General features: G+C 34.3%; 5 protein-coding genes across 7 annotated transcripts in view; 3 read left to right on the top strand and 2 right to left on the bottom strand.

Moving 5' to 3' along the window:
- The first annotated feature begins 27,080 nt into the window (after nucleotides 1-27,080).
- Nucleotides 27,081-37,090, top strand: LOC123562138 (uncharacterized). Its single transcript, XM_053536129.1, has 2 exons — nucleotides 27,081-27,357; nucleotides 34,429-37,090. Exons 1-2 carry the CDS (start codon nucleotides 27,088-27,090, stop codon nucleotides 34,651-34,653), a joined length of 495 nt encoding a protein of 164 aa, XP_053392104.1. The 5' UTR covers nucleotides 27,081-27,087; the 3' UTR covers nucleotides 34,654-37,090.
- Nucleotides 37,091-44,185: 7,095 nt separating this feature from the next.
- LOC123562137 (uncharacterized) lies at nucleotides 44,186-49,404 on the bottom strand. The gene is made up of 4 exons (XM_045354786.2): nucleotides 49,330-49,404; nucleotides 46,459-46,701; nucleotides 46,065-46,214; nucleotides 44,186-45,619 (listed from the first exon to the last, which is right to left on the bottom strand). Exons 2-4 carry the CDS (start codon nucleotides 46,661-46,663, stop codon nucleotides 45,249-45,251), a joined length of 726 nt encoding a protein of 241 aa, XP_045210721.2. The 5' UTR covers nucleotides 46,664-46,701; nucleotides 49,330-49,404; the 3' UTR covers nucleotides 44,186-45,248.
- Nucleotides 49,405-50,905: 1,501 nt separating this feature from the next.
- On the bottom strand, nucleotides 50,906-101,938 carry LOC123563799 (SEC14-like protein 1). The gene is made up of 14 exons (XM_053525339.1): nucleotides 101,658-101,938; nucleotides 95,294-95,443; nucleotides 93,336-93,467; nucleotides 92,585-92,713; nucleotides 91,952-92,192; nucleotides 91,040-91,179; nucleotides 90,370-90,559; nucleotides 89,658-89,746; nucleotides 77,895-77,923; nucleotides 70,982-71,288; nucleotides 69,659-69,799; nucleotides 65,168-65,407; nucleotides 64,254-64,399; nucleotides 50,906-62,881 (listed from the first exon to the last, which is right to left on the bottom strand). The coding sequence occupies exons 1-14, from the start codon at nucleotides 101,718-101,720 to the stop codon at nucleotides 62,788-62,790; spliced, it is 2,091 nt and encodes a 696-aa protein (XP_053381314.1). The 5' UTR covers nucleotides 101,721-101,938; the 3' UTR covers nucleotides 50,906-62,787.
- Nucleotides 101,939-101,980: 42 nt separating this feature from the next.
- On the top strand, nucleotides 101,981-129,490 carry LOC123563798 (ribosome biogenesis protein BMS1 homolog). Of its 2 annotated transcripts, none has more exons than XM_053536111.1 (23): nucleotides 101,981-102,217; nucleotides 103,565-103,741; nucleotides 105,072-105,262; nucleotides 106,071-106,150; nucleotides 106,654-106,842; nucleotides 107,360-107,502; nucleotides 107,950-108,271; nucleotides 108,627-108,790; nucleotides 110,821-111,055; nucleotides 111,841-112,705; nucleotides 113,448-113,552; nucleotides 113,928-114,106; nucleotides 115,272-115,353; nucleotides 116,126-116,257; nucleotides 119,415-119,566; nucleotides 120,185-120,373; nucleotides 121,044-121,224; nucleotides 122,068-122,126; nucleotides 122,950-123,072; nucleotides 125,905-126,052; nucleotides 126,684-126,859; nucleotides 127,860-128,012; nucleotides 128,716-129,490. In XM_053536111.1, exons 2-23 carry the CDS (start codon nucleotides 103,572-103,574, stop codon nucleotides 128,923-128,925), a joined length of 4,248 nt encoding a protein of 1,415 aa, XP_053392086.1. In that variant the 5' UTR covers nucleotides 101,981-102,217; nucleotides 103,565-103,571; the 3' UTR covers nucleotides 128,926-129,490. The 2 variants fall into 2 exon arrangements, with proteins under 2 accessions (XP_053392086.1, XP_053392079.1); XM_053536104.1 differs by having other exon boundaries at nucleotides 101,981-102,226.
- An 8,760-nt stretch (nucleotides 129,491-138,250) lies between these two features.
- The window catches only part of LOC123562136 (E3 ubiquitin-protein ligase TRIM71-like), an 8,234-nt gene continuing 2,305 nt past the window's right edge, over nucleotides 138,251-144,179 (top strand). Inside the window, exons 1-3 of one of the 2 annotated variants that reach the window (XM_053536095.1) lie at nucleotides 138,251-138,358; nucleotides 141,380-141,725; nucleotides 143,800-144,179. The exon at nucleotides 143,800-144,179 is cut by the window's right edge and continues 2,305 nt beyond it. In XM_053536095.1, coding sequence (XP_053392070.1) covers nucleotides 141,397-141,725; nucleotides 143,800-144,179 — 709 coding nt within the window. In that variant the 5' untranslated portion in view covers nucleotides 138,251-138,358; nucleotides 141,380-141,396. The remainder of the gene's footprint in view (nucleotides 138,359-141,379; nucleotides 141,726-143,799) is intronic. The other variant, XM_053536089.1, reaches the window with a different exon arrangement.

Below are 144,179 nucleotides of genomic sequence, written 5' to 3'. Positions count from 1 at the left end.
ATAAATACATGTACCATTCACCACCAAATATTTCAACTTTTAATTCGAAAATTTGATGAATTTCTAGTACGACGAGTGATGCATGCTATAGTCTTGTGTGATAACTAAAAATGTCTTACAATATTTTACGACATTTATAATTGCAGGTAGTTATAAAATTTAATGTAGATTTGAGGAATATTTAATCAAATGTGTCTGGACATGTCTATAAACCACATACCAAATTTCAGTAGAAACCAGAAATTTTAAGTGCCACAATATCCCACCAAAGAATAATAGGAAAAATTGAAATAAATCCACTATCGATCATTTGTAAGAAATTCCTTTAAATTCGGGCCAGATAATTCTAAGACTGACAAAGAGAGTTTTAAAATCTTCTATACGCAAGGAAAGGAAAGCCACCACGAACCCTAGCTGACATCGTTTTGACGAATCGATACAACTTGAACAATTTAAGTTTAGGGTCACCAAAGAAATATTTAATATGCGACATTGCTTTAATATTAGACCTGACCAGCAGTTTTATAGGAGATGATGTATGAAGAACTTTCTATTTCGGGAGAGGGCCACGGAGATGTCTTTTAAAGATATTTCTATTTCTCACTCTGTCAGTCAAATGTTTACAAATCGGAATAATTTGATCAATCTTAGTAGGATCATTAAATGATCATTTATGTGAAATAATTTTGAAATCGGGCTGGCAGTTTCTGATCTAAACATCTTTAAAGTTTGGTGGTCCTGTTTCTAGACAATTCAGAATCTTTTGACCAATGTTTGCAAAGAGACACTGAATCATGGAATGATTATTTGTCTGATATCATTGTAAATGCAGAAACTGTTTCGGACTAGAAATTTGTTAGAGGTCCATTTTAATCATAATAGATATTGAGAAAAGTGATCATACCCTTTGGTGGCCATGTTATTTGATGAATGGGAATAATTTGAACAACTTTTGTAGTGAGTCACCCTACAATGATATGTGTTAATCTGTCTTAAAATTGGGCTTACAGATTCTTATAAAATACTTTTAAAGTTGTCTGTGTATAATACATGAACATACTCTAGCACTGTTTTTGGATTCGTCTAAACACTTACAAGTTACTTTTGAGAAAATATTTTGAAATTATATACATACACAGAAAATGGACTACGCCCATTGCTGGAGCCATGTTGTTTACGAATAAAAATTATCTAAACAGTCGTGGTAGATGCCGAGCCAAGAATCGTTTGTATGTAATTATTTTAAGAAAGGAGCTGGTAGTTTCTCGCAAGAGGATCTTTTTTAAGTTTCTTAAGTCCTAGGAAATTATTCCTAGCTAAGATACATCACCATTATTGTTCCATTTTCAACAGCAACGTGCACTGCACAAATTTCGGACTAGACATTTGTTATAGGTCCATTTTAATCATAATACATATTGAGAAAAGTGATCATACCCTTTGGTACCAATTTTATTATACGTTGTACAATAACAGCAAATACATAAACAGTCAATATAAAACTAGTACAGTTAACGAAAACAATATTATGACATATAACGAAATTTACTTACTAATATATAAATGCTTATATCTAATCATTTTGTTGCCGACTGTAACGTAGCACACTGAATAAATGACATCTTCAATACGCATATTCGTAAGACATGGCTTTGATAAGATGAAACCTACATATCCACCAATCCGCGGTACAATCGTGTATTAAATGTCACGACTGTTACAAATATGTTTCTATTTTCAACATACTGTTCGTCATACAAGATAAGGGGAACATTATGCGTATCAGAAAGTACAAACTTTAAATTTTAGTAAAATAAACGGAATAATGTAACATGTAAGCAAACTGAAAGGAAGGAAATTACGTTTGCTGCGCAAATGCTCGCTTTTTTTCAGTTCTCCGAGACTGTTTCTATCTCGTCAACCCACCTATGAAAAAAGAGACATAGGTCAATATTTTCTTTTTTTTTATTATTTCGGATCGCATATATTGGCGGTCAGATATCTTGTAATGACATGAAGGGGATTATTTTATAGTTAGAATACTCATTGATATCTGATGAATTAACCCGAATTTCATAGGACAGACGGACGAACACATCAGAGTAGCTTATTTGAATGATATCGATAGTTAAGAACGATGCATACTAATTATTTGAATTGTGCCCCCTCTGTTTCAGAGGTAAATTCACTTTGAACAGCAACAAATCACTTATCAAATGAAACTTTTACACTTTTGTACAATAAATCAATAATAATATAAAAATGTATTATCTACAAATGGAAACGTACAGTTGAAGAAAAAGAACTGTAAAATAGTGCACTTAAGATATACCAATGTCCTAGATGTTTTTTCCTTCTTAAATGAGGTAGTTTGTTATCAAAGGACTAACGGACACTAGCATTTACTGGTCTCAATGTAAAATAAAAATGACATTACTTGATCCCATTCAGCAGGGTCGGCTCCGATATGATTTCTTCATTTCGACAGAGAACTTGATTGCTTCACAAACGCTGCTTGATATTCTTAAAGTTCATCCGAAGTTAAACTAAAGCGGGTAGAAAACCAAAATATAGAATATGATAGTCGTAAACACAGTAGCTTAAACACATTAGGAAAATCGGCTGTTCTTTACGTAATTTAAAGAAAAAGGAAAGCCTGAAAATAAGTTAATTTCATATGAAAGCCGTCCGCAAGCCTTTCATAACGCTGAAAGAATTTTTAAAATCGGACCACTACTGAAACAGATATGGCAGTGTAAAACTTAAGAGAATTGCTGATCATGGAGGTAGCCATTTTGTGTGTTTATGACGTCATTTACACACTGCTGAATTCTTTATTTAGCAAATGCCCTTTAAAATAGATTAATTTTATATGATTCTTTAGTGTAAGATGTAAAATATGTTAATTTCTTTCATTATAGCTGAAAAACATAGAGAATTGTTTATACAGAAATAAGTTAGTACAGTTCAAATATGTTTCTAGATATTGAATAAATCCGCCATTCTGTTTTTTGTTGCCATGGAAACAAAATGGCCGCCATTTTGGTAAAATATTTAAATGCTCATAGCTTTCTTATTTTTCAGTCAATGAAAATTATTTCACTTCTTTAAATAGTTAAAGAAATCCCAGCAGATGGAATTAATATCAAGATAGCATTGCCTTTCCCTTTAAATCTTAGTTAAATTGTAAATTAAACTTTTTATCGGCATTATCTAGCAGATCGGATTTTCAGAGACTTATATTCCTATTGAGAAAAATATCGCTATAATAGAAAAAGAAAGCGATGTCTTAACGTTACACTTCATTAAATACAATCTGCTAAATTTATTCCTTTTCACGTTTTTAATGCCTCTTTTAGAGTCATAAGATGAAGCGATAGGATCATGCCGATTCGATTGAATGCTACATAATGAAACGCAGTACAGTAAAAATGTCAGAATAATTTGTTTGTTTGTTTTGGGTTTAACGCCGTTTTTCAACAGTATTTCAGTCATGTAACGGCGGGCAGTTAACCTAACCAGTGTTCCTGGATTCTGTACCAGTACAAACCTGTTCTCCGCAAGTAACTGCCAACTTCCCCACACGAATCAGAGGTGGAGGACTAATGATACCAGACACAATGTCGTTTATCATATAGTCACGGAGAACATACGCCCCGCCCGAGGATCGAACTCGCGACCCCGAGATCCGTAGACCAACGTTCTTACCTATTGAGCTAAACGGGCGGGCTAGAATAATTTGTATATTTAATATAATGATAACGTAACACATAAGCACAGATAGTGCTTGACTCCCTTTTCAGGTTGTCATTGCTATAATTATTGTTGAATTGCTGTAAATAATAGAAATTGGGTCATTTGTGGCTGATTTGGGTTCATTATGTGGATGGCTGGATCCCAGCATCACACATTAGGTCATATACAAAAGTTAAACGGAACCAGATATTTGATAGAGCAATTACTTGTAAAACGCTATGTTTAAATTTGGACCAATCAGAAACAAGTTCTAAAAATAGCACGTCTCCTGGGGTACATTTGTATAAATTGGTAGATGGATGACAGAGAGCTCATTCGGTATCCAGCGGTTGAAGAAGACACATCGAGGATTCAACTAATAATTTATCCCAGTACCTTGATAAGGAGACTATTGCAGTTACCCTGTCAGGGCGGATAAATTATTTAAAAGAAGACTTTGGAAGTTCGTAGACTAAAGAAGAGTTGCAGAATTTCAACCAGGTTTCGAACTAGAGGGCCAGCACATAGAAGTTTTACCTTAAGGGTAGTTGAATGCTATATACGATAGCATATATAGGCTGAGCATCGGGAAGCTGAGACAGAGACCCAGAGTTTGGTAATCTAATGAGATAGTAAGAGAGTTCCAGCTTATAGACGGTTCAGCATTACTGGCGAAGTACAGCCAAGGCATCGGGGATATACCTATATGTTAGTTGAATGCTACATATGATAGCATATAGGCGCTGAGCATCCAGGAGTCAGGGCAATCATATAGAGTTTGAGAGGCGGAGGCCGAGCATCTATGCGATAGGACTCGTATGTTGTTGATTCAAAGACATTGTCTGACGGGAACTTCAACAAAAAGACCAGTCAAGTATAGAGTCTCCAGCCTATAGGAATTTGAGCTAATCATTTTTAATTGAAGATTGTTAGTTTGAAACATTTAGTGATTTGCCTGATCCCTGAAATTGTCTAGCTCATAATAAGAAATCATTTACGAATCATTGGTACACGAATCATTTAGGCAAGGTAGCCAGAGGAAAATTCTATATATGAGATATTTGGTCTCACCAGCTCTACGTTTTAACAAAGGGCATTCTACATCGTTTGTCAGCTAGTCTAAGACATAGTCACCTTAGCGATTGGACCCAAACCATTGTTCAAGATACTAAAGGCGTAGGCACTTCCCTGGGTCATATAACCAGTTTCCTGACAAAAAATACGATGCTATTGAAAAAGAGAACGTGGAAAGGAAGAATAATTATGCATGACTATTTATATTTGGACTACTTGTGATTGCGTAGGATTATATCTGTAAAAATTGTGAAATTATCGACAATATAAGACACAAGTATTTCAAATGCAAGTCGTGCTTTACGTGTAGTTTAATACACACATATTTAATACAAACGTATGAAAAATTAAATGGACTGGATATTAAGTTATGAACAGCCCTTCCCACTGCGTCTGAATATTTGTAGATTAAACTGATGACGGTTTTATAATATAACAAATTGAAAAAAAGCAATAGTAAGAGAAAATGTTTTACTGACAAAGACGAAGAAACATGGAAACAGAGATTGCACTTCTGTTACAATGCCGCCGACATGACCGACCGTTCCACCTCTGCCCTCCGATGCACGCTACTACTGCAGAATTAGATACTTCTTGTATTCTGTAAACAAAAAGCGCTATATACTTGTTAATGGAATCAGTCTGTGTTTTTATACATATCTGGACGACATAAAGATATTTTCATATTGTGAGTCAAATTATCCGTTCCAAAGAGAAGTTTGCATGGACTTAATAGAACGATAATATTATCAAGTTCATTCTATATGTCATGATGGAATGATTGATTTAGAGTAAATTTCAATACGTCAAGTTAGGGTGACACAGTCAGTATCATTTCTGAAGTTATATGGAGTCGAATCTTCAACAGAATTGTAAAAAAGTAAAAAAGAGTATACCTTGTTGGCATTGTAACTGAAAATACAAACTTTAAGTAGGATCTATCTATATTAGATGTATGTGCATCAAAATACAAGGACTGAAAAAATTATTAAAATATAATTTCCTGAAAAAGAGTTATTTGAGCTGAAAAAAAAAATGATCCCGGAAGAAATATTTGGAAAAAATGGAGACAACTCCGCACAGACTTTATTGACTCTATTGACCTAGACCCTCATGCAAACTATGCACTTTTTACCTCTAATCATGAAAAAATCATGCATACTTGCCACATGGATTAGCAACCTGAATACAAAACTTATGTAAAGATCAAATAATTGATTGCCCTGAGGAAAGTAGGACATTTTTGTGGTGAAATTTGTCAACAAACAGACGATTTTTTTTAAAAAGTCAAAACCCACAGAATTTCACAAGGTTAAAAATGTTGAAAAGGCTACTGCTGGAAAGAGAACAATCTCAACTACCCATACATGTGCGTCAAAGTACGGGAAAAATATCTAGAAATATGAGAAAATCGAAGAAATCAATTTCAAGACTGTTAGATGCATAACTGTGTAATCACACATGGCATTTATCATAGATAGGTTACTTTTCCTTTGCACTGATATAACATGGGCAGGATTAGGATTAAGAAACGGTGTTCACTCAACAATTTCACTATATAAACGGATTATTTCCCTTGTGTAAAGAAGGCTCAGGGTAAGTCTCTATACTTTGTAGCAGTTGTGGTCTTGCATTTCGGAATCGGGTACATTTAAAAAGAAGTGATCTGTATTTTCTATTCGATGTCCACGTGCGCAAATAGGGTCATCTCTTAGATGGTTTGTCGAAAGGACAAACTTTCAGTTGCTGCACCTTTTTCGCATGCGTGAGTATGAACTTAATATAATCTGTCTCTGTATAAAAAGTAATTAGATACGTTCGAGTGTTTTAACTGAGATTTGAAAGAAGCAAGCGTCGGTGATTCACGGATTATATTATCAAGTTCATTCTATAGACCAAATCATGATGGAAAGACGGAGTTAGAGTAATTTTGAATACGTCAAGTTAGAGTTATTCTGAAGTTATATGGAGTCGAATCTTCAACAGAATTTGAAAGGAACTCCCTCAGGTATTATATTTTGTAAATCTGATTCTTTATAATTTCATATTAAATTTTGTCCAGGGATTTTTTAATTACAATTAATTGGTATTCAGTAAGAGTTCTTAAATAAGCTATACAAATTTGATTAAGTGAAACATGTTTAAGGTTGTATTTTAATGGGAGCATATACATAAGCACTTTTGATTCTGATGTCAAAATATGATCGATATGGTCATGGTAAAAGTAATTCCTAAATGTTTAAGATGATCGACAAAAGTAAGCGGTTTATTTTCAAAAATTAGGGATGTTATTATGGAATTAGATAGCGCAAAGAATATCGCTTCTGTTTTAGATGGGTTAATTTGAATCAGCGATTGCTCTGCTAAGGAAGAAATAATTTCGATATCAGAATTTAACGTTTATCCCATGAAAGGTATGTCGTTTGTAAAAACTGCTAGAGAGCTGTCGCCAACAAATAGATGAGTAGTACATATAAGCTTCTCGGCAATATCACTAACGTACAAAAATTATAAGGGACTAAGCACCGACCCTTGGGGAACACTAGCATTCACATATTTTGTATCAGAAATGATTGTCTGACAAATACTCTTTGAGAACGACTTTTAAGTATTTATTTTTCAAGCTGAGAATAATCCCAAAATATAATGCTGTCTAAGGTTGAATATTAACCCCTTATGGCAAACCATATCAAATGCCTTGGATATGTCAAAATACCATACATGTCTATTGTTTTTCGTCCATGGATTTACATACGTACTTTATTATAGATATCAATTAGTCGCTAGGTTGTGGAATGACCATGTAGGAAGCCAGACTGATGTTTGTATATTAGATTATTTGAATGGAGATTACTATAAAAATTCTTCAATATGATACCTTCCATTACTTTACATAAGCAGTTTGTTAAAACATAGGGCTTTAGTTGGATGTTGAAGATTGTTTCGCCTTTCTGAAGACTGACATATCATTTGCTAATAATTTCCATGCGCGTTAAGATTACGCTATCGGAACATCTTTATCGGCGTTTGCGGGGTAACGGTTGAATGCTGTAGAGTCATCGAAGAATAACGCAAGAGCAATCTAAGAGATTCAACAGTGTCTTTTTTTCTTTATATCAGTTCATTCAATGGTTTGAACCAAATATAACCGACAAATTACTATTTTATATTAGTATTAGGGACAAGTAATCTAAGCCTACGTGATACAATGTTACATTTTAAGTACGTTATCAAATCGACATGGAAAACATAGCCTTGCCCCAGAATCGAACTCAATAACCCAACGATCCGTACATCTGCGCTCTCCCTATTGAGTTAAACGGATGGTCTCACTTTTCGTACGTATATCAAATGAATCTATAACGTAACAAAAACATGTTGCACATCTTTTTTTTCGACATGTTGACAGGCAGACAATGAAAATTCATTTCTTGACGGAACCAAAATAAACCACGCTTTACCTCCTACTTTTAAAGGCATCACATGTTTACTAGAGTTAAAAAAATAAACAACGTTATACTATTTTAAAAATATAGAAGTTCGGGACAGTTTCACGTTCCAAAAATAAGTAAATATTTCTTTTCTTTTATTTAGCAGTGTAGTGTAATGGTTAGACGTTTTGTATCCTTAAGTGATCGGGAAATTAGATAATGTGTCTGCTGTGTTTTCCTGTATAATCCTATATAGTCCATGAGCCAGACCCAGTAATTTTGGCCAGCGGTACCATCCGAGGGGATTAAAGCTCAATGCTATTTTTGGATAGGTAAGCCTCTGACAATTCAGAAACTATGTGATAGCATTGCAGTGGTGGTATTTTTTTGTGAGTTATTAGCCGTGCAGTAACCCCATCCCAAAATAGACTTTCATCAAACTTCTGTTATACATAAGAAGACTTTCTATTTCAAACTAATGGTTCTCTCTTATTTTTGACTATATTTGCTTCGAAATTGATAGACAAACAGCTCAGTTTATGTATTTTATGTATTTTATAGAACTGTTGTTGAACTATTGCCTCTTTAGCGTTTAGTGATTGCAATTACAGACACACATAGACCAGTGCTTAAACATAATTAAAGAACACAAATATTGTTTCATAATATGCAGTTAGAAAGGTTTTTTGCTCATTCTTGAACTAATATGACATGTTTAAATACATATAAGAATAAGGGAGTAGAATTCTACAGATCACAAAATCAAGTTGTCTGCCATTGACTGTTTGGGCGCTTGTAATTTACGGCCTATTAATGTGCGTTACCTACTTGTTTGAAATTAATTAATACTTCTATAAATGATATGGAACAGAAAAGTATGAATATCGTTAAATCAAAGCAATTTCTGAACTAGTTTTGATATGTTAAATCTATAATTAGACAGTTATTCGCAGGCCATTAGTTTTTTAATATCAAAGTCACCTTGTTGTTATTGTAATTTACGTGACAATACACATGTAGACGCAAAATACAAAATATGTTGTTTAAACATGATGTCTTACTATCTGATCTATCTAAAAGGTGCATACTCATGCCTACTTCTGTATCAATATTCTTATGCTTAAACAGTAAACATTTTTATGCTGAATAATACCAGATGGTACTTTTATACAGTAACATACGTTACCATAAAATCAAGATTTTCATAATATTTCATATAAACATGATAAAGTGGTTGCTATTTAGTATGATGTTTAGAAAAGAAACATTTTAACTAATCAATAAAATCATTCTACAATTAGATATCAAATGTCATGTAAATTAAATGAATAGAAAAGTGTAATTTATGTTACAATATGTTACCGTAATCGGGAATATGCTGTTATTATTTTCAGTCATTGTATATCATGTCAAGGTTATTCTTTGTTTTCAATAAACCACATTTTCTATGTATTCAACATACTAGAACATTCTTAGTTATGACTCTTTATCACTGTCTAAGTCTTATAAGATATCGTCAATATTGGTTAGCTCATAAGTTTCACTGGTTTCGTTTATGTCAGTGTTGCACAATATGTCAACTAGTTTATCAAGAACAATCTTTTTGTCACTCAAGTTACAGCAATTTTTATCAACACCAGGAAGATAAAGGCTATTCTCATGTAGACAAATACTCACCTTAAAGAAAAGATCAAGGTCGTTTAATTTTATATTAATAAAACTACAAAAGTATTAATTGAATGTAGAAAAACATTAAGGGATTGTATCAAATATGAGTCTATTATATAAGTTTTCCTATTTTTTACAATAGCTACGCAAATATGTATATTAACAATTTTGTAGATTAATATAAGTAAATGAATAAGTAACTGATAGCTGACTGGTCTGATATGGTGGCAACAGGGTCATGTCTATGCCGTCGGAACTATCATGAACGCCGTCTTGGTTGCCGTTCTTCTTGACAAACATTTCGTACCCAACCTTGTTGATGTTCCGATATTTTGGATGACCATTATACTGCAGATACAAATGACTCTCCGTCCTCCAAAACGTCGTCGGAGCACACATGTTGACGTCTCGCCAGTTAAGCTGTCTGAACATAATTGAGTTTTGTTGTCATCATTGCTCATGAAATTGAAATATTTCCAATTCTGCGGATGTTTTGGTATTTTTGACCAGAAAACAGAAGTGTTGGTGCAGTTCCACGTCGTTTTCTTTCGACGGACTAGATTGTTTTGGAAAAGTATGTATATGCAACGAAATCTACTATGAACGCATCGCCATCAATGATGCTAGATACATTTCCAATAGAATGGTATGATTGTTGCAGCTCGATACTATCTTCAACGTAGTATAATAGTTTGGCTTTGTCTGTCTTTGTTTCCATCTTTTGCCAAGGACACAGGAAATTCTACAGCATGCGCGTTCAATAACTAATATCACGAATAGTGCAGGCACATTTCTTTCAGCTTTAAATGGAAACATAAATTTTTCTACAACTGTCATCACTTTTTACATCCGCATAATCGGCTTTGATCTGCGCATGTTCCACTTCTTTGTGTGTGGACTTGTCTTCTAAAGTCATGTCTGTTTTCGGTTGTGTAGCTTCAACATATTTAGCTCGCATGTGCTGTGTTAAATAACACCTGTAGAATGAAGAACATTTTCTGCTGAAACTTATGATGCTTTTCTTTTCCTTGGCATGATGGTTGATAGTCTGTTCTATAGTAAGTTTTACAGCAATCTGTGATGCTGGTACGGCTGATCTAGACACACTGAAGCCATGACCCCTCAAAAGCTTTTCTGCACAAGGGTGGGTTACTTAAGATTCATCATAAGGAACAGATAGGGGAGCGGTGGTCTAGTGGATAAGGTGTCGGCTCAATCCAGGAGTCGTGGGTTCGAGCCCCACTGGGGTCACAACCATGACTTTTCTATTGACACCAGTACTGGCTTTTCAGGAAGCGGACTCGACAGTGATACCAACAGGCTTGACGCTTTCATTACAATCGAGCTAAAACAAATTAGTATAAACAAACGGATACGCAGGTAGATACATTGCATCGTTAAGATGATTGGACGCAAATGATAGTGGGCACAACTTGTGCCAGACTCCTATATGCACATCCAGGTCGTTGACATTTGTGGCCTCTATTAATGCCAGTATATAATGAATGATATCCATAAAGTATATACAGAAGTGTGCACTTTTCCGTGATGTCTCTCTCTGACACTTTGAAGTGTTGGTACTTTTGAAAGTACTCTTTGAACGCTGTTTGACTTTCAACAGATTTTCAAGGCTTGGATTGTCAGCAAGTTCCTTTACTTGTTTACATAAACATCGGTTGAAGGTCAAATAATTATGGTTGAATATATGTGTCATCTGTTAATAAGTTAGTGTCAGAAGATTTCTAACATTTAAACTAAGAATGATAGTGTCCCTATGAAGCCATGGTGTTCCAATGAGTATCTATTTGTTTTCTATTTGTTTAAAACCTAATTTTAAAACGTATTATAATATATACATGTAAAATTATGTTCTTGAACATTTAAAATTGATTTGTACTGATTTCGGTAACACATATTATTGTAACGTAAAATTCGCACAACTATTGCAATGAGATGGTGATTCACTGCATTCTAGTAAATATCTAGTTCAACAATACAAATTATGTATAGTTATTATAAAATGTTATGATTTTTTCCCGATCTGTGTAAGGCATTTTCTTCACTTCAGAAATTTCAGTTTTGTAACATTTTTGTAACATACAAACTTATACGGAGATTACATCATGGAAACGTTCCTTCCACCGCAGAAAAAATAGTTATAAGAAACACTATTCAGTTAGTACTTTAAATTGTATGAAGAATCATAACATCTTAGTGATTGGGTTATAAGTACGAGTAAAATAACTATAATGTTGGTAATAATATCACTGTTACGTAAATTACACTAATTTAGATGTTAAAGTGTGCGTGAAAGAAATCTTGTTTTAAAGCACATTCAATTCATGGTTAAATAAGACTGTTAAAAAACTACAGAATGCACTTTTTCTTAATCATTATGTAGCACTATTTCATCGTCTTAAATGTTTTTTGAAAACATATTAAATGTCCCGTAAATTACAAAAGCCCTAACAATCAAACGACATTTATGTAGGAATAAAAAGCATTCAGTATGTACTTTCCGAAAACCATAATGTGGAATTCCTTAGGGAAGGCAGGGGGAAATGGTACATCAAGGTCTAACATCTATCTGAAGAAAATCTAATTATGAACGGTAATTATGCTGAATAGTTGTCCATGCTGTTAAGATTTTCTTTATAATCATTATTCTAATTAACATTTATTCAAAGAAGCAAACCCAAAAATGTCGAAAATTAAAGAAATATTTTATTTATTTGTTCTTAAATACTTGTTACAAATACATCAATTATTCAAACTGAATAGCATATGTTCCATAATTCGTATGTCTACATTGGATATATTTTAGCTCACCTGAACTTGTATCTAAGTGTAGGCATATAACAGGATGATATCACACCAAAAGCTACCGCCGATACATTGCTATCATATATTATCTTACTTTCCAAAAATCACTATGAGAATTAATCCCCCGAGATGGTACCAATCAACCCTATGGCTCATGTACTAATATAAACGCAACACATTTTGTGGTCAGAAAGCTGCCCATGTGACGGGCAAGGGACATGTCGTCCAGCTCTTATGAGCTGAAACTTAATAAGCAATGTTAAAAGCTAGGCTGAAGTACATTTATAATTAAGAACTTGTGTTAATAAATGTGTTCACAGAACTGTTTTAAAAGCCTAACGGAACATTGATTATATCTGTGAAATTAGACTGAACATTTATAACTAACTGTGCATTGCTCTTCGTAGATAATAAAAATGTTAGAACTGTCATAATCGTGTTGTGTTTCAAGACAGACTTCAGGTACACAAGTGTTACGTTACAGCAGTAGTGGCACAAGTTGAATTCATTTGTTGGTCTACGGATCACGGAGATGTGAGTTCGATCCTCGGGCGGGGCGTATGTTCTCCGTGACTATTTGATAAACGACAATGTGTCTGAAATCATTAGTCCTCCACCTCTGGTACATGTGGGGAAGTTGGCAGTTACTTGCGGAGAACAGGTTTGTACTGGTACAGAATCCAGGAACACTGGATAGGTTAACTGCCCGCCGTTACATGACTGCAATACTGTTGAAAAACGGCGTTAAACCCAAAAGAAACAAATTATTATAAGTATTTCAGTACATATGGATTTTATAACGTAAGCGTCTATTGATTGAATAAATAAGAATTCAATAAGTCATTTTTCTCGTTTTACAGTTAATATATATGTATGATTAAAGATGTCACCTCACCGAGTTTCTTAGTATTGGTACATTTTTGTAGATTTGGAGCTAGAAGGAATATGATAATGAATTATAATTATACGATGGCAGCAAATAATGACAATTTAATGAAAACAAGCCTGGGAGTATCATCAAAATCGTAAGAGAATTTCAATGTCACAGCAATATGTTCAGTCCCTATACATGTATGACATATATGCATCAATGAGAAACAATCAGTAATAAGTGTATCATTTATTGATTCAATAAAATTCAATGCTAATATAAATGATTTTTCTGTGACACTAAACATAAAGTACATAATTTTATACTTATCTCATACCTTCTTTTCTCTTAAAGAAGACAACAGTAATTATTAAAAGAATTATAATGTACTATGCAACAATAATCTATACTATATAGCGAAGGCAGCAATACTAATTTACAATGGTTTTATTACGAAAGATTATGCAATGTATAATATTATATGTAGTCATATGTATATTATGGCTTTCCTTTCTCCTAACGTTGTGATTTCATATGTTGCTCTGTATACCAACAATAAAGACATTTTTTTTCCAGATGTAAGTTAAATCAGGATCCGACATGAAGTCATTTAAAAAAAATCCAGACCAATAGTTAGTCCATTTACAATTAAATGTGCAGTGATTGCTTGAAGTATATGATCAAAACTCTTAAGAGTCAATATGAATATTTCAGGAAGTTACCTGTAGATAATATATTTGACTACAAGCAAATACATAGTTCAGGGCAAAAAATGCAAAACAAGAAAGTTCACACATTTACCCTTCAGACGCAATTGAATATTTACAATAGAAAAACGTTCATCGCAGAAACAAAATAAAATCCCAGATCTACAGCACTGTCTTTAAACAATCAGATAATCTAATTAAAATATTAAAATAAACACAGACATGTAAACAGATCTTTTAAAATCTAAAACAAAGGGTTTTTGTTGTTGTTGTTGTTGTTGTTGTTGAACAACATGTAATGCTTAATCGAATGTCAAAAGTCAAAATATATTGACTGAACTGGTGTCAAAACCGCTGATAGAATATTATTCTGACAACAAAATGACCGTTCTTGAACGTGTTTGCTTACAGAAAACAATACAAGCCTTTCGTCCGTTTGATCGGTCAGTAGACCACAGTTTTACAATAAAAATTAATCAAACTTCACGATCATTTGTTATTGACATCTAATGATCCATGTTGTTTCGCAGATCAGAAGGTCAAAGGTCAAGGTCAAATTAATCTTGAGACTGCGAAGGCCTTTACTCAGATATAAGATGTTCCTTACTGTTTCGTTTGCAAGTAAGATCAAAGGTAAATGTCAATATCTCGAGTCTGTAAACGGTTTCGAACCAAAGGTATAAAAGTATAAGCATACAGTGTTCAAAATTGATAAGGTGATTGCCTTTGGTCAGTAGATTTTATGTTATTTTGAGGGTCAGTATGTATAAGGTCACAGAGATCTCGTTTCTGGTAAATGTTTCCATCATTTTGACTTATTGTCGTCAAATTCCATAGGAGGATAGCCTATGGTTAATACATGACCCTTATAGTGTTAGGAATCAGTAGGTTAAAGGTCTAGATTACAGTGACCGTCAAAATGTACTACCGAACCAACAAGACTATCAAATAGTTGATATTTATCTCCTGCTTTTAATTTAACCAATTCAATACAATAAAATACATTAAAGAACATACAACGAATATTGCGCAAGGTATGTTTGTATTAGATGCCAGTGTCCACTTTTAAATAACCTAACTCTTGAATTGTATGTGTCATAACTTCTATCATCCCATCATTTAGTTTGAAGGTAGAAGTTGAATGTCTTCCCTGTTCAAATACCGGTATCATTATTTGTGTTATTTTTTGTTTGTTTGTTGTTTTTGTATCAGTTTGAACAGTACCAGTGATGGCCATTGAGCATGGATGTGCTCTCAGAGAGCAGCTTCAGATGTGTGCGTGCGCAAAGAATATTGCACAGTCCGCGAAGAGCGCGGCAAAAAAAAAGTATTTTATCGATTATAAACAATTCATTAATCTTATTATCAGTATCATTTACAATAGCGGAAAAAATGTAAACTTTAACATTACTTCAGTCTCTCTATTTTGCACCAAAGTTTTATTCGAAAAATTGATGATGTATTTTATTTTATTTATTTTGTTTTTTTTTGTTTCTGGCTAGGCTTTGACTGAAATGTACATACTTTGGATTTTACTTTAGATCTTACATGAATATTTTTCTTGGCAATTCATATTAGTATATAAAAACATTCTTAGTTATCAACATTTTTTTCAAAATAGATAAAGGCATAGTGGATTGTTCACCTTGTGATGACGTTTTAGTTAGAAGCGAATGTACACAAAGTGCGCAATTCATCTGTCAGTTAAATCATCATTTTGTGTTTATTTAAGTTTTTATTGTTTTAGGTCGAAAATTCAAATAATCTTAGAATAACCAATTTTGTTTACAAAGATCGATGTACTAGTAGCTATTTTCCAGCCAGCAATTGTTTTAACAGCGGAATGTATTATCCATTAACATTTGGTCTAAATAACTTTCTTTACTATTCTAACTAATCGGATATTGCAAAGTTCTCAACAGAAATTTATTTTGTTGACCTAAATAAGTTTGTTATTTGAGTTTGATTGAACATTCATTATTTCTTCATAAATGTTAGTTAGGTAGTTGGTTTATCTGGTCAGCAATTTTATTTTATTTACAACAGCAAAGTGAATCGCAGTCGATGTTTTGTCTCTTAGATTTGACCTGAATTCTTTTGTTTGTTTCAGTACTAATCATATATTTACGAAAATAACAAGAAGTAATTGCGTCTACATCTGTTGTTTACGGTTATACATTTGCATTACTGACGTTTAAATTGGCAAGTTTTTAAAACTGCTATGCATACATTGAAATAATATTAAACATGGCATTATGTTGCCGTTCTTGACAAAGGGGTAAATATTTAGTGAAAATGCTTAGAAAAAAGGACTGAATAAAAGAGATCGTATTAGAGGAAAGGAAAATATTTTACAGAAAAGGAGAAGGATAACTAAACAACAACTCAGAGAGAGGGTGTTAAAGTATTAAATGCGCAACATTCCCTGGTTTACCAATGCCTTTAAATTTGTTATAAAAAAAATATTCGCCCGGAAAAAAATCCAGCCCGCCAAAATATTGGAAAAATGTCCGATTGGATTTTCAAAAATTCCAATCGGCCGCCATATATCCGATTGGAAACTGGAAAAAATCCAGTTGGACAAATTTTTTTAATCATCTTTCTTGTGCATAAGAAAATTAATACTAATGCAAAACTATATCATTTATTGCTTCTTGGCCCCTAAACTACCATCCAAGCTAAAACCGAAGTTTCTAAGTCACTTAGAAATGGTAGTGAAGTTTGCCAAAATCCTGGTTTTGCAAAGATATCCTGGTGGCTGTTGTAGACAAATTAAGACTTCAGAACCGGTTTGTGAATATACTGACGTAGATTAATTATTACAAATGTGACAATCAAAGATGCACCATATGAAATGTATGATTTTTTACTAATTTATTGTTTGTCAAAATATGAAGAAGAAGTAATGGGTAGCGTTGTACGAGGACTTATCAAAGGAACGCAAATATTCATAATGGTACTCAAAGATTATCAACTGTGCCCCCTTACTACCATTAAATAAAAATGTATGTTTAAAGTGAGAATATTCGCAGACAAAAATAGGACCCCGTGCCGATAATGTAAAGACAGCTCACCCATACTTTAACAGTCCCGTTAGCAATGTGCATTGAAAAAAATTGTAAACAAATGGCCAAATATTCCAGTTGCGTTCATAAAAGTACTACCCAGACGAAGGGTGTGTTGCAAAAACCATGGATTCTGATTGAAAATTGTAAATAATGCTCGTTTTGAATACAGCAAATTCACGCCTCGTTGTTATTTCTTAACGATCAGTTATTTTTTGAAGACCAAAACTTCCAAAAGTCTGTACGATAAACGATGCTCAAGAGCCATCCGGCATGCCCAATGGGGCTGAGGAACTTTTTAGCAGTTTTCAAGCATCTTTCTTTGAGTGGTAGTCCGACGAATTATATGACCAAACATCGCGCATGAAAAAAGGTTTGGGGAAAGTCACCCCTCAACTCCGCCGACGGCTACACGTCCAGAAGTAAAAATACGGTAAAAAACTATTAAGAAACACATCTATGAAATTATAGTATTTGTTCTATTGATGTGAATGACTGAAGAAATGAAAAGAAACATGATTTGAAATTATAGTATTTGTTCTATTAATGTAAATGACTGAGGAAATGAAAAGAAACAGGATTTGATATTTAAATGATGAAACCAGAAGGACTATGACCATATAATTGTTTACCAGAAACATTCTTAAGCTAAACAATCGGGGACTTGTGGGGAGGTAAATCATACTGGAACAACGGCAATAACTATTCAAAGGGAATGTAGGGTTTGATAAAAGATAAACTGTCTATAACTATAGATAATCACCACATAATAGTAACGGTCGATTTAATGACGTGTTGAATTAGACATACACAAAATGTACAGAATATCAAATGTTTACGCCTCAAATGACATAAAAGGAAGGAAAACATTTTTTTTTTTTTTGGATTCAGGTAAAGAGATTTTTTCTTGCAGTATGCTATGCAACACATAATTGTGGGTGACTACAGATGTACTTTAAATACAAGCTTAGATCGGAAAATAAGTTCGGTGCCAACGGGTCACTTGATTTTTCAAATTTAATCTCTTCCCTTGATGTAGAAGATACATGTAGAGATGGTAATTGTCCAAGAAAATCTAAGGAGAACAACTCTGAATTGAACAATAAAATGAAGCCAACACAAAGCAGTGGTCGAAAGTGAAAGAAAAACTGCATACCTGTAGGTCCTTTTCCCAAGAACTTATCAAGCAGACAAAATATGACCTAAATTTGCTTAAAGACGTGCCAAAATAATTGCATTCTTTTGTATTTCCGTGATTATAATTACATGCATTGTATAAAGAAAACGAGAAATAACAAGAATCAAGTTACACAAGTGACGGTGACCATATATAAGGCCAAGCCATATGTTTAATGTCTAAATATTATTATTTAATTAATGTAGGAGTATGCATATTACTCTATGTATTAAAGTGAGTTTAGACCACACTGTTTCTACAGTGTAAGGTAGTAATTACTCATATTACTCTATGTATTATAGTGAGTTTAGACCACACTTTGTTTCTACAGTGTAAGATAGTAATTACTCTTATGTTTATAAAACTAAACGAAAAAGAGAATGACTGCATAGGTTGTAGATGAAGTTGTGGAAACACACCAATTAAGGGGGCCTAAATTGTCCATCTGTCATCTTGTAGAATAGGTGTACGCATCCTCACCGTGTAAGTTGAATACAACTCTTATACTGAACCTTAAGATTGACTCTAAGGTCATGCAGATATAATGATCAGCACTCATGACTCAGTTAATTCAAACTAATTCTGCTTTAAATTTCGTATAATGTTGACGGATTTTTCATATTTTGAATAGTTCCCTGTATTATGATGAATAATCCATTTTTGAATAAAATAAAATGTAAAGAAAGGATAAAATGAATTCAGACATTGATTTGCCAACAGCCGACCTTTCGCTAGGAAACTTTGATAATTTTTATATCTATAATTATTTTTGCAGGAATGGATTTAGATATTACGTCACACATCTTCTCAATGCGTTGGAGTTGTATTCCACATTAACCCTGCTCATTGCTTTACCTGCACGTTACACAGATACAAATAGGGAGAATTGGCATTGCTTTCGGGTATCTACTTTGGGTGGTCAAACTCTTTAAATACGTGGTAGCTTTCACTATTTCACTATTAATCGTTGGGTTATTCACACATATAAGGAACATACTGTAGATCACTGAAATACAGCTACAAAAAGAGTTTGCAATTTGGTAATAATAACAGAAGATTGATCCAGGATGTTATAATCGACTCAAGTGAATTTTGTCAGACTCGTATCACCCGTGGCTCGCAAGCGCCGACTGGTCGTATGGGCTCGAAAACGTCAAAACATACGCATATACGGTCGTATTAAAGAACTTGAATATAACCTTCCATGGGCTGCCCTCATCCGAGAACCTAATCATGACCTCAGGCTACAGCAGGGTCATGTGTCTTTATACACGTTCATGTAGGTTATGACTTTATCTCATTGCCATGTGTTTCGAACAGATTTTTAAACCTTTCAGACTATATCATGGTCGAAAAAATGATATTTTCTTTAGATGTGAACACTTATAATGAAAGTTGGTTTGTATCAGGTAGATTTGATTGTACATTTAGTACCATTTTCTAAGCTTTTGCAAAAATACGAGACGTGTTTGGTTTAGATCAAATATGAGTACAGTAGACAACATTTTTTGTTTTAAATGATTTAATAGCACATGTTCTAAATCAAGAAAAACATATTTTCCACTATTGTTGACTTTACAAATGCATTTGATGATATTGAGCATGACAATGTTTGGTATAAATTAATACATTATAGGACTTTGAAGAAAGATTTTGAACATTGTACAGTCAATTTATGACTCAGTAAAATCACGGGTAAAGTATTGTAATAGTTTAAGTGAAGAATTTACATTTGCACTTGGCCTATGACATGTTTATCTCCCTTTCTCGTTTCAATTTTTATTAAAGATTTAGGAGAACAATTTGTGTATAACAGTCTTAATGGTATAGATGTCGACATGTTAAAGATATTTTTTGTTATATGCGGATGATATCGTTATATTTGCTAATTCAGCTACTGAACTGCAAGATAGTATAAATTTGTCGCAGCAGTATTGAAATCAATGGAAACTTCGTGTTGATGTGACTAAGACAAATGTTATGATAATTAGAAAAGGAGGTATTGTTTCTCGTGATGTAAGTTTTTATTATGAAGCTGAATCAATTGAAATAGTTTCTAAATTTTGTTATTTAGGGTAAGTGTTTACCCTTAATGATTCTTTCGCTACTGTACAACATACTGTGCACATTTTCTTGTCAAGCCCAGACAGCATTGCTGAAACTGATTCCATTTATAACGACATATAATTAATTAGAATTGTTTGCTAAATTAATTCCACCTAGTTTGAACTATTGCTGTTTTAAATATGTGGCTTGACGAACGATGTATCAGTCCCGATTGAAAGAGAATACTGGTTACCGTTACTTTACAATTTCCTTAATAGAAACAATTGCAATTAAGGCTTAAATTCGATTATTTCTATTCCTAACATGAAATAATTTCAGTTTCCGATTCAAGAAGGTAGTTTTACGTTGTTGTGGATAGTAATAAGAAATCTATTTCAGACTATTTTGATTCGAACTAGGCGAGAAGACACGGAATACGCACATTACTATCCAAATCGATTACAAAAATCTGTCACAAACTATGTTTTGATTCAAAATTTCGATCGAGACATATTTTTGCTGCTTTCAGATGAACTTTATTGTTTAAATATAAACGTGACGAAGAAAAACAAGAAACAATTAAAAGTTGGTTCGGAAAGGGCATGTTCGCTGTATTGCATCAATAGTAATAAAATAAATTAATATTTCTACAATGATTAGCTAAAGTGAAGTTTTGCCAGTATTCCCCTTATGTCGTGATGAACTGTCAACACGAAAAAGCGATGATAAAAATTTGTACCTAATATTTTCTTTAGCACTCGCTTCTGATTCTTGTCACACTGACTAAGAAGTACGTGCTCTGATATGATGACGTATTTATTCACTGTTGTGCAAAATGTCCACGGAAAATAAAGATTTTCGGCAGAAGGATCAGTCGAATATTCGTCAGAAAAGTTCCGTAGTGGTTGCTAAAATGAGTGCCGCCAGTTTCCTTACGATTATCGTCAGTATTTACGAGACCCCTGAACCTCTCGTAAATTGTAAGGATTTTATGTAGGTACTTTCAATATCGTAGCTACAATAAGTATACCCTCACCAAACATGTTGGTTGAGGCACTATATAGGAGTCTGTTTTGTTACGTCCAGTCGCATCCCGTCAATTCCCGTCCCGAAATCTATATCTCAATATTTAGCTCGACTATTCGAAGAATAGTCTAGCCATTCTACTCACCCTTGCGTCGGCGTCGGCGTCGGCGTCGGCGTCATACCTTGGTTAAGTTTTTGCATGCAAGTACATACAACTATCATTTAAAGGCATATAGCTTTGGAACTTATTTTTTCTTTTTCTAGGTCTGTTACCAACCTCATTGGGTCAAGTTCCTGACATGTATTTTGAGCAAATTATGCCCCCTTTTGGACTTTGGAATTCTTACATGCAAGTTACTATCTCAAAAACTAGTGCAGATATTGAATTGAAACTTCACATGTGTCTTTGGGGTTATACAACTAGTTGATAGCACCAAGTCCTATAACTCTGACCTTCATTTTGGCCAAATTATGCCCCCTTTTGAATTAGAAAGTCCTGGGTAAAGTTTTGCGTACAAGTATATACAGCTCTAACTAAAAGGCATATAGCTTTGAAACTTATTTTTTCTTTTTCTAGATCAATTACCAACCTCACTGGGTCAAGTCCCATTACGCTGACATGTATTTTGGGCAAATTATGCCCCCTTTCGGACTTAGAAAATCCTGTTTAAAGTTTTACATGCAATTTGATATCTCGGGGTTATAAAACTAGTTGATAGCATCAAGTACCATAACTCTGATATGCATTTTGGTCAAATTATGTCCCCTTTTGAACTTAAAGCTCTTGTGATATTTTAACATTTTGGGTAACATTTTCCTGCTTCTGGGACAATATTTCGAATAGTCGAGCTTGGCTGTCTTATGGACAGCTCTTGTCACTAAATGGATTTGATTCAAACTTATAATAGATGTTCCACCTTATCGCTTACATCATGCGAGACAAGGTGCATAACTCTGACACCAACATTTCATGAATTATGCCCATTTTTCTTAGAATTATGGTTAATTTTGATGCATTTTCACTATATCTAAGTTATTTAATTTATTTCACGGTATTATTCCTCAAGACCAGATGACATGTTGAACACACCATCTATGCTAGATGATCAAAGGTCAAGGTCACAATTCAAGGTCAAATGTTATGACTTCTGTGTGCCTGAAAAGGTTTAAATATAACTTTGACTTATTATTCTTCATGACAAGAGGATATGTCATATACATCACCAGTTCCTGATGGCTAAAGGTCAATGTCACAATTCAAGGTCAGATATTGGGTTATTCCTCCAAAACTTCCATAACTTCAGAACACTTACGCATAGGATCCTAAGACGATTGGGTAGGCAAGTTAGACATTACTGTTAAAAGACCACTGTTGATTTTGCGGTCACTAGGTCAAAGGTCAGTGACCTTTGGCATTATGATAAAGTACTGAAGAACAGTTGGATCTGGCATCAGCAAGGTTGACTTGAAGAGTCCTAGAATTTTGTATTGACAGATCCGTATGAACCCTGCCTTCACTAAAACTTCCTGTATCCAGTACCTGGTGGTGGTATTAATCGCTTTCAGTGATAGCTCTAGTTTTAATAAGACACCTGTCGGAGAACGTTATGAGAGAGTTACAAGAAAGATATGAGAAAATTTATCGGAGGTATCTTGATAAGAAAGGCCCACCTCTCGTACTTAATGATTTATTTCTATTACAAACCTGACCTTACAATTAAACGATTTTTCAAATAGTCCTATCCAAATCCATACTCAGTTGAATTTATTTTTCTTATCATTTAACATAGTCAAACTTGAACTTATGCAGAATCCTTGCTAGCAATTTTCTGGAGAGACATTATTCCCTTCAGTATACTGTTTGGTATCGTTAACCGTGCCTTTGGAGGCACATTCTTTACAAGGTAAGTTTTTTGACAACTTTCAATTATCCACTTAAAGTTCGTAAATTACGGTTCAGTTTTTTTCGTTTTTAGCTCGACTTTTCGAAGAAAAAGTAGAGCTACTGTACTCGCCCCGGTGTCGTTGTCGGCGTCGGCGTCGCCGTTGGTTAAAGATTTTGATAAAGTCAAATATCTCTGTTACTATCAAAGCTATTGACTTGAAACTTAAAATAGTTATTTACTATCAACGTCTACACCAGGAGAAACAATCCCCACAACTCTGGTTTGAATTTTGACAGAATTATTCCCCTTTTTAACTTAGAATTTTTGGTTAATGTTTTTGATAAAGTCAAATATCTGTTACTATCAAAGCTATTGGCTTGAAACTTAAATTAGTTATTAAGTATCAAAGTTTACACCAGGAGAACCAATCCCCATAACTCTGATTTGAATTTTGACAGAATTATGCCCCTTTTGAACTTAGAATTTTTGGTTAAAATTTCTGATAAAGTCAAGAATATCTCTGTTGCTATTAAAGCTTTTTTGACTTGAAACTCAAAATAGTTATTGACTATCAAAATCTACACCAGGAGATATAATTCCCATAACTCTGATTTGAATGTTGACAGAATTATGCCCCTTTTTAACTTGGATATTTTTTACTGGCAAAGCTCTAATTCAGAGTCAAGCACTGAGAAAAGTTGAGTGCGCCGTTTTTAGATATTTTGGTTAAAATTTTTGATAAAGTCAAATATCTCTGTTACTATCAAAGCTTTTGACTTGAAACTTAAAATATTTGTTTACCGTCGAAGTCTACACCAGGAGAAACAATCCCCATAACTCTGATTGGATTTTGACAGAATTATGTCCCTTTATAACTTAGAATTATGCCCCTTTTTAACTTGGATATTTTTTACTGGCAAAGCTCTAATTCAGAGTCAAGCACTGAGAAAAGTTGAGTGCGCCGTTTTTAGATTTTTTGGTTAAAATTTTTGATAAAGTCAAATATCCCTGTTACTATTAAAGCTTTTGACTTGAAACTTAAAATACTTGTTTACCGTCAAAGTCTACACCAGGAGAAACAATCCCCATAACTCTGATTGGATTTTGACAGAATTATGTCCCTTTATAACTTAGAAGTTTTTGTTAAAATGTTTGATAAAGTCAAATATTTCTGTTACTATTAAAGCCTTTGACTTGAAACTCATAATAGTTATTGACTATCAAAGTCTACACCAGGAGACATAATTCCCATAACTCTGATTTGAATTTTGACAGAGTTATGTCCCTTTTTAACTTGGATATTTTTACTGGCAAAGCTCTAATTCAGAGTCAAGCACTGAGAAAAGTTGAGCGCGCTGTTTTACGGACAGCTCTTGTTCTGGTTGCCGTGACTTTCACATATTTAATCTATTAACCCGAAATAAATTTTACTTATGAAGCCTAAATACATAAATGTGGCAAAAAGGTAAGATGACTGTGAATTTTCTGCCTAAAAATCCCGAAACCGACTAAAATCTTGTTCTTTCAAGTGAACAAGTTGGCGCATCAGTGATTAAAGTACCAAAGAGGTGTGTGGTTATTGTTAGAAATACGTGAACAAATTTTGGTTGGTTTTGCGATTTATTTTCAGTCATTAATACACGAATACGGAAGAGCATAAATGCCATGTAGATGTTTTGTATTAACTTTTGATTTCGCGCCGTTTTTAACGAAAAACTTCTATATGGTTTCGCGATTCTAAGCCGACAGATCTCATGTCACCTCTATGCTTACGTAATTTTCTGAGAACAGGGCAATCATAACTAGAAGTTTTGCGGCAACCTCTCCAGTAATTGATACTGTTTAAGACAGATTGTCATTGAAATTCCGGTAGTTGATTTTTTTTTCCGCAGAACCTACTCAAAAAGAAAATTATTAGTTTGATGACCATATGCCCAAACATTATCTGTGCATTGCCGAAAACCGTTTGCGTAATTATGGTTAATTTGATATTTACCATGAACTGTCAACCTTATCAACAGTATGATGATTGCAGAAGCAGGATTTCTTAAGTTATTGATGAATAAAACAGTGTTGTGACAAACAAAATAAGCCGCACCATCAGAAAACCAACATAGTACGTTTGCGACCAGCATACGCATTCGCACAGTCTGGTCGGGATCCGTGCTTTTCTCCAAGGGTTTCTCTAATTGCAATATACTTTGATAGCGACCAGCATGGATCCTGACTACACTGCGCGGCTCAAATAATGCCTGTTTCTACCTATAAGTAACTGGATTGGCGTAGTTAGATATGAACAAAGCAATATAATATAGAGGGTATTTGTTTGTTTTGAGTGAATATGGAGGTGAGGTGAGATATATTCCATATTCACGAAAGACAAACAGATTTTCTTTTTATTTTAAAATGCTGAATTACGTTGAGATGTGCATTTTGCAACAAATTTTAATCTCGGTGCGTGAAACAGACGCGCGTAAACAGATATGAAGTCAGACGTGTTGTGACGTTAGAAAGACACACACAGAAAAGTTCCATTTTATTCCTTTTTAATTTTTTTATTTATTTATTTTATTAATATATATTTTTTGCTGCATAACGTTATCAAATTCTCATGAAGTAAAATAACTTGAATCGAGAAATATACCATAAAGAACAAAGTGCGACTACAATTTTCATCCCGTTTTAAGCAAATGATTTAAAATCCATAGTATTATACAATGTACAAATAGATCGGCATTTACAGTGAGTGATATGCAGTGAGTGATATGGATTATATCTCACTGATGAAACACAGTATTTCCTCAGTTCTCATTATCATTCGAATGGGCATAAATGAAAGACTTAAGATAAATGACATAAAAGGAACGTAAAGTTATATTTATGATTGTTGTGTTTTTATTTTTCTTCACAGCTCTCTTTGGGGAATTTGGTACGTTGGCTTATGGACTATGATTGAAGCCCAGTCAATTGTAGAATACACTGGATCTGAAGGCTACAGGTAAAGAAAGATAGATAGATATGCTATATACACACACTTAGAAACGACCAAAAAAAACGAAAGAAAATATTAATCACAAGCAACTAGTCGATGCAAAACTATTTTGGTAGGAAACACAGTACACCTATTGATTCCAGTCAACATACGTTTCTAGACTCTGGTTAAGCATCACAATATTTATTTTACTTTTGTTTTATTTTCACGTTATAATGCATGTTATTTCGCAGAAAACAGGCAATCTTCTCTTTTAGTTCATCTCTTTAGATATGTGGGATGATGTCACGGATTTGTCGAATATAATGTCAAAAGCTATATAATTTCTGTCTTTTGGACAATTTATGACATGTTCGACAATTATTTGTTATGAAAGTACAAACACCATCAGAGCTTATCTTTATCAAAATAAAATTATACGAATAATTCAGATATCAAAACATTTTTGTAACTATACGGTATAAAATGTTTGCATATGCATCACTAAGTGTTTTTTTTTAATAAATATACGTTCCAACAAATCATCGGGAGATATAGACATGTCTTATCAGTTGTTTACTTTTTCAGGCCAGTTGGAACGATCCTCATGCTGGTTTTCATGTTTATTACAATAGTTGTGTTGCTGAACATCCTCATTGCTCAGATTAGCGATACATACAAGACAATTCAGACTGACGCTAAGAAGTCTATGTTAGTAAACAGGTCTTGGACTATCGCACGTTTGGAGAGAAATGCATTACTTTTCCCAAACAAGAACCAAAACTGCCTACGTAATCTTCGTGAGCGCCTGAAAAAGTTGTTACCATCATATAAAACGGGTCCACAGGAAGGCGTTGCAAGGAGTCACCAGGAAGAGGTAAGACGCTCCGGCCCCAATTTCACGCAAAAACTTAAGTGATTGCTAAGCTAAGTCTAATTAAATTGAGGCCTTTTCTGTAGAAATTCATGTGTTACTTGAACGACATTAAGTAATCATTGTTTCACCCAGATTTGTTAAACAGAACTGAGGATGCTAGATAAGTTTTCTTTGTCTTTTATCAGTTCCTGTGATATTCAGACTCCATAACCTCAGATACCCTTTCTAAATCTCAGCATATTCAGTTCTGGCTACTGTTTTCTCGATTAGGTCAAACCCATTATTTCAACTGGGGATCATACGCTACTTTCCATGGTATTACACGCTAGTGTATCATTGAAAGTTTTATGTGCACCACCGTATGAATACATCTGCGGATGTCCCCATTTGTTTGCTCACCAGAACACTAAGTGCTCAAGGTGAACTATTGTGATCCGTCATTGTCAGTCGTCCGACGTCCGTCGTCCGTCGTCATTTGCCTTCTGAACACTCTAGAGGCCACATTTGTAACCCAATCTTTAAAAAAAAACTTAGTAAGAATGTTAGTCTTGCGAATGTCTAGGTTAAGTTCGAAACCGGGTCATGTGCGGTCAAAAACAAGGTCATTTTGCCAGATTAAAGGAAAAACTTATGAACCCTCTATAGGACACAGTTGCGACCCAATATTTATGAAACTTGATCAAATAATTGTCTTGATAATTTCTGGGTCATGTTTTAATCTGGGTCAGGTGGGGTCAAAAGTAGGTCACTCGTTTAAATCAAAGAAAAAGCTTGTGAACAGTCTAGGGGCTACAATTATGACTCAATCTTTATGATACCAGGTACTTGGTCAGAATGTTTGTCGTGATCTCTAGATCAAGTTCGACTCTGGGCCACGTGGGGTCAAAAAGTAGGTCAGTAGTCCAGATCAAATTAAAAGCTTGTGAACACGCTAGAAGCCACAGTTGTAACCCAGTATTTATGTAACTTGCTCGGAATGTTTGTATTTATGATTCAAGTTTGACATTATGTCATATGGTGTCAAAAACTAGGTTACCTGGTCAAATCAAATCAAATGATTGTGAACACTCTAGAGGCCACCATTCTGATTCAGTCTTTATGAAACTTTGTCTGAATGTTTGCCTTGATGATATTTAGGTCAAGTCTAAAACTGGTTTATGTGTGTTCAAAAACTAGGTCAATAGTGCAGATCAATGTAAAAGCTTGTGAACACTCTAGAAGCCACAGTTGTAACCCAGTATTTATGTAACATTCTCCGAAATTCAATGATTGTCTTGATGATTCAAGTTTGAACTTGTGTCATGTGGGATCAAAAACTAGGTTACCTGGTCACATCAATGGAAAAGCTTGTAAACACTCTAGAGGCCACAATTCTAACTCAATCTTTATTAGTCTGATGTTTGTCTTGATGATATGTGGGTCAAGTCTAAAACTGGTTGATGTGGGATCAAGAACTAGGTCAGTAGGCCTAGAAATTTATGAAATTTGGGTCAGAACGATTATCTTGATGATTGCTAGGTCAAGTTTGAGTCGGGGTTATGTGGTGTTAAAACTAAGCCATCAGGTCAGATCAAAGGAAAAGCTTGTGAACACTCTACAGACCACAATTTTAAACCAATCATTATGATACTTTGTCAGAATATTTGTCTTTGTGATTTCTAGGTCAGGTTTGAAACTGGGTCATGTGTGGTCAAAAACTATTTTCAGTGAGCTAGATCAAAGGAAAGGTTCGTGAAAAACTCCAAAGACCACAGTTATACCCAATATTTTTGACACTTGGTCAGACTGATTGTCTTGATGATTTCTATGTCAAGTTTGAATCTGGGTTTTGTGGGGGTCAAAAACTAGGTCACCCGATCAGATAAAAGGAAAAACTTCTTAGCACTCTACACGTCACAATTTAAACTCAGACTTTATGATACTTTGTCAGAATGTTTGTCCTAATGATCTCTAGGTCAAGTTTGAATCTGGGTTAAGTGGAGTCAAAACTATGTCAGTAGGCCATATCAAAGTAAAATCTTTAAAACACTCTAGAGGCCACAGCTGTGACCCAGTATATGTGAAACTTGGTCAAACTGATTTTCTTGATGATTTCTAGGTCAAGTTGAATCTGGGTCATGTGAGGTCAAAAACTAGAAAAGAGCTTGCCTAACATTAGAGGCCGCAGTTTTGACTCAGTCTCAATGAAACTTAGTCAGAATAGTTGACTTGATCTCTAGGTGAAAATGTAATTTAGGGTCAAAAACAAGGCCAGTAGGGCAGATCAAAGGAAAAGCGTGTTAACATTCTAGATGTCACAGTTGTAACACAATTTTTATCAGAATGTTTGTCTTTATAATCTCCAGGTCAAATTCGAATCTGTGTCATGTTGGATCAAGAAGTAGGTCAGTAGGTCAGGTCAAAGGAAATGCATCTGAACACTCTTCAAACCACAGTTGTGACCCAGTATCTTTGAAACTTTGTCGGAATGTTTGTCTTGATGTTCAGGTTAAATGCAAAACTGGGTCATGTGTGGTCAAAAACTAGGTCAGTAAGCCAAATCAAGGGAAAAGATTGTGAACACTCTAGATGCCACAGTTGTGACTCAATTTTTATGAAACTTGGATCAGAATGTTTGTCTTGATGATCTCTAGGTCCAGTATTAATCTAGGTCATATGGGGTAAAAGCTAGGTCACATTGTCAAGTCTAAGGAATAAATTGTGAACACTCTAAAGGCATCAGTTGTGACTCAGTCTATATGAAACTTGGTTAGAATGTTTGTCTTGATGATCTTTAGGCCAAATTTAAAACTGACCAGGTCATTTGGGGTCAAAACTAGGTCAGTAGGTCTGTTTATCCCTGGGGAGCGATATAGGGCCATCATGGCTCTCTTGTTTTTACTTGTAGCCTGTGCTACCATTTCATGTCCGAAAAGCCCAGTTCCTTATTCGAAATTTGTACTTCTATTTCGAGTCATACTTTATAATATCTGTCGAAGGTAGCACTTACATCCCCGAAACATTGCAAATATATTTTTTGAAAAGATATACATGGTATTTGTGATTTAAATATTTTCATTTTATATGTTCTATTTTATATTCGACTTTTGAAAAGGAATAGGGAACCAGTTCCCTATTTCTTATTTGGTTCTGCTCAACCAAGGGCTAGAGGGCGTGGAAGGTAGCATAAATTTCCACTACCGTCCATGAATAGGCTCGATCAAACCGAGCCTGCAACATTTTCTAGTTTGTCGTGTTGAGCGACCTGTGGAGTTTCAAAGTGCTCAAGCCGAGCTCTTTTGACCGGTCATTGTTAGGCGTCCGTGGGAGCCCGACGTCTGTCGTCAGTCGTGCGTCGTCCGTCGTGTGTCGTGCGTCAACATTTGCTTTGTGAACATTCATTCTAGAGGCCACATTTGTAACCAAATCGTTATGAAACTTGGTGAGAATGTCAGTCTAAAGACCACATTTTAACCCAATTTTTATGAAACTTAGTCAATGTAAGTCTCGATGATTTCTAGGTTAAGTTTGAGACTGGGATATGTGGGGTCAAAAACTAGGTAAGTAGGTCAGATCAAAGGAAAACCTTGTGAACACTTTAGAGGCCACATTTTTGACTCAATCTTTATGAAACTTGGTCAGAAAGTTAGCCTTGGTGTTTCCTAGGTTAAGTTTAAAACAAGCTTATATGGGATCAAAAGAAAAGTTTGTGAAGATTCAAGAGGCACATTTTTAACCCAATCTTTATGTAACTTGGTCAGATTGTAAGTCAGATCAAAGGAAAAGCCTTCGAACACACTAGAGTCCACATTTTTGACCAAATATTATGAAACATGGTCAGAATGTTAATCTTTATGATCTCTATGTTAAGTTTGAAACTATGTCATGTGGGGACAAAAACTAGGTCAGTAGGTCAGATCCAAGGAAAAACTTGTGAACACTCTATAGACCATATTCGTCCCCTAATCTTAAAGAAACTTTGTCAGAATGTTAGTCTTGGTGATCTCTAGGTCCAGTTTAAAACTAGATTATGCGGGGTCAAAAATAGTTCAGTAAATCAGATCAAATAAATAGCTTGGAAACAGTCTAGAGACCAAATCTGTGCCCCAATCTTTATGAAACCTGTTCAGAATTTTAGTATTAGTGATCTCTAGGTCAAGTTTGAAACTGGGTCATGTTGAATTAAAAACTAGGTCACATGGCCATATCAAAGGAATAGCTTATGAACACTCTAGAGGCCACAGTTGTGATCCAATATTTTTGAAACTTACTCAGAAAGTTTGACTTGATGATTTCGAGGTCAAGTTTGAATCTGGGTCATGTGGGGTCAAAAACTATGTCACCTGGTCAAATAGAAGGAAACGTCTGTGAACACTTTAGAGGCCACATTTGTGTCCCAGTCTTTATGAAACTTGGTTAGAATGTTTGTCTTAATCATTTCTATGTCAAGTTCGAATCTGGGTTAAGTGGGGCCAAAACTAGGCCACTAGGCCAGATCAAAGGAAAATATTTTCAACACTCTAGAGACCATAATTTAAGATTGAAACTCATGAGAGGTAGTCAGAATTTTTGTTTTGATAATCTATAGGTCAAGTTCTAATCTGGGTCATGTGGGGTCAAAACCTAGGTCACCGATCAAAACAAAGGAAAAACTTGTGAACGCTCTAGAGGCCGCAGTTGTAACCAAATCTTTTTAGTCAGATTTTTTGTCTTGATGATCTTTTGGTCAAGTTCAATTCTTTGTCATGTGGGGTCAAAAACTAGGTTAGTAGGCCAGATCAACTGTTGTTGTTGTTGTTGTTGTTGCTGAAACAAGAACGTTTGTTTGGAAAATTTAAAGGTACGCTTGCTTACGTTGATTATGTAAGAAATAACGTTTCGTCTTACATTACGCTTAATTTATTCGTTAGACATCCTCAAGATCATGTTTGATTATTTGAAATTACTCGAAATAAAAATAAACACACACAGCCTCCTCTATATGTTTAATAATTACCTTGCAAACAATTCTATCATAATAACAAATCTAAGGAGATAAAGTGACCATGAGTTAAATAATCAATAACTATTTTCATGTCAACAGAACCGGCTGATGAAGGTTAAAGAAATTAACTGCCTTGCCAATAATTCTGAACATACTCAACAACAAAAAATGCATATGAAAAAAATAAAGTTATCCGTTAAGTAATTAAAACCTAATTCAATCTTAAAAACATTTTCACTCCAAATTTTATATAAAAATTAGTGAAGAAAAATGTATTATGTTTTCCAACTCGCTTTCTGTTTTACAGTTATTTTATAACCGAAATATGGAATATTCATATTTTCTCATTTTTAAAGCAGATAGGAATATATCAAAAAATCTTACATTTCATATTTTTGTTTACATCTTGCAATATTATTATGTTTGTGGCTGATATTTTAACACTCACGTATATTTTTACATAACTGATTTTAGATATGCTTTACATTGTTACATGGATGTTTTAGATACGTTTTACGTTTTTACATGGATGTTTTTGGGTATGCTTTACATTTTTACATCAATGTTTATGCTTTACGGTAGGCGTTTACATAACTTCTTCTCGGCGGTATATGACCATTTTATGTCGATTCGCTGTAAAACCCAACTCACTCACTTTCAACGAGACAGGGTAGGCAAAGAGGCTCCTGCCAAGTTGGTTTGACGGTTCAATTCCACTTAAATAATATTACAACAAGATGGGATAATATTATAATAAGATGGTTGTAACGGCCGCTCTAATTAAACTTAATAGGGTAGGCGCGATAGCTCCGACCAAGTTGATGAAACATTCACTCGACGGGAAGGAGACCAAGCGTGACATGCCAGTCAGTCCGAATAATCAAAAATCATACCTCAGTGGAAAATATGTAACTGCAATGCAATGCAACAACTTAAACAAACCAGGTCCTTAACACTATAAAAATCGGTCATAATACTTAATTAGGGAACGGCATCAAAACTGTGGTATTCTACTGCTGTCTTACAATAGATTTCTAAATATTTACTGTAAGAATCTTCATATTATTTAACGATGCCTTGTACGCAACATAAAGCAATCTAGGTCCTACCGCACTATAAGAGTCGGACTTAGTGACCCAAAGCAACTTTGAGTCATAACACTTTATTAAAGAATGGCAATCAAACCTGTATTATTCTACTGCAATCTCAAGTAATTATCTACTGTCGAAACTTTGTACAATTTACTGATGCTTTTTACGCAACGCAACGCAATTTTTGGTCGTGCCGTATCTGGTGACCCGAAGCAAATTCGAGTCATAACAGTTTATTAAAGAATTGTATCAGACCTGTAATATTCCACTGCAATCTTAACGAAATATTTACTGCAGGAAACTTTGTACTACTTACTGATTCAATGCAACGCAATCTAGGTCCTACCGGACTATAAGAGCCGGACCTAGTGACCCAAAGCAATTTCGAGTCATAATACTTTGTTAAAGATTGGCATCAAACCTGTGATATTCCACTGCAGTTTTAACTAAATATTTACTGCATAAAACGTTGTACTATTTACTGACGCCTTATACGCAATGGAAAAATGGAAAGCTAGTGTGTATGTTGCCACTTAGATTAACTTACATCATGTCGTGGATTGAATCCCAGCTTGAAAAACACATTTCCCATGCATATTTTGATTTTCGGCCGGTGGCCACTACATCAAATAAACATTTGTCATAATCATTGTCATATTGAAACTGGACGGAAACGCATTTTATAAAATAGAATATTGCATGCAGCACATTTGTAATCTCATTTTGGGGTGTGGCGGTTGGGCAAAATTGTCAATTTTACATGTACTTGCTCAGCCAACGTACAAAAATGGACAACTAGCTGCACGAGACGAAAGTTTGACAGACTGTTTACCGATATCAAATGTAACTAGCTACAGGCTTGTATAATCACGGGTACCAATTTATAACGATAAGAGCGAGGGCGTAACGGTTCCATGGCAACGGACGTGACATTTATTACTCTAAAAATAAATCAAATTATTTTGAAAGAAAAATATTTTTTATTAATGCAAATGTCTTACATAATTATTATTTTAGGGTCAGAACAAATGTGAACGGTTTTTATCTGAAGCAGACTTGAAGACACTACCGTCTAATGAAACGGAAGAAATTAGATCTACATTAACAAGAATAGAAAAACAACTATGGAAGACTGATCAGAATCTAAAAGCAAGAGTTCGAACGCAAACTATTGAAGTCAAACATATCAATTATACGTTGCAAGAGATCAAAGAGATGCTGAAACCATCACACTCAAGATGAACCCACTGCATGAATGAGGAAAACGTAATAATTCAGTACAATCGATATCATGTCAAAAAGATAATTGAGCCATGCCATGAGAAAACCAACATACTGTGTTTGCGACCAGCATCCGCGCAGTCTGATCAGTATACATGCTGTTCGTTTTCAAAGCCCATTGAAATGTTAGCGAACGCATCCGCGCAGTCTGGTCAGGATCCATGTTGGTCGCAAACCCACTGTGTTGGTTTTCTCATGGCGCGGCTATAAAGATATTTCTCCTTGTTTTTGTTTGTTTGTTTTTTTCTTTTAAATGAACTGGGAGGGAATACTTATGATATAATTGTATTAATATCCAGTAAAGCTATAAATTGTCTTTTTTTACGAAATACATTCAAATATCATTATTTATTACGATTTGTATAAATTTTTAGTTTGTAAATATTTAATAATTCTGATCATCAGATTTGAATATTTATGCTTCTAAAATGTTATCATTCTACTTTCACGCTGTCTGTGTAATTTAAGTTTCTGTACAAATTATATTTATTTTATATAAATCTTGGACGTTGCTTAATATAATGAACCGGATGTGGCCAAGATATAATGCTAACCTTCAGTTTTATCACTAAAGCTGTTGCTAGTATATTTTCTAAAATACAATCTTAAGGCATTGGACCCCTAATAGAAATGTTTAAAGAATGGCATTTGCTTGGTATATTCTTAAAGCTGACCATGTTTCGCACTGTGTTGCAAATTTTAGACAATTTTTATAATGCCGTTGTTGTTTTTTCTGTTTGTTGTTGTTGTAAATTGTATAAATTTTTGGTATTTTCTCAAGCTCAAGTAGAGACAAATTTCAATGTGTTGGGCCTTATCTAAAACGTTTGCAGAGAATCCATTACAGCATTAATTTTGATAAAGACACATCAAACTATTGTTAAACAATTATAAAACACAAAATAAAACTTAAATATCATTTTTTCTAGGGAGCCTCAAAAAACAGATTTAATGAGACAGAATTCTAACTCCAACATTCAAAAGAAATAAGATCAAATCCTGTGGGTCTGTTTTGAATTTTGCTCACTTTGTTCAAAAATAACCTTTGGGCGGAAGTAAAACTATCCTGCATTTCTTCCACAATATGTAATGTACGAATGAAGGCAAAATAGAGAACTTTTACCGCATGTAACTCAGTATTTTTAAGATGTCAAAGTAGGTTTATGGTAGCAGTTGAATACTCTTCAGAAAGGAGGTACTTTATTACGGGTCCAATACCTTAACAGGATGAGGGAAAGAGAGAGCAAATCTGGTTACTGAAAACTGTTTTGGACACAGATCATGTACGTACTAGACATTTTATTTTTGCATGCTGAACTGGATATTCTAGTGCTTTAGCAGTGCTGCAAGAGTGTAGAATGTTTCCCATTGCAGACCTGGTGCAGCAGTTCTGCGCATGCCCTGAATTATTGTCAGTTAAATCACTCTCTCTTTTTTGTGCATGTCTGCACGCATTTAGTGTATATTATGCATAATATACTGATTTAAGGTTAGGGTAAATATCACCATGGTAACAAAATATATATATTTAAAATATTCTTCGTTTAAATTTAGTTAATCCGGTATTTATCGGAATCTGTAATATATCACTGGCGCACCAGTTCTTGTTAGTCACAGCCAACAGTGTAGGCTGTCTTAAGTCCTGTATTATACTAATAATTCGTAAATTCGTATGCTAGTATAAAAGATATTTCTAAAAAGAAAAGCAAATATATCTTTATTGAATGATTAAAGAATACGGCATGCAAGGAAAAGAATCAATCACTAGCTCAAGTTGCAGATGGAAGTATTTGACTTCCGGGTAACTATTCTGCAGTAACTCGGCCTCAATATCACCTACACAGTCACCCTCGAGCCAAACATTTCCTTCCGCACATTTAACCAGTGAAAGATTATTGAAGACCTTAAAAACGGCTGAACATCTACATGGCCATTTAGGGAAAGCTATGAAAGTGTGTATGTTACCACTTAAATTACCTTATATTTAAGAAATAAAGAGTGCTTTAACACTTATGCACGATGGGTGGTTATACGTCGGGCGTAATAATTTCATAATTTCACGAGGGCGCAGCCCGAGAGAAATTATTTGAACGACGTATGCCACCCGAGTGTATAAATTGTGTTAAAGCACGCTAGTGCTATAAATTATTTCGATTCTAATATGCCCTTAATCTCAAACATTAGATAGAATTTAGATGCGCTCTTTCTTTGTCGCAATAAAAACTTTGACGTCATCGCACCTAAAAGTGACGTCATTCTAGCGTAAGAGTGTTTTAACAGAGGCAAGCATAAATTATTAGAACATGTAATAATGTTCCCGTCGTGGATTTAATCCCAGCTTTAAACACTGTACTGTTGTTGTAAATTGATAAGGATAAAGAATGTTTTCATCACACATGCCCCGTCAAGAAAAATCTAACAATGACCGATTTTTATATATATATATATATAAATCTAAATGATATACTTTTAGTTACATGATTTGCATATAACCCTATATATGTTTTACTATCTACTTGATGTATTAAACCTATAATTATGTTTATTTGGTGTTTGTTTGTTTGTTAGATGTAATTTTGATTTTGATTAATAATTTCGTTAAAATAGATCCGTCTTTGTATGCTTTTATAATGTCTAAAATAAATATACACGAAATGTAAAAGTAATTTGAGCCGCGCCATGAGAAAACCAACATAGTGGCTTTGCGACCAGCATGGATCCAGACCAGCCTGCGCATCCGCGCAGTCTGGTCAGGATCCATGCTGTTCGCTAACAGTTTCTCTAATTGCAATAGGCTTTGAAAGCGAACAGCATGGATCCTGACGCGCAGTCTGGTCTGGATCCATGCTGGTCGCAAAGCCACTATGTTGGTTTTCCCATGGCACGGCTCATTTAATAACATTTGCATTATTTGCTTTTTTTCGAATCTGTATGAATTAAATGATGGATGGACTGTATCTGATATTTTACCGGGGTGACAATTACTCATATTTAAAGGGTTATAATGCCTTTGATTAAAATGCGGCTGCAACATTTTCTGTTAAGAACATAAAATATTATTATTTTTTAGTTAAATCTAGCATATGAATTTGTTTTATCATGAATTTTGCATATATTTGACTAACTGATTATTCTAACACGACCAGTAAATAACCGACATACAAGTAGAGCAAAATCTATCTCGGGTTAGTCTGAATTAAACCACTTGGCAATGCGTGCATTGACGCCAACCGATCGAGGGGCCTAGTACGGTCGTAGAAAGTAGTTACTATTTTTCTAACACTACAGATGCTAGTATGTCGTGTTAGAATCGAAATAACAAGTTCCCTAGTGTGAATTATCGTACGGCCTTCGTGGTATATTCTTACGCATAAGAACGAAAAACTCGGGTTTCATATTCTACGATAAACCACGTTTGGGAACTTATTATTTCTTAAACATAAGTAATATATAATGCACTATTTGATAACATAGCATCATAATTTCATATGTAAAATTGAAATTAACATGTTTCTAACTATTCAATTATGTATTGTCTCTTTTGGAAATCAATATTTTCTACTTTAAATGCAAGTTTGTATTTCTTTTATATTTTCAGTATAGCAAAATTACCGATGATATGTGTAGCATCTTCAATAGTTGTCGTTTTCAACTGCATTTAAGGTATTGGACCCGTAATAGAGTACCTCCTTTTTGAAGAGTATTTTGTTCCTACCATAAACCTACTTTGAATGCAATTATTAGGTATGGGTGGGGGCGTAAGTTTAAGCCCTACTGGAACCAAATTTTTTTTCTGCATATTTTCCTTTTTTCCTAGTAAGTTTTTACTTCTTTCAGGCTTATTATGGATGTATTGTACAAAAGTGAAAATTTTTCATTTTATAAGCTATTTTTGCTGTTCAAAGTGAATTTAACTCTGAAACAGGAGTGGTAGAGCTAAACATCTTTAAAGTACTGAGTTGTATGCGGTAAAAGTTCTCTATTTTGCCTTGTTACTTTAGATTACATATTGTTACAATGTGGAAGAAATTCAGGTAGGTTTTACTTCTGCCCCAAGGTTTTTTTTGAATGAGGAGAGAAAAAATTAAAATAGACCCACATGATTCGCATTAATTTTTCAGTGTTAGAGTTAGAGTTCTGTCTCATTAAATATGTTTACTTGAGATACCCTAGAAAAAATGATATTACTGAAGTAACAGCTTTATTTTGTGTTTTACAATTGCTCAACCAACAATAGTTTGATGTGTCTTTTATCAAAATTAATGCTGTAATGAATAATCTGCAAACGTTGTAGATAAACGCCATCACATTGAAATATGTCTCTACTTGAGCTTGAGGAAATTCCATAAATTATACAAAATTTACAAAAAAACGGCACGGTAAAAGTAGTTTAAAATTTGTAACACAGTGCGAAACATGGTCAACTTTAAGAATAATTTTAAAACAAGCAAATGCCATTTTTAAACATTACTGTTAGGGGTCCAATACCTTAACGATATTCTTTTGTCTTGAAATTCTTAAGTTTTTGTTTGTTTTGGGCCGTTTTTCAACAGTATTTCAGTCATGCAACTGCGGGTAGTTAACCTAACAAGTGTTCATGGATTCTGTTCTAGTACAAACCGGTTCTCCGCAAGTAACTGCCAACTTTCCCACATGAATTAGAGGCGGAGGACTAATGATTTCAGACACAGTGTCGTTTATCAAATACCCACGGAGAGCATATGCCCGCCCAAGGATCGAACCCACGACCCCGCGATCCGTAGAACAATGCTCTTACCTACTGAGCTAAGCGGGTCCAAAGATTGTATTAATTTTTTTGTTAATTTGTTTATTCTTTTATTGTTACTATTATTATTTTGGCCGTTTTCAACAGTATTGCAGACATGTAACGGCGGGCTGTTTACCTAACCAGAGTTCCTAGCTTCTGTACCAGTACAAACCTGTTCTCCGCAAGGAACTGCCAACTTCTCTACATGAATCATCAGAGGTGGAGAACAAATGAATTCAGACACAATGTCTTTCATCAAATCATCACGGAGAACATACAACTCTCCCTGGGATCGAACTTGCGACCCCGCGATCCGTAGAACAACGCTCTCCCGACAGAATTGGCCAATACGCCCTGTTAAATCGCTTGTCAAAATTCAAAATATATTTACTGCAAAACCGCTTATATAATATTATTCTGACAAATAAATGATCGTTCTTGAAACTTTTTTGCTAACACCAAACATTACAAACCTAAAGTCCGTTCGGTCGGTCAGTAAACCATTTGGTTTTCGATAAATATCTAGACCTTGGTCTCAAAATAATTGCTTATGGAGATCAGGAGATAAAAGGTCAAGTTCATTGTAATCTTGAGACTGACAATACTCTTTGCTCAATATGTAAGGATCGTTTTAGCATATATAGTTATCAAACGTCAGGATAAATGCCTGTGGACACTAGATGTTCCTTATGGTTTCGGTTCACGGTAAGTAAGGTCAAATATAAATGTCAATATTTCGAGACTGTACATGGTTTCGAGGAAAAATTATAAAACGTTTAGGTCTACAGTCTTCAAACTGATAGCCTTTGGCCAGGTGATTGTATTTAATTTCGAGTATCGGTACTAGTATATCTAAGGTCAAAGTCACAAAAGACCTCGATGCTGGTAAATTTTACCGTTCAATTTGAAGTACAGCCGTCAAATTCTAAACGATGATTGCTTATATTCAGTAGATGACTCTTATTATGTTAGAGATCAGTTGATCAGTGACCATCATAGTGTACTATCGATCCAACAAGACTATCAAATTAGTGATATTCATCTCCAGCTTTTTAAGTTAACCGATTTAACACAATAAAATATTATAAAGAACGTAACAGGAATGTTGCATAAGGTATTCTTGTGTGAAACGCCAGTATCGGCTTTTAAATAATTTTAACACCTATTAGTAATTATTTGAATTTTGTGTCATACATTCTTCATCTCATTATTATAGTTTGAAGTTAAAAGTAAAATTTTATCTCTGTTCAAATATCATTTATTTTTTTATTTACTTGATTATATTTGTTATAATTTGCGTGACCAAGTTTGAACAATATCGATGACGGTCATTTGGGCGCAGATTCCAAATCTTAATGTGTCTGTGAGCGCAATTAATGCATTCAGCATCGTCCTCGAACAGCAGTACAAAGTAGAGCATGTAATATATTATTAATTAGTGTGTTTAACCTGCATATTTGTAGGCCTATGTCGCACAAGAGATTTTGTTGCATATACCCTGCACAGTACTCCAGGGAGTGATTTTGTACACTATTTGTAGAAGAAATACAGGAAAAGACTTTCATTCTTTCTCTAAAATTGAAAAGAATACACAACAAGCAAACATAAAATAAATGTCAGAATGTCTGCTAGGCAATGCGAAAATAATCGTAATTAAAATATTTTAAGCGAAGAAGCTCTTAATTCAACTTATCCATTTTCCATTACTTTTATCTTCAAATTATATAGTTCAGCTTCAAACAAGGCTGGCAGATCTCTGCAGTCGAAAGGGCTTGGTTCACCTATAGGTGAAAATGGCACAATATTAAATGTTGTTGAGATATTATTATAATGAATGATCAACAACTCATAATGCAAAATCTCATATTTTAATTCATTTGTGTTACTTTTGTGTTGATATTATTGTATATGCCTTATAACAAATACAATAAAATATATATCAAACGAAATATTTCAAACTTAACTCGAACAACGCATGTAACCGACAAATTATCCACACAACACGTAGGTGGTAGACGATTGACACTAAGCCTTCTGTCAAAGTTCCCCCCGCCAGGGCATCAAACATCTGATATTTTTATTCAGTATTATCCAATATGAATAAAAGCTAGAAATATGTGAAAATTAAAGATAACAACTAAGGGACTGTTTGAAGCCTGACTGTGTCATCCTGCAGGTAACTCTCATTGCATTAATATAACATGTTCAGGATTAGGACTGACAAACGATGTTCACTCAACAATTGCAGTTGGTTTTTCGAGCGTAAAGAGAGTTTAAATTGCTTTTTGTACTTTTAGCATATTTAAATGTTGCGTTCTGCTCAACCCGGGGCTAGAGGGCGTGGACGGTAGCATGCATTTCCACTACCGTCCATGAACAGGCTCAATCAAACCGAGCTTGCAACATTTTCGTCTTGAGCGACCTGTAAAGTTTCCACTTTTTCTATTTCAGGATACGTCTCTAGTTTGCCACAAAATATTGGCAACAAAGTTGTTTTATATTCCGGAAAGCACCAAAAACCTTTCAGCGGCCAACACCTTAATGTACTCATTATGTGACTTTTGATTTAAGGGGTCTTAGAACAAAACAAAATTTTCCGTTTCAAGGTCATTGTGGCCTTTACCTTTGACCTACTGACCTCCAGACACAAGAAGCATCTAACGGCCACAGGGAATCATCTTATGAAGATTGAACATACTTAAGACAATCTGTTATCACAGGAAGTTTGATAAATGTAGACGAAAGCGTTCTTTAGTTACAGAGTTTAACTTTTGGTGGCAATTGATTCTGCCTTTACGACCAGAGCAGACCAAGATCATCCTGCACATTCGTGTAGGCTGATCACGGTCTGCACTGTTCGCTATTCAGTCAGAAACTTTTCGTGAAAACCCCTTCGAATGATAAATGGCACTGTCCAAATTGAATGCTGGTCCAGTACCTGTAAGAAATTTAGCAGAGTAAAGTTATTTTTTACGGTCTCTAGGTTACTATAACATTGATATTCAATCTATTAACCCCCAAAATGACAGAGCCAATCTAAACCATGGAAATCATCCTTTAAAGTTGAAAGACTGAAGACCAAATCATTCATAAGTTATTAAGTAAAACCCGTTTGCGTCTCAAAGTCATTACGTCCTTTACCCGAGTACCACTGCCTCCAAACTAAAAGGCATCATTTACTGACAACAAACAATTATGCTTCGAATTTTGACGACTTTAAGAAAATGTTTCCGTCAGTTATCTATCGGAAACCGATCTTTAGCTCAATGTCAACGGGACCTTTACCTATGAACGACCCACATCACAATTAAAACGGTTAATTTGCCAGTCACGACCAGCTTTTTGCAGTTCTTGCTTCAAAGCAAAGATGGTTATTTGGAGTCAAACAATATATACTAGTATGTCAACTTATCACTACCGAGGCGCTGTCTTTATCTGATCTTTGTGAAAGCTTCAACTTCGAGTCAGAGAGGTTTCCATTACGAAATCTGTATCAGTTTTGAATATCGATCGTCTGAGGTCAAACGCAAGGTCAATAAGTCAAATCGTAGGAAAACCTTATAAACATCATAGAGATTATTGTTATCAGTATATTAGTCAAATGAAAGGAATTCCGAGCAATTTACAGTGTTGCCCAATCCACTTTTGCACGTAAGGACTGTACCCGAAGAAATTTAATCTTTACTAATTCTACCACCCCAACCCCACGCCATTATAGTTGATTACCTCGGTAATAAGGCTTCAATATTTTGTATTTTACCTTGTATCTACTTGGAATGAATAGAAACTTTTCACTGGTGTAATCTGACATGCTATGTACAAGTTTTATAATTATAAGTTGTTTTAGTTAGGTTCAATCCCTTTTTAGATATAGAAATTTTGAATATAAACTGATAACTCGTAGTATTAATAAGGTAAGTAAGATAGGGGAGTTGACTCTCAATTATGCAAAATGTTTGCCCTTTTGTATTTGTTTATGTCATTACATTAATTAATTTCACTTTTTATATCAATAAAGGTCTTAAATAGCCGAGCTTTGATGTCCTCCGGTAGCACTTGTCAACCAACTTGTTCAATTAATGTTCCTTTTTATCTCTTCAACTTGAGTTGCTGGATATATACAGGTTATCTTATCTACAGTGTTCTTATCTTTACCGATATCAAGTATTGAATTCAACTAAAATGTAGTTGAAAATACCGATTGTTAATTCGATTGCACGAAAACGCTGATTTAAAACTGTTTGATATTAATTGGCGTAGTTCAAACACTAACATAAGATTATCAGAATAAACTACACACTGTATTTATTTTCACAAACCGTAATGATTGACACTCAACTGATAAGGCTCGCCCAAAATTTTCAAAAATGCAAACACCATTTTATAACTATTTAAAATTTATGCAGATTTTTACTACACGAATACTCGATTTGCTTTGGTATACTCTGGTTCCAAGGCGATGCCCCTATTTTCAAATGGTTGTTTTGTCTGTCTTGTATTGTGTGTTGCGTATGTTTTCTTGTTTCTTGTAAGCGTTTTCCTCCGCCCCACTTCCCCCTTTTTGCTCCTTTTATACTCTGGTGTATTTTTTATGGAATATGTACTTCATCTATGTATTTTTATTAAAGAAAAGAAAAATAAGCTGATCAAATTAGAATCCTACTTTAAAATCTAAAGTTACACGATATATGAAGATGCGAATATATGCAACCGTTTTGCCCATCACTAAAATTCAATTGCTTATCTTGCCAGTAGTCTGTTTTACATGTATGAGCAATTGAACTTTAAAACAAATAAATTTATAGTATTCATTAAATTTAATGTGTAACAGTTGTGATTTAATTTCATATTTGTCGGACAATGAGAAAGTTATAGACTTTTAAAATACATAAATATCACAGTTGTTTTGTTTTCAAGGCGATGTAAAAAATAACAAATTTTAATATAACATACTTTCAATATGGGTCTTATTTCGAGACATAATGGTAAAGATCAAACAAATACAATCTTTTTCATTTCTAGGAGTCTTTGATGGATATTTACATTTTTCAAGAGTGCAGCTACATTTCTAAACTTCAATATGGCTGCTGCTATTTCTAGAAATTAACATTTTTTTGATATCTTTTCGGCATTGATCGGATATTGAAAAGAAAATTCAGGAACTTCTATTAATAAAAACTCAGACTGTTTCAAGTAAGATTTGTTTTCAACGATTCCTCCACATTAGGGTCCAACTTTATTCAACTTGAGCAAACAAGCATAATACAAAAGTTAAGAAATTATGACATGCAAAATAACTAAAAATAACTGGCAAATAAAACACTGAGCGCAAATGAACTCGGTATGATCTCCAACACGAATATGTCGAAAATTTCTTGCTATCTCGGATAATGTTTCAAATCCCGTCAAAAGTCCTTTTTATTGTTTGTAATTTCACTCCGTTTAATTCAAATTTGATACATTTCTACTTCTTTTGTGTCGAAGTAAATTTGAAGTCCCGTCTATATATACGTCGCAGTGTGTGCAAGTAAAACAAAACCTAAATGGAACCATAGTCATGCGATGAAAACAGAAGAATATCGACTTTAAATAAAAAGCATTTCGATTTGCAAACGTACGGCTAACGTATTTCTACTGGTGCACACACACATATTACTCTAAAGCATTATCGGTTCCTTTAAATTCGAGATGACATGAAAACTTCACGCAAATTAGGAATATCTTTATCATAAAGCCATTTGTTATATATGTGCAGCGCACGTGATACTTTTTTCTGTTATCTTTTTATCTAGAGGTTAGGCTTTTTGAAGAACTTTCTGATACCTGGTACTTCGTTGTATGCTGGTGGCCGTCCTGAAACTTGACCATGTGCTGGCATTATGGCAAACACACTTGTACCAACATTACGTGCATCCATTGGCGCTTGTCTGTGGCTTACACTTGATGGTTCCACAGACTGTCGGATACTCACAGAACTAGAGGTGTTGATCTTAACAGTTACTTTGTTACTCTGATTTTCAGCGACTTGCAATATTATGAAGAAGACAATAAACAGCAGTAAAAGGATTCCGGGCGTTAAACAAAGATAGAAAGAATAACCGAGCTGAGACGTAGAGTACTGACTGGCGTGTATCAAACATCCTACGAAGCTGAAAAAAGCTGAAAAGTTGAAAACATTAAGTATTTTTCTTTGTATAAATTACAACAAACTTAGCCATTTCATTTGCTGACTACGCTGACGAGTGATCCTTATTTAAAGCTCCATATGCAATGATTATTGCACGCACAATTTTAACCGAGTTGTGACAAGTAGAATAGCTGTCACTATTCAAATTAATACAACATTTTAAACATTTGGTTGTGTAAATATTCAATTTGTAATAAATTGTGATAATAAAAAAGTTACATAACAAGAAGTTGTCGAAAAGTCGAGTATGCGTTCTTAAGTGCAGCGTTTTTACAGGCTGTCATAACATTAACAAATAACACACTATGGAGTAAATAAAGAACTGTTAGAACACATTTTAAAGGAATAATTGATAAAAATGATAAAACTGCAAACTTATTAAATAATAATGTGTCTATTCTTTCAAAGAACAGTTACCAGAAACACCGTAGCACATCATTAAAACCGTAAATATCCCTGCACACCAGTCATCGCAGCAGCATGGTACATACAATATGCATTTGAGAGGCACAAATATGAAACTAAATGCTGTCACTTCAAATATATAAACAACTTCATCTTTTATCCCTGAAAGTTTAATTCATAGATTCGTTTTACGGTCAAAAGTAAACATTTAAATGAGCTTAAATGGTTGGGTAGTGATCATAGCTATTGTAGAAACGATATTTATAACATTTTATCGACATAATTTAAATAAAAAGAAGTTAGACAGATTAATGAGTAGTAAGATGTGTTACTGCAGCAGTATTCTATATTTTGATTGAAAATGTAACGGATCTATAGCAAAAGAAAAAAAAATAACATTAATTACCATGCCAGGTTACATCCCGTTCGTCGTGATAAATATTTTTGTTTGTTTCTGAAGCCCAGTGATTAGTGAAAAGACCTGCTGGAGTTAAAGCTAGCGTACTCAGTAAGAACAAGACCGCAAGTAAGCCAGAGCAGAAGTAAAGTGGTGTATAATCATCCCGTAGATCTTCATCTAGTGAATCTATGTCTGACATATCCAGAGCCATGGTTTTATCTATAAGTATTTAACAGACACGTGCTAGATCTAGAGAAAACAGGAATATATTCACTTATATAAGTATTTAATCACAGATCAACCAGGCGTACGATACTACAAGCAAATCATTGCTCGAGCTATTTAAAGGGACTGGCCCCATGAACGTTCAACAACAAACAAAAGCATTTTTCAAATATCTCGAAATAAATGCTAAACGGGTTTAAAACATAATTACTGACAAACTGTTGTTTTTACAACATTTTACCCTGAAAATCAAAAAGCGTTGGTAACGCTGTACTCCTGATAAACTGTTGCGATTATGTGTAACCATCTATCTTTTGTAGTTAGAGTTCACTAACACTAATTCCACTATAGCATTATTGGTTACGGCGATGGAAAAATGTCTTTATTGCTGCGGTGGCCCGGGGGTTCGATTCACGGGGCGGTCATCTTATTTCCTTGATTTACAATTTTAAATAAATATTTTATGAACAAAAACTCATATTCTTTTGTTCATGATATGACCGACAAAACTTCAATTTGAAAGAATGGAAATATTATTTTTAGCCAAATCTGGAGGTTAGTGCCATTAAGGTACACAGTTATCCCATCATATAGAAATATTTATGAAGCGACGTTCTGGTATGATTTAAGATTTGAAGGATTTTTTTCTGATCTAGAAGATACATGTGGTTTTGGATAATTACATTAAAACTGAAAATCATCTGCAAAAAAATATCATTCATTGTTCAGTATTATGTATATTTCTAAAGCTAAATATCATAAAGTGCCTAACTCATCTTTCCATTATATCAACAGAGTTTGTAAAGTATATATTCATACGAAGCAGATAGTTGGCTGTAAAAAGTGTCGAAATGTCCTTAAAGTTGAATGTATATTTTGAATATGAAAGGGTCTAGTTGGAAAAGATCACAAAAATACTTTTTTACAAACACTTCTTTAATGTTTCATTATTATCATTATTATTATTATTATTATTATTATTATTATTATTATTATTATGTAAATATTATTTCATGTTTTTCTTTATATAAAATTATGTTATAAGGTCTGATTCAAAGGTAATGGCACTGTGTCCATGGCGCATAATTTTATAGTTATATTGTCATGAAAATTGAATTATCTTGGATGCTAACTCAATTTTGACTTTGCTATTGATTCAGATATAATCAGCCCTTCAGTCCTGAGCTGATGAGATCGCCAGATGATTGCCTACAAATGAGCACTCACTTATGCGCCTAATGATTTTAATTCCTCACAATCATTGTGATTTTTTATATAGCACAACCATCTATGCCCCTATGATTAACTTCAGTGGAAGAGATACATAGCCTGCTTAGAAATAACAAAACTTCCACATATCCGATTACACATTTTCTTATCCCGTAAGTTGCGCATTTTGTAGATTTGTGCAATTTGAGCTTTTTTTTGAATGCTTATTTTTCCGTAACTTTGCTTTCTAGAACAAGACATGCTTAGATATTTCGACAGGCTGGCATCTGTCTTCGTATAGGTACTGACAAAATAACATGTAGGTGATACTCTATTTTGGAACGTTTCTTATTTTTCTCCTGATATTAGTACCATTGCAACATATCCAATAAGGGCAGTAATTCGGTCGGGAAAAATGCTTCCATGGTGTAGTCTAAAAAAGTCCCTTATTTTTCCATTTTTTTGCGCAAATTCGTTTGGGACGAGTGCTTTTATCCCACAAATTCACTGCTAGAATACATCCTGCATAATACCACAGTCACACATACGGCGCGGATAGCTACGTTTAGCTTTGGATAGAAACGTAGTAATCCGTATCGATCCGTACCTGAGCCGTACGGATTGGTACGGATTAATACGGGTTACTACGTTAAGGTACGGCTCAGGTACGGATCGATACGAATCGATACGGATTACTACGTTCCTATCCGTGGCTAGACGTAGCTATCCGCGCCGTATGTGTGACTGGGGTATTAGATGAAACAGTTTTTATGATTATGCTCGAACTATGGCAAGTTTTTACATCGAAACGGAAAGTAGGGTTTATTAGGCAAAGAAGAGCAAATATGCGCCATTTTTAATGGGAGCACTGATCACAACTGACTGGCATTTACATCTATTCAATCCCTTTTTTCTTTTTGATTGTTTCGTTAATTTATGACAGAACTTTTATGAAAAATAGGCGTAGGAAAAAGTGGTTCTATAAAGATACGTAAAGACGACATGAAGGTGTCGTTTTTTTATATGAGACAAAGGAGGATTCGAATAATTGACCTTCAACCGATATTAACAGCTTTTCGTACTCTCACACCTAAAATAAATCTTCAAAACCCAGTCCTTTTCCTCCCGCAATTGTCATAAAAATTTCGCTGGTAAAGCCATTTTTTTCGAACCAATTTAAGTATATGTATCTTTAAGATATAGTAAAGCGGAAAAACTAAATATATATACTCGTATGCACAAACTTAACAATTTCCGCACATCATAAGTTTAACATCTCTTGAATATTTTTATGATAATTTCAAAGAATAGTTATAATAGACCAAGGTATTTGGATATGAACTTCTCTTGTTTCTTTTTCATTATATACGTCTGTCATTATTGCTTGATCAAATTTCGTATCACAAATACTTTATTTTAAATTTAATCTAAAATCATACTTACTTTTACTAAAATCCCTTCTTGAATGTATTAGAAAACGTAAGAGATCGTATATACTCAGTGCTGCTTTGGTTCGACCGTAACGTTCCTAAAACAGCACTGTGGAAACGGTATCACATTTGAGAGATTAGAGAAAAGCTTAATAAGTTCGATGTTAATTATCATGCCTATTATATTGCAATTTTTAATTAGTTAAGCTTATGAAGTAATGAAAACCCTAAAAAAATCATTTTATCATCAATAAGGTACCTAACAATCTGAGAAAAGCTTGAACAGAAATGTATAAACAGCTTTCTCCAAGATTTTGAAAATACTAGTACTAGTATTTAAAATATGTCTTCTTCATTTTCTGTGCTATGGAAGGCCGCTGCAATATGCTAATTGCTAAATGCAGAATACTATTAACCAAATGCTAAATGTTAATTAGTGACTGTTTATAAAAAAAAGCGCTGAATATATCAGTATAAGAATGCATTCTTTAGGTATTATTGGCCTTTCTCTATTATTTTTTCTAAATATTTTAGGGTAAACTTTTAATGTCATGCTGCCGCGGGCGATTAACATTTTTCTTGTTTCAAACAAAGAAGTATAAAATTAAACTAGTAGAGCATTATGTGTTTTTATACAATTAAAAGATGCATTCATTAGTAAAGATAATTTTTTATATAGATCATTTACTCATAAACGTAAAGAATATGACGATTAGCAAGATGCATTAGCTATTCGACAATTATTATTTAACATTAAGTATACGTAACATAGCACATTTGGAATGTAGCATTTGGCATTTAGTATTCAAGTTGGCATTTATGTGATTGGCATCTGGCCTTACCTATTTGTCATTTAGCTTTTGGCAATTAGCATGGCGCACCGGTCTTCCACTGTATGCATATAAACGTATTTCCACTTTATATCATTAGAAAATATATGGTACTTAATCAGTTAATCAGTTTTTATCGTTTACTTAAGTTGAATAGCAGCAAAACATTAATTTTTGCTTATCATACAGAAATGGCAGAAACCACATTTTACTTTGACAGATCGGCACTATTTTCACAATGATATCGCTGCAAAACCTTGATACAATTAAATTAGCGCCGTGGTTCTTTGGATCCTTTTCATTAAGTATTGGTGTGAGGAAGCAATTCTTTTTCAAAATTCAAATATCAGGAGCTAAAAATGAAAGAGACACACCAAACTTTAGTGTAATTCTGATCTGTAGTTTCAAAGAAAAAGAGGTTTAAGTATAAATGTTGACAACAGACGCCGGACCATCTGCTTATTTTAAAAATTCAGGTGAGCTATAAGATCGGGAAAGCGGTTTCTAAAAAGATATTTTCGGATTTTCCAGATTTCAGTATGGCTGACATAGATTTGAAGGAACCTACCTGCGAATTGGTTGAAATTGGCATATTGAATAAGGAAGAATGTAATTGTGGACGACGAACGGAAAGATGACGGAAATCGACCAAATAGTCAAACAACTGCCCAAAACATAGACTGCTGACCTGAGCAAAAATATATGTACTCTCTTCTTCTTTGTATAGGTGTAATGGGCATAATAAAAAAGCCAACATAAACTGTGGTATAATAAATTTATTTCTTGGTAACAAGTGTACATAGACCATAATGGTAAAATGTCTGTCATATTCATTTTGTTACTATTCTTTGAAAAGATTTGCAGTCAACGACAATATACTGGGTGAACAATATATAAGGTACCATATTGGTGGAAACATTAGTATAACAGACTGACAGAAATAATTATATATGTGTAGTAATAATATACTGGGTGTAACACGTTCAAAATATATAACAAAAAGGAAAACAGTCTGCTAATTTAAAACTACTTGTCATGCTGACCAAAAAAAAGAAGATAAATTTAACTATCATAAAATTTGAAACTTTACTTTGGTTTCTCAATATGGGTAACTTCTGGTCTGTTATTAAAATCTACCTACTATTAAATCACTTAAACCTTATAGCCTATTAGCTGCAAGTGATTCTGTCAGTGCAGACAAAGATCAGCCTGCACGTCCGTTTAAACCTAGAGAAAATTGAGTTACTTCTTGTTCTCCATAATCTGTCATCTTAACCTTTACCCTGCTAAATTTCTAAAATGGACTGGTCGATTATACAGTTTAGGCAGTACCACTTATTATTCAAAGGGGATTTCACTAAAACATTTACTGATTGAATAGCGAAGAGTGCAGACCATGATCAGACTGCATGGATGTACAGGCTGATCCTGATCTGCACTGGTCGCATCACTTGCCACCGGCAGGATAAAGGTTAATCAAACAGTATTTTAAATGTATAAAGACTAAACCAACTGTAAATAAAACTACTAGCTTGATACTGTATTGTGTATTAAGAGAAAATGGTCCAACTAAAAAGTTGTCTTATTTTGTGTGTTTAAACCTTAGAGAAAATGGTGTTACTTCCTGTTTTCCATAATCTAGCATCTTAAAATAGCACTGAAGGTAAAATACTTAAGAAAAATATCTTTTCTGTCTAAACCCATGCAGAAAGCCTTTAAAAAGAGATATGAACAGTTATACTTTGTCATGTCTATTTGAATTTTTCAAAAGGATGACAAATACTTCAACTTGTGTAGGCTGTTTGTTAATCCATTAAAATAATGAGATCATGGCAGAAGATTACTGTGCATCAATGAGAAGTACCAAAAATTGTATTAATGTATGTTGCAAGACATGCTATGGAAATTTCAGTTAATATTTGAAAGTGAGAAGAACAATAAAATTACAAGTTCATCTACCTTTTAGGCCATGAAGTTTTTTCCCCTTGACTTCTCTATAAAAAATATGATTAACAAACCTCAATCTAAGTTCCAAATTTTAATTTTTCAAAATATTCCCTGAATAGGCATTTTCCATGATTGTAATTTTCCGCCTTTTTTGGACACCAAATAGTTAAAAAAAATTAAATTTTGACTTTAATAGTTGATGAAGTGTTACAGATTTCTTCATTAGTATAAAAGCTACATTTTCCATCTAAAACTTGTGTTAAATTTTGAAAAAAAAATTTTCAAAAATTTTCATGGCCTAGACTTTTACTTGAGAAGAAAACACACAGAGTACACTATTGGACATAAAATTGACATTATTTAAAGGAATCTTAAAAATTCAAAAATTTTCTACTTCGACATTTGGAGATGTTAAATGTAGAATGAGGCATAACTTATATTTAGATCTTGCAAAAAGAAGTGTCAATTCTGCTATTTATGAAAAGATTTGGTGGATCAAGAATTTAGTCTGTATTTTCGCGTAGGTTAGTATCCACAAAAAAAACATCAATAATATAAATGTGGAAGATCATTCAAGGATCAAAGATATTAATAATACTACATAATTATTAAACTCCAAACTTAACAATGAAATGTTCAACACAATAGTAAATGCCTACAAAATACACGTCATTTATACATATCAATTTAATTACCGTACTTTGGGATATTTTCAAAAAATTGTATGTGGTTAATACTTGGCCTTATCCTACAACCTTAAGAAATGGTAGATATCAAAAAAAAACATATAAAAATTGCCCATGGTTCAACACTATTCTGTAATATTTACAGGTGTGTATAGTGAAGTTTGGTGAACTGGATATTTTGATAATTTTCCTCCAACAGAATATTGTTTGTTTGATTTCTTTTGTGAAGTTTTAAGTTCCACTTTCATAATGTGTGGTCATGGTGACTTTCAACTGTTTCAAGCTTTCCATGGTGGAGGAAAAAACCATTTTGGGTCATGTTGATCTTCTCTCCCTACAATCAAAATAGGAAATGAAACAAAGAATAAACACCTTGATTTTTGCAAAAGTTTAGAAATTTGACCACGCTAAAAGAACCCCTAAGTACGGTATTACATAAATACAATGTACAAGTAGCTTCTCCAAACATTCTATGTACAAATAGAATATTTACATATGCATATAAATTGTAAATACATATTGGGTTTTAAAAAATGTTTCCTGTTAATTACTTTCATATAGAAAATGTATTTAGCATACAAACTTTATTATGTGAAAGTGCCTTTGACACATCAATACAAATCAAATACCATCGTTTCATATTTTCTATCACTATAATTGTTTAGACAAGTATTTGTTTATTTCAAATCAGCATCTCGTCCATCCAAATGCATTTGCCTACAGTGAAATGCTTGATTGTAGAAAGTGAAAAACCAACAAAATTCATCTTGAATCATGGAGCATTCTGAGAAATTCAAAATATCCAGTGTTGTATAAATTTACAAAATATATGAGCCGTGCCATGAGAAAACCAACATAGTGGCGCAGTCTGGTCAGGATCCATGCTGTTCGCTTTCAAAGCCTATTGCAATTACAGAAACCGTTAGCGAACAGCATGGATCCTGACCAGACTCCACAGATGCGCAGGCTGGTCTGGATCCATGCTGGTCACAAAGCCACTATGTTGGTTTTCTCATGGCACATCTCATACTGAATTTTCCCATACATGTATGTTTCAAACTATATGAAATTCCAGTGTTATAAAAATCTCCAACACAGATTTAAATCTCAACATAAATAAATGTTTCAAATTGAATACATATCCAGTGTTATAAAAAAATGTCAAACACAGATTTAATGTTCGCATACATGTATGTTTCAGAATAAATATTCATCCAGTGTTATAAAAATTTCCAACACAGATTTAATATTTATCCAGTGTTATAAAAATTTCCAACACAGTCTTAATGTTCACATACATACATTTAACAATAAACCTATATCCAGTGTTATAAATATTTCAAACACAGATTTAATTTACACATACATATGTTTTGAAACAAATATATATCCAGGGTTATATAAATTGCCAAAACAGGTTTAAAGTTGACAAACATATATGTTCCACAATAAATGTATATCCAGTGTTACAAATATTTCCAACACAGATTTATATTTCAAAGTATAATTATAGCTCCAGTGTTATAAACTTTTCAACACAGATTAAAATTTTGCCAACAGATATTTTTCATATCCAATACATCAATAGCATTTACTCAAAACAAAACATAACTCCAGGGTAATATTTTTTTCCAAGACAGATTCAATTTCGACATACTTGTATGTCTTGTAATCAAATATATTCCCAGTGTTTTAAAAACTTCTCAACACAGATTCAGTTTTAAGTAATTTGTACATTTCATGTAAAATATACCTCAGAAGTTTAAAGTCTCAACACGCAGATTCAATTTTCTTTTACATATTTACGTGTTCCAAACCACCAATTTTACAATAAATTCAACACAGATTCTTTTTCCTCAGATACACCATATATAGTACATAAAATCCTTGTACACAAATATACATTTTTACAGTTCCTTATATACACCTAAAAACTCTTTTTTGAAAAAAACAACAAATCCTTGTCAAAATCAATATGACCTTTTGCACTAAGGTCATATCCCATACAATGCAAAGGGCAAAGGTCAGTTTAATTAAGACTATAACAATGACGTGTGGAGCAAAATAGGCCTGAACCAGTGTGCCTATCCAGTTTGAGGATCGCAGGTCTAAGCATTCTGAGGTTAAAGAGCATCCAACTAAAAGTTTGACCATGACCTTTGGCTAAGAAGCCTAAAAATCATTATCAAGAGGTGGTCTATGCAGATTTCATGGCCACTGTGATCTTAACCTTTGACACACTGAACTTAAAATTATAAAGGGTCAGTCGTCATCCTTTTGCAATGGACCTGCCAAGTTTCAGGTTGTAAGTCAATGTGTTGAGAGAAAATGATTTTTAAACTAACGGTCACTGTGACCTTGACTTTTTGACCCCTAACTTTGAACTCAATATGTGTCATCTACTGTAAGTCTGCAATTTGCCTGCCTAGTTTGAGAAAGCAGGTTCGCGTTCTCAAGATACTAAGCAGAAACATTTTTTTTTTATTGACTAAGAATCACTTGACCATGACACTGACCTACTGACCTCAAAATTACCAAGAGTCATCCACTGCCCATTAGCAATATATAAATCAAATTTGAAGCTCATAGTTCAAAACATGTTAAACAAGTCTCAGGGCCATGATGGCCCTAGGTCGCTCACCAGAGTAACACAACATAACAAACATGTTTGACCTAGTGACCCAGTTTTTGTAACCACATGACCCAGTTTCAAATTCGTCTGAGATTTCAAGGAGATAAACATTCTGACCAAGTTTCATGAAGATTGGAGCAAGAATGTGGCCTCTAGTGTTTTTTTCTTTGATTTGGCCTAGTAACCTAGTTTTTTACCCAACTGGAGCTAACTTTTAACCTGTCCAAAATTTCATGGAGACAAATATTCTGACCAATTTTCATTAAGATCAGACCAAAAAATGTGGTCTGTGTGTAAACAAGCATTTTCTTTAATTTGACCTAGTGACCTAGTTTTTGACCCCACATGACCCAGGTTAAAACTCGTCCATGATTTCATGAAACAAACATACTGACAAAGTTTTGTGAAGATTGGAGCAAAAAAGTGGCCTCTAGAGTATAAACAAGCTTTCCTCTGATTTTACCAAATGACCTAGTTTTTGACCCTACATGACCCAGAGTTGAAATTATATAAGACTTCATGATACCAAACATTCTGACCAAGTCTTATGAAGACTGAATCAAAAATATGGAGTGTTAACAAGCTTTTCCTTTGATTTTACCGGGTGACCTAGTTTTTTAACCCACACGACCCAGATTCGAACTTGGCCTAGAGGTCATCAAGATAAACAGTCTGACCAAGTTTCATGACGACAGAGTCATAAATGTGGCTTCTAGAGTGTTAACAAGCTTTTCCTTTTATTTGACTGGGTGACCTAGTTTTTGACCCCACATGACCCAGATTCAAACTTGACCTAGAAATCACCCAGACAAACATTCTGACCAATTCTCATGAGTTTCAAACTTAAAATGTGGTCTCTAGAGTGTTAACAAGATTTTCCTTTGATCTGGCCTAGTGACCTAGTTTTTGACCGCACATGACCCAGATTTAAACTTGGCCTAAAGATCATCAAGATAAACATTATGACCAAGTTTCATGACAATAGGGTTATAAATGTGGCCTCTAGAGTGTTAAGCTTTTCCTTAAATTTGACTGGGTGACCTTGTTTTTGACCCCACATGACCCAGATTCAAACTTATCCTAGAGGTCCTCAAGGCATACATTCTGACCAATTCTCATGAGTTTCAAACTTAAAATGTGATCCATAGAGTGTTAACAAGATTTTCCTTTGACCTGGCCTAATGACCTAGTTTTTGACCAGACATGACCCAGATTCAAACTTGGCCTAGGAATCATCAAGATAAACATTCTGACCAAGATTCATGAAGATAGGGTCATAAATGTGGCCTCTAGAGTGTTAACAAGCTTTTCCTTTGATTTGACCCGGTGACCTAGTTTTTGACCCCTCATGACCCAGATTCAAACTAAACCTAGAGGTCATCAAGGTAAACACTCTGACCAAGTTTCACGAAGATAGGGTAAAAAATGTGGCCTCTAGAGTGTTAACAAGCTTTTCCTTTGATTTGACCTGGTGACCTAGTTTTTGATTCCGGGTGACCCAATATCAAACTCGTCCAAGACTTTATTGAGGGTAACATTCTGACCAAGTTTCATTAAGATTGGGCTAAAATTGTGACCTCTAGAGTGTTAACAGTCAAATTGTTGATGACGATGGAGGACGACTGACGACCGACAAAGGGTGATCACAAAAGCTCAACTTGAGCACTTTGTGCTCTGGTGAGCTAAAAATTGAGCAGGAAACAAAATTGTTAAGGAATGGATGACCAGTGCCACCACATGACTTCCGATGTATAATAAGATACTGTGTGTGAGACAATGGAACATTCACAGAAATGAGCAACCTGGTAATACTTTAAAGATGAACAAAATAATCTATAAATAGTATTTCATAAGAGGTATACAAATCATTCAAATTTGAAGCAAAAAAATTAAGTGTTTATTAAGTACGTCTAAATAAGATAAATATACATGAACTATGTCTACTACCCTGAAAATGTATCCATAACGATTTAAAAAAACATTCAGAAAGTAAAGGTAGCTCTGCATGACTGACAAACTGGAAGTCATGGTGTAACATCATTTATTAAAATACAATGTAACATGGAATAAAGCCTGGAACCAGTATATAGACATTAACCTTATCTAAATAAGGGCAGCCTGTGTTTAAATTTATAAAAATGGCACCATTACTATCATTCTATTGATAAGGGTTTAATAATAAAAATGTTGAAACCTCTAATCATTCCGATCTAGTTCACCCAAACATGCAGAACTACCTTAAATTACAATATTATAAATGACAATCAATGTGGATTTAGTTTTAAACAGCATGGCACATTCATTTTTCTTTTTGCTACTACTGGCTATGAAAATTCGATGTGTGTGAGATACATAAATGGTTATTAATAAGTTGCGTGCATAATGGTTAACAATACTTGTTCTTGCAAAATCAATGATGAAATATGCAAGAAGGCCATAGATCACGCACCTGAGATTTACAGTTGGCTTTACCAATTTTGGTAAACTTGGGCCACCAGTTTCTTAAGATTTTTAAAATTTTCCTTTTGGTTGTCATGGCAACCAGATTTCTGCAAGGATGACCTAAATGTGAAGGAATTTGATAGGAGACTGACCAAAGGATATTTCTATGAAGTTTGGTTGAAATCAGCTGTGTTGTATATAGGAGACGTTCGTAAAAGAAATTGTAGACAACAATTGACCCTAAAAGCTCACAATGAGCCTTTTACTCTCAGGACAGCTAAAAAGAACAAGAGGACCATGATGGTCCTGAATCGCTCACCTCTTACCACATGACCAAGTTTTGAGTATGACGTCGTTTTTTTTCTATTATTTGAAATAGTGACCTAGTTTTTGAGCTCATGTGACCCAGTTTTGAACTTGACCTAGATATTATCAAGATAAAAATTCTGACCAATTTTCATGAAGATCCATTGAAAAATATGGTCTCTAGAGAGGTCACAAGGTTTTTCTATTATTTGACCTATTGACCTAGTTTTCGAAGGTACGTGACCCTGTTTTGAACTTTATCTAGATATCATCAAGGTGAAAATTCAGATCAATTTTCATGAAGATCCATTGAAAAATATGGCCTCTAGAGAGGTCAAAAGATTTTAATAATTTTAGACCTACTGACCTAGTTTTTGACCGCAGACAGTTGACCCAGTTTCAAACTTGACCTAGATATCATCAAGATGAACATTCAGACCAACTTTCATACAGATCCCATGAAAAGTATGGCCTCTAGAGAGGTCACAAGGTTTTTTTATTATTTGACCTACTGACCTAATTTTGTAAGGCACGTGACCCAGTTTCAAACTTGACCTAGATATCATCAAGGTGAACATTCTGACCAATTTTTATGGAGATCCATTCACAAGTATGGCCTCTAGAGAGGTGACAAGGTTTTTCTATTTTTAGACCTACTGACCTAGTTTTTGACCGCACATGACCCTGTTTTGAACTTGACTAGATATCATCAAGATAAACATTCAGACCAATTTTTATACAGATCCCATGAAAAATATGGCCTTTAGAGAGGTCACAAGGTTTTTCTATTATTTGACCTACTGACCTAGTTTTTGGCTGCACGTGACCCACTTTCAAACTTGACCTAGAGATCATCAAGATGAACATTCAGACAAACTTTCATACAGATCCCATGAAAATTATGGCCTCTAGAGAGGTCACAAGGTTTTTCTATTATTTGACTTACTGACCTAGTTTTTGAAGGCACGTGACCCACTTTCAAACCTGACCTAGATATCATCAAGGTGAACATTCTGACCAATTTTCATGAAGATCTCATGAAATATATGGCCTCTAGAGAGGTCACAAGGTTTTTCTATTTTTAGAACTACTGACCTAGTTTTTGACCGCACGTGACCCAGTTTCAAACTTGACCTAGAAATCATCAAGATGAACATTCAGACCAACTTTCATACAGATCCCATGAAAAATATGGCCTTTAGAGAGGTCACAAGGTTTTTCTATTATTTGACCTACTGACCTAGTTTTAGATGGCACGTGACCCAGTTTCAAACTTGACCTAGATATCATCAAGGTGAACGTTCTGATCAATTTTCATGAAGATCTTTGAAATATATGGCCTCTAGAGAGGTCACAAGGTTTTTCTATTTTTAGACCTACTGACCTAGTTTTTGATGGCACGTGACCCAGTTTCGAACTTGACCTAGATATCATCAAGATGAACATTCTGACCAATTTTCATGAAGATCTTGTGAAATATATGGCCTCTAGAGAGGTCACAAGGCTTTTCTATTTTTAGACCTACTGACCTAGTTTTTGAAGGCACGTGACCCAGTTCCGAACCTGACCTAGATATCATCAAGATGAACATTCTGACCAACTTTCATAAAGATCCCATGAAAAATGTAACCTCTAGAGTGGTCACAAGCAAAAGTTTACGGACGAACGGACGCACGCACGGACGACGGACACCGCGCGATCACAAAAGCTCACCTTGTCACTTTGTGACAGGTGAGCTAAAAACAGGTGAGAGATGTCATGTCCAATAATCAGGATAGAATGTTTGTTAATCAAGCTATAACTAAATCTCATTAACAGTGAAATTAAATGTATATGTTCAGTCATGCTCACAAATGTACTTACAAAGTTTTAAATAAAACCCAGCATTCCAGAAACTATATACATGTACTTTACAGTTTCAGATGGATTGTGATGTCAAATCAATATAATATAATATAATATAAACATAATTAAGTGAGAGATGGGCATAATACATCTTTTAAATTAAAGAAATACAATAAGCTGGATCTTAAAATTTAATACAAAAATATTCTTAACAGAAATAAAATGATTTGGACAAAAAGACTTAACACAATTATGAAAATAACTTATATACACAATTTTCATGGACCTGAATGTATGGACTTTTTGACAATGTGTGGAGATGGAATAAAAACCTTCACTATTATTGATTATGGGGTATAAATTTTAGATTTCTGATAGAAAATGTTAAATCTGATTCAGAATAATTTCTAGAATAAATAAGTGAGTATATTTATCAGTGTTTACTGTACATGTGAATATTTTTGCTGAAAAAAAAAACGTCATTCCCTTTAAGTTTAAAATGAAAAGTAGACCTTTTGTGCGCAGATACTTCTTTGATAAATAAAATGTTTGCAGTAAGAAATAACTGAATAATTTTCAACAAATTATCAGACTGAATTCATCGTGCTATTACTTCTTCTAAAGTAAAGGAAGCTCGGCAACTGCCGTGCACTCTGCAATTTCCTTGGCAATTTCTGTGCACTCTGCAATTTCCTTGGCAATTTTTGTGCACTCTGCAATTTCCTTGGCAATTTCTGTGCACTCTGCAATTTCCTTGGCAATTTCTGTGCACTCCGCAATTTTAGTGCAATTATGTATCCTAGCTCAGCACTCTTCAACTGTAAATTAGCTCTTTCAACCACACAGATTTCCACACTAGTCGGGAAAATGCCAAAATCTCATACAGAGAATGTTTGAAAGTGTTAAAAACTAATTAATATGTCAATAATCATATTTCATGGAAGTGTTTAGCATAAAATTATGTACCTCTTTAACCTTACGAAAATTTTCTCATTCACAAAAATTGCAAAATATTTCTGTTTTGCAAAATTAACCAATTATACAGTACCTAAACAAAATCCAATGCAGCATATTTCAAACCACTGAGTATTCTTTTTTCTTCTGAGTAATTTTATCATCTGACTTGTTAAAACATTGTGTTGTTGTTTTCTTGGAAATTAACAAGATGGTTGCTCTGATACAACTGCGTTGAATTTCTCACATAAATCAACCCTTACTTTATACAATAATATCAAACTTTAAATCTCTCTAATATCTTATATATATAAATCATTTAACACCACAGACAAAAACATCACATAAAATTTTTACAATTTCCTATCATTGAAGAAATAAATATGTGTCATAAAATATCAGTACGCAAAATTCTTTGTACAAACAAAGGAATTACTACCGGTATTAGATTCCCAGTTCTCGAAGTTGCTGCTCCTTGATGCATAAAAAATTACTGTAATAATATAAATGCCATTTGTAGGAAATTTTAACTTGCATATTAAAAACAAATACTATTGTTTCCTGTAACAATACTGGACAAAATCCCTAAATTTCCTATAACAATACAGGTACCATCTTGTAACAATACTATTATTTGGACTTGTTTGGACCAGTTTAAAAGCTTTCAAGTTAAGGTAGTTCTGCACATTCAGATCAAACTTTTTTTCTGCAAGGTAGAATCTGATTAAACCTTGATTTTTATAAGCTTTACAATTTACTTTAAAAATATGGCAAATAAAAAATATAGGGTCATGTGCCTGATTTTTTGCTATACTGAATTGAGAAATGTCGACCTCAGGCAACTAGCAGTCTATGGGAAAGTCACCATTTCCATGACATTTATGTTAATAGAAATTTTTCATATATGTAGACTTTGATGAAATTTCTCACAGTCATAAAGTAATCTTAAGTCTAATATGGTGAAATAAAATGTGAAGGTCCGTGTGCTTTTTTTTGAGACATTTTTGCTCTGACATGATTAAAGTGATGCGCACTTTCCAAGCCAAATTTAAGACATTTCTGCACTTATCTAATGTATCAAATTTTTTTATTCAATATTCTATCTTTAGAAACATACTGTGATTTTACTCACAGGCTGACATTAATTCATAAAAGATTTTTGTTTCCTTTTGCTGAATATGGGCTTTATTCTACAATTATCAAGACAAATGATGTAATACACCATTACTTTTGGTTTATCAAACATGCAGAACTACCCTAAACAGGTTTAGTTATTTCATTGAATCGAACAAGAGGCTGCAATTCATCTGGACATATTGCTTATGAGTATAAAACTAAAATATATTTGTGCCGTGCCATGAGAAAACCAACATAGTGGCTTTGCGACAAGCATGGATCCAGACCAGCCTGCGCATCAGCGCAGTCTGGTCAGGATCCATGCTGTTAGCTTTCAAAGCCTATTGTAATTAGAGAAACTGTTAGCAAACAGCATGGATCCTGACCAGACTGCGCGGATGCGCAGACTGGTCTGGATCCATGCTGGTCGCAAAGCCACTATGTTGGTTTTCTCATGGCGCGGCTCATTTAGATCACAATTTGCAAATGAAATATGCACTCCTTTTTACAATTAATTTAAATATTACCTTTGTATAAAAAGTAAGAATTAGAAATGACAAGTCACAACATTCTGAAATAGCCACACGTCTGAGATAAACCCATATTTAACTACACATAACAATAAATAACAAAACATGTTCCCCATATGTAGAATTTGACTAAGATATGCATTGTATACTGTTTAAATTGTTTCACATTGACTGGGACTCATATCAATGTTTCCTTGCCATTGGAATACTCTGGTTTGTTCCGATGCTAAGCGAGGAAAACCCACTAGCACTGGATTGTAGACTAGCCATAGACCCTCTGAAACAAAATTAAATGAATTATTACTTATACAAGAGTCTCGTCCAAATATAAATTAGTATCGTCTCTGCATAAACAATTACTAATTTAATAGTATAGTCCATTCAAAACTTATTCAAGAATGTTCTTCAGGTATTAATTAATAATTCATAAGGAGTATAATGCAGGTATAAACCAATTCTTATTCTAACAAGAGCTGTCACTACTGGCGAAAAATGTCCCCACAGCGTGCCAAAGAATGCTACAGCTGTCTGCACAAAAAATGCCAGAATAGTTTAGGCATGAATCATTTTGTGACCTTGACCTGAGAGACCCAGGTCGTAAGTGAGATACATCTTCTCAATGTGGTTAACATTTGTGTCAAATTATTTTCAAATCCCTTGATGAATGGCAGAATAATGGTCCAGACAAGAAAAAGACCATGTTAACCATTGACTTCTAAATCTGACCTTGACCTTAGAGCTAGGGGTCTGGATCTTGCAAGTGACATCTCATTATTGGGAACATTTTAAAATCCCTTCATCGATGGCAGAGTTATGGACTGGACAAGAAACAGACCAAGAAACTTCTAAGTGTGGCCTTGACCTTAGAGCTAGTGGTCTGGGTCTTATGCATGACATGTCGTCTCATTATGGGAATTATTTAGCTATGAGTTATGGTCCGGAAAAGAAACAGACCATGTTAAGCTTTAAGCTCTAAGTGTAACCTTGACCTTAGAGCTAGGGGTCTGGTTCTTACGCATGACACGTCATCTCATTATGGGGATTATTATGCCAAATAATTAATTTCAAAATCCCTTGAAGAATGGCAGAGCTATGGACTGGAAAAGAAACAGACCATGTAAACCTTTAACCTCTGTGTGACCTTGACCTTAGAGATAGGGGTCTAGGTGTTGTCTCATTATGGGTAATATTTCTGCCAAGTTATTTCAAATCCCTTTATGGATGGCAGAGTTATGGACCGGACACGAAACAGGCCCTGTTAATCTTTGACCTCTAAGTGTCACCTCGACCTTGGAGCTAGGAGTCTGGGTCTTGCGCATGACATGTCTTCTCATTATGGTGAACATTTAAGCCAAGTTATTTCAAAATCCCTTTATGAATGGTAGAGTTGCAGCCTGAAAGAGAACTTAGATGAATGCACGCACGGATGCATGCACAGACAGAAGGACGGACAGTGTGATTCTAACAGATTGATCCATTATTCAATTTTTGCAGTACCTCTTATTCTTCAAAGGAGTGTTCACTCAAAATTTATTGACTGAATAGCGAACCGTGCAGACCATGATCAGATAAGCAGGCTGATCTTGGTCTGCATTGGTTGCAAAGGCAAAATCGCTTGCAGTCAGCAGGCTAAAGTTTAAGATGAATACCTGAAAGTGGCTGACTGCAGAAGTTCTGTGTGATACATGACCTTTGACTTGTGTGTAGTTAGTGAGAATTCAAAGGAAGCTTTTGTAGAATCAAAGTATTTCCATTGTAGAATGTAACTTCCTGATTCACTTGCTACATGGGAACCCTGAAAACATGACCATAAGTTTTACATGTCAGATTAGAATATGCACAATCATGATGACTGGTTTGGGTTTTATGGCACACCATCACAGAACAGGTTTTTAAATGGCAGGAAACAGGACTAGAAATTTTGGTTTTTCATCTCATTTACATCGGAATATAAAAATACATAATGTATTGAATCAAATGTTTTATACCTGCTACAGTCACATAGATACAGCAAATAAATCATTTCACATAATATAAACACATACCCGAGCGCTATCTCTTTCTAAATATATATGTGGTGGTGGTTCCACTATACTCGTATCTTGTCTCAATGGAATATTATTAAGTAGTGACAAGAGCACCTTAATGCAATAAGCTCAAAATGCCTGTTGGTTGATCTATACATGTATACACATAAAAATTCATACCTGTACATTATCCCCATCCCTACATATATGTGGTGGTTTGACTATACTCATATCTTGTCTCATTGTAATGCTCTTCTCTATGTACTAAGTAGTGACAAGAGCACCTTAATGTGCTAAGCTCAAGATGTGTGTAAATCTATATTGTGTAAACACATATCTCACATATATAAACACATACCTGTACACTATCCCCATCCCTACATATATGTGGTGGTTTGACTATACTCATATCTTGTCTCATTGTAATGCTCTTCTCTATGTACTAAGTAGTGACAAGAGCACCTTAATGTGCTAAGCTCAAGATGTGTGTAAATCTATATTGTGTAAACACATATCTCACATATATAAACACATACCTGTACACTATCCCCATCCCTACATATATGTGGTGGTTCCACTATACTCATATCACGTCCCACTTGCATGTTTTTGTCTATATATTGAGCACTGACAGGTATACCGCTGATATGGTGTATATGGTGCTCATCCTTACTGATTGGATGCTTCGTCCTTAACACAGTGAATGAAACATCACCCTTCAATATATCGAAGTCCCAGGTCACAACACAGCCTCGCTGGGGGACTTGAATCAGTACCTGCAATGAACAATGTACCTGATCAATTTCAAAACAGTTACATTTTTCAGCAATTTTCAAAATAATAAAACAATGCCTCCAAAGAAACAAGAGGGCCAAGATGGCCCTGTATCGCTCACCTGAGTACCATTGCTCAAAATGATATGATCAAGTTTTGACATAGAGCACATAGGCATACACATTAAATATCATAAGCATAAACATTTTCTTGTAACAGTCCCTTTTGACCTAGTCAGGGCCAATTTCCATACCAAGTTTGAGGGTCCTAGGCTCAAATGCTACATTTTTGTACTAGCATGACTATTCCTTACCCTGGAAGACTTACATAACATTTAAAACCAATCTCATTAGATGCTGCTGAGATATATTCGTTTACATAAAATAAAGGGAGGTAATTTGTCATAAATTCAGTCAAAAGTTATCTACCCTGATTGTCCGAGTCCGTCTGATGGCACAAATGACATTTCAAATCAGTATCTTCATTGGTTACTGAGATACATCCATTTTAATTTGAAACGAAGGGAGGTAATTTGACATAAAATCAGTCCATAGCTATATACCCTGATTGCCTCAGTCCAACTAAAGACAATAATGAAATTTCAAATGAGTTCTATAAATATTTAACTAGATAAATCCATTTTTAATAATAGAGGACCATGATGGTCCTGAATTGCTCACCTGTCTCCACAAGACCCAATTTTCATGAAGATCCATTGAAAAATATGGCTTCTAGAGAGGTCACAAGGTTTTTCTATTATTTGACCTAATGACCTAGTTTTTGAAGGCACATGACCCAGTTTTGAACTTGACCTAGATATTATCAAGGTGAACATTCTCACCAATTTTCATGAAGATCTAATGAAGAGTATGGCCTCTAGAGAGGTCACAAGGTTTTTCTATTTTTATACCTACTGACCTAGTTTTGACCACACGTGACCCAGTTTCAAACTTTATCTAGATATCATCAAGGTGAACATTCAGACAAATTTTCATGAAGATCATTGCAAAATATGGCCTCTAGAGTGGTCAAAAGGTTTTTCTATTTTTAGACCTATTGACCTAGTTTTTGACCGCAGTTGACCCAGATTCGAACTTGACCTAGATATCATCAAGATGAACATTCAGACCAACTTTCATACAGATCCAATGAAAAATATGGCCTCTAGAGAGGTCACAAGGTTTTTTTATTGTTTGACCTACTGACCTAGTTATTGATAACACGTGACCAAGTTTCGAATTTGACCTAGATATCATCAAGATGAACATTCAGACCAACTTTCATACAGATCCCATGAAAAATATGGCCTCTACAGAGGTTACAAGGTTTTTTTGTTATTTGACCTATTGACCTAGTTATTGATGGCATGTGACCCAGTTTCAAATCTGACCTAGATATCATCAAGATGAACATTCTGACCAATTTTCATGAAGATCCATTTACAAGTATGGCCTCTAGAGAGGTCACAAGGTTTTTCTATTTTTAGACCTATTGACCTAGTTTTTGACCGCAGTTGACCCAGTTTCGAATTTGACCTAGATATCATCAAGATCAGGGCTTCGGAAATTTGCCGGTTTGTCGGTTTTGGACCGATTTTTGACTTTTCAGACCGATTCGTGAAGTGAAAAAACGAAAAAAATCGGTCCCGTAAAAATGGAGAAAAGTATAATTTTCGGTCTGATATCTCAATACACGATCACCTGCCAAGTAGGAAATTGTTGGTCGCACCTTCAGATAATCAATAAACGTGTCAATCGGTCTGATTGTCACTTTGATAATCGGTCCGTAATTAGCGCGTGACGCAATCAGTGCTAGCGCGGCACATCCTTTAATGTTTGCAGACAGCCGACTGCGGTGTATTAAACATTTTTGACTGGTTTCCTAACGTTTCTGACTGGATCCAAATCATTTCGACGGGGATCCACTTCTTTTATTTAGAATCCGACGGATGGTTTATTTCAAAAGGCTGTTGATCACGGTAACAAACAAATGGTCGCTGCATTTAATCAAGAGCTATAATTGTACATTATAGGTCTTTGATTTAATGAGACATCACACGGAAAACCGATAAAAATAATTTTTATAATTTGATTTGAAAAAATTACATGATTCATTTGTTGGGGCTCCAGTTGAAACAAATGCAGAAAATCGTCTTTGCAACCCGACTGTACAAAAAAGAAAAAAATGGACGGGCAACCAGGAATGATAAAGAAAACCGGGGTGGCACTGTTTATCAAAATCGGTCTTTTAAAAAACGTTTCAAATGAAATTTTGTTTACATCAGAAGAGAACATATAACTTTATAAAATGTAGTTGCTTATTGAAGTACAACGTAAGTGAAATGAAATATCCGTGGCCAACCCGCGTGACGTTTTGGTACTATACATGCGGGAAATTCGATCTCAGCGTTCAAATAACGTACACATTCGGTCCGCGGCAGAGTATTCTTTAAATACTGAGGCTGTTTAGCAGAGAATATGTGTCGTGTAACTCACTTTGACGCATTGTATTTTATAGAATTCCGTCAATTTATTTATTTAATTTGTTGGGTTTATTGTCGCACCGACACAATTTTAGGTCATATGGCGACTTTCCAGCTTTAATGGTGGAGGAAGACCCCAGGTGCCCCTCCGTGCACAACTTCATCACGAGCGGGCACCTGGGTAGAACCACCGACCTTCCGTAAGCCAGCTGGATGGCTTCCTCACGTGAAGAATTCTACGCCCCAAATGAGGTTTCGAACCCACATCGATGAGGGGCAAATGGTTTGAAGTCAACGACTCTAACCACTCGGCCACGGAGGCCCCAGAATTCCGTCAAAGAATGAGGAAACATCACAAAGTATCTGCCGTGTATACGGTATCGAAGTCACGTGCGTTGGCTTTTAGACTAGTTACGCACACGGTGTCAATGCCTCGTATTATCTCGGAAAAACATCGAAATTTAAACAAAGTAACGATCACACATAACACTGAATAACTGTCTTCATTGTATGGTAACGCGCGGTGACTGGTAACTCAGTTTTAATGCATGACATGCTTATTTCTTTACCCTATCACGTTTTACAAAATATGTAATATTGGGAATGCGGTGGGTGGGGTAGCGCCGATGTCAGGATTTTCGTTTCGGACCGATTGAGTTATCAAAATTTCCGGAGCCCTGATCAAGATGAACATTCAGACCAACTTTCATATAGATCCCATGAAAAATATGGCCTCTAGAGAGGTCACAAGGTTTTTTTTATTATTTGACCTACTGACCTAGCACGTGACCCAGTTTTGAACTTGACCTAGATATCATCAAGGTGAACATTCTGACCAACTTCCATGAAGATCCATTGAAAAGTATGGCCTCTAGAGAGATCACAAGGTTTTCCTATTTTTAGACCTATTGACCTAGTTTTTGACCGCAGTTGACCCAGTTTCGAACTTGACCTAGATATCATCAAGATGAACATTCTGACCAACTTTCAAAAAGATCCCACGAAAAATGTGACCTCTAGAGTGGTCACAAGCAAAAGTTTACGCACGCTCGGACGATGGACGCTGCGTGATCACAAAAGCTCACCTTGTCACTATGTGACAGGTGAGCTAAAAAGTTATAATTTGCACTTATTACTGTGGAGCTTTACTTCATAACACTTGTACCATCAAAGTGTTTAAAGGGACTTTTCACATATTAAACGTTCTGCTTAAGCCTTTCTTGCTGCATTATTTAGTTTAATTCAACTCTAATGCTGGGTAAAGAAATCTTCCTATTTATTTACAAACTTTACATTAATATTCCTGAAGTTTCTTGTTTCAAAAATTTATTTCTAAGCATAATATTGATACCTTGAAGATATACAAATATGTCAAAATTTCTAAATGTCTGTCAATTATCTCCAAGGGTATTTTATGAAGTTAAGACACAATACAAAATGCCATGAAGGTAAAATATGATTGGTCATTTGTGCAAGCAATTTTGGGGGGAATTTGTTCAAAAAGATGTCAAGATAAAGATTAAAGGTGCAATTCTCAACATCTCATTCCTGACAGAATCTATCTTAGGGATGGAACCCACAACCACCTACTAAGCTACAAAGGAGGTAAATGGTAGTAATGCAATTGGAAAGTGTTGCTTTATAACATAGTAGTCAATGTTTAACAAAATGATTTGTACATTTACAAGTAAAATTCCTCATTGATTAGCTTGTCTTCTCTTATTGTAACTGGAAAAAGAGAATCAGAGTTTTAAATGTAAATTTGACTTACCTCATGGGGATAATCTTTGATAATGTGAGATGTTTGGTATAAACTGTTGGCAACATTGAGTGGTTGTTCATCTGGAGATCTGTCCATATATTCCTCTTTGTAAAGAGATTTAGGTACAAGTGCACCCTCTGGTACATCACACTGTAATTAACAAAATAATTTTCAACCCTCAAAGACAACAAGTTACAGTGCAACCTCTCTAGAATGAACACCACTGTAAAGACTGTAATGTGTATGTTGTACAGATGGAATTGCTCTACAAAGGTCAATTTACTAAGAAATTTTGTCCAATTTGTGAGATCATAAATCATGAATATTCATGAGGGATTAATTTACATGGATTTTGTGGTTGCCTCAATCCACCAAATTTCATCCAAATAAAAAAGGATTACCTTTAGCCTGCTGTCTGCCAAGTGATTCTGACTTTGCGACCAAGATCAGCCTGTACAGACAGGTATGTACCTTAAACATTAGCTTGCTGGCAGCAAGTCATTTTGCTTTTGCTTATCCGTGTAGGCTGATCATGGTTCGTTCGCTATTCAGTCTGTAAGTTTTCATTGAACACCCCTTCAAATAATTAATGGAACTGTCCAAGTTGAATGATGGACTTGTCCATTTTAGAAATTTAGCAGGCTAAAGGTTAAGTTGTATGTTCTAAATATGAAATCTGTGAATTCATATCCCGAAGAAATAACAGTTTTTTCCAAAACCATGAAATTTTGTGCTTGTAAAATTAATTGATTTCACAGTATTCATTCCTCAGAGGTGTCTTAAGCTGAAATTAGACAGTGCTTTTATAAGGTGCCTACCTCTAACAATAGTAAACCATAATGAATCTGCATTTATATCATCTACAAAATCTCTTCTTTGTTAGTGGATATACATTGTATTACACAATGCATAATGTGACTTAAATAATGATGATGGAAACTTTCAAACCTACCCAGTTTTGTACACTTATAACGTTATAAATATATGATGCAACATGATTATGAAGTAACGGCCGTTGTTGAAATAGATGTTTGAAATGCCAAACATTGTAATGTTATGTCAAAAGCACGTTTTTTATGAGCAACTGGTAAAAAACATGTATCTCATATGGTTTAACATGTGTAAACAAATACAGCCTCCAGATCATTGTGACCCTCAGAAAAGCTCTGCAAAAAACTGGATTACAATAGCTTTGTATAATTTCATCATAGCAGATACTTTTGGAATGTCACTTTTATGACTATCTACAAATCTGTCCATGATAATATACAGATAGTGTGGTACACAAATTTCAATAAATTTATTGCTACTTCTAATCTTAACTGAACTTACATAGCATTCTCCGCCCAGGAAGTCAGGTATATATTTTTTGTCTATAAAATCTACGAGGCCGCCAGGGCCTTGGTAATCATTTCCTCCATAAATCATAAATTTCTTGCTCGTGTTCTCATCTATGAATGGGCTAATGAGTGTCCACAGGACAGGGAATACCCGAGGTGCCCGCACAATGAGTAACCTGCCCATAGTTTCTGGGTAGTTGGCCTCGACTGTTTCGATGATACGTAACAAGGCGCGAATGCCTGGTCGCCACAGATGACGCATGCTCAAGCCCTCTAGATCTACTATACAGGTACATGCGCTGAAAAGAAGATAAAACTCTCTAACTCATGTCTATAACAACAAAAACTGAAAAATGACATTATACCCAAAATCTTAACAAAATAAACAAATTAAGTTTTTGAAATTGATAAAGGGGAAAATATCTGTTTTTCTGTTTTTGGGTTTACTTAAAAAAAGAACTTAAAAACTTCTGTTTTTTATAAATTTTAAAAATTTTAGAAAAAACAAAAATTAAAATTTTAAAATTTGACCCCAAATTTGACCATCCTTCCTGTTTGGGTTTGTCGCCTTTGGATCTTCTTAAACCCTTGATAAACCCTGCACGTAATTGCATTTATTTTGGGTTAAAAAAATAACAAAGTGTTTTATAAAAATTTTCCAACATTAAAAGGAAAATGGAGGGGGCCAAAATGGAAAAAGATGGACCAGTAAAATCTTTGATTATTTGATACTTTTGGGAAAAAAACCTACGTTTTTATTTAGAAAACAACTTTTTTCAATAAAAAGGGGATATTGTTTTTTTCGGGTAAATCAAAAATTTATTTCATGAGTAAACAAAACATAAAAAACACGAGGGCGAACCCACGAGTGAAATTTTAAACATGGATGTTCACGGATGAAAAAATTTAAATCTTTCACCGAAACAAAAAATTTTCTGTTTATTCATCTTTTTTCTTGGTTTCTTTTATAAAATTTTTTTACTTTTTAAAAAAATTCCCCGCAGGGACCCACGTTTAACGCCCCGCTGTGTTGCCCCCAAATATTCTAAAAAAAAAATTTGGGTCCAGGTTGGGGGTTTTTCTAACAGAAGAAAGAGATTAATTTATTTGTAAGGGATATAAATAATATTTTGGTATTTTTCAAAAATTTTTTCAGTAACTTCAATTTTTTTAAAAAAAAAAAGTGTAAAAATTCATACGCGCAGATACGCCCCCCGGCTTGTCAAATTCGGTCCGCCATTTTTTTTTACTTCAGTCAATGGGGAAACCCCTTTTAAAACAAATAACTGGAGAAAAAATAAACAGTAAAAATTGGGGATTTAAATGGATTATTTTAAAAACTTCGTGTCGTGGTGTTACAGTTAGTCACCGGGTCCTTTTCTGGAATAAAACCCCTTATTCGTTTTAAGGGGTCTGCGGGGGCAATGGCAAATTAACGGCTTGTGGAAAGGCCCCTTTCACGTTTGCTTTATTTGGGGCCCTATTAACTGTGGCATTTGTGCATTTTAGGGTCGATGTATTTGGGGGAAATTAAAGAGGTTTTTGGGAAAAGGCCTTGCAAAAAGCCCCTGGGAGCGTTTGGTCCGAAGGCCAGCCCCTGGCCCGGCACGGCCACCATTCCCTTGGTTTTGAAGGTTGGTTTTTTTCCGATTCACAGTTTTTAAAAATATTTCCGACTTGGTCGTTGTTATTTTACTGTAGTTGTTTAAGAATTCACATTCGGGACCAGAAATTTGCAGATTGGGTTGGAAGGACCCCACTCGTTTAGAGTTTAAAACCCAATTTTTCGGGAGCTAAAAAAAAAAATAAAAGGGAAATTTTCATTAAATTTGACTATGAAATTATTTAAAGGGCAAAAAATTATTTTGTACAATGCATTTTTTTTTGAAAAAGTATGCGGCAAAGTTCGTTTTTCTAAGTTGGCTGAATGGGAGGTTTGGGGTTATCCATTCTGCATTCAAAAACCCACGATCCGATTCATTTTACTTTTTAAAACAAAGAAGCGGATCGGGAATTATCAAAAAACAATTCACTGTTCTGACGTAAAATTTATTGCGTCAAACGGCGTAGCAGCGCGCAAAAGAAACCTTTGAAAAGGGGCAAAAAAATTAATGAATCGGAAAAAGATGATTTTTAAAGTCCTTGGGGTAAAATGCGCTTTACTGTAGCATTTTTTTGCTGGATTGAAAAAGGGGGTAGGATGTGCTCGTTACAATCTTTTAAAAAAAATTGAAACATAATCATTATTAAAGAAAACGAAAAGGGGGGTGTGGGGCAGTGCCCCCTAGAATAAAGGGGGAGGTTTTTTAATGTGCGTACTGGTAAAACGGGTGCCCCGCCCTTGGAGTGTTAAATCAAAAAAAACTCCATTTTGATTTGTCTTGAAAAAACAGTGTTTGTCGTTCAGCTGCTAGTATTAACAATTTCGGGCTCCGCCCCGTGATATTTTTTCCTTCGCATCGAATCCAAACAGTGATTTATTCAGCGACAAATCACCGATAGATTATTATTTCTTAAAAAAACCACTCGGTGCTGAGTTCCCGACCCAGTCATAGCAGGGTTTGAAAAAAGTAGTTTTTTTCTTACACTTTTGATACAAAATGTAGGTTAAATCGAAATAACAATTTTCCCAATGTGTTTTACGTAAATAACCAGTTTTTGTCTTATGCGAAACAGTTTTTTAAAAAATGGGCCCTTTCTTGATACATCTTACATTACCAAAAAGAACACGGGAAAACAGGGTTTTTTTCATAAACCTTTTTGGGAATTTATTACTAAATTTTTTTAAAATTTTCCAGGGAAAATAAGTCAGCGATAAAATTTTTAAAGTCCCATTTTTTAGCTTGCAGAATGATATCCCCTTCAAAGAAATTGCGAATATGACGTCGGCAAAGTAAAAAAGCAGGATGAAAAAAGCATCAAACGACTGCATGCCCTTCTATGGTTAATTTTTTTACAAGAACAAAAAAAAATCTTAAAGAAAAATCGCAGGGGGAAATTCCCGGACATCAAAAACAAATTCAGATTCTTTTGGGAAAATCCCCCTGTAAATGCAAATACAAAACGAACAAAAAATTTTAAAGTTTTTAAAAAGGAAAAAAAATATAGATCCCTCCCCCACAAAAAAAAAAAAAAAAAACAACTAAAAAAAATTTTAAATGTTTGCGATGCAAAACAATACGATTGAAGGGTTGTGAAAAAAAAAAATTGAAACACAAAATTTCATAAAAAATTATGGAGGCCTGGTTTACAGTCGAAAAGTATTAAGTTTCTTGTTATAAAAAACTACTTTAAATATGATTTTGCGGGTATGACTTGGAAAGGGTTTTTCAAAAGTAGATATTTTACAGTTTTAGGGTTTTTTTTTTTTCAAAATAAATTAAAAAGGAAAGAAAAATAATGTTTCGTTTTGAATTTTTTTGATTGGGGAAAAAAGTTTTAGTATCCCTATGAGGCTTTTAATTTTAGTACTTACACCCCAGTAAAACTGTGTTTAAAAAGCTCGATTGAAAATGTTTGCAAAAAAATGGGGGAAAAATTTCTTTTTGGACTCAGAACAAATGGGCAAAAAATCGGCTTAAAAAAATTGTTTTCGGGATATTTAGCTGTTCTTTTATATCTAGTAAACCATGAAAACATAAAATAAAATAAGATGTATAATATGCCCCCTGTAAGGCGTTATTCGGGGATTTTCAATTCCTGCTCCCCCTTCATGCTCTCATAATGTTGAAATTTTTTTTATTTCCAAGGGGGGGTTTTTTGAACCAGCATCTCTGGGTTTTATCATTTGGTGAAAGGAAAAATGGGCTTCGGTTGCACATTCGTCCGGTCGTTTCTGGCTGTCACTGTACAGATGACAGGATCTCTCGGGCGTCAGCAGGGGCTAGGTTTTGGGTTTTGTACCTCTGAAGTAAAAAAAAATTTTACCTTTTTATACATCTTAAAACTTTATCTTTATTACAGCCAAAACCTTTTGCAGACATTTACAAAAAAAAGCAATCTAAACTCAAAAAACGTAATGGTGATTGTCAAAAAACCAGTGTGCTCCAAAGTCTAGGGGAAGAGGGCTGTTACTAAAAAAGCAGTGGCCCTGGGTTCGAACCCCGTTTGGATACTTTTTTGTTGTTTATCTTTTTCTTTTACAAAAATCTACCATTATTTTTCAGTAAACCGGGAGTTGTTTATAGTATAGGAGACGTTGTCAAATGACTTTTTCCCAATAATCGTAAAGAAAGTAAAAAATTTTTATTTTCGCCAGGAAGGATCATGGGGGGGAAAAAAGAATATGACTTTTGTGACTTCCACATTATTTAAAAAAGGGACTCCTCCAGATCTTCTACTAGTCTACAAAGATTTTTAAAAATTTCGGGAAAATAAATGCTATATTTCTTAAAGGGGTTTAAAATTAATTTGAAAAACATATCATGACAAACCCCAATTAAAATTTGCTGTTTTTCTCTTTTTGATGAAAATCGAAATGCGTTTGTAACGCATTACTCCAGGTAAACTTTTCCCAATTAAAAAAATTGTATTTTAAAATCAAAACCACTAATTCTATGCTTTAGGGTTTACAAGACGGAAAAATTCTTTATTGCCGGGTTGTCCGGGTTTCGATTGCCAGACGGGTCATTTTTTTTCTTGAATAGGTTTTTTAAATTATTTTGAAACAAAACTTTTCTAATTTGAAATATGACCAAAAGTTCAATTTGAAAAAAAAAAAATATTTTTTTCCAAATCTGGAGGTCGTCCCCTTTAAAAACTCGATGAGTAAAATTGATAAAAGCTCTGAAGCCCGCTTTTATTTTTTTTATTTCAACTTGTTTAATAATTAATTGAAAAGCCCCCTGTAATTGATTTCACAAAATTTTTTTTTTTTTTATTTCACGTTTTCAATTTTTTCAAAAGGAAAGTTTGTGAAATTTTTAAAAATTTTTTTAAAGGGTTCAAAATAAAAAATTTTAAAAAGCTTTTTTGGGGCATGAAAAAAACCGAAAAGAAATATAGGGGAAAAGAATTTTTTCAATTTGTGACACAATTTGAAATTACAAAATTTTAGTGCCTTCATGCACGAAAAAAAACAACACAAAAATTAGGTAATTCTGTAAGAATTAAATTACTTATACATTTCGACTTTGGGGAGTGAAATAAACCCTTTAATAAAAATGATAAACACTATGAAATAACCTTGAGTCGCGTCGTTTACATTAGGAACGCGGAAAAATTGACTTTTTGTTAAAAAAAGAAAGTTAATTTTTTGATGTTTCGACATGAATAGTAACAGTGATAAAAAGAATTTTACTTTTGTGTCTTTCGACATTTAAATTTTATTAAACCTTTGAAAAAAATTTATAAAATGCTCGGAAGGGCCTCGCATTTTTCTTTTTATTCAACAAGGTTTAATAAATTCAATATGAAAACACTCATTTATTCCGCTATTATCACATGTTCGACGTTGGGGAGTGTAAAAAAGCCTTTAAAAAAAAATGAATTTGAAACGTACCAAATGTCCCGAGGATTTGACCAATTGGTTTGGTTTGTCTTCTGGTCAAAAAAAATACCCCTCACCAGAATTTGTCCATTCAAAGTGAATCCCCCCAGCAAGACACGGCATTCTTTGCCTGTCCGTTTCCCAAATGGTTTGGCATAAAACCACATGGAAGTAAAAAAGCCTTGGAGTGTATCCCGTGCCCTGCTTCAGGCATCTGGTCAAGAAAACCCGTCAGGTTTTTGAGCTCTGGGCTTATTGCCAGTCCCTGCCTTTCACGTTGCTGTTTTCTTGAAAGGCAGCTCGTGTTTTGGAAAATTCTTTTCCCTTGAATTGGCAACATTGCTGATTTTGTTTTTAGATATCTTCAACAGGTTTATAAAGCCCGCAAAGTTGTGGCTCATTTCCCGCCATCTTTTTTGGTAACACCAAGATAAATTCCACAGAAATGTTTAAGTGATATGGGGAATGTTTTGGTTTTCCTTCATTTTTTGACTCAAAAAAGAAAAATAACTTCATGTCACTCTTTTTTCTTTTTTGGGGGTATTTTTTTTTTTTTTTCTTTAAGAACTGTCCATCTACTTGTCTAAAGTTCCCTGTCTGAAACCTGAAAGTCTCCATATTCCCCGGGTAAAAGAAATTGTAAAAATGTCTTCAGACCCTGGATCCCGTTCTTTACAAATCTTTATTTTAACAAAAAGGGCGTCAGATTTTTAAGTGTTGTTGTTTTGTTACAACATTTAAAAAAAGGGGAAACTATACAACCAAACCCCCCCTATGTATTACAATTTTCTAAGGGGTGTCCAAATTGGGGGGGAATGTCCCGGGACAGTGAAAAATTAAATTTTGATAATTTTACTGTGGGTTTACCAATTAATCACCATTTATTTCAGTAAACCACTGAAAAAGCATGAATAATTCCATATTAGAATTTTTTCATTTAGTTAGAAATGTATCACGATGTTTTTCCCCACTGGGGTCCTTTTTTTTTTTGTAAACTTTTTCTTGGGTCTTTGTAAAAACCTTTTTTATTCACCCAAAAACCTGAAAAAATATAAATCACTGTAAAAAAATTCTTAATTAACCCAAAATACCTGAAAATAGATATAAATCACTGTAACACTTCTTTCACCCATAATACCTGAAAAGAGATATAAATCACTGTAAAACTTCCTAATTAACCCATAATACCTGAAAATAGATATAAATCACTGTAAAACATCTTCTTTCACTAATAATACTTGAAAATAGATATAAATCGCTGTAAAACTTCTTCTTTCACTCAGAATACCTGAAAATAGAAATGTATCATGGTAAACCTTCTTCATTCAATATTTTACCCATAATACCTGAAAATAGATATAAATCACTGTAAAACTTCTTCTTTCACTCATAATACCTGAAAAGATATATAAATCACTCTAAACCTTCTTCGTTCACCCATAATACCTGAAAATAAATATAAATCTCTCCATAAACTTTCTTCATTCACCAATAACATCTAAAAATATATAATGCTATTGTAGAAAAGCCCATGCCTTCCCAAAAGCATAGTAGTAATAGACAAGACGTCAATTGGGGACAGGAGTGAAAATCAAAGAGACACAGTGACTGATAGTTGATTTAGTGGTGATCATCTACTCGGCATGTCCATTTAAATGTTCTCTGTCAAGTGATTCTCAAGTTTTCCATGTCCTGGCGCAAGTAACCTTGACCTTTGATCAATGACCCCAGAATCAATAGGGGTCATCTATTCTGTATGTCCAATCATCCTATGAAGTTTCAAAATTCTGGGTCAAGTGGTTCTCAAGTTACTGATTGGAAACGGTTTTCCATGTACTGACCCCTGTGACCTTGACCTTTGATCAAGTGAACCCCAAAACAATATGGTTCATCTACTCTATAAGTCCTAATCACCCTATGAAGTTTAAAGGTTCTGAGTCATTTGTGAAACTGTTGCATTATAAATTACAGTGTTCCCTCGGTGAAACAAATTTTGAAACAAACAAATATGGGTGGTTTTCAAAATAATGAAGCAAAAGTGTGACATAGGGGTTGAAAATTCAAACTTATTTCTTAGGGTGGTCACCTATTTTTTATGATAGCAAATACTTCAAATTTGAAGGAAATAACTCTCAGAAAGTGTTGAGACATGCCAATAAGAAAATATTTCAGCCTTTAATTCGAAAGTTCAGTGATTTTCCCATAAGATGGGTGATAAATGTTGCAGTGTTTTATGACAAGGAAATATGTATAACAGTAATTTTTTCAACATAAATGATAAGTAATGGGTGTATGTGTATGGTTTGAAACTTATTTAATCATATGTTTGTGGACATTGGTTTTTAAAATCACCCTTTCTGCACAAATCTGACATGAAAATAAAACTTTACCTAGAAAAGTTGTTGCTGAATGCAAAATAACTAACATATAGTTATAAAACCTATTTTTTTCTCTCACTTTGCATGTTCATAAACCACATGCCAAATTTCAAGAATGTCCAGTAATTCTAATTTCTAGAATTGTCAGCTCAAAATTGAGTTATTTTACAGATGCACAGGGGACACATACTGAAGATCAGTGTAATATTCATCCATTATTAGTTTTCTATTCATAAAAAGACTAATGGTAATCAACTTTAGACAAATACTATTAAAAAATAGTTTATTCCACATAATAACTACAAAATTGAAAAATTTCACTACAAACACATGAAAATTCAACAGAATGTAATGCTTTAAATGAAAAAATAAGTGACTTTATACATAACTAACACAATGAAATCATTTAGTTTACATGCAATGCTTATTCATAGTAGAAAAATGACAAAATGCCATGCATGATAAAATGGAATAGTAAAATTCATACATACTTTATAATGTTACTAAAAAGGGTGCACAGGGGACAAATTGTATCAAAATATTTATTCATAGAATATGTTCATGGTAAGTAAAATTCTTTTAACTACACAATATTTACTAGTGAACATTACATATTTAGGTAAACTTAAGAGCTTAAGAAGCAATAAAATTGATGTTTCCACTTTTAAACTTGAAAATTGGCAACTTCAGAAGAAAATGCAAACAATGAATTTTAAATTGTCCAGGGTTTCTTATATAATGCTAAATTATAAAGTAATGCCTAAATTTTGCATTCACACTGCTAAGAATATAGAACTGCCACCACAAATTACTGTAATGCTATGATAATTGATATATGTCAAAAAAGGGTGCACAGGGGACATCACTTTTGGCTCTGTGAATGTTTAACAGTCAGTAATATGTGAAGTTGAACGCTGCTTTTGTATCTGTTGTAACTCCCTTTCAAGGAAAATAAAGTAAAATCCCATTTTATTTAAAGAATAAAAGAAATCTGAATCTTAACAACTGAAAAGGTGCACAGGGGACATTTTTAGGTGTATAGACATCCATCAAGTTTCTGAGAAAGTTGATTTATTAAAGAAAAAAATCATACTGTGTCTTCACAGCTGAAAGGATAAAGATCTTAGAAAAACATTAAGACTTTAGAAAAGTAATAGGGTTATGAAATTGTAGTGTTCAACATTTAAATTTAGTATTTTTTTCACTATTTTTTGTGAAGGGGGTTCCATCACAAGATGTGAAATATTGGGAACAATAAGATGTAGGTAATGAAAAGAAGTATTTTATTTAAATGTGCAGAGTTTAAGTTACACAAAAAAGCCAAAGCTGTAACAACAAAGCATGGTTTTAAAAAGTAAGCCACAGTTGAAAACTATACTTCATGTAAAATGTCACACTTTTTTGGGTGCACAGGGGACAAAATTAGCTATATAATTTAAAATAACTTTAAAACTGTTTGAGTCATTAAGCTGAAATTGCACACATTTAATGACTACATTGAGTTGGATATAATTTGTCCCAATATACATTCTAAAACTAAACTGAATTAAAGTATGGTGAGAGAAAAGAAAAAGCTTCATTATTTTGAAAACCACCCATATCCTAAGTCTGATAAGACACACAGGCATCAATATGTTTGAAGAAAAAGCCAACCGAGTCGTGAAAATTTTATTTCACTGTTTAAGGGGCCATCACAATTTTTCAGGCAAAATTAAACAAGGTCACACAAAAATCTGACCCAAAGTTCTTTAATCTCTGTCTAAAAAATTCAGGAAGTAAAAGTTTTTAAATCTACAAACAGATTAAGAATCAACCACCATAAATATTTTTTTGATAAGATTCAAATTTGGTAGTCTGTCAAGTTAAAATATTTTTTCTGCCCTTTTTTAATGATAAGCATGAATTAATGTTTACCTCTTTAGAATTCTGCTGAACACTATCAAAACTAGCAATATTATAAGAGTTACAGTACCATATCATTCCTAATCGTTTTATGACAATGACCTATAAATTGCCTTTAAACGGATACTCCGGTACTTTTTCAAGAAATAAGTCTATGGCTTAATATTTTTAAATTACTAAATGGTTTAAATGAAACAGAAAGAAGCTGTTTTGTCCAGTTAAATCCTTGCTTTGGTAGTCGCTATATTGACTACATGTGAAGTCGCAAAAATATGCCACAACTCATGCAATGAATAATCTGACGATATTAATCTAATTATCAGATTTTATCTTGTCTGTGGTGAAAATGAGCAATATCAAATTATAACTGACACAAAGTTTTCAATATAAAGGTAATTATGAACTAATAATGGCTAGATTATCATCCAACTCTTTCTTAAGTGTCAGGGGTCAGGTTTTATTTTTGAGTTTGTAAGCATGGTAAATGACACAATGACATTAAAAACATCAAGATATTCAGAACAGTGTTATAATGTCTATTAAATAAACAGATAATAAAATAACAAAACTACTTAAATCTGAAATACAAATGTTATCATTGATAAAAAAACTTTTTTTTCTTTTAGATAAAATATACTGGGTGCCATGAAAATTCAGGGGACAGGTGGATGTGATAGTGTCATACTTATGCAATTATTTTTTATTATGGCTTAAAGTAAGCATGCAGGAATGAGTCTTAATGTTTATCAAATTTCTTTCTTTAAACACCATTCAGCACTAAGTATAAAAGTTTAGAATATGTATGGTACACATACAGACACGCGCAAAAAAACATGCATAAGCAAATTATTCACCTTTAATTTACTTTACTTTACGGCAGACTCACAGAAAATTTCAACTACCTTTAAGGTCAGTACATTTAGGAAAGGACTTTTGTTAAACGTAAGTAGACTTTAAATTAAATACTAAATTTTAGCAAATGGAAAAAAATGACAACAACAACATCATCATAAAAAAATATCTTAAAGATGTAGCCATAAATATATTTTTGTAGAAGAAATTTTCCAGCATAAGTTTGTTTTTTACTGCCATGGAAAGTACTTTCTGTATTTAATCTAATTTTTTCATTAATATTTTACATTGTTTAATTATCCTTGGGTTTTGGTCTTGTTCTAGCAGACAAATACATTATACACTTGATATTTGAAATAAATAACTACTCCACTGTTTAAAAGTATTGAACAGAATTACTCATAATATGGTCATAGAGCCAAAGACTGTTATTATTTTCTGAGCCAAAGAAAATTTAACTTATTTCTTTTTAAGTATTTGTAAAGGAAAACTTATAAATTAGTTTTAATTTTTTTTAATCTTGTTGTTTAATTAAATAAATTGTTCTAACTACCCATTGTGTAAAGTGTTGTCACCTCATCTTCCATTGGTTCTGTTGTAAATTTTTATATTGTTAAAACTAGACCTAGCCTATAAAGCACAGACTGACATTAACCATGGCAAAAGGTCTGCCTGGAGATGATGGTAGTTGTCTTCAAGTCTGCGCAGGCGTGTTACTAGGCCTGTTCCTACTGTGTACCCTTGTCTTAACACCAACTGCTCTATTCACTAACCACTGGGCTTGTGAAGTACAAACTGTAGATCATTCAACATGGTATTCACACTATACCACAACACGGACAGAATGTAATGGTAACAGCCTTTTTACAAGTTATTGGTAGAATTTTATTTAGAAATGCTTAAAATGTAGTGAACAATACTTCTGTTTAAACAAACTTTATTACTAAGTGCCAACTTTATCTGTGCGCAATGGTTTTCTTGCCACCCAATAGTTTCTAAGTTATTTCAACAAAAGAAGCAACAGACTGAAATAATTTTAGAACTGTGCTCAGGCAAATCTATTCTGACTAAAGCACATCTCCAATAAACGCTACGCTTTGGATCTGAAGCCATGCTATTGATAGCCTCATTCTAACAACTCTTCCATTAGCCAATCAGAGCCTTGCTTTCAACATTTTGAAAGCGAAAGTAGAAGTTTAAAAAATATATATTTAGCCTGGGTTTTTCATGTTTACAATTCTTATGCCGACCACATGATGACTGCACCCTCGTGTTTTGAGAGGTATCATATGTTATGGTACGGACTTTGTCATGTACGCCCGGGAGAATATGTAAGGCACCGGGTTAGCTCAGTCGATAGAGCACTCGCCCTGTAAGCGAGGGATTCCGGGTTCGTGCCTCAGACTGACTGCACATTTTTCTCACCCTGTGACATTCAACACTATTTTGATGGTTCAGCCAAATGCTTGTTGAAACAAGTCGTCTGATTGGTTCAAATAAAAACAGATTTGCGAAAACAAAAATAGCAATATCGGAAATCCAAATATACTGAAAGATGAATGTGAATGGGTCATCCTCAGATCTTCATTTAGAAGATCAAGTACTTTATATATAGTCAGATTGTGTGCTTAGGTAACTTATCCAGATAATATATTAAAATCTCAGCTCTCATTAATTTTATACAAATTTATATAAGCTGGATTACGAAGAAAGATTCATGCTTAGTTGTACCACTCTAGAATCTGCTTCTTGGGAAAGAAGAACTTGTGTCATATGAGAAGGGGTTTTTATGACCCCAGTAGTGTTGGATCTCACCACCATGCTGAGTGCCTGACACCTTAACCACTACAGAACTACTCCTCTTTTACAACTACTAATCTTTTTAGCTTGATTGTGATGCAAGATTCAAGTTTACTTGAATCAATCTCTAGTCTGCATGCTGGAAAAACCTGAGTTCTGGTGCCATATGACGAACCAATGACCCCCACATTGAGCGGATGGCACCTTAACCACTTAAACACTACTCCTCTTAACTGAACCATTCTGTTTCTTATCATCTACTAATTTCAGGGGTGGATGGTGCAGCTCTAATATTTGTATACATAGCTTTTATCTTTATGTTCCTTCCTATCAAATGTGTATGCTGCATTTGTTGCACAGATGAAGGTTGTGCCGGCTACCTTGCTTTAGTAATGATCTGCTACAGTATTTCTGGTAAATATTCCTTTAAAGATGTATAATGCTTAACTTTTGATTATCATAAAATACTGATTCAAATATAGAAATTTCTCATCCTATATATTTAACTTGGCTACACAAATAAAAATTATATAAACTAACTGTGTATGTTGAGCTCTGTGTGTGTGTGTATGAGTTTGGGTTAAGCATATTTTTCCACAATTTTTCAGTCATACAAAGGATGGTGTCTACTTAAAGCACATTATTTCAAGCATAGGCCTGCATCTGGGTTAACCTTTTACCCTGCTAAATTTTTATTACAAACTTATCAATCTTTCAATTTGGACAGTACCTTTACTATTAAAAGGGGTACTTTCCAAAAGATACTGACTGATTGGTGAACAGGACAGATCATGATCTACACTGGTCAGAACTTTTTTAAGGCAGAATCAATTGTGTCCTGCATGATAAGGGTTAACCCACCTAAGCTGGGCAACTTACAAAATACAAAACCAGTGCATGTTAATTTGAGATGTAAAGTTTTTGATTTTTACTACATTTACCATTTTAATTACCCTGTTGTCAGATGCCTAGATTATTCAAAGCATTTGTCACCTTTTAGCGAGTTAATGTCCTACATGAGTGATAAATGGTTGGGTAATTTATGCATCAAAAATCTTAAAATTTATCCTAATATATTTCAGCTGTTTTCAGCTTCATTGGATGTCTGATTCATGCTGGTCAGTTTGCAACATCCCAGCTCGGCTACTCTTTCTACCTGGGTTTAATACCCGGCCTACTATTTCTACTGCTTATCCTACTGGTTATATTAATGTTTGCTGCAGCTGAGAATAATTGGGAATGTAAAAACTGCTGCGATTCAGACTGTACGTGTTGCAAAGAAAATGTCAGGATCAATCCTTCTCATTCTGTCAATCCTGGGCAATCTGCAGAGCAACCAAGTGAGAATAACAGACAAGCATCAGGGGGTGAACACAATGATGGTCGTGTTTTTACAATTACGCCATCATACGATCAAGTTTCAGGACAGCCACCAGCGTACACTGAAGTACCAGGTTTCAAGAACAAAATAAAAAAGCCAATCTGAAAACTTAAAACAAGTAAAATTATTTTTGATATAAATATTCTGAATTTGTGTGAAGATTTCATTTCTGCCGTTAGAATTTTAGTTTTGTGTGTTGTACATTATGTATTTGGTCATCAGAATCTCTTGAGTAAGTCTTCATTTCTATATTTCTTTCTATCATGTTTTTGTACTGATAAATGTTTGATACTCACAGGAAAGAAGTCCTTAATTTTCAATAAATTTCTTCTGAACTCCTCTTAGCTTTTAATCATATATGATCCTGATATTTTTATTTTTTTTGAATACCTGACTGACACTAAGAAGATTATAATAGAAGTTTCAGCAGTTAATCACAGTGAAATATGGCATTTTCCATAAATCAAGGGTACATAACTCTGAACTTAATAGGCCGAATTGAAAAGATCTTAATAGGTATACACATTCTATGTCAATATGAATATGACTGGCCAGACCAGTGTAGAAATCATGATGCTCGAGTGTTAACAAAGCGAAATATACAACAAGAGTGCCAGACTGTCACAAAATACGCCCGTCATCGAACTTGGCCTAATTAAGGAGGCATAGTCCTAGAGTGCCTGAGGCGATTTGGATGGTTATCGTACTTGACTGAGATATTATGCCCACAAACATTGTCATCAAGTTTGCTGAAAATCGGATGAAAACTGTTTGACTTAAGAGAGCGGACAAGGCTAATTTCACTGTTTTTCAAGTAATTCAAGGGCCATAATCCAAGAGTGCCTGGGGCGATTTGGCTGGTTATTGAACTTGGCCACAAACATTGTCAGTAAGTTTGGTGAAGATCTGATGAAAACAGTTTGACTTAAAGAGCGGACATGCTTTGGACACCTTCTGAACGCCTGCCAGCCAGCCGCCACGGGTGTTCACATAATACACCCCGCTCTTTCAGAGACGGCGTATAAAAAATGTAGCACTTTTATTTTGAAGGTCCATTTCTTCACAAAAAATCAATCAACCAAAAAAAAGAAACCTGTAAAAGATGCACAACAGTTATTAGACTTGCTATTGGCCAATCCTGAAAAGGTCCATTCATCAGTAAAATAGGAGCATACGTCTGAAAAAGTTATTAAAAAACTGCCTATAAGGGGCAATAACTGTGCAAACAAGAGCTGTCCGTAAGACAGCGCGCTCGACTTTTCTCAGTGCTTGACTCTGAATTAGAGCTTTGCCAGTAAAAAAAATTCTAAGTTAAAAAGGGACATAACTCTGTCAAAATTCAAATCAGAGTTATGGGAATTGTGTCTCCTTGTGTAGACTTTGATAGTAAATAACTATTTTGAGTTTCAAGTCAAAAGCTTTAACAGTAACAGAGATATTTGACTTTTAACAAAAAAATTCTAAGTTAAAAAGAGGCATAATTCTGTCAAAATTCAAATCAGAGATGTGGGAATTGTGTCTCCTGGTGCAGACTTTGATAGTTAATAAGTATTTTGAGTTTCAAGTCAAAAGCTTAACAGTAACAGAGATATTTGACTTTATCAATTTTTTTTTTAAAAATTCTTAAGTTAAAAAGGGGCATAATTCTATCAAAATTCAAACAGAGTTATGGGAATTGTGTCTCTTGGTGCAGACTTTGACTGTATATAACTAGTTTGAGTTTCAAGTCAAAAGCTTTAACCGTAACAGAGATATTTGACTTTATCAAAAACTTTAACCAAAAATTCTAAGTTAAAAAGGGGCATAATTCTGTCAAAATTCAAATCAGAGTTATGGGGATTGTTTCTCCTGGTGTAGACTTTTTTTAGTAAATAACTATTTTAAGTTCCAAGTCAATAGCTTTGATAGTAACAGAGATATTTGACTTTATCAAAAACTTTAACCAACGGCGACGCCGGGGCGATTGCAATAGCTCTACTTTTTCTTCGAAAAGTCGAGCTAAAAATCATTCACTAGAGTAGAAAATGTCAAACATATACAAAACAAGCATTGGTACAGAACCTTAGTACAAAGTTTGATCGAAATGATACCATAAGTAATTTCAGAGACTGAAGTAGTCAGGACACACAGACTGACAGATAGCACAAAATCAATAACACACAGGGTGACATTATTCAACAGACAAATGCAGTTTAAAAAAAAAATCAGCATTTTTTTTATTAGACCAAATTCTTTGACACATTTGTAGCAATTAATAGTTAAGAAAAGGGTGTTTTGTATTTTGATAAAGCAGGGCAATCCTTATCAATCAACTGCCAGACATTTTGCAGTTTTTTTTTATCTGACAGCATTCAGTAATTGTCAAATTTTAAAATTAAAGAGTTCTGAATGTAAGATTCCTGTGTTATTCAGATAAATTTAAGCTAAAGTTGCATATCAAATGTTTGAACTACACCACTTAATAATCTTAAAACAAACTTTCAAAAGTCAGCATTTTCCACTGATAAAAAAAAAATGGAAGTATTTTTGAAGTTAATTTTAATGTGACTTATCTGATGTGGCTGAAAGCTAGAGCCATACAATGTCAATGCTGCAACTAGATAATCTCTGTATATATAGAAACAACAGTCAATAGGCATGATAGGGTAAAAAAAAAAAAAGTTTATTAATGAACAATATTAACAGTGGCTGTCAAAGGAAAGAAACATTCATGTAACCCTGGACCAAAGCCTTGTCAGTTAAATGAATAGCTACAAGGACAAAAGATAGTACAAAATGGTAAGCATTAAAAAAGCTTGTTTTAACACAAACGTTTTAAAGTAACCTTGAATCATAGAAATTTCCCATTCACATGATGCTAAATGAGATTTAAGCTTACAATACAAAAAACTTGACCAAATTGCTTTGTCTAAGGGCAGCATAACTTTGTGAAAAGCGGAATGAGCTGCACCATAAGAAAACCAACATAGTGCATTAGCGACCAGCATGGATCTTGACCAGCCTGCTCATCTGCACAGTCTGGTCAGAATTCATGCTGTTTGCCAATGGTTTCTCTAACTGCAATAGGCTTTGAAAGCAAACAGCATGGATCCTGACCAGACTGCACGGATGTGCAGGCTGGTCTGGATCCGTGCTGATCACAAAAGCACTATGTTGGTTTTCTCATGGTGCAGCTCAAATAGAGTTATTGAACCTGTGCACTGTATTCTACATGATCACGCCCCATGTGGTTCTGGGACGATCTGTGTATGAAAAGAATTAGAACCACTATCTTACCCTTGCATGATCGTAAGAGGCGACTAATAGGGTCTTAACACTTGGTTTTGCTGTAACTCTGTGATTCCAGCAGGTATATAAATTTTGATTCCATACCTCATGTTTTTATTTCGATGTAAATGAAATGTGAAACCACAATTTGTAGTCCTGTTTGGCGCCATATAACCTATACTGTGTTGGTGCACCGTAAAACCCAAATAAACTAGAGCTATCACTAAAGGTGATGAATGTACCCCCCCGCATGCACTGACACAGTACATTGCAATTTGACGCACACAAGATTGCATAATTATGTGGACTGTATGTATATAGACTGTATGTATACAGTATAGTAACAAAAAACAAAGTCCCATAACTATGCAGAATATTTATCTAAAAGAATGTAACATGCACCATGCACAACTAGGGTTGGTACTGATCACTTGTGTGAAGTTTCATTAAATTGTGTGTAAGGGTTTGGTAGATTAGGCACGCACAAGATTGCATATGCAGACTGTATGTACATAGTATGTTAACAAGAAACAAAGTCCCATAACTCTGCAAATTTTTTTTCTGAAAGAATCTAACATGCCCCATGCACAACTACTGTTGTTACTGATCACTTGTGTGAAGTTTCATTAAATTGTGTCAAGGGGATGAGGAGAGATGGTGCGCACAAGATTGTGTCTATGTATATAGTATAGTAACAAAAAAACAAAGTCCCATAACTCTGCAAATTTTTTTTCTAAAAGAACCTAACATGCCCCATGCACAACTACTGTTGGTACTGATCACTTGTGTGAAGTTTCATTAAATTGTGTCAAGGGGATGAGGAGAGATGGTGCGCACAAGATTGTGTCTATGTATATAGTATAGTAACAAAAAAACAAAGTCCCATAACTCTGCAATTTTTTTTTCTAAAAGAACCTAACATGCCCCATGCACAACTACTGTTGGTACTGATCACTTGTGTGAAGTTTCATTAAATTCTGTCAAGGGGATAAGGAGAGATGGTGCGCACAAGATTGCGTCTACGGACAGACGGCCAGACGGACAGACAGACAGATGGACAGACAGACAGACAACCTGAAACCAGTATACCCTTTGTTGTCGGGGGGTACAATAAATAAATTACATGATCACAGTGAGCAAGTGTATTCTGTTTCAATCCATTCCTACCACTGGTTACAATACAAACATTTAACCTGTCAAAACATGGTCATAGATAAAAGGGTGAGTGCAACAAGTCTAATCATTCTTTGAACAGCTACAAAAATCAACATCACCAAAGAGTATCACATGGTAATTCTTGGTAAACTGTAATGTCAAGTTTTCAACCATAATCATTTATCTTTGTTTTATTGCAAATGTTACTAAATATTATAATGGATGAAACATTATTTGAAACAACAGTCATTAGACTTACTGCTGTCATTAGACATTAAGTCCTGCCTTGCTATCACCTGTCAATGATGGTTTACCTCCGCCTTTCATATCTTACTGATTACATCACGCGTTATCATTATTAGTGTATTGGCGATTCGCGTGCGTGCTTTCAGTGACCGCAAGTGTTTATTTAAAATAAACAATTCAATTGTTGTATAACACTTACATGTTTGAGTAGGTTTTCTTCACCAACTGATTTCATCAAGCCTTTAACATCCATCAGGCCAAGTCTGAGTACATACAGTGGTCGATCATCTATAAAAACAAACAACAGATTGAGAGAAACATGACTTTACCGTGAGAAAACAGGAAAGACCAGGAAAAAGACCTGTTTACAGTTTAAAACATTTTCACAGAAACAAAAGCTAGTCCTCACACTGAAATGTGTATTCTTTAATGAAGTGCTTTCCAGAGAAGAGGTATACTTTTAAGTTGGTCTTCCATCAAAATGTTTTAAAACAGAAAAATTCAGGCAAAACTATACATTTTTATTCACCAATTGTATTTAAATTCCTATTACTCCTACTGATCAAAAAGTCAGAGTAGTTCTTTGGTATAAATGCTTGATGATTGGCAGGAGGTTTGTGTGTATAAGAGATGACCTACAGTTTATGTCAAATTAAGGAGTTATACACTTTTATCTCATAAAATGCCAGCCTCCCTTGTAATATTTCTCCAACCTTGAGGTTTATATTTGCACATGATATTACCTGTATAGTATTGTGCAGTTTAAGCCAAGCTTAGGCTTTTCCCATATCTTTATTACAGTAATGAAAGCCTCCCTCGTAATATTTCTCTAAAGCATCAGGACGTTTACAAATGTGTAAGACATAACCTTTACTGAGCATTTTCTGCCAAGCTATGGCGTGTTACAATACCTTTATCACAATAATGCCAGCCTCCTGTGTAATACTTCTCTAACACATCTGGAGGTTTATATGTGTGTAAGAGATGGTCTATATTGTGCAGTTTACGCCAAGCCAAGGAGTGAGCCAGCATCTCCCGTGCTTTCTCCACGTTGAAATCTCGTGCTCGTAGAAATCTCAATATATGAGCATCTTTGGGTATCTACAATATACATTATAGCTTTATTCACTGGGTGATCTGATAAAAACTAACTGATTAAAGTATTAACACTGTATTCTCTTTTACCTTAACTGAGACTTTATATATTACATATATGGTAAATTTGTACTAAGACTGATGTTCAAGGGGAACAACTTTTGTCCATCTATAAATATAAATCCCAAAGAAATTAAATACAATAAGTAATAATATTCCTTCTAATTTTATCTTCTAGACTGGTAATGCATGAATTCATGTAACTATAAAATGATTGTTTTGACCCTTGAACCATGAAATTTCATCTCTACAAAATTTTACAGTATTTACGAACACAATTTTATGAAGGATGTTGTGGGTGGGGAGTAAAGTAGGAGCAATAAAAGTTTAATAAAATTTTGGAAGAAACTTATGAACAAGATAACAAGATATTCAGTCACTTAACCCAAAAGTCAAAAGAACTGTGCAGAACTTGATGGTTATTACCTTCCCTTTATGTGTTTTCTGTATGATCTGTCTCAGTTGTACCAACTGACTTTCCTGTACTGGTGTCAGGTGACCCAGGAACCGTTCAATGTAGTCGGCATCAAGCTTACCCGAGCTCTCTGCAATCACATGTACAGTCTCTGAAATAACAGGACATAATATGTTAAACTATGTCATACAAGTTGATCTATGCACAGTCAACTGTTTTTGCTTCGTAAGCAGCTGCTTAGCAGCTCAAAAGTCCAAGGGAGATTACTCCAGAATTACTAATTCTATCAGGTTAGATAAAATTAAACCTACTAGTCTTGCAAAGACACAACATGAACAAAAATAAAAAGCACCAACATGGATATAAATGGAGACAAAGTACAACCCTGCAGCTGTCAATGCAGCAGATGGCCTAAGCATTATGCTTTTGTGACTGGGGTTGTTGTGTTTACATACGATGATACTGACTTTGTCTCACTGTTAAAAATAGCAAGAGTTGTTCGTAAAACATCAAGTGCTCGACTATTTGAATTGTTGTCCAATTAACAGGAATATTACCCTCAATGTTGAAATATCTATAGCGTTTCAATCCAGTATCTGCTTTAGTTTTGGAGACAGCAACTTGCATGCAAAATTTTACCAGGATTTTCTAAATCCAAAAGGGGGCATATTTTGGCCAAATTACAGGTCAGAGTTATGGGACTTGATGCTATCATCTAGTTTTATAACCCCAAAGCCACATGTGAAGTTTCAATTCAATACCTTCATTCGTTTTGGTGATATAAAGTTTAAAAGCTATATGCCTTTAAATGATAGATACTGGTACTGGCATCAAAAACTTTAACCAAGGTGTGACGCAGACGCCAGAGTAAGTAGAAAAGCTTGATCTATTCTTCAAATAGTTGAGCTTACAAAAACACCTACCTTCTACAGGGGTGGTTATTGATGCCGCAGTTGCGCCCAGTATTAAGCTACTCTGACTGCTATGACTATGTTGACTGGTATTGCTGACTACACTATTTGACCTTGACCTCACACCACTGTCCTGGGAAGACTGTTGATCTGACTGGGCCTGACCCGACTGCAACGGGCTTGCCCAGCGTGGTAACTCTGTCACTCCTTCTTTAATCAGTTCATTGATGTAGTACTCTATGACTTCTTTGCCCTAAAGAGAACATGAAATTACTACAATATTGTACCTTACTGGTTTAGTTTAACATTTGCTTTTCAGTAAAACAAATCTGTAATTATTATATGACGTTCTGTTAACCTATCAAAGCACATCTACAACAGCTCTTGTCTGGACTTATATCGTTCTCTAAAAATTAACTGACCAATTCTTTACATTTGTAACCTTATTTATAGTCTTTACAAGTAGCCCATAAAGGTATACATTGGTAATCATCTTTAAAATAAATTATTAAATGCAATATAATGAAAATAAGATATTCGATGCATAATTTCATTATTAATGTAAAGTCCCTTAAAAAAAGTATGAAATACAATTTTTCAACTTTACGTATAAACTAAAGTAAATGAAACTATTGAATTATATACCTTTTTAATGTTATGCGTGTATTGCTTCATGGCGATTTTTTCTACTGTATTCTCAAAACCAAAGAAAGACTTTATATCAAGACTAGCTTCTTGTTCAAAACACGTCCAGTCTGAATTCTCCTCATGGACCTGCAACAGTTTATATACATTTACATGAAATTCAATGTAAATTCTACATTCTGACTGAAATTATCATAACTATGATGTCCTATTTCAACAGTTTTCTGTTGAGGTACTACTCACAGATGATAGTAGCTGACATGTTCTCCTCTGACCATACAGAATTTCATATTTCTAATGGAAAGATATGTATTATGGATAATTTTACCTTTCACTGAATTTCAGTCAACAGAAACAATTATCTTTTACTTCTTGTGACTGCTTTCGCTTGGTAAACAAAACTCAAGACAAGTTCTGTGAAGCAGTATAGAAGGAATTTCTTTCAGATATAATTTATTCAAATAGTCAGAAAGAAACAAACAGCTTGCCATTGTTTCCATTTTACATGTAAGCACTGTGTACATATTTGAGGTGATGCCTGAGCCATGTGATGTTGTTTTACATATCGAGGGGTGAATGCCATAATTACTGAGGGATGAATGCGAAAGAAGTCTATAAATAAAAAGAAGCGATAAGACTTCTTTCTCATTCACCCTTTGATATATAGTTACACTTTTGTCTCCAACTGAAAACACTTTAAGTTTCAATTACATGAAGAAAATATCATACTGAAAATGATAGAATTACTTACAGTATATGTACAGACTTCGTTAATCACGATACGTGATGAAAAGCTCTCGTTACGTGCATATATTTTCAGTGTTCTGTTTCTTCTATCTAGACAGTTCTTTTGTATAAATATCACATGATCAACACCAACGATCTGTAAAATAAATTAATCGCATGTCAGATCTGTATACTATATATAAAACCACTCTGCACCAACAATTAGGAACTTGATGGCAGTCTAATTTGAACTTTATCAACTCACTTAAGCTTCTACGCTCAGTAGGAAAGACAACTTTACAACAAAACCCTTCCCGTACAAAACCCCTCCTGTTGAAGTGGACAAAACCTAGTCCAAACTAGAGTTGCTTTTGAGAAAAACGCATGTCTCCCACAATTGCCTTATCATCTAGATTGGCATTTCTTCTCCATTATGTATCTGAGTCAACCATGCACCAAGACCTGTATCACTGGCATCAGTATTTTCGGTAATTCAAGGGCCATAATTCTGAAGTGCCTGGGCCGATTTGGCTAGTTATCGAACTTGGCCGAGGACTTATTGGCAAACACATTTTGTTCAAGTTTGGTGAAGATCAGATGAGAAATGTTCGACTTAGAGCGCGGACAAGATTTGTGACAGACAGACACACACACACACAGACAGGAGTAAATCAATATGTCTCCCACACCACTGTGTGGTGGGAGACATAATAATAGGACAGCATGATAACTTTTGACTGTCTCTGTCCCATTAGAGGAATGGCAACTATCAAATATCTGATAATGAAAAAAGATATCCCGATAAGCCAAATGAGTGAGGCTAGAAAAAACCCTCCCATAACTTTTCTTATTATTCTTATTTTAAGATATTTACATGGAGAGTGACAATACAGTTTAAGACAGCTGCTGACACTGGAATAAGATGAAGAATAATTTCAAAAGTTATTTTCTAAATTACGATTATTCAATTTTTTGTACTGGAGACTGGATGGGTTTTGTCCACTTTATGAAATATCTGCAGGATTGGACTTGGCTGGGATGGGTTTTGTCTGCTTCATGAAATATCAGCAGGAGCGGTTTAGTCTGGCTTCCTTTAAGGTCATATGATTGCTAATCAAGTAGTAAGCAGTTTCACCAACCGTAATATCGTCACTAAACTTTTTTGAGCCACTTTCAGCATGATAAGTGCAAAAGTTACATAATTTGAATTTTAAATAATAAAATAGCCTAATTTCAAGAACTGCATGTGTGAAGTTTGAACCACTCGTATGAAACTGTAGCAAATGGCTCAGGTGGCCAAGGACTGAATGACCCTTACAACAAGCACTTGGGAATGTTCTCTGTGACAATTTCTAATAAACCCATATCATGCTGGACACAACTGATTCTGCCTTAATGACCAGTGAAGATCATGATCTGCACTGTTCACCATTCACTCAGTCTCAGTATATTTTTAGTAAGCACCCCTTTTAACAGTCAATGGTACTGTCCAAATTGAAAGATGGGCAATTTCATAGGGTAAGGGTTAAGTCATTTGTCTTCTACCAACAGTTCCTTGGCAGCAGTTGCCGTTTACAGCTGAGCAGGGTCAATATCCTGCAGCACTGGCTAGGTTGCCTAACTGCTGTAACATTACATAAATAGCTCTAGCTGAAATATCCTGTTGAATCAAGTTCAAAACAAACAAACAAAAGTTAACATTCAACCAATTACCACTAACAATACAGCATAATTTACATATTAATAACTTAAAGATCAAAAGAATAGCCAATATGTATAAATTATATATATAGTGAACACAAACATCAAATGACTGTATGCTGAAGAAAACTTCATATAACTCTTGCATGTAGAAAATTGTTGTATAATTTAGAATTATTATCTACATTAAGAGTCTAATTGCCCTAAATGCCACCAGTGTAAAAACTTAAATATCATCAAGCACAATGAAAAAGTATATTTTGAGCAACATTTTCTACAAACCTTCTTCAACAGATACGGAGCATCAACATTTAGTCTGCACCGTCTCTCCACGTCATGTATGGCTCCGTCCTCACTCTTGTACTCATTTATGATGTCACTTCCTAGAAAGACTGGAATCATTTTACAGGTTGGAAACCGCTTCTCATATGCCTGTAACATAATTATTTATCAGTTATACTCTAGTCACTTTTATGATAAATACATGACTGTGTATGTGCTACATGGGTATATCAAAATGGCCAGATAGTAGCAGAATTACAATCATAAACAAGAGCTGAACATAGTGCAGTCTTTCTTCTTCTTCTTGGTGTTCCCAACATGAGTGCAGTATGCTTGACAATTTGTCAACTTCTGAGTTAAACAAGGACCATAACTTGAAAAGACCTATGCATCAATTTATTTTATTACAATTTATTACCAATTAAACTTTTACAAAAATGTATTAATAATAACAACTTGTAACGTATACACAAATTTAGTCAAATTTGGGCAATAGTTCTAATTAATTTGAACAGAATGTTCTCTAACTTGGTTATTAACATACAAAATGTACACTAGATAAGAGGGGTGTATTGTATGAAATTAGAATCCAAAATATCCAGGAAGACCTGCCTATTCTACCAATAAGTTTGGGAGATGTAACCCAAAGCAAATAAAATGTCTTTTTAGGTGAAAAGTGAGAAGTTCAGACTTCCCCACACAGAATAATCAACCATCCTACACTTTTAACTGATTGCAACTTTAAACTTACAAACAGAAAACAAGAGCTGTTCATCAGAAAGTCTGCTCTAAAATGACTGTGATACACTTATTTTCATTTATTCATTGTGATGGTGATTAACAACTTGCATAAAAAAATTATCTAATGTTCACTGAAATTAAACACAAGAGCTGTTGTAGGACAGCAATGCTTGACTATTCAACAGTCACGTCAATTGAATACATACAAGTCTAAAAAGAGGCATAATTTTGTAAAAAAAGCAAAATAGAGTTATAAGACCTCATCCTGTGCAATGTATGTCAGTTTATCACAGTGAATAAGTGTGTTAAGTTTCAATCCATTCCCACAAGTGGTTACTCAGATACCAGCTTACATACAAAAACTTAACCAAATCGGGACAAGAAAGCTGACTCACAGGTGAGTCCAATAGCTCTACCTATTCTTTGAACATTCGAGCTAAAAAAGCCATAAAATTTAAATTAGTATCAAGTAAGTTATTTAACTTATTTATTTAAGTTAGTGTGAGAAGTAGGATACATTGTGTGAAGTTTCAATCCATATATATACAGTTTTTAAAGAGAATCAGCTAGATAGTCACAGATGGGGTGAACACAAAATAAACACAGTTTGCAAAGACTAAATAGGCCAGGCATTCCCAATAAATTTAATAACATTCAATCTGTTTAACTTGGTTTCAAGTGTAAGTAGGTTTGATGATGTAAAGTTTCAATCCAATAAAATGTACTACACCATGACTGAACAGCTCTGAAAAGGCACACATAACATAACTCTACATTTACTCCTGTTTGAAGCATGTACTACATGTACATTGTGTATTCCAGTTACAATTTTCTTGAGGACAAAGCACTTCACAATTTAAGTCAATCTTCACAGCGTAAAATTTTATTAGAAACAAATAATAATATTTAACATCTGAAAAAATTTATTCCTTTTAGGAGACACTTGCTGTGAAAATGGATGTCACAAAATTTAAACTACTTCCTTGCACAGAGGAAATCCACAGAATCAGCATTGTCAAAATAATTTTTTTATAATTGTTGATGCCCATTAAACAGATTTAAGGTAGATGCAGCCCCTTTTCAATTATGGCAGAGCTCCAGATAAGGTTTTGTGCAATTAGTATCGGTACTACCTGATGTTTTGTAAAATTAGTAACGGTACTACTTGATATTTTGTGAAATTAGTAACAGTACTACCTGATATTTTGTGAAATTAGTACAGGTACTACAAGATAAATTAAAGGCAAAAATTAGTAACATTACAAGCAAATCTCTTTAGTATCAATACCACTTGACCATGTTGACTTACTTTTGAAATAAAATTAGTAAGACCCTAATATATCATACTTTGGCTAAAAATGTGTATATATGTTGAATAAAGTACCAGAAAGATATATGGGTAATTGCGCAACTCGGCGTGGACTTGCAACATGGCTCTTTCTTCCTTTGAAATTCGTAATACTGTTTACATGTCATAATGATACGACCATAATTTTAAAATAAATTTGTATTGATACAACCAGATTTTGAAATAAATTTGTACTGATACAGCTAGATTTTAAAATAAATTCGTATCCGACCCTAACAAATTTATATTTACGAAAATACGGCCCTTAACTGGAACTCTGATTATGGAACATTTAATGGTGCAGAACTACATCTGTTACAGTGTTTCCGACAATAAAAGCATCATCTGTAACCTTTGTTAAAATTGTAGTGGTGCAGAACATATTTTTCCTTTAGATAACAATATTTTTTGGAACTTAAGTGTCAAGGGTATGGATCCGTATCTCTTAAATCTGATTCTAGAGGTACGGATTGTACCTTTAGACAAGCCTGCTTGGGGTTTTAGAGATACAGACCTCCTTTCTTCCAGATAATCAGAGTTATTTGCACAGATCTATAATTTTGTTGACAATGTAATATCAAATTATAAGATTTAATAAATATTCACCAAAAACTTGATTACTTGAACCTTAATAATGTAAATGGTTCACAGTTACCACCATTAACAATTTAACACATTTGTTTACATTTTCTTTTAAAACGTAATAACCCAAGAACACTGAGTAACTATTGTTCTGTTACCTCTTATGTGACGGTTGATAAAAAATAATTAACATGGGTTTCAATATTCTTTAAAATGAATTAATGAATGAAATTCAACAGAAAAAAAAGAACCACAAACAGATCTATATTGATAAAAAAAACCCAACAAAGTGTACAATTATTCACGAAAAGGCAGATGCACTTAATTTAAGTTGCTACATGTTTTAAAAATTAGTTAATAAGGCTTGGAATAATTTTTTTTTTTTTTATCAATTACTGTAACAGAAAACTGAATTGATTTTTTAGTCTTCTCTTGTATCTTGTTATGGTCACTGTAATAGTGTATGCATGGAAAACATAAATAACTTATAACCTAAATAAAGTTGGTCAAAACATAATTTACCATTAGAATGTCTAACCTATTTGTGCTAGATTGATTCCTCGTGATGTATTTGGTGTTCCTCAGTTATTTGAGTTTCAAAAGATATCAGGTAAATTTTATGCTAGTAAAAAAAAAAGGTCCATACTACCAAACAATCTCTAACAAGCTTACGGATCCGTATCTCTAGAATCTGTTTCTAGAGGTGGCCTGGTGCACAGTAAAATGCCCAATTGGGTTAGCATCTAAGTCAAAAAATAAAGTTTTTACTTTGCCTTGAAAAATACCTTTTTTCTACACTTCAACATGTTGTGCACAAGGATCAGTACCCAAATAGATAACTTTTTGAGAATCTTTTTCAAAAAAGTGGATTTAAGTTGCCATGTCGGGTTGGGGACGGACATTACACTGTCATTCAAATTAAATTCCTACTGTAAATGTTTTATGCAAAACCACTTCTTTTATGTGTATTTTCTAATAGTTTGAGGTCACAGGTAAAGAAAATATAAGCCTTAACTCTTTGCTTTTCCATTTTTAAAAAAAAAATAGCTAATTTCTTTGAAATTACGATTATTTTCTGTTAATTGTAAAATTCACTTTAATATAAAATTTGGAAAATGGAACATTTACAGCAGGAAAACACCTTTAAAGCAATTAATTAATACAAACAACAAAGTAGAAACATAAATACTCTTATATATATTACATTTAAGCAGAAAATATCATAAATAAATAGTGCCAGAAACGGGGGACGGACATTACATAAAATGACTGGTTCAGCTTTTATAACTACTTTGGAACATAAATTACTCTGAAATTCAAATTTCTTAACTAAGGAAACATTTGTGTCATTTCAATAGGTAATATGTCTATAAATATAATAAATGTTTTACTAAATTATAAAGGAAATTCATTTCAGACATTCATTCAAATAGCAGTTAAAAAGCGAGCAAGATTGAAGTATTTCATTTTTACTAATTTTCAAAAAGTATTCTGCTAATATTAAGCAGTATTTGTCAAAATCAGCTTTACAATCAATTCTTTACTGCATATTATCTGACATATATATGCAAGTACTGTTCTGTTTCAAAGAAAAAAAACATACATGCAGTACACGCATTCCCATAAAAATAATCCATATCTAACAACCTTCCAGTAGAATACAAGCATATTAAATGTAGATGACCATAACATTACTGTATCAGTTTAGCTTTCTATCAGTGCTGTGTTAATGGTACAAAAAGAAATAATGATAACATAATAATGTTCTGTCTATGATTGAAAAAATATAACACTTCAGCACATTGGTTTTTTTTTGTATACTTGTTTGTATACTTGTACCAGTCTTTTATTTTTCATGGTTTAATTTAATATAATACTTTTTTTAAAGGGGGAAGTCCTTGGCAAAAAAGGCAAAATATATCCTTACTAGGGGTTTTAATTTTATACAATACACTGGATTATAACACTTACATCAAAGAGTGTTGTTTTAGGTAAAGATTCCATAATGATCAATTAAGATCCAGTTTAGGGGTTTTATGGTCCCTTGTATATTGGCACCCTGTTGAGAAAGTGTGATTTTGTGATCTTCTATGGCCACCTGTGTTTTATGGCATGTTGTTGCCATCTCAATAGGTCACTAATTAATTATGTTGTTTTAATGATTTTGATGCATCTTATGACCCTTTATTGTGTTGATGAAAATATGAGAAAATATAAAAGATAAGAAATATACAGTAGGGCACTAGGGGAGGGGGATCAAGTGTTTAAACAGTATGGTAGCATTTCAAAACGTTTTTGTAATTACTAAGGGACAAAAGGGGGGAATAGTTTTCTGGATATGATGTTAAAACCTATAAATTACAACACTATAAATTTCAAGAAGACAGAAGACTAAAACTCTACTTACTTTTTTCAACATGTAGTTTTAGTACAAAAATGTAATGTCCGTCCCCCAACACTTTAAATGTGCTTATAGATAATGTTTGGCAAAGTTTTACTTTATAGATATACTCATTAGTCTTTTTTCATGTTTTTTCATGAGTTCTTTATATGAAAGTAAAATTCATGTATGAAACTGATTCATTTTGCTGAAGATTTCAACAAATTTTGACATTTTTTTACACACACTGTGTTTTTAAGAAAAAATGTCACAAAATAATGTATTTTACTGATTTTAAATGCATTTTTAAAAAAAATTCAGTTCTTATTGGTAAATCAGAAATAAAAGGAATTGAATTTGATAGAAAATAACAATATATATACAACATTTAAAATCAATGATAAGTGGGGACGGACATTACAGGGACGGACATTACATATAACTTTTACACTTTTGTCAATATCTAAAAAACTGCTTGATGGATTTCAACAATTTTTGGAAATGTTACTCATGTCATCATATGTAATAAAAATATGCTGCAAATTTCTAGTTTTATAACACTTAATGAAGTTTATGGTAGGGGGACGGACATTACAGATTTTTTGTCACAAACTAACTTTTGATGAGATATTCGGCTATATTTATTTATAGACTTGATGTACAGAAATGATACTTTGACTATTTCAACTTACATATTTTTCAAACTTTCCAAGGCCATCCCACATGTTCTAGCACCAAAAGATACTACTTTTTTCTTCACTTTTTTAAGTATAGCATTTTCAGATTTCTAGGGCGTTACATCCATACAACTTTGGTTCAAACCATGATTCTCAGAACAAGAAATATAGAAGAACATGATGTTATATATCAAATGAAAGCAAAGATATTTTTCTTTCACAAAATTTAATAGTGAAGATGTAAAAAAGAACAGACCTTCTGTGAGACAGCTTACAAAAATGATGAAATTTTAGATGCTAACCCGTTACATGCAAAAATGGCTAATTTTTGCCTACTTAAACTTGTCGCACTACTTTATTTCTAAATTTTCATGATAAATGTTCACCTCCACATCTACATCTGTATCATACCTTACTTATAAACTTTATTTCATAGTTCTATCATGTACTGTTTGAAAGATGGGGCTATGTACATGATTTTTTGCTGAATTGGGCACTTTACTGTGCACCAGGCCAGGTATGGATCCATATCCCTAGACACTAGTCACTACCCTACTTTTAGAACATATACAAGTCAAACTCACATACATAATGTTATGATTTAAAAATTTTAACTATTTTTTAACATATACTTACTGCCATAACAATTTCGAAAGGGTGTTTGTAAACCCTTACTGGGGATTGATACTTGTGTACCATTTTGTGTTGTGGGTGGGGTGCCTTCCAAGACAACAAACTTTGTCAACTCCTGTCAGCTAATTTCAACGTTCCTCGATAAAGTTATCATATCTTTAGATAAATGAATTATTACTCTCCTCTATAAATTACATTTCTTATTCAGATTTCAATTCAATAACTGTAAAAGGGGAATTTATTTATGACAAAAATTGTAAATTTATTCATAAGATGCGCATAGTTTTTTCTGTTATTCATGAAATACACTGACATCAAAGCAAAGCTACATCGACACCGGTTAGATGTCAACACACGTGTTTAATAAAAACAAGTTTTATTGCGACTTCTTCCCTGGGGTTACTGTAAAGTGGTGTGGGGAACAAATCTGTACAAGACTGACTAGTTTGATTCATATCACTGTCATTTACGATGGCAGATAATCGGTGAAAATTATTCTGTTTCTCAAGTGACCATACATCCGGATCAGGAACATTTTGGTTTTCAAAAGTTCAAATTGAATTGTAATTAATGTTAGTAACTTAGTTTGTTAGTTAGTTAGATCTGAACTGTTGTTACTTGTAGTATTTGCCATTTATTACTGGTTACTGTTCTGCAGGAAGGTCTTGCAGATAATTTTCCTTATCCGCACCACCATCTGGACAATGGCTTAATTACTGTCCATGAGTGGCTGCTTTTTGATTTCTGACATTTGCAGCCACCACAAAACAAACTGTATGCTTCGGATTAGTTCTACTACACCACCATCGTGCCGATTATTTTCTACAAACGACTTACATACATAGGTTTAAATCACCAGAAAATTAGTAATTTTTACATAAATCAGTGACGAATTGAATCCCCTTTCGATACATGTAAGATTTATTTCAATTTATGGCCAATTCGTGACATAATCAGCATTTAAACCTATAGTATGTAAAGCGTCATCAGCGATGAAAATTTCATCGGAATTTGCTTCCACTATTTTGGTTTTTCGAGTGTTTGACGCGAGTGGGGATATTGCCAATATGAAAAAATTATCTCAATATTTCCTAGGATCGCATCAAATTTGTTGGACTAGGTCATCCTCCAAACTAAAGAGCATATTTTTCAATTTATTTGTTTACCATTAAATATAGATCTAGTGCATGTAAGTTTTTGAAAACCAGAAAGGGGGTGGGGTACCAGATTGCTTTAATGCATCACTTTACCAGTCAGGGGTGTAACTGTTTCAAATTATCGCAGTTTATAACCCATTTGAGTTATTGCTTATACTTTCATAACTTGTTTCAGTTATCATAAAATATTACAAAGCCCTCCTGTGCCAATTTCTCATTTTGAATGAGACTCATGCAATTATTTCCTGAATTCTTAAACTCTTATCTTTCCAGCTATGCAGTAAAAAATTTTACGCAAGGCTGATAAAAGTTTTACGCAAAAGTTTTAAAGCTATAAAACACTTAACATCCCATTATGCTATCAGGTCATGATCAGACTAAAAAAGAATTGGATTAACCACAGTTTGCTACTAGTTTCACTTTAAAGGTCACTTTGTGAGAACAGCAAAAAGACTCTCTTTTTTTTTTAATAACTTACCTGAGGTAACTATATTTTATAACTAATACAGGTTATAAAATGCTTGAATTATGTTGAAAAAGTTACTGAAATAGGTTACATAACTTAAAAACAGTTACACCCCTGACTGTTTACAGTACCATGTGTCCAGACAGGTAGTTGTTGCTTTAATTGTTCTGTATTTATATATATAATATTTATGTCACCACTATGGAAATTACAATATTATTTTTGCAGAAAATTAGAAGTTTTATGCCCACAAAATGTTAGTCATTTTTCAACTTATATTTGTTCAGACACATAATGGAAGAGCAGTCAGATAATAAGAAAGCACACAGAAAGAAGTTGTCAGGACCTAAAGCAGCCAGGAAGAGAGCAAAGCAAGATGTGGACCATAATCTTACCCCACAACAAAGGAATCCAAGAGCATTTTCAATACAGCATGCCAACAAAGCATTGAAAACTGTGCAGAGGTAATCTACACATAAAGTGTGTAACGGTCACTTATTCATGAAATGTTACTCTTCCTTCCAGCATTGCACTAGGGTAAAGCATGTCAGTTCTAAGAATGTAAACATACCTGTAAAGTACTGTAAGGCTATTAACTTGTATTTTCTGTCGTGAATAAGTGTAGTATCAGACATCCTGTCTTGGGTCAATCATTTAAAATTCAAATCCTTTTAAGAGTTTAAAATGTCCTTTATATAATTAAAGCATTACAAACTTGAAAATTCTCTTTATATGACATGTATGAATGAGAAACATTATTATTATTTTACCAGATTTATATAGCGCCCTTTTCATGATCAATTTCACGTTCAAAGGCGCTTTACATAGTTCAAATGAAGCCACACAGGGTGCATAATTCATCCTTCAAGCCCCCACGACAGAGAGATCAGAAATCAGATACAGGCTTGTCTGGCTAACTTAGCCTAGCTCATTGCAAATAGACAGCCTGGTTCTTTAACGTGCCCAGTGTATAGCACTGATACATGCAAGGATTGCCTGGGTTCCTGACCAGTACACCTCTAGTTGAGTGGGAAACACTGAAAAGCGTTTCTGAAAATTCCCGAGTAGCTGCCGGGGATCAAACCCCCGACCTCAGGATTGGAAGGCCAGTGTGCAAACCACTGAGCTATCCGTCCACCACATGTGTATGTTCAATGTTTTTTGGTGCTTAGTCAGTTAAAATGAACTGTGAATGAAAAACTGGATGTTACGAGCAGTGGAGCTATGTTATCTATCTGGCAGTCAGCCAGTGGGATGTTCATTTGCTTGAAACTCACGAAGGTTTCTGCTGCATCACCTCATATATGGTTAGACATTGCTGGATTGATCAAATTCTGTGATTCCATATGCCAAAATGTTTCTTCATAGTTTATCAATTTTGTTCTTATTCTTTGTGTATTTCCAATACAACCTTAAAACGCTATTATTAGATTTTATTTAATATGATTCAAAGATTAATATGTTAAATTTAATTCATTTGTTGTTTGATGACTATTAGTTGTTAGAAATTAACCTGCAAAGTAAACTTGCTCTTAGCCTCTATACAATTTTGGAGAAGTGAGGAATACCTTTTGGTGGAATACTATTTATAGAACACATACAGTCTAGACTGGCTGCTGGTATTAGTATTAGGCAGGCAGCCTAGGGAGCCGCGCAGTCTGGCTGCTTAAGACTGCTTAAGATAAGTTGAGAATTTGAACAAACTTTCTGTTGACTGGCTGACTAAGGCAAGTGGCTGTATAATATAGGTGGTTGCTAAGGCAGATTCAACTGTAATTTGATTGTTATTTATAGAACACAAGATTTGAAGACCAAGAAGCAGCATATTCCTATTGTTGATCGCACCCCATTGGAGCCTCCCCCTATCATAGTTGGTGTTGTAGGGCCTCCAAAAGTCGGGAAAACAACATTGCTGAAATGTGTGGTGAAAAACTTCACAAAGCAGAGGTTAACAAAAATACAAGGTCCTGTTACTGTAGTGTCAGGTAAGAATATAGATAAGTTTGCTGCATTTTTGTTGAAGGAGTCACAATTCCTTTCATTTAAAGGCACTGAACGCCAGATTTTGGCTAAAATGATCTTCCTTTAAAATTGAAGTTTGGTCATATTATGATCATTAGAACAGGAGTTTTTGTCTTTAAAATATCATAAAAATGTCAAATCCAGAACAAAAAAACATGCCTTAGTCGGAAATCGAACCTGGACCACTCTAGCACAGAGGAATACATACTTAACAGTTGTTAAGTATAAAGCTTATATTATATTTAGGTAATGAAGAAGTGAGAATATAAGTAAGTTTAAGATCCCTAATTCTAGCTGTTGTGGTTTCAGGCTTGCTTAATAGTTCATATACTAGTACACCATGACTGTTAGCCCACCCACTTAGCTCAATAGAGAGAGTGCAGATTTACGGATCGCGGGGTCGTGAGTTCTCTGTAACGATTTGATAAAAGACATTCAGTCTGATATCATTCATCCTCCACCTCTGATTCAAGTGGGGAGGTTGGCAGTTACTTGCGGAGAACAGGTTTGTACTGGTACATAATCCAGGAACACTGGTTAGGTTAATTGTCTGCCGTTACATATCTGAAATACTGTTGAGAAACGGAGTTAAACCCAAAACAAGCAAACAAACAAACACCATGACTGTTAAATTTAAACCAATGTCTCAAACATTTTAAACAAACAGCTTCAAGTACTCATAAGAATAATTAGAATTAAGTGATATGAAATAGACTTATGACAGAATTTGGAGTGAATATGACTGAAGTTTTCTTGTATTGATATTTTTAGGGAAGCAGAGAAGACTGACAATTATAGAATGTAACAATGATATCAGTGCCATGATTGATATAGCTAAAGTAGCAGACTTGGTAAGTAACATTGTTGACATAGTAAATGATTTGATCAAAGTTGCTGTAATTTTCATCAATATCCTCAAGTTATCTGTTTTTGATTTGGTTTATAGTTGTGATAGATGAAGTTTCTGAGTGTGTAAATAACCTTACACTGCAACATCATTAATATTTGTAGGGGAGCTGATTTTCATGATATGCAAAGTCGTCACTATATGACTAATTCCAGTTCCATGTCTTCCCATACTTGGTTTCAGTGTTGTTATATTTTCTGGTCCTTTGAGGTCATGGATTTCATTCAGTGTTAATGGATAGTAGAGTTCTGATGAAGATGATGCTAAGGGAGGTTAGAGGTGTTTCACATTTCATTACCTCTCTTCAACAGACTCAGTTAAACAGAGAACCTTATATTATTTTTGCTTGGTTCCTTTCTGTGCTGCCAAAAGAAGGCCTTGTAGATTTTAGTGCATATTGTACCGGTAAATATACTTTTAAGGATTTAATCCCTTAAATACTGGCAGGTCCTTCTGTTGGTGGATGCAAGTTTTGGTTTCGAGATGGAAACATTCGAGTTTCTCAATATCTGTCAAGTGCATGGGTTTCCAAGAATCATGGGAGTTTTAACACACCTGGACTCCTTCAAGGACAGCAAGAAATTACGAAAAACCAAGAAGAGGCTCAAACATAGGTTCTGGACTGAAGTTTATCAGGTAAATGTTGCAATCGTGGAGTGGGGCCTGTATGGCTAGGTGATGGAAGTTGCTGACCTCTATTGTGTTACTTTAAAATTAGAAATGTTTGCAATGGATTTAGTTTTGCTATATTGGCAAACAGGCTGTTTTCGTAAATATGTGTATTTGCCAAAAAGACCCTTATAATTTTAAGTAGTACCATATGGTTAACAAGCTGGTGTGTAATACATGTGTGTGTAATACATGCATAGCAAACTTAAAGCCTCTTGAAAATAAAATTATTTTCAGTATGCTATTCACATATTAAGATACATTTCACACATATACATTTTACAAAATTTATGCAGAATTTACGAAAAAGGGTTCATTGTGCAGAATAAAAGAACTTAAGTCTTAACTTTGATGTTCTTAAAATATTTTCCATTTATAAAGGGAGAATTGAAAAAAAAAAGTTTAACAAAAGGTAAAAAATCCGAGAATAATGTACAATTAGTTAAAGAATGAAGTTGTCATTCAAGAATCAATATTTTTCTAGGGTGCCAAGCTGTTTTACCTGTCTGGTATGGTGAATGGAGAATACCAGAAGACAGAAGTGCACAATCTCTGCAGGTTTATATCTGTGATGAAGTTCCGACCTTTGACCTGGAGGACAACACATCCATATATACTAGCTGACAGGTAATGTAGAATGGATAAGGGTAGGCAGTTGTGACAATTTATTTAAAGGATGAAAGAAAAGGTTTTGATTTTAGTCTGTTTTATAAATGATAATGGATTTAGAGACTAGATTATTTTGGTTTTGATCATTTTAGTTCTGGCTTAATCTGATAATAAGTAAATGATACCCCAGTACAGATTGATACCAGAAAAACCTGTTACAAATAGAAGTTTGTGTAAATAGGAGAAGTTCCATTGCTCTGTCTGCCCTTCCTTACTTGAATCTTGTCATATACCTAAATGAGTGTTAGAAAGTAGAGGCAGTCAAAACAGGGCATTAGTAACGTTTTTGCTAGCGCGATTCATGAATTTGCAGGAAGGCCCAATGTGGTTCATACTCATATAAACGCACAAATTAATAGCATTTAATTCTTAAAGATATATATTTCTTATGCATGTGTATTTTAGAATGGAAGATATAACAGACCCTGAGACAGTGCGACAATACAGTAAAGCCGATCGTAATGTTTCCCTTTACGGGTATCTACATGGCACGCACATGAAAAACAACATTAACGTTCATATACCAGGCTGTGGAGATTTCTCTATACATGATTTACAGTTCCTGTCTGACCCCTGTCCCACCCCTGAAAAGCAGAAGAAACGGTCACTTAGTCAGAGAGATAGACTGGTTTATGCACCAATGTCTGGCGTAGGTGGTATTGTTTATGACAAGGACGCAGTCTATATTGACCTTGGTGGAAGTCATTCACACACAGATGCACAAAGGGTAGGAATAATTCAAATTATTACATGACTCCGTAGTATTACATAAATTGCCAGTAAATAGTTTGTGCTGTATGACATGTCTATGATTAAAACGTGTTTCTGCATTAAAGTATAAAATTTAAAAAAATAACTGTGAATTAAATTCTGATGTTGTGTAATAAGACAGTAATTTTGACTTTTGACTGGCAAGCCTTTCAATAAGTATATGAAATGCTAAAGATTTTTTATTCACGATATTGATTCATAGAAGAGTTGAAACAAAAGTAATTTAAAGTTTGAGCGCTGAGCTTCTCTCAAAGCCTTCAAAATGGTTTTAATAGGAGGTATCTAATGTTAACTGATTTGTCATTGGACAGGATGAAGATGCTCCTCAGCCAATGAATGAGCTTGTGTCTTCTATGATGTCACTTAACAACCCATTGGATAAAAAGATGACAACATCACAGGTGTCACTATTCTCTGATGGAATCAAAAGTTCAGAAATGCTTGTTGATGATGACAGTGACCAGGAAGATTACAGGTATGAAATATATTTAGAATTAAAAAAACACGTAAATGTTTTATAGTAAGAAAGTTAAAAAGATGTATTTAGAATAGAATACAGGTTTGCAGGTGTTTAGAAAACATTGTGGTATTTGCAAGAAATGCAGAATACCCATTTACATTGAGTTTAAATCTGTGACAGGGAGACCTTTTTATACGCCCGTTTGAAAAACGGGACGTATTATGGGAACGCCCTTGGCGGGCGGATGGGCGGTTGGGCGGGCGGCGTCCACAGACCTTGTCCGGAGCATATCTTCTACATGCATGGAGGGATTTTGATGGAACTTGGCACAGTTGTTCACCATCATGAGACGGAGTGTCATGCGCAAGAACCAGGTCCCTAGGTGTAAGGTCAAGGTCACACTTAGAGGTCAAAGGTCAAATTCAAGAATGACTTTGTCCGGAGCATATCTTCTTCATGTATGGAGGGATTTTGATGAAAGTTGGCACAATTGTTCATCATCATGAGACGGAGTGTCATGCGCAAAAACCAGGTCCCTAGGTCTAAGGTCAAGGTCACACTTAGAGGTCAAAGGATACAAGAACGAAAAATTCAAGAATGACTTTGTCCGGAGCATATCTTCTTCATGCATGAAAGGACTTTGATGTAGCTTGGCAAAATTGTTCACCATCATGAGACGGAGTGTCATGCGCAAGAACCAGGTCCCTAAGGGTAAGGTCAAGGTCACACTTAGAGGTCAAAGGATACAAGAATGAAAACTTTGTCCGGAGCATTTCTTCTTCATGCATTGAGGGATTTTGATACAACTTGGCACAAATGTTCACAAGCATGAGACGGAGTGTCATGCGCAAGAACCAGGTCCCTCGGTCTAAGGTCAAGGTCACACTTAAAGGTCAAAGGTCAGATACAAGAATGACATTGTCCGGAGCATTTCTTCTTCATGCATGGAGGGATTTTGATGTAACTTGGCACAATTGTACACCATCATGAGACGGAGTGTCATGCGCTGGTCCCTTCTTTTGAATTACTTCCCTTTGCTGTTACTATAAATAGCTTATATTGTAACTTTTTCATTACAAGTCGTAGGGAAAAATCGAGACCACTTTTCTGTAGTACAACATGCATGTTACATCCAATTCTGAGGTGTATTTTGAGCTATCTCTACCTGGTAAGGATTTTTGTTTGGACTTGTAATTTTTTTTTTTTCGATTTTTTTTTTTTTTTTTTTTTTTTCTCTTTAAAGATTAACTTCCCTTAGTTGTTACTATAAATAACTTACATTGTAACTTTTTTATAATTGACCGTAGGGAAAAACCAAGACCACTTTTCTGTGGTACAACATTGATGTTACTTTCAAATTTTGGGTGTATTTTAAGGTATCTCTACCTGGTAAGGATTTTTTTTGTGGACTTAGAAAAATAAAAGAATTACAATAATTTCTAAAAAAAACAACATTGTAAACAACTAGAAAATTAAAATTCCATTTGCAAATACAGGTGCTAGTGTAAACAAATTTGCTGTGACGGGCGTATATTGTGACATTCTGCACCTTTGTTATTTTAATGGAACATCCATAGTGAAGTGGTAATGGTTGCTGACTAGATTTCTTGCTTCCAATCTCTACTGGCTGGAGCCCTGCTCAGGTTGTCACTAGAGGAAGACAACCTGCTGCATTGGATATATTTGGTGGTTCTATACAGGTGCCCAGTGGCATGATCTGACCTTGGGTCTTCCTTCACTTTAAAACCTGGAAAGTCGCCATACATGTATGACCTAAACTGTGTTGATTAATCTTAAGACTTCGGTTCACTTAGAATACATCATGATAGTGAAAACTTTTGTTAAAATGTACTCAATAAAGGCTTCCTGTATTACTTCTTCTCTAACACGTGTCAGTGATTTTTATACCCATACTTTGAGTTAGTTGTCAAAATTTAATGCAGTACACTTTTACGTGTCCCATATAAGGAGGAGAAAGAGGTCGTGATCACTCATTTGAAATAGCATAAATTGCGGATATTAGAATTGTGCTTCTTTTACTTAAGTGGAAGTAGGCAGTTTGAAACAGTAAAGGCTGATGGTAGAGTGAGGCGGAGGGCAGTATTTGATAAGGAAGTTGAAAAGGTGAAAGTTGATGGTAGTGATGATGATGATATCTCAGAACCTGATGATGATGATGAGGATGATTCTGATTCTGATGATTCTGAAGAAGAAAGTGATGATGACAATGATGATGATGATATTACCAACAAGAAGCAGCACAAACAGAAAGACACAAAGGTAATTTTAACTATATTTCAGGTATCCGCTAACAGTTACATTAAAATTAAATATTCAAGTAGAAAATGGCTACAACTATGAGACAGTAATATATAAGTTGAGTTCTAGAACATGAAATTTTTGATAATATCAGACTGTCATCTATTTAAATCTACAAGTATATATGAAGCTTGCACTTTGTGAGCTAGCTTACTTTTAGATATAACAGCCAGTTCAGTATGTTTGCCTGATGGTTTGAAAAGTGAATAAGTTTTATTTTTTGTAAGGTGTAGCTTACAGTTTGTATAGATGTCCCAGTGTTAACTTCTGACGAAAATTTAGTGTAAAAAGTCTTTTTTACTTGTAATCAGTTATTTTTAATGCCCCCGAAGGGAGGCATATTAGTTTTCAACTGTCCGTCCGTTCGTTAGTTAGTTCGTTCGTCACAACGTTAACTTTTTGCATGAAGGCACTTTACTCGCGAACCACTGCACCCAGGACCGTCAAACTTCACATGCTGATAGTACTTATTGAGTACATGACTCCTATTGACTTTGGGGTCACCAGGTCAAGGTCATCAGGTCAAAGGTCAAGGCGCTGCGGGGGCATTTGTCACCATTAGTGACAGCTCTTGTTTTAAAGTTGAAGAGCTTGGGGAAAAATTTTAGGTACCATTTTGGAATGGAAATTTAGAAGAAATGAAGGACAAAATGAGATTTATTTAGCTGCAAAAAAGGAGAAACAGTTTTTTTGATTAATCTGATACATACACATTTCTAAAAACACTGTTGTGACATGATTTTCAGAGTAAGCCTCTTCCAGAGATGGATCTTGCATCTGATGATTCAGATTCTGATGAAGAGGAAGTACAGAAAATGAAAAAGTTGAAACCCTCAGATTACAACAGTGATGAAAATGATAGTGATGATGATGATGATGATGAGGTTGAAAGTGATGATGCAAGTGATAATGAAATGAGCAGAAGTAAAAGGAATAAAAGTTGTAAAAGCAAGAATATTGATGATGTCAACAAGGATGAAAGTGATAGTGACGAAAATGAAGAAGATAGTGATGATGATGAGGAGGAGGAAGAGGACAATGAGGATGATGATGATGACAGTTGTAATAAATGTGATAATATTCAAAATTCAAGTAAAAGCAATAAAACTGGTAGTGAAAGTCTAGTTAGCAGCAAACAAACTAGTGCTAAGAAAAAGAAGTTGAATGATACACCAAATTCTAAAAGAAAAACCAGTATTAAGGAAGCTCATTCAAGTGTAGATAAATTAACTAGTAAAAATGAAAAGTCAGAAAGTCAAGGAAATGAAAGTAGTAGTGACTCTGAAAGTTCAGGTGAAAGCGATTCTAGTGAAAGTGACATAGTAACATTTAAAACTTCAAAACAAAAATCACCTGAACAGAAACTTAATAAAACAAGTGATCCCAATGAAAAGAAAGCTTCTGGTGATAGCATAAAGTCAGGAAAATCATTGTCCGAAAAGTTATTGAGTCTGTCAGAGACAGATTATTTTATGTTGAATGCTAAAAAGAAAACGGAAAATGAAGATGTATCAAAAGTAGAGGAAAAAGTGATTGGTGAGGCAGATGAAGTGGAAGATGAGGAAGATGAAGAAGAAGAAGCATCTGATATGGAACAAGATGATGAAGAGGGTAATTATGTTGTGAAATGGGTGATATTACATCACATATTTTTTTAGTGATTTGCTGAAATATGATGGTATTTTATATCTTGGAAAGCACACACTAATAATAATATTTTTAACAATAATAATGATAATAATTATTGTAGAATAATGGTCATAATGAAATCTTTGTTTAGTGAATGTAACATACAAAGTGAGTATATGGTGAAGAACAAATTTTGATCTTGCACAGAAACACAACAAATGTACTGGCTAAAAAGGGAAAGTTTATGTGATGTCCACATCAGTGATAAGTATAACACCCCAGTAGGATATTTGTTGACAAAAAGAAAAAACATGCAAATCCATTTTATTCGTTTTCAGTTAGAAAATTGATGATTTTGTGTAGGACAAGGTGCTTACTGGTGCTTTAACCTTTAGCCTGCTTTCGGCAAGTGGTTCTGCCTGTGCAACCTTTGCAGACCAAGATCATGGTCTGACTGTTCGCTTTTCAGTCAGTAAATTTTCAGTGAACACCCATTCAGATAACAAATGGCACTGCCCAAATTGATTGACAGACCAGTCCATTATAGAAATTTAGTGTGCTAAATGTTAAATATTTCCTAGAACTTGGGTCTTTCTCCTCCATCATTTTAATGCCGGAAAGTTAATATTTCTGTTTTGCTTAAACCCTGACAAAACACATAAATTATATAATATGTATATAGAGGTCAGCCCATATACTAAGCATTAGTCTATGATATTTATAGATGGATCATTTAGATGGAAACATGACCTCGCTTCCCAGGCAGCTGCTAACTTCAGACAGAGACAAGCTGGTAGAATCAACTACAGAAAACTAATCTACGGAAAAGGTCAGAATTCTGTTAAATGTTTTTGTTACATTCCCCACACTAAATTATATATTTTATTGGTTTTTTTTATTTCCATCATACTTGTTCCTCAATCTCCATCCATGCCCCCCCCCCCCCCCCACTCCACCCCTTTCTGATTTTCTTTTTATTTCACTCTTTTTTCTCTGATATGTTATATTGATAATATTACATATTAGATTGGTGGTTTGTTACCTCATTCTGACAGGTTGTTTACATCTTCCTGATGGGATGTTTTACACCATCCTGATGGGATGTTTACATCTTCCTGATGGGATGTTTACATCTTGCTGACAGGTTGTTTACATCATGCTGATTGGTTGTTTTTACAGTTTTAAATATGTTTACTTTTTGCAGATGAGACAGGTGCTGAAGAAGCTGATCAAGGTGATGAAGAAGATGAGGATGAGATTGGTGGACTGTTTAAGGTGCTGAAGGAGAAGAGCGAGGCTCAAGCCATCGATAGAGTGGCTGTCAACAGTACTGACTGCTCTAAATGTCTAAAAAATACACTTATCCAGTTAGATATAGACAAGGTAAAATATCAACATTAATTTATTGGACTGAAATTGATATGAAATCAGGTAACTCTGGTACCTTTATTGATGACCATTATATTGATAAAACTTTGTTGAAAAGTCATATTTAAGTTCTAAATAGAACTTGTAACTGATCATACGAAACTGTCCTGTATTTATAAGAATTATGAGCACAGGACTTCTTATATATTGATTTGAAACTGAATACCTTAATATGCTTTGTCCTCATGCTGATGATTTGAAACCATCAAGAGTCTGAAATTAACAGTAACCTTTAACGTTTAGCCGTTTAGGGGAGCTGTGTTGTAGTGGATAAAATGCTGGTCACTCAACCAGGGGATACAGAGTTCAGGTCTATTGCTAAGGGTTATAAAACGCAGTTTCTAAACTTCAGCATCTGATTGGCTACTTTATAATCATTAATATTTATTGGGGACTAATTGTTTTGAATTTCATGGTTGCAAAAATCCACAAAATTTGATTCCAATGAACAAGTTAATGTCCTATTCAATTTACCTTGAAAAATTGAAATTCATATCCTGGGTTCAAGCCTCACTTAAGATGTTAAATTCTTCATGTGAGGAAGCCTTTCAGCTGTCTTATGGAAGGTCAGTTGTTCTACTCAGGTGCCCGCTCACAAGGAAATAATGCACATAGGAGCACCTTGGGTCCACCTAGACCATCAAATCTAGAAAGTCGGTGTATGACCTATGATTGTGTTGGTGCGACATTAGACACGAACGTAACAGAAAAAGAAAAAAAAAGAAAAAAAACTGAGTTCATATCCCATAAAGCAAACTTTTTTAGGCAAAATGACAAAATTCCATGCCCAAGAAATGCAGTGATTTCACAGTCTTTCTAAAAGTTGACCTGTGGAAATGTTGTATTCTTAAGCTGGTCTTGAAACTGAGTTTTAGAACATTGTAGTCTGGTTAAACAGGCCATTGTACAGTGGTCAACAATTCTATTTTATAACCATGAAATCTGGTTAAGGTTGCCATTTGTCAGTGGTCTATAATTTCAGTTATAATATATGATCTCAAAGCAAAAGATTTTCCAGGAAGCAAACTAGAGAGTGATTCCAAAAACCATTGAAAAAAGGTTACTGTTTAGCCAAAATAAAAAAGTTGATAGAAAATGGAAGTTCTCTGTATATTTACAGATACAAGAGATGATAGCAGATTGTTTTGTCACTGGGAAATGGGATGAGGATAAAGATGCTGAAGCATTGTTACAGAAAGATGGTAAATTTTACGTGTTTGTCATAAATCCTCTTCAAGTTCACATTGTATGTTGGATGGTTGCTTGTTGCTTTTGATGAATATTTACACACATGTTAAAAACTTCTAGGAATAGTTTTTAGTATACTTTCTGCTATTCCCCTACAAAGAGGCATTATACCAAATGAGAGACATGAATTATTTACAATTCTTAGCATAGATTAAAGACTTGTTTATTATTAATGGTACAAAATAGCTATGAGTGTTAGTAGAAATATTTATAAGCAAGCCAGCAGACTTGATACATTATTACATTTGAAATAAAGGCTGATGTTTTGACATCAAATTAAGGAATGCTTGTATGTTATATATAGTTTTCAATTTTGCCTATGTATTTCATCTTTAAAGGTACCGGTATATTATGTATTATACTTTTACCATTATGTATTAGAAGGGTTATATTTAAATCTGTGAGCAAGTGGTAAAATATGCCCTCTTGGAATCACTTGCTCTTCACGGCTGTTGGTTCTGACTTTGGGTGTAAAATTCTTTCATAAGAGGAAGCTGGCTTGTCAAAGGATGCTGGTTCTACCCAGGTGTCCTCCCATGCCTGAAATAATGCTCTGAAGGGCGTCTTTGGTCTTCCAGCACCACGCAAAGGTGAAAAGTTGCTGTGTCACGGTGATGTTTTACCTGACAAATAAAAAAATAAAAAAACATGGGAAAACGGTATGAGTTAAAGCAAAATAGATGCAACTTAATACTGCATATGTTTGATTGTTTGATTTCCCTTCAGATGAGTTATATGGAGATTTTGAAGATCTTGAGACTGGAGAACAACATAAAGGAAAAAAAGAAGCTGATGATGATGATATTGATGATGAGGAGGAATTGGGGTCAGATGGAGAGAAAGATAAACAACCTGAAGGTAATTCTTGATGTGTATAGTCATTTTATATAACTGGGCTAATCGCTGAACCATCATATCTCTCAAAGTATGATTGAATGTTGTTTATTAAGTAACTGCAAGCATTCAAATGTATCTGTGGTTGTGTCTTAATGGCATATAATACCTACTTATGACAGGATTTCCAATTTATCTATATATAAGTTTGATATGACAAAAAATGCGAAGTATTTTAGTACATGTACTTGGAAATGTATGTGCTGATAAGTTCTTTCAGGTTTTTTCTAGCTAATTTGGGAACATAGCCTATACCCTCAAAATCGGGAATTTTGACGGATAAATGTTCCAAATTGGGAAATATTTAGTCCAATAGGATATAGTAAGGATGTGTTTAAGCACTTTCTCATACACTTGTTTCACATTGTACAACCTCTTTAATATACTTCCATTACAAAATTGTCCATAATTTGGTCAATATTTGTGCAATTTTGATGAAATTTTTTTCAGAATGTACATTGGGAATTTTTGCACTCATTTTGGGAAAAACACATACTTTTTGGTATTGGGAATATAGCCAAATAACGGCTATAAAAACGGCTGAAAAAAATCCCTGTCTTTCCTTACAGGTTAATAGTGGAAAAAAAGTAGTATTGTTCTATCCAGCTGGACAAGTTTCTTCATTTCTTATTCAACTATCCAATATTAGATAGACTGATTCAGCACCAAACACAGCTGTATGTCAGTATGAATTTTGAATAGGATATAAAAATGTGTATATTACTCTAGAAAACAATTATTTTGGAAAAAGGCTGCATAAAGGAGCCACACCTCCGGACTGTTCAATTCCTTATAAAAACATTTTTTAAAGAAAAGTAACATACCTTTTTATTTTTAGCTCACCTGTCACAAAGTGACAAGGTGAGCTTTTGTGATCGCGCGGTGTCTGTCGTCCGTCGTCCGTCCGTGCGTGCGTCCGTGCGTGCGTGCGTCCGTCCGTAAACTTTTGCTTGTGACCACTCTAGAGGTCACATTTTTCATGGGATCTTTATGAAAATGGGTCAGAATGTTCATCTTGGTAAATTCTAGGTCAAGTTCGAAACTGGGTCACATGCCATCAAAAACTAGGTCAGTAGGTCTAAAAATAGAAAAACCTTGTGACCTTTCTAGAGGCCATAATTTTCAATGGATCTTCATGAAAATTGGTCAGAATGTTCATCTTGATGATATCTAGGTCAAGTTCGAAACTGGGTCAGCTGCGGTCAAAAACTAGGTCAGTAGGTCTAAAAATAGAAAAACCTTGTGACCTCTCTAGAGGCCATATATTTCACAAAATCTTCATGAAAATTGGTCAGAATGTTCACCTTGATGATATCTAGGTCAAGTTCGAAACTGGGTCATGTGCCTTCAAAAACTAGGTCAGGAGGTCTAAAAATAGAAAAACCTTGTGACCTCTCTAGAGGCCATATATTTCTCAAGATCTTCATGAAAATTGGTCAGAATGTTCACCTTGATGATATCTAGGTCAAGTTCGAAACTGGGTCACGTGCGGTCAAAAACTAGGTCAGTAGGTCTAAAAATAGAAAAACCTTGTGACCTTTCTAGAGGCCATATATTTCACAAGATCTTCATGAAAATTGGTCAGAATGTTCACCTTGATGATATCTAGGTCAAATTCGAAACTGGGTCACGTGCCATCCAAAACTAGGTCAGTAGGTCAAATAATAGAAAAACCTTGTGACCTCTCTAATGGCCATATTTTTCATGGGATCTGTATGAAAGTTGGTCTGAATGTTCGTCTTGATGATATCTAGGTCAAGCTCGAAACTGGGTCATGTGCGGTCAAAAACTAGGTCAGTAGGTCTAAAAATAGAAAAACCTTGTGACCTCTCTAAAGGCCATATATTTCATGAAATCTTCATGAAAATTGGTCAGAATGTTCACCTTGATGATATCTAGGTCAAGAATGAAACTGGGTCACGTGCCTTAAAAAACTAGGTCAATAGGTCAAATAATAGAAAAACCTTGTGACCTCTCTAGAGACCATATTTCCCAATGGATCTTCATGAAAATTGGTCAGAATTTTTATCTTGATAATATCTAGGTCAAGTTCAAAACTGGGTCACATGAGCTCAAAAACTAGGTCACTATGTCAAATAATAGAAAAAACGACGTCATACTCAAAACTGGATCATGTGGGAAGAGGTGAGCGATTCAGGACCATCATGGTCCTCTTGTTATTTTGAGACATGTCCTGGTACTGAAATTCCACATAATTAACATAGCTTTTTGGAGAATATTTCAAGTATCCAGTTGTTTGTTCACCAAGCATTTCTGCAGTTAGGTAATATACTGCTATTAAAACCAGAAATACTTGATTTAATACTGGTCTTATTATTTGTTCTATGACCTTGGACAAGTAAAACCACCTCTGACAGATAACAGGTCCAGTATGAAATCATTTGATTAGTAACATATTATCACATGCTTGACATTGTGGGAGTGTAATAAAGCCGTTACTTAAAAGTGATCATTAATAGTATAGGAGATGTTGGTCAAATTGACTTGTTTATATAGTAAAAGAAAGTAGAATTTTTGATGTTTCAACGTGAAAGTTAACATGTGATAAAAAGAATTACATTTGTGACATTTGTGTCTTTCCACATGAATTTACCTCTTTAAACTCTGTTGTTTGCTTTTTAGAGGCTGCATGCACCACATGGTATAGATTTTCAGTATTTTAAAAAAAGAATGCAACCAGAATTATGAGCAGTCACAACTGTATTCTAAGGACTTCTTGTTATTTTTTATGCCCCTGAAGGGAGGCATATTAGTTTTTTCGTCACAGTGTTAACTTTTTGCATGAAGGCACTTTACTCGCGAACCACTGCACCCAGGACCTTCAAACTTCACATGCTGATAGTATTTATTGAGTACACGATCCCTACTGACTTTGGGGTCACTACGTCAAAGGTCAAGGTGCTGCAGGGGCATTTGTCACCATTAGTGACAGCTGTTGTTTTGTTGAAAGAAATATTATGTGAGTCTGTAAACAGGAAGCATCTGCATAATTTTACAAAAAAAACTTCGGGGGAGGGGATTCAGTTGAGTTTGGTGTCTATAAAAAAAAACTGTAACTTTATTTTTATTATATTGTAACTGGGTAATATGCTATTTGCAGAAGTGAAGAAGAAAAAGTCTGAAATGACTGCTGAGGAGAGGCGTGTGGAGAAAAAACGTAAATTGAAGGAAATGTTTGACACCCAGTATGATATGAAGGGAGACACTGAGTTCTATGATAATTGGAAAGAGGAGCTAGAACAACAGGCTAAGGTGAGTCCTTGCTGGCTTCTTGTGGGTCAGTACAGGTATGAACTGTAGGAGGATCCTCTCATGAGTCTGAAAACTAAGGTACTGACAAAATGTATTTGCTGAAATGCAGTCTTTCTGTGCAATGATATAAAAATACAGTTTAGAAGTAAAAGGCTCCAGTATTTCAAAGTTATGCAATACTAACTCCTTATAACAGTGACATTAATTAACCCTTACCATGCTGGACACGATTGATTCTGCCTTTGCAATCAGTGTAGAACAAGATCAGCCTGCACATCCATGCAGTCTGATCATGGTCTGCACTGTTCACTATTCAGTCTGACAGTAAATTTTCAGTAAACATCCCTTCAGTGGATAAATGGTACTGTCCTAATTGGAAGATGGACCAGTCCATTTTAGAAATTTAGCATGGTAAGGGTTCAGTTGTTTTCTTTAAAGTAGTCTTCAAGGAAGCTGACTTTATGTAAACATTTATATTAAATTTTATGTGTGTGAAAAAAATAACAACATGGTTTTAGGGAACTGTTTTATTTGCTGCAAATTGGTAGGTCAAAAGAATTTCAGTAATTGTAGAGAATCAATTTATAGAATTTTACCTGTTTGTTTTCTGTTTTACAGATGAACCGTTCAGTGTTTGAGGACATGGATGATGATTTACGGGTTCAGTATGAGGGTTTTAGACCTGGCATGTACGTAAGGGTAGAGATACACGGGGTCCCGTGCGAGTTTGTCACAAACTTTGATGCTACATACCCAGTCATCCTAGGAGGCTTGCTCAGCATAGAAAATACTGTTGGTTATGTACAAGTAAGTATTAGAGGTGGAAGGAAAACCTTCCATTTAAAGTATTTTAAGACAGGAAATGGGGATCCAGGAAAAATTTAATATATGACAATTTCACTTAAGTTACAAGAAATCAATTTATTCTACTAACTGGTCTTCCATGGTAATGTTAAGAAAGGTTGCAAAAATAGTCCTTGTAGATTTAATACATTACAGGCTACATTCTAGAAGGTTTTTGTAAATGCTGAATGCCTGCCTTGTTGCTCAGTAGGTAGAGCAGAAGACTGTGAATCTACAGGTTGCAAGTTTGACCTTTGGGTACTGTGCAGGGAATGTTTTGTGTGATAATTTCTTTGTAGTCAATACGTATGAAGTCATTTGTCTGCCACCATTGATTCATGTAGAGAAGTTGTCAGTTACTTGCAGACAATAGTTTAGTATGAGTCAAAACCCAGGTACTCTGAACAACTGTTACATAGCTGAAATAATGTTAAAAGATGGCATTATATTCACATCAAACAAACATGTTAATGCTAAAAATTCGCTGACAGCATGACATTGTGTTAATTAAGGACAAGCTTTTGAACGTTTTGGATATTAACATACCCTATCAAAAATGAAAAATGCATCCAAATGTAAACACATGTCATTATATACTCTGTGATGAAATATTTGTGTCATATGATTATTACAGACTAGATTGAAAAAGCATAGATGGCACAAGAAGATACTGAAGACAAAAAATCCTCTCGTTTTCTCACTTGGTTGGAGAAGATTCCAGTCTATACCCCTGTACTCTATACAGGATCACAATATGAGGAACAGATTACTGAAATATACACCAGAACATCTACATTGTCATGCATGTTTCTGGGGTGAGTTGTGTTAATCTAGTTGATAAGCCCAACTGGCTTGACCATTATGGTAGAACACTAGGATTGGTAGTCTTACCCTCGGATGAGAAATTTATGTACTGTAAAATCATTTGATTTTTGGTGATACCAATTTGTGTGTTTCAAAATTAGAAGGTAAAATGGATGGGTATTTTGCTTATTTGCAGAGATTTTACCTTTGTCATGCCGGACCCGATTGGTTCTGCCTTTGCAACCAGTGTACTCACTCTAGCATGATCAGCCTGCACATCTGTACAGTTTGATCATGATCTGCACTGTTTGCCATTCAGTCGGTATGTTTTTGGTATGCACACCTTTTAACAGTTAATAGTACTTACCAAATTGAAAGATGGACAAGTTCATTATATAAATTTAGCAGGGTAAGATTTAATTTTGGAGATTGACTCAAACGCAAAATCCACGAAAATGAATCCCCTGCAAAAGTGATGATTTTCCCGTATGTGACGATTGACAGAAAAAGAATTGTCTTTGATATTATATTTCTCCACCTTAGCATTATATTAAGAGGCTGGCAGTTACTTCCAAAAAATGGGTACTTGTGAAGACTCCAGGAACAACTATTGAAAACTGTCTATCAAAAACAGCTTTGAACTTGGTGTAATTGAAAATGGACAAAGAAGTGATTCTTTATTCCAATGCATTATCCATTGCGCAGTTTTATACAATTCTTTATATACTTTTGTTATGTATTTTGTGGTCTAATAAAATTTCCCTTTTGCTGGCAAAAGTGTTTTGAAAAGTATTAAAAAATCGAATTTCAAATGGATAGGTAGAACCTGCATGAAATTCACTTTTATTTTTCAGGTCCCATAACTCCTCAGGGTACTGGTTTGTTAGCTGTTGAAAGTGTTGCTAATGTAACGGTAAGAATTATTGTTTAAGATATTGAGTGTAGAAATGACATATTAACTTAACCCATTTATTTGATTAATGTCACTAGGTTTAAAAAGAGATGACTGTATTATCGAGTTGATGTCAGTAATTGTTCTGTAACCTACCTGAAACTAATAGAGAATCGATCCAACCGATTTTCGTGGCTCGAATGAGATATACTATCGAATCATAAAATATGGTCTTCCGGCACGTGCACAGAGCGTCTGACTTTGGATTTTTTGGAAGAACATGTTTTTTGCTTGTGCGTAATAAGCGTCCACATAACTTGTCCGAACCGCAGCGTCTTGCACATCAGTACAAATATGTGCAGTATTGTTTTGTACTCTAAAATTTACCTTTAAATTGATATAAATGCATATTTCTGGGCAAGCTGATGGACTGTAACAATTCCCGATAGAGGCATTGCCTTCTTTCATATTATTGACCAACAAGATATTCCATATTCCAAAATATTATATGAAAAAATTATTTTCATGATGCGGAAATTATATTTGGGCAGTCAGTATCTTTAGTTTCCATTATCAGTTTCATGCCAACCATGCTTGCAGTTACCCTGTCCAGTCATATGAGCATGTTTAAGCAGACTATCTAATATATGAATTGATTTCTCCAATGTGCAGAAGAAAACTTGTAATCATTATTGATATAATTTCTGCATTTTCATGAAACCATGAGTTGTCTATGCTGTATTGTATCTTATTTTCCTGTTTCACAAGGTAAAGGGCTTGGTCAGTGAGCTGTAAAGGTGCTTCTACTTTAAGTGATGAATTATCTTTAAAATTTTCTTTCTAGGCGGATTTCCGTATAGCAGCTACAGGAGTTGTTTTAGAGTTGGACAAGTCACAGCAGATTGTGAAGAAGTTAAAACTAACGGGCACACCACAGAAAATATACAACAAAACTGCTTTTATCCAGGTATATGTAACTAAATCTTAAATATTAATAAGATTGAAAAAAATGTTAACATTGTGTTGACCAAGTTGTCTGGCTGGCATCATGGTAAATACATAATTCAGATATTGAGACATCATTACTGTGATTGGGGGTCAAATTCAGCATATTAGGCCATTTCTTTTCCTAACGGGAATGGGGCTAGCACTCTGACCCTGTAAGGAGGGTAAAGGCATGGGTAATTGGAGCATGCTGAAGAAACACTTAAATTTTGGGTATTTTAAAGTTAAGGAGGGGGAGTGGAGGGCTTTTGCAGTATCCTAAAACACATTAAATTTTACAGCAGAGTGATTTTTAGCTCACATGTCATGAAGTGACAGTGTGAGCTTTTGTGATCGTGCAGCGTCCGTCGTCCGTGCGTAAACTTTTCCTTGTGACATCTCTAGAGGTCACAGTTTTCATGGGATCTTTATGAAAATGGGTCAGAATGTTCATCTTGGTAAATTCTAGGTCAAGTTCGAAACTGGGTCACGTGCGGCCAAAAAGTAGGTCAGTAGGTCTAAAAATAGAAAAACCTTGTGACCTCTCTAGAGGCCATAATTTTCACAAGATCTTCATGAAAATTGGTCAGAATGTTCACCTAGATGATTTCTAGGTCAGGTTCGAAACTGGGTCATGTGCCTTCAAAAACTAGGTCAGTAGGTCAAATAATAGAAAAACCTTGTGACCTCTCTAGAGGCCATATTTTTCATGGGATCTGTATGAAAGTTGGTCTGAATGTTCATCTTGATGATATCTAGGTCAAGCTTGAAACTGGGTCAGCTGCAGTCAAAAACTAGGTCATTAGGTCTAAAAATAGAAAAACCTTGTGACCTCTCTAGAGGCCATACTTTTCAATGGATCTTCATGAAAATTGGTCAGAATGTTCACCATGATGATTTCTAGGTCAAGTTCGAAACTGGGTCATGTGCGGCCAATAACTAGGTCAGTAGGTCTAAAAATAGAAAAACCTTGTGACCACTCTAGAGGCCATAATTTTCAATGGATCTTCATGAAAGTTGGTCAGAATGTTCACCTTGATGATATCTAGATTAAGTTCGAAACTGGGTCATGTGCGGCCAATAACTAGGTCAGTAGGTTTAAAAATAGAAAAACCTTGTGACCACTCTAGAGGCCATAATTTTTAATGGATCTTCATGAAAGTTGGTCAGAATGTTCACCTTGATGATATCTAGGTTAATTTCCAAACTGGGTCACGTTTGGCCAAAAAGTAGGTCAGTAGGTCTAAAAATAGAAAAACCTTGTGACCTCTCTAGAGGCCATATTTTTCACAAGATCTTCATGAAAATTGGTCAGAGTGTTCACCTAGATGATATCTAGGTCAGGTTCGAAACTGGGTCATGTGCCTTCAAAAACTAGGTCACTAGGTCAAATAATAGAAAAACCTTGTGACCTCTCTAGAGGCCATATTTTTCATGGGATCTGTATGAAAGTTGGTCTGAATGTTCATCTTGATGATATCTAGGTCAAGCTTGAAACTGGGTCAGCTGCAGTCAAAAACTAGGTCATTAGGTCTAAAAATAGAAAAACCTTGTGACCTCTCTAGAGGCCATACTTTTCAATGGATCTTCATGAAAATTAGTCAGAATGTTCACCTTGATGATATCTAGGTCAAGTTTGAAACTGGGTCACGTGCCATCAATAACTAGGTCAGTAGGTCAAATAATGAAAAAACCTTGTGACCTCTCTAGAGGCCATATTTTTCATGGGATCTGTATGAAAATTGGTCTGAATGTCCATTTTTTATGATATCTAGGTCAAGTTCAAAACTGGGTCACATGAGCTCAAAAACTAGGTCACTATGTCAAATAATTGAGAAAAAAAAACGACGTCATACTCAGTTCAAAACTGGGTCATGTTGGGACAGGTGAGCGATTCAGGACCATCATGGTCCTCTTGTTTAATAAAAGATGATGTGTATGTATTGAATAAAGAAATATTGGGTCTTTAGAGTATCTGTGATCAGGGTCATTTTCACTGAACACAGAATTTTCCTTTCCAATTGATGAATTTTATTTAAAGGTGGATAATCAGATTTTGGCCATGTAACGGATTTGTTCGAAACTTTAGCATCTGATCATTTACACTCATTTATGTACACTTAACACTTAACACAAATTAGATTTTCACTGGAGGTATTTTTAAAATTTCATTTTCCTATCCTGGTTGCCCAACCAAGATAGAGTTATTTTATCATAAGTATAAATTTGATAAACATACTTTGCTTAAGGGAATGTATAAATATTAGACATATTGTAATATATTTGTAAAATATTTGCATTAAAAATTATGTATTTAGATGGAATTCATTAGAAACGCAAGTTTGAAAAATTATTATTACCTCCCTTTGCCTATCTTGGTTGCGCAACCAAGATAGATTGGAAATAAATGAATTCAGAAGCTACACACAGCTTTTAAACTTGCATTTTGGTTCAGATTGTTCAATAGTTGATATGTCTATCAAATGCAAATGTAAAACTAGACATTGTATCGAAATAAAAGCAATACCCAGCTTTTTATATACTTTCATATTAAAGGGGAGTAATTACAAAATTTTATAAAAATGATAAAATATACATTTCAAATAGGAATCTAACTCTATGTAATCGGTCTTTTTGTTCCTTAAATAATTCTCTACCAGAATATACAAAAAGTAAAAAATGTCATTAAATGTAGCTTAAATGTGATTGACCACCTTTAACTACAGCCCAGATATTTCAGAAATGCTTGTCATGCAAAAGTTGTTGAATGTTTTGTTTTGAAGTGAAGATTTAAGCTTGATTTGTTTATATATAGGGTATGTTCAACTCTGTGTTAGAGGTTGCCAAGTTTGAAGGAGCAAGTGTTCGTACTGTAAGTGGGGTGAGAGGCCAAATCAAGAAGGCAGCTAAAACACCTGAAGGGGCATTTAGAGCTACATTTGAAGATAAAATCTTATTAAGTGGTATGATTTTCACACTAAGTCTTATTGTTTCTTTATGTATCATAAAACTTGGCTGGTATTTACACATCAAGCCTTACTGCATACATTGTGGACATTATTCTAGAAAAGTGATCTTAGAAGAGTCATTGGCCTTTAAAGCTTTCAGTATATGATTTTCTTGCCTTGTTTGTTATCAGATTATGAGCAGTAACACAAGTTACATATAGCTATACAGCATACATATTTTCTTCTCAAATAGTTTTGTGGAGGAGTGGCTTATTTCCTGCATTTATTTTTTTCTAGCCTTGGCTTCATTGTACATACCAGTATACTGTTAAATCATTAATATTCTTGGGGGACTTATTTTCGTGGTTGAGTCAATCCACAAAATTTAATCCCAACGAACAAGTAAAATTCTCATTCATTTTATATTGAAAAGTTGAAATCCACGAATTCATATCCCCACAAAATTGTCATTTTGACCAAAACCATGAAATTTCATGCCCACGAAATTAATTGATTTTACAGTATGAAGCACAATGACATGATTATGTTCTGTACCTTTTACTATTTTTTTTTATAAAATTCCTTCCATGTTTGTACTTTTAAGCTTGCATACTTTATTTACACCTTTGACATTTTGGTTTTACAGATATTGTGTTTTTGCGTAGCTGGTACCCAGTTGAAGTTCCTCAGTTTTATAATCCGGTAACCAGTCTATTATTACCTAAGAGTGAAAAACAAGGCTGGACAGGTTTGAAAACACTTGGTGAATTACACAGAGAGAAAAACATGAAACCCAAATTCTCAGATGACTCTGTTTATAAGGTAAGTTTACCCTTACCCTTCTAAAATTCTAAATTGGACTGGTCCATCATTCAATTTAGACAGTACTATTAACTGTTAAAGGGGGTGCTTATCAAAAAAGATTCTGACTGAATTGCAAACAGTGCAGACCATGATCAGCCTGCATGGAAGGGTCGCAAACGCAAAATCACTCGCCGCCAGCTAAAGGTTAAGCTGCATGTACATAATAATTTTATTTTACAGCGCAGGCAGTTCCGTCTTATTTTTTATTTTGCATAACTTGCTAGATGCTGTAAAATCCTGGTTATTTGGACTGGTTCTTTTTTAATTTCTTAGATTGGTCAGTCTTTAGAATTGAACTGAAATTAAGTTTCAACAAACAAATATTGCATTAGTCTTTATTGTAAATATGAACTCCACAAATTTACTTCAAAATCATTTGATATTGTGGTTTCTGTGGAAAATCTACGTTGGGAAGATATGATTTGTTTTTTTCGACTTTTTAAGATAAATTAAAGTAAATTGTAATTGCTTGTTGAATTTAATTTTACAGATAGACACAACTGTGAAGACTGTCTAAATTAGTCCTCCAGTATATTAATGATTTAACAATATTTCCTCGTAAATCTTTTTTTTCCCCCAAACAAAATTTAAGGTAGATCTGCACAGTCATTTGGATAATTTTTCCCCCCAAAGTTTCATAATAAACTTAGAAAATACAACAAATAACAAAAAGATAGGGTCATGTACTTTTCTTATTTCCAAATACAGAATCCAGACTTCATTCTACGTTATCCGATGAAGTGACATTATGCCATCACTTCCAGTTTTCAAACGTGTGGAACTACCTTAATGCCTATAAATAAATATAAATGACTTAGCAGTATGTATCATTTATTTGATATGATTACTTCTCAGTGTTGTACAGTAACCTGTGCTCTTTTACTAAATAAAACATGTTTTATGTATTAAACATAGTTTCTGCTTATACCTGATTCTTTTTATTTTGTCATATTTACAGAAAATTGAGAGGAAAGGAAAAAGTTACACACCATTATCTGTACCAAAATCCCTACAGAAGGTGCTACCATTCAAGGACACACCTAAATCACTTCTGGCTAAGAAGGACCCTGTTCAGCGTGTAGCCATTCTTAGAGAGCCACATGAGGCCAAGGTAAAATGGTCAATCCTTAATTTTGACCTCTTTGCACTAGATTATTTTTTGGTAAAAAAAATGAAATCATTTACTAATAGAACAAAAATGGATCTTTACAAAAACACATCATAGATGTTATCAAAACTACACAATTTTAGGTTGATATGTATTGAAATATTTACTTTATCTGTGTATGAGTTTCTTTTAATAGCTTAAGAATATTGAGAGTGGAAAAAATTAGACTTAGGCACTCTAAAGCTTACATTGAACATACATGTTGCTAACAGCTTGCATGTTTACATAGACCTCTGTGTCTTCTCTAAGCTCCTGATTTATTCTTGGCTACCTAGCAGGGAAAGAATATGTTTGTCCAAGCATGCGCCACGGATAGATATTCTTGTCTTTTCTCTAGGAAAAAAATCTTGTCTAAAATAGCGTGCACTTGGGGTGATATTACATAGTACTGGCAATCTTATGACATCGTATACTATAAAAAAAAATGCCAGGAAATGTCCGTATCTGTTTGTCACCATGATCTAAAATGTCATGTGATCTAAATCTGTTGAGCTTACTGGGGTTACTAGTTGTTTTAGAGCATAACTTTGAAATTGATCAGTGGTAAGGTTGCGTTCTTACACTTTTCTTGAAACTTTGGTTTTATAATCACAGGTCTCAAAATCACCATATATTTCTAAACTTACATATGATTCATGTTTTTCAGATTGCCAAAATGATGTCCATGTTAAAGTCTGTACATGAGCACAAGAAACGTTCCGAACATGTAAAAATGCGAGAACGTGTCGCTCAGCACCAGAAACAAATGCAAAAGATAGACCGAGAGAAACAGAAGAAACACAGAGAAGTGAAGAAACAGGTGTTCAGAATGCTCGGGAAAATGGAGAATAGAAAGAGTAATAATAAACGGGACTAAATCAGGGATAATTTTTGATGAAATGAAAAATACATTTTGGAGGTTGACATTATGTACCATATTTCAAAGCATGTGCATAAGATTTTTTATTATATCTCTTCATGGTAAAAGGTCTGTCATAATATGAGATAATTGAAAATTTATATGAATTCTGATGATTTTATTTCCAAAACTGTTGTAAATCATATTTTAGAACCCTTCCACTCTTCATTTACGTGTTGCGAGACAGTCAGTTGAGTTACTTTATAAATCCTAACAGATACAGACCTACTTCTTCCTTGAAGTAAATTTCTACATGTACCAACATATGTATACATTGGTTGAAATCTTGTTGTAGTTTTTATAATTATGTACATCAATGAATATGTCTTATTTTGAATGATTTTGTTTAAATTGAGTGTATGCAAAGAAGTATAAAATACATATTATAGCTCTTTGGTGTATGTTATGTCATGCAACAGACTTCAATAAATGATAAAAACACAGGAAATCTTTTGAATTCAAAGCTACTGTTTATTTCTGTTGTTGCTTCTTGGAGGTACAGTACATAAATTGTGAAGACATCTGTAGGGTACAGTACATAAATTGTGAAGACATCTGTAGAACATGCATATGGCAGATGTGTAGGATCTGGCTTCATGAGTGACACAATCACAGCCCAAACAGTTTGGATAGTTAATCACCAGCCACAAGTGGTGGGCGGTTATAGGAATGGTCTCTGTCCGTCCGTCTATTCATCCATAACACTTTGTGTCTGCTCTGTATCTCCTAAACCCCTTAAAGGATTTCCACGAAACTTGGGTCAAATGATCACCTTATCAAGATGATGTGCAGAACTCATGAGTCAGTCATGTTGACTCAAGGTCAAGGTCACAACTCATAGGTCAAAGGTTTGAGCCTTCCATTTTGTATCCACTCTGTATCTCCTAAATCCCTTGAAGGATTTTCATGAAACTTTTGTCAAAAGATCACCTCATCAAGATGATGTGCAGAACTCATGAGTCAACCATGTTGGCTCAAGGTCAAGGTCACAACTCATAGGTCAAAAGTTTGAGCCTCTCATTTTGTGTACGCTCTGTATCTCCTAAATCCCTTGAAGGATTTTTCATGAAACTTGGGTCAAATGATCACCTCATCAAGACAATGTCCAGAACTTATGTGTCAGCTCAAGGTCAAGGTCACAAGTCGAGGTAAAAAAATTGAGCCTTCCATTTTGTGAATAAGGGTATTTGCTATAAGGGTAACTCCTGTGTAATGCATGATATACCATCAGGTACTACCATAATATCCTGGTATGAATGTTCGCATCCTAATTTGTTTTTTGTTTAACAGCATTTTTCAACGGGCCTGTATAAAACGCAGACGAATAACGCAGACCATATAGTTATAGAGGAAAAACGCAGACGACTTTTTGGAAAACGCAGACAGGCTAATAAAACAATATTTAATTGCATGAAAGAGGTGTTTTTACAAAGGAAGTTCAACAAAATGATAATAATCGATAAAATTATTAATTCATTTGTTTATATATTAACTGAGAAAAGATAATTAGACATACAAAGATTCGAGGGAATTAAAAAATTATTTTTAAGGGGGCAATTTGGACATGGACTTCGTTTTCTCCTGAAGCAACGTTGTAGGCTATATTGTATTTCGAACGCAAAAATAAAATAGAAATCTAGCATTTGTTTAAAAAAAAAGAAAGAACAAAACATGAAATATGAATTTTTAATAGATCTAACACAGGCCTATGTTTGAATGTACAAATATTAATCAAATGAACTTGCAGAAAATGCAAAAATAAATAGAAATCTAGCATTTATTTTTAAAAAAAAAGAAACAACAAAACATGAAATATGAATTTTTAATAGATCTAACACAGGCCTATGTTTGAACATATAACATTTACTTACGCACTTACCTACTTACCTATATATGAACATACTCTATCGTCTGCATACGTTTTCACTATGTAACTATATTGTCTGCGTTTTCTAACATACATAATAACATTTGCTTACTTACCGGTACTTACTTATATATGCACATACTCTATCGTCTGCGTTTTCACTATGTAACTATATCGTCTGCGTTTTCTAACATACATAAAAACATTTACTCACTCACTCACTCACTTACTTACTTACTTACTTACTTACTTACTTACTTACTTATTTATATATGCACATAGTCTAGGCCTATCGTCTGCGTTTTCACTATGTAACTATATTGTCTGCGTTTTCTAACTTGCATAAAAACATTTACTTACTTACTTATATATGCACACACTCTATCGTCTGCGTTTTCACTATGTAACTATATCGCCTACGTTTTCTAAATTACATAAAAACATTTACTTACTCTCTTACTTACTTACTTATATAGGAGTGATCGCCATGACGTCACGCATAAATACCTGTTTATCTGGTGGTGGGTAAAACAAATGTTTTAACATCGTTTGTGTATGGGATCTGAATTTTTAATTTTTAATAACGTTTTTGTTCATTTATGGATTTTAAAAACTCAAAAAGTTTTGAAATGCTTACGATTTTCATATTTTCCCATTTAAATATCTTTTTAAAATGAACAACCGTTTTAAATGACATAAGATTTTAATAGCGGCGTAGCGATCCTCCAAACTTTTAGAAAAAACACTGTAAGTTAAGCGTTCATAATTAATCCATTTAATTTCGAAATTATAATCAAAAGTAATCAATAAATTGCTTGTTTTATACACTTTCCATTGATCAAAAAATTATTGATATTATTTGTGTTTTAAGAAAGTTTAAGTCGTTAGAAAAACATCACTGTTTACAAAAAACATGGACGCTCGGCGTCTGCCCACACGGTCTTTGTCTTATCAGTTATAAAAATAGAAAATACAATGGATTTGTTTACAAACACGATCTCTCCTATATGCACATACTCTATGCATATCGTCTGCGTTTTCACTATGTAACTATATCGTTTGCGTTTTCTAACTTACATTAAACATTTACTTACGCACTTGCCTACTTACCTATATATGAACATACTCTATCGTCTGCGTTTTCCCTATATAACTATAATTGTCTGCGTTTTCTAACATACAACCGCCAAACTATATTGTCTGCGTTATATGGTGTCTGCGTTTTCACATACATACTACGACTCTGTCGTCTGCATTTTCTTTAAATAAACGTATTTATCTGCGTTTCCTAACTTATAATAGCCAATAATACAGTGTCTGCGTTTTCATCTCACATACGTAATTCAAACTTTATTGTCTGCGGACTATCGGCATTTTCTAAGTATCATCATCGTCATAATCATCATCGCCATAGTTAAAACATCATAACCATGACTTCTGCGACGATATGTAGAGTGGGTATCCTATAGACTATACTATTCATTTTCCGCTTCTTTCTTATTTCTTTTTATTAATTTATTATCATTTTTGTCAAGTCAAAAAAGTCGAGCGCTATTACATTTTTAATCAGTCAAAACCTATATTTCTTTGATATTACCGGTATAGCTCTTTTATGACAGACATAAAATGATCGAGACACAAACGCGTGCCACTGTGTTTCGATCGTCTCCGTTCTTTAATGAGGTGATAAAAGGATTAGCGCATTTTTGTGATTATATATGATCACGGCTGCTGTTCATTCCATACGTTATTCATTATTATGTTATGTTTAAACAAAATGCGGAACACAAATGAATCCAATTCATACGAATCACTGATAAAATAATAATTTTTAAGCACGTGCGTACAAATATATGAATATTCAAGTCAATATCAACGTGTTATTTTTTCAGTTATAAATGAAAATAGAAATGCATGACATATATATTTGCATTAATTATCAGGTTGCAAAACTTTACAAAAGCTTCGGTAAAGAAAGTTACTCAATACGAGTTTAGAGGTTATGAAAATAAGCCAGTTATGTATATTGTAATTATTGGGTGATCAAAGGCATCAATAATAATAATAATACAACAAGTTTGTTGCTTGATCTGTTAACATTATACTATTGAATTTAATGACTTCGAAAAGAGATGTTCTGGTCTTCTGATCTGAAATGCAGTTAAGGAATAAATTATGATAAACATGTCCTTCTTTTGAAATGACGTTCTAATTTATCAAGGAAGTTGTAAGAATTAAAGAAATGCTGAAATCTTTTATGTTTACCGCTAACTTATTGATTTAATTTCTTAATAACTCTACACAATATCGAGTATCTAATTAAAAAGCAAAAATAAGACCTATGTAAAATTGACGTTTATGCCAAATAAGTATAGAATACATTTTATATTTGTAGTTCTTTATTTTGGTAAATACCAGTTCAAAATGTCTAATTTACTTTGATAATAACCTGTTGAAATGCATTGCATCAGCTGCGTTATAGTTTCTCCTATATGTTGTATATTGTCTGCGTTTTCACACTACCCGTCTGCGTTTTCCCTCTATATCTATATTGTCTGCGTTATTCGTCTGCGTTTTAATCCGTGCCCTTTTTCAACAGTAGTTCAGTTATGTAACAGCGGGCAGTTAACCTAACCAGTGATCCTGGATTCTGTATCAGTGCAAACTTGTTCTCCGCAAGTAAATGCCAAATTCGCCTCATGAACAAAATAATATCTTATATAATGTCTTATCAAATTGTCACGGAAAACACGTGCCTTGCCTGGGGATGGAACTCGTGACCACGCAATCTGTAGATCTGCTCCTGCCCTAATCAACGCTCATGTTTACCATAAAGAATCAACAAATCATTGATATATTTGGAGAACATAATTATGTGAACTTGAAGAAATTGGAAATTATAAGTTAGCGTGTTACCTCCTGTATTTTACTCTGTTAACACACAGTTACACGTTGACGTCACATCAGCCTGCTATATTTGATGCTAGACATAAAACATGAAAAAGTGCTTCCCTACTTCATCTAGCTGTTTACAAAGAAGAATTATCTGAACCATGTTTTAATATATCTCAAAATACCAATTAGTTATATGTCACATTGGAGAGAGGGGGGAGGGGGGCCATGCCCTGGTGAAATTATTCCACAAGCATGCAACCTCATTACATGTATTGTTTCGGTATGTTAAAACATGGTTCAGCTATATATTATTTTGTAAATACAACTTGCACAGTCATATGGAAAAAATAAAACTTGAAAAAAATCTTAGTGCACTTGAATTCTAGTTACTGTTACAATACTGGTAGCGAAGTATGTGAAAAGGATTACAGCCAACAGGTCCTTTCACTGTTCTGAACAATATATTAATATGTGAAAATGTACCTGTTAATGATACCTTGATAGATCTAGTTATAATGTTATAATATAATAATGTAACTATAGATAAATGCAACATGGAACCAGTGACAATTCGTTTTGATCAATCTGTGTAACTATTTATTTGTTCTCGGTAACTAAAAGAATAAATGATAAAGTCTGTGGCTTCTGTTGTTGGCTCTACTGAAAGTATACAAAGTATATGGAGAGCTGTCTTACTTGCCCAAGCGTCTGCATCCTCATCTGCACCTTTGTTTCAGTTTTGATGCACTTATCTCTGTATTTACTTGATGGATTTGTTTGACACTTAAAATGGTTATTCCTTGTCATTACCCACATCATATGGCACAAGGGCAATAACTCTTGCACCAATATTTCTTGAATTATTCCTCCAGTTTACCTATCAGTTTAGTGCTTTTTCTCTGTCTAACTTGTTACCTAATGGATTGATTCAAACTTAAAGTAGTTGTTCCACATCATCACCCACATAATTTGACATAATGTCCATAATTCTGGCACTAATTTTCATGAATTATCTCCCCTATTTACTAAGAATTTTAGGTATTTTTAATGCATTTCGCTATATCTCTGTTACTGAAAAGGGATTTGATTGAAACTTGAAGTATAAAGTAATTGTTCAACATCATCATCTGACACAAGGGCCAATTTAAAATTTTCTTATACCAAAGTTTCATGAAGCCATATTTTCACATAGAATTTTTGATGCACATTTACTATATCTTTGTTATAAATTAATGGATTTGATTCAGAACATAATTTTTTTTTCACTTAACCGTTCACAAGTCTTGCAGAAATATGTCATGATGTATGCCCCCTTTTTTCTTAGAATTTCAGTTTTTTTAAAATACTTTTCCATCATATCTTTGGCGTTACTAAATTGATTTGTTTCAGACTTAATATGGTTGTTCCGTATCATCACCCACATCATATGACACAGGGTCTATAACTCTGGCACCCATATTTTATGATTTAAGCTCCCGTTTTACTTAGAGTTTCAGTTTTCATTAACTGTTGTGATGCATTTTTGTTCTATACAAGTTATTACTAAATAGATTTGTTATTACTAAATAGATTTGACTCAAACTTAGAATAGTTGTTCTACATTATTTACCACACGATTAATGTTTTGATATCGTTTCAATTTGACTATGTTATTTATAAATACATTTGACGCAGACTTAAACTATTCTCCATTATCGTCATCAACAATGGAGTTGTTAAACACTCCAGTGACTGCTCCAGCTTCCTTACAGGTGCCCTATTTCACTATCCAGCATCGAAATAGTCGCACACGCTATCTCATGTGAAAGTTCTTGTAGAGTGGGTAATAAGATCCCTGACTTCCATTCAATTGTCAATAATCATAACTTCAACTTTGGTTCGAGTCGCACTCAGCGCTTGGAGCGGCATTCATTCAATCCATTCTGCTGCTTTGTAGAAGATCTGTGATTCTTCCAAAGTCACGGGTGGTAAACGTGCAATCCTATTCCCATTGGGAATACGCTTAAAATGGGTTGCGCGACTTCCGGTGCTGGTGTTGCGCATCAATATATACAAAATCGAGGTAGGTGGGTTTTTGTTTTTGTAAATAATGACACATTTATGAGTGTTTTCGAAAAAAGCAAAATGCTATTCGACACAAAAATGAATAAAGATCATATGTTTGAAATGCGAAATTATTAATTTAAGAATCAGCCCTGATATCATGAAAACTCTGCTGGCTCGGTCTGTCAGAAAAGTTTGGAATCATAAAAATGCAAATTTTCTAACTCTTGTGCCTTCTTTCTGGAAATGTGACGCTTCTAATGATCAAACACGTGTATAACAGTCATGAATATTACATACACTTGAACGAAATGTTGCTTTAGGGGGGAAAGATTGGCAAAAAAACAATCGGGAATGGGGTTGCGCCCTGGGAATGGAGTTGCGCGTATACATTATATACATTTATGATGTATACGAGCAACTCCATTCCCGGTGCGCAACACCATTCCCGATGATTTTTTTTGTCAATTATGTCCCTGTAAGCAGGATTTGAAGCAAATAATTTTGATATTCGTTACTATATAACAGTTGAGTTATCATAAAAAGCATCAGATGTCCTCAGATTAAGTATATGAGGTCAGAAACTTCCATTTTTGTTGATTTCATACTTTTTTCACACTTCGTGCCGCCAGAGTTTTTGTGATAATAGAGCCGAATCATAAATTACAAACCAGATATTTTATATATACGATGTATCATCATACTTGTGTCGAATAGCATTTTCCTTTTTTCGAGAAAAAATATTCTTGTCTCATACGAAGCAAAATCATGACTTCACATATCTCAATTTCGTCTATTTTTACGCGCAACACCAGCACCGGAAGTCGCGCAACCCATTTTAAGCGTATTCCCGGCGGGAATTGGGTTGCGCGTTTACCACCCGTGAAAGTAATGATGTTATCTGAAATAAATCCTAGACGGGCGAACTATGCTATGCTATTGTGACTTAAAACCCAGCGAAAACTAATCGAACTACAGACATTGAGTAACGTTTTCCACACTTTAGAAACGGAGATGGATGATACAGAGACAATATTCTGCATTGACGAAATGAAAAGGAAGCGATGCAACGGCGTGAACAAGTGAAACTTAGCTTTGCCGAAAAAATGGGTGCCCGTTGTGGACAGCCGTTTTGCATTGTCGGAAAAAAATGATCGGCCATGAAGTTGATGATTAACATCAAATATTCGGTGGTAATGCCAAAATGCAGTTTTATACAGAAAATCTGCTCTGCCACCGTCGGATGAAGTACAGTTTTCCATAGAAATCAGTTTGATGTATCCGAGTAGTACCAGATAGTTAGTATAATAATTATAATAATGTGAATTGATATAAAGCAAGAGCTCACCAAGTCAGTTATATAAGTGAGAGCAGAGGTAGCATTACTGGCTATTGCATTAACAGAACTGTCGATCACTCTTGCCATAAAACAAATATAGGCCATACAATCACATACACATGCTTTAAAGAACAGTTTTATTGAGCTCGTTCATACCAGGAACGAATGATACGAACTTCCTGTTCATACGTACATGTGCAATTATTTGCTGTCAAACTGGATTTAGACAAAACTATTTTGAAACACCAAAATACAACGATTGAAAGTAAGTGCCAGTTCAAGTACATGTACTGCTAACCTCAGTACTATACATTGAATGTTCTATTTTATAAACCACAATGGCCGTAGCTTTACCACACGTTGCCTTACGCAGAAAGAGTGATTGAACATGGATTAAATATCGAGTAAGAACAATGATGGAATTTCTACCATTTATTCATCTATTTAAATGAAAACAATTGGCGGACCCGGAGCGTAAAAGAGTCCGTTTTGTAGCACTGTTTGTCCAAACATTTGAGTATATAGTACGGCGAAGGAATGAGATTACCGTCACCTGCCAAATGCAGTGCATACCTTGATCTTTTTCAAAGCAGTTCACATTAAAGACCAAGCTTAGAAATATTAGCAGTAGGCCAAAAAAAAAAAAAAAAGATGTACGCGTATATTTATGTGGTCGTTCATGTGTTCGTTCGCCTGCATATATTTACGCATGCGCATGTAAAAGATTATGCATGCGTGTATAAATTGTCTCGCGTGAACGCTTATTTTAGCGTGCACCTGCATATAAACGCGTGCACCTATAAATTAAAAATCATATAGGGCCTACTGTTAATTGCAACCATGTATCAGGGCGTTTCATAATTTCGTGCAAAAACGGAATTGAAAAATGAAAATATAAAAACTTGTGGTGTCCCGGTAGGGCCGTTGCCGTATCATGAATTCCTAAGCTGGACATTCGCTGATAGAGACAAAATGCATGTATATAACATGTCGTAAACGTCAATAAATTGTATTTCATCAATAAGTAATAGTGGTCTATAAGGTGTTTATAGACGTTATTTTTGCATTTAGATCTATGTGAGTTTTAGTTCGTAAATATGTTTGCCCTTAATTTAAATATTCTTTCCCACATGGAGTTAAAGACGAACATATAATATAATGGGAGTTAACACAAGAGGAATATTCACACATCGCACCGGTTTAGCTGTCAAAACCGAAACTAGAAGAAATCAAACGTTTTGAAAAAGGTACATTAACATTTGTTTTACACTTTGAACTAGTTATTTCAGTTTATGTAGTATATCTAGATCTATATTGCATTAATTCACAAAGGCATGGATACTCGATAATGACTTTTTATGAAATTTTAAATGATAATAGGGTGGGGGTGGGAGAGGGGGGAGGGGGGGGGGGGGGGCAGTAATTTGACCGATTATGGTAGCCTAATTATCTTAGCCATTTTTTTACAGTGAGTCAATTTTAGCTGATTTTCATCATGTGTGCCTCACCCCCCCCCCCCCCCCCCCCCCCCCCCCAAAAAAAAAAATGCTTCCAACTGTCCTTTAAGGTGATGTCACTTTTTGAATTTCCGGTGAATAACTAAAAACCAAAGAATATTCAGTTCTTTCCAAAAACTGTTATATTATGATTCAACCAAATAGTTTCCATTGTCTACCAGAAAGGAACAGTTCTTACATCTTAATATTGAGATTTGATACCTTTGTAACAGACAGTAAAGTAAAACAATAGACATTCATATGTGACGTCGGTGAGCTCAATAAAGCAATTTCAAGCACAAATATTAATGTGGAATGTAAAGTAAGTTACACACTACAATGTCCGTCCAAGATACTTTCAAAAACAATGCATTTGCAGAATAGAGAGATAAAAGTAATTTTGACAGCTCGTGAAAACTAATGAGAAATTTTGACAGGTATATGATGACTCATGACCTAATTAATTTTTTTCTGTTATTTCTAACTTCCAGTTTGATTTTCATAAAATGGGTATTCTTTATTGTAGCTTACGACTCATACATTAAAACAATAAAAGAATATATTGTTACCTCACTGTCGTTTTGTCTATCCATCTCTCGTACGAATTCCTATTGTTTCAGTCATTTGTCAGTAATTAGAGCAACTCACAGTGTTGCAATCATACAAAACACATCCCTTATTTTCACATAGATATTGAGGATTTATCTAATGAGCACATGTATTGGAAACACAATTTCAATACCGACTGTGTATTGTAATAATGCTAAACTATCTCAGCCGTGACATCTCCTTAATACCCTGGCCTGGTTTTGTCTGTTTGTTGAAATCGAAACATAGGCCTAAATGCAGCAATATCTAGATCAATATGTAAATATAAAAATAGCGTCACTTAAATTATGATAGCCAGAACAGTTACTACAGTACATGGAATATGTTTACAAACTTTAACTTTTTAATAGATCTACAAGATCTCATTATTTTGCATAAGCATATACCCGTCACGGTTCAAAACTTATGGTGTCCCGGTAGGGCCATCGCCGTATACTCTTTAAAATCTTAGTTTAAAGTAGCATGCCTACAGACTTGGCTAAAAAAAATCATATTTCTTTCAAGTTGTTTGGTCATATTATGAACATTAGAACTTTAAAAGTTCCAAAACAAGAAAATGAAGATGACCGCGTCGGGAATCAAACCCCGGGCCGCCGCGGCAATAAAGACTTTTTCCCGTCGCCGTAACCAATAGCGCAATAGCTGAAGTAGTGAATGATGACTTCAAAATATAGATATTTATAATCGAGACAGTTTACCTGGATTAAAAGCATGACAAACGCTTTTCGATTTTCATGATAAAAAGTAGAAAAAACAGCAAACAAATCTCTTAAAGCCTTCCTAAGAAATACAGCATTTATTTCAAGATATCTAAAAAATATATTTTTGTTGTTGTCGAAGCCGCTGTAAACATATTGTTATTGTCGAGCCCGTAAGGGAGCGAAGACATAGTTGTCTAAATGGCTGTTCGGTGTATGTGCGTCCGTGCGTCAGTGCATCCGTCCAGATTTCTTTGTCCGGACCATAAGTTTGTCATTGATTGCGGGATTTTAAAATAACTTTAAAATGCCATTCCTCCCCACAAACCCTTTAGGCGGGGATACCAATTCATCGAATTTGCTTGTTTTTTTTTCTTTCTTTTAAAGTAAGCAGATTTCTCTAAACTACCTGGTCTAGTGCTTTCTAACTTCCCACATGATATAATTACCTGACAGTGCAGGTAAAATACCGTAACACTAGCTTTTATTTTGTCACAGTGAAGCCCCTTTTCAGCTTATAAATTTTGATTAAAGTTTTGCTTGTAAGCAGGTTTCTCAAAAACTACTAGGTCTAAAGCTTTCAAACTTAATTATAAAACGTGCCTTTATTATTAATGTGAATCTACAGTGCAAGCTGCATTGATTTTGTTAAATTGTGCATCTTTGAAAAAAAAAGGAATTTTGTTAAAATCATTTTACGGTTGCTTACCAGCATGCTTCTTAATGTGTTTGATCCGTCATACGTGTTTGGCATCATGAGACGACCGCACTTTGCAAGTTACATATAACTATCAAGACACAATTCTGGAAAGATTATGCCTGTTTTTTTCTTTTAGTAAATGTTTGATTTTGTATGTCAGCTAGTGTTAGCTGGAATGGCTTCAAATAGCAGAGTGCGTTGCCATTTGACAGCTCTTGATAGCATCTGGAAGCTATTGCTCTTAGAATATTGCGGCGGTGTGCAACTTATTTCGTCATATTACGGAGCTTTTTTTATAATTTTACGCAGTCGTATGGTAATAAGTAAGCAAAAAGGTAGTAAGTCTAGCGTAAGTCAAGTAAGTCAAAATGTCGTTTTAATTAAAAAGCCGTTATTTCGAGTTATATATTATTAAGTCGAATCTTTGAGATGCAATGTCAAATTATCTAGTTACCAAGGCGCAAATTTGAGTTGGTACGTAGAACATTTTAGGCAAAAAATAAAGAATATGTAACATTTATCATTTTATGTTATGCCGTTGTTCAGATAAACAATACATACAAAAGCATTTGACTAACGTTGTATTCGTCGATACTTTCAATGCAAAAATAATATCGTCCGTGCGCTAGCAAGCTAACGATTGATTTAAAGTATAAATATTCCATCATAATTAATCACTTTACTAGCCACAACATGTATGTATGTAGATCTAAACTAAATTGACTCCCTTTTGTCTACATATTGTCTAACTCGAATTATTCACAGTTTCATATATCTACAGAATGGCTGAAGGAGGTGATTTACCGTCTTTAAAAGATGGCTCGGATGCGGACTTTGAGTTAATTTGTACACCTTGCAGTGAAGACAATGAGAGAATAGAGGCCATCAAGTATTGTCAAGAATGTCAAGAATATTTATGTGCAATGTGCACAAAGCATCATGGTCGGCTCAAAGCTACAAGAGCGCATATACTACTTGATAAAGATAATGCCAAACAGAGTTCTTTTGTTGCCAAGACAAAATGCCGTTATCATCCGGATAGAGACATTGAGATGTATTGTGAAGCACATGATATGGTGTATTGTACTATGTGTATAGCCACAGAACATAGGTAACGTCTTTATTTTCACTTTAGTCTGTTAAAACGAATACTTGCAGAATAGCAATGCTATGGTTTGTGTTGGGTTTAAGGGGAGACTTTGGCCAGTTATCTCATTTTCATTTTAATCTGTTGTTATCGCTATGTTATTTGTAACAATATGATGTAAATGAAGTTAAGTTATTGATCATCATGACAGTTGATTTAAAAATGCCTTCAACTACATATTCTATAAAGACTCAAGTGTCTAATTTTGACATTCCAGACATTTAATTTAACAAACATGCAAGATATCTCATAACTTATAAGTGAGACATGTCATAGGCAAAAATGCGATCATGAAAGGCAGAGGATTCAAAATAATGGGACCTACTTACAATTTATTATCTTGGACATAATTTAATAAGGGAGATAATTTTAAACCCATCAAAGTCCTTAATTCAGCTAATGGGGGTCAAGCTATTGCAGAGAGGGAGACGAAGATTCAGAGTCAGACGCCTTTTTCTCTCCGTAATTCACCATATGCTTTAACAGCCCTAAACAGTTACCGATTGCGTGGAATGATTATTACGCCTTTATATAAACTTCCATCGTGTTTGAATATATTACATGAAATAGTAGTTTTGCTTTTTGATTGCTTGCTATAAACATATTTATTTGATAGGACTAATCCATTTTTAGCTCCACTATTCGGAGAATAGGGGGGCTATACTACTCGCCCCGGCGTCGGCGTCGGCGTGACCCTTCTTGGTTAAAGTTTTCGGCAACCTTTGTTTTTCTGTCATATCTTTGTTACTATTGCTTGTATCTTACTGTAACTTCACATAAACATTGTCCAGTATAAAAACAATATATGTTTAGGGGCTGAGCCTATTATACCTAAGGTCAAGGTCACCAAGGTGTTACACTCAGATTATTTTTAAGGTTAAAGTTTTTCGGCAACCTTTGTTTTTCTGTCATATCTTTGTTACTATTGCTTATATCTTACTGTAACTTCACATAAACATTGTACAGTATACAAACAAAGTATGTGTAGCGGCTGAGCCCATTATATCCAAGGTCAAGGTCACCAAGCTGTTATAATTAGGTTATTTTTAAGGTTAAAGTTTTTTGGCAACCTTTGATTTTCTGTCATATCTTTGTTACTGTTGCTTATATCTTACTGTAACTTCACATAAATATTGTCCAGTATACAAAGTATGTGTAGGGGCTGAGCCCATTATACCTAAGGTCAAGGTCACCAAGGTATTATACTTAGGTAATTTTTAAGGTTAAAGTTTTTCGGCAACCTGTGTTTTTCTGTCATATCTTTGTTACTATTGCTTATATCTTACTGTAACTTCACATGAACATTGTCCAGTATACAAACAAAGTATGCGTAGGGGCTGAACCCATTATACCCAAGGTCAAGGTACCAGGGCGTTATACTTAGGTTATTTTTAAGGTTAAAGTTTTTCGGCAACCTTTGTGTTTCTGTCATATCTTTGTTACTGTTGCTTATATCTTACTGTAACTTTACATAAACATTGTCCAGTATACAAACAAAATATGTGTAGGGGCTGAGCCCATTATACCCAAGGTCAAGGTCACCAAGGTCTTACACTTAGGTTATTTTTAAGGTTAAAGTTTTTCGGCAACCTTTGTTTTTCTGTCATATCTTTGTTACTGTTGCTTATATCTTACTGTAAATGTACATAAACATTGTCCAGTATACAAACATCATCTTCATTTGTGGTAACAATCCCCATAACTCTGATTTGTATTTTTGACCAAATTATGCCCCTTTTATACTTAAATTCTTTACAAAGTTTGTTTTCTGGACATAAATTTGGTACCATATAAGATAATGACTTGAAACTTAAAATATATCTTTATCATCATCATTTGCATGTGTTGTAACAATCCTAATAACTCAGATTTTCAGATTTGTGTATTTGATGGAATTATGCCCCTTGATGTACCTTCCTTTTAAAGTAGAGGTCTCTTATTCAGACATATATTCATTTTATGGTCAAATCCCCGAATAGTGGAGCGCGCTGTGTTACGGACAGCTCTTGTTGATGTATATATTTTGAATTAATTTTAGATCATGTGACGACGTTAACAAAATAGAGGACAAGTTGGAATCGTGTGTTAATCAAACTGAGATTCATCGAGTGCTAGATGAAACCAAGAACGCGCTAGAAACGATTAAAACTGTGGTCGTAAAGCAAAAGAAGAATATAGTTTCTCTCGAAGAGCAAAGAAACGTCATACAAGACAAGCTGGAAGACGTTAAGACAAGCCTGATAGAACATATCCTTAAACTGAAGAAGGAGACTTCTGACTCTGTAGACAAAATATATGCCAAGACGAAAGAAGAACTTGAGTTTGATATTAATGTATCAACTAACATGATACAAAATTTGGAGAAAACGTTAGAACAAATGCAATTAGTTCATAATTTGGACGCAGGACAACAGTTCA

Source organism: Mercenaria mercenaria, chromosome 2 (genome assembly GCF_021730395.1).
Source record: "Mercenaria mercenaria strain notata chromosome 2, MADL_Memer_1, whole genome shotgun sequence".
NCBI lineage: Eukaryota > Metazoa > Mollusca > Bivalvia > Venerida > Veneridae > Mercenaria > Mercenaria mercenaria.
Note: the sequence above shows the minus strand (reverse complement) of the source record. Positions and strands in the feature narration are given on the sequence as shown.

Coding starts and splice junctions, on each gene's coding strand:
- LOC123562138 (XM_053536129.1), top strand. CDS start 27,088: ATGCTGGTTTTCATGTTTATTACAATAGTTGTGTTGCTGAACATCCTC. Junction 27,358..34,428: donor CAAGGAGTCACCAGGAAGAG/GTAAGACGCTCC, acceptor TTATTATTTTAG/GGTCAGAACAAATGTGAACG.
- LOC123562137 (XM_045354786.2), bottom strand. CDS start 46,663: ATGGCTCTGGATATGTCAGACATAGATTCACTAGATGAAGATCTACGG. Junction 46,215..46,458: donor ACGGGATGTAACCTGGCATG/GTAATTAATGTT, acceptor TTAAACTTTCAG/GGATAAAAGATGAAGTTGTT. Junction 45,620..46,064: donor GATGTGCTACGGTGTTTCTG/GTAACTGTTCTT, acceptor TCAACTTTTCAG/CTTTTTTCAGCTTCGTAGGA.
- LOC123563799 (XM_053525339.1), bottom strand. CDS start 101,720: ATGGTACACAAGTATCAATCCCCAGTAAGGGTTTACAAACACCCTTTC. Junction 93,468..95,293: donor CTCCGTATCTGTTGAAGAAG/GTTTGTAGAAAA, acceptor TTTATTTTACAG/ATCGTTGGTGTTGATCATGT. Junction 77,924..89,657: donor AAGAAAACCTACTCAAACAT/GTAAGTGTTATA, acceptor ATTTATTTTCAG/GTATTATGGGTGAACGAAGA.
- LOC123563798 (XM_053536111.1), top strand. CDS start 103,572: ATGGAAGAGCAGTCAGATAATAAGAAAGCACACAGAAAGAAGTTGTCA. Junction 107,503..107,949: donor CCATATATACTAGCTGACAG/GTAATGTAGAAT, acceptor TGTGTATTTTAG/AATGGAAGATATAACAGACC. Junction 128,013..128,715: donor GAGAGCCACATGAGGCCAAG/GTAAAATGGTCA, acceptor CATGTTTTTCAG/ATTGCCAAAATGATGTCCAT.